General features: G+C 37.0%; 4 protein-coding genes and 3 long non-coding RNA genes across 9 annotated transcripts; 3 read left to right on the top strand and 4 right to left on the bottom strand.

Annotated features, from left to right (window-relative positions):
* Positions 1-519: 519 nt before the first annotated feature.
* LOC137241032 (uncharacterized) lies at positions 520-5,821 on the bottom strand. The gene is made up of 2 exons (XR_010949889.1): positions 995-5,821; positions 520-944 (listed from the first exon to the last, which is right to left on the bottom strand). It is a non-coding gene; the product is annotated as an uncharacterized lncRNA (long non-coding RNA).
* Positions 5,822-19,771: 13,950 nt separating this feature from the next.
* Positions 19,772-65,167, bottom strand: Megf8 (multiple EGF like domains 8). The gene is made up of 8 exons (XM_067768184.1): positions 64,508-65,167; positions 64,191-64,424; positions 59,224-59,406; positions 58,798-59,152; positions 52,180-52,393; positions 50,819-52,109; positions 25,175-30,194; positions 19,772-23,486 (listed from the first exon to the last, which is right to left on the bottom strand). The coding sequence occupies exons 1-8, from the start codon at positions 64,934-64,936 to the stop codon at positions 22,351-22,353; spliced, it is 8,862 nt and encodes a 2,953-aa protein (XP_067624285.1). The 5' UTR covers positions 64,937-65,167; the 3' UTR covers positions 19,772-22,350.
* A 20,630-nt stretch (positions 65,168-85,797) lies between these two features.
* Positions 85,798-100,261, bottom strand: LOC137241036 (T-complex protein 1 subunit eta-like). Of its 3 annotated transcripts, none has more exons than XM_067768190.1 (9): positions 99,544-100,256; positions 99,005-99,482; positions 98,714-98,940; positions 98,424-98,653; positions 98,027-98,366; positions 97,446-97,973; positions 97,269-97,402; positions 86,926-87,223; positions 85,798-86,859 (listed from the first exon to the last, which is right to left on the bottom strand). In XM_067768190.1, exons 6-8 carry the CDS (start codon positions 97,609-97,611, stop codon positions 87,200-87,202), a joined length of 324 nt encoding a protein of 107 aa, XP_067624291.1. In that variant the 5' UTR covers positions 97,612-97,973; positions 98,027-98,366; positions 98,424-98,653; positions 98,714-98,940; positions 99,005-99,482; positions 99,544-100,256; the 3' UTR covers positions 85,798-86,859; positions 86,926-87,199. The 3 variants fall into 3 exon arrangements, with proteins under 3 accessions (XP_067624291.1, XP_067624292.1, XP_067624290.1); XM_067768191.1 differs by having other exon boundaries at positions 85,805-86,859; positions 86,919-87,223; positions 97,269-97,386; positions 99,544-100,261; XM_067768189.1 differs by having other exon boundaries at positions 85,806-86,859; positions 86,919-87,223.
* Positions 100,262-100,508: 247 nt separating this feature from the next.
* On the top strand, positions 100,509-106,675 carry LOC137242822 (uncharacterized). Its single transcript, XR_010950374.1, has 4 exons — positions 100,509-100,717; positions 101,112-101,285; positions 101,358-101,589; positions 105,058-106,675. It is a non-coding gene; the product is annotated as an uncharacterized lncRNA (long non-coding RNA).
* Positions 106,676-108,508: 1,833 nt separating this feature from the next.
* LOC137241029 (probable ribosome production factor 1) lies at positions 108,509-109,942 on the top strand. The gene has a single exon (XM_067768182.1). It carries the CDS (start codon positions 108,577-108,579, stop codon positions 109,795-109,797), a length of 1,221 nt encoding a protein of 406 aa, XP_067624283.1. The 5' UTR covers positions 108,509-108,576; the 3' UTR covers positions 109,798-109,942.
* Positions 109,943-111,128: 1,186 nt separating this feature from the next.
* Positions 111,129-113,924, bottom strand: Pex19 (peroxin 19). Its single transcript, XM_067768183.1, has 6 exons — positions 113,668-113,924; positions 113,445-113,577; positions 113,168-113,384; positions 112,990-113,076; positions 112,754-112,917; positions 111,129-111,749 (listed from the first exon to the last, which is right to left on the bottom strand). The coding sequence occupies exons 1-6, from the start codon at positions 113,717-113,719 to the stop codon at positions 111,503-111,505; spliced, it is 900 nt and encodes a 299-aa protein (XP_067624284.1). The 5' UTR covers positions 113,720-113,924; the 3' UTR covers positions 111,129-111,502.
* A 408-nt stretch (positions 113,925-114,332) lies between these two features.
* On the top strand, positions 114,333-115,171 carry LOC137242821 (uncharacterized). Its single transcript, XR_010950373.1, has 2 exons — positions 114,333-114,871; positions 114,938-115,171. It is a non-coding gene; the product is annotated as an uncharacterized lncRNA (long non-coding RNA).
* The last annotated feature ends 3,729 nt before the right edge of the window (positions 115,172-118,900 follow it).

Here is a 118,900-nt window from a genome sequence, read left to right as displayed (position 1 = left end):
TGTACACGTATTTAGTTCAGTGCTACAATAGCTCAACTATATGGTTGGCTCATCTCACCAGTTGATTTTATTTTTTTCATTTCACTGGAGTAGGGATTGTCAGAAGGAGATGGCAAACTTAAAAAGAAACCAACGAATTTTCAACATTTTCTGACTACTTACAAATGCTGCTAAGTTTTATGTTTTCATTCCATTCCTTTCGCCTAACACCAACACGCTAATTTTGGCAATGTGAACAAAGGTATGTTATTGCTGTAGAGATGAGCCAACCATATAGTTGAGCCATGAGTGCTACCAACTCAAAAGTGGTTAGCTGTCAAAAAATCTACTACAGAAAACGAAACGAACAGAACTGCTATACGGATCAGAAATTGAACCAGATAAATATCAGGATCACAACGTTGTTGTTGCATTTGCATGTTAAATTTCTATCCGTATCTCGCTCAAGTCTCAATGGAACGCAACTTTTGTTCGGGCGAAATGAACACCCAAATTTGTTCACTTATATTTTACAGGCGAACGAGAGGAAAACAAAATTTAAGTAATTTTTTGTTTTGAAATTTGATACTCTTATAATTATATGTTCTTTTATTATTAGAAATAAATCAATAAATAATGCACAATCGGAAGCTGAGTGGAAGAAGTGAAATTCCTGTATTGCTGTAAATTCTATTTTTTATGACAAACGTATCAGTTGGCCAAGTTATCCATTGTGGACAAAGCAACGGTTCCAAAATGTTGAGCACCTCACTGAAACAAGATTGGCTAAGACCCACTTCATGGTCCTTTCCGACGCCCTTTCCCTATGCGAAAAAACGAAGACATGTACACAATTTTACAATTAGTGGAACTCCAAATTTTTGCTTCAATGGTGGCAAGGAGTGGTAAGAATAACTAGCAAATATTAGAATGCCGACTTGTTTAGCCTGTAATATTGGCGAAAACTAATTGAAAAAATTAACTTTTTATTCAAAAATAGCAATTTTTAGCTTACAGTGAATCATTTAGCTCCAAAGGGTTAGAACTTTCCCTTAATTGGCTCCGAACCGCTTTCACATTTATGTATATTCTCCTCACGCTCAATCAATACCAACCTAAGTGCAATACTAAACATTATTTTATACATTTTTTATTTCTATTTTTGTTGTATTTTAAGGAAAAATACGCTTGGTTACAAAATTTACACAATTGTAAGTAAATTATTTGTTCACTGCCAATTCGCAATAGAGCATCAGCTGTTTCGAAGTGAACTTTTTTTCGCCCGAAATTGCCAATAGGCGGAAAAAGTTCAACAGAACAAAAGAAGTGAAGGCGAACACTTTTCCGCGTGAACTTCGCGATAAGGGTGATTGCTTATGTCTGATTGTATTCTTTGCGGGTCACCCAATTATAAACGCGTAGTTTTTTCTTAAATTTTTTGGGACTTATTTTGGAGTTTCCCTTGAAAGTGAGTATAATTTGAAAAGCCATGAAACCTTGTAATAATTTTGGTTCATTTCAGTTGTTAGAATTCCTGACTATAGCAAGCAACTTGTCATTGGTGTGAGGGCTTAGCTGAACTATATAGCGACTATGGGAGTAAGCAGTTTGGGGCCTGCATCTTCATACACCGTTTCGCTTCATATGAGGGTGACGGTATGTTGGTGAAAAGAACTGCCAACCTCCTAAAGCAGGGTATTATGCGGGCCGTGCCTATTGGATGAATTGCAGTCAGGGCGTGTTTTCGGTTATTATTTGAACGGAGCCTTCCTCATATCGGCCGCCTCGAGAAGTAATGATGGGCTTACCACAGCAATAGGCGCTGTTGTGGCAGACGGTTTTTATCCTCATTATTAACATTAGCCCGCTGTGCCCACCTTGTCGGGCAGGTGGTCGTACGACCAAGACGAGTTGAAAACTTCTAAAGAAAGCAAGAATCAACATTAGAACGGGAACGATATAGGGAGCTAAACCCTCTCACAATACCGTGCAGCTTTAAGAGTGGTTAAACCAATCACCGACGAGAGCGATCGCTTGACATGGGCCAGAGAGACGGTGAAAGAATGTCGAACACAGTTCACTGACGAAAACTTTGCTACTACCAATTCTCAATTTTGCAGCTGCATCGAGGAAGAAGCCCCGAGATGTAAGAGGCAGCGATCGACTGAACCTGACAAGCCCGCTTTAAGAGGCAGAAGGGAACGCCCTAGTGCCAGTAACAGGAGGTGAAACAGCTGGAATGATATGAACCAAACCTCAAAATCTGCCAAGAGGATCGAAGAGAGAAATATAAGCGTTACTACATATGGCAAGCCATTTACCTCAAAAGCTGTAGTACAGGAAGAGTAAGGCAATAATGGCTTGAGAAACAAAGACAAATGTTAATAAGCTAAAGGGAGATAAAGATCAGACTCCAGATTACTCGAAAGTGAAGTAAAAATTGAGCTGGAGGGTTGGTGCCGGGGTGCAGATGTGGCAGAACATGCTATACACGTGTATAGATGGTTCCAAATTAATGGAAGGGATTGGGTCTGCTGTTTACTGTGTCGACCCAGAAATAAGTAGATCATACAGACTGCCAGATTCCTGCAGCGTTTTTCAAGCGGAAATTATAGCAGTGAAGAAAGTAGCAGAAATTCTGGAGGAAGCGTGCTTAAGCTGCAGTCGCGTCAATTTATATATTGATAATCAGGCTGCGATTAAGGCAATAATCTCACACAGTACTTCATCAAGAAGCGTTTTGGAATGCAAAGAAGGATTGGAAAAACTTCGTTCAGGCCGGACCATACATCCTTACTGGGTTCCCGGTCATAAAGGGATAGAAGGTAACGAAAAGGCCGATGATGCAACACTCAATGAGTCGACGATAGACGTTCCAATCCGTTTGTGAGAAATCAAAAGGAGACAGGAGTTGCATATGATCCATCAAGCAGGAAAGGCGTAGACAAAAGCACGGGGCTGCGAAATGTCTAAGATCATGGGCAAAGCCTACGATATTAGTTTAACAAAGTGGCTCATATCTCTGATGAGAGAAGACTTAAGGCTCACGATGGGCATACTGACTGGACACTGCCTTCTGGCGCCACATGCTTATAAGTTAGGCCTCGTCAGCAACAGCAAGTGTACGAAGTGTGAGCTGCAGGAATAAACGGTTGAGCACGTTCTGTGTTCATGTCCTGCGCTCGTCAGATCAAGGCTCCAGCTATTAGGGGCGGCAGAGTTTCCAGATCTTGAGGCAGCAATTAAGCTGGGTCCTAGAAAACTCACAGTATTTGCCAAGAGGACGGAATTATTCTTTAACATATATGTCCTGGCACCTTATTGGGGTTCTTCTGTTTGGTCGTCAAACAGATTTTGGTAACACTATGGACACGGTCAGTCTGTGTGAGGTCTTTATTGACCGGCCAGTTCAACCTAACCTAACGCTGATACTCCGGTTTTCACCGAGAAGAAGATAAGTGAAGTTTTGAAGCAGTAGCACTACTAGATCGCAGCAACCCCAATGGACAGATGTCAACCGAAAGGTGGAGATCCGTAGAAAGGGAACTGATTAGTAGCATCATCAAAGAGATGCATAATGAGCCAAGAAAGCCACTACCATGTTTTGAAACAGATGGATGGTATAATGGGGTTAAACTGATGACCTCCACCAATAACGCGACTTTAGAATGGCTGCAGAGAGTTGCTCCAGACCTTCAAAAACAAAAGGCGCAAGGTTAAAGGTGGTGGATAGAGTACTGATCCCCACGATACCAAATGCCAAGATTTGTATACCCCGAGTGGTGAGTACGGAGGATATCTTTAACGTGCTGCAGCGTCAAAATCCGAATATACCAACACATTCATCTCGACCCGTGAGTTTTGCCAGTACTACATATGTTGGGCTAACGTTGAGCAATTTGCTTGATATCATATTGAGCTCTGAGCATGATATATCGGGTTATGAATGGAGGGTTCTTGACAGGCCATCCTTCTCAGACAAAGCATATACAGGCTTCAGCATCCCCCTAAAAAGGGCAGATAAGGGGAAAACCGTAGGTCAACGGACTGGTACAAATTTCAGAAATGTGTATCAGGAAGACTGGGGCAGCCTAAAGAGTTTACCACCGTAGAGGAGTTGGAGGAATGCAACAACTTCTTATCAAAAGCCAACTAGGTACAACAGAGCTTATCCTCTGAGAAGATTCAAGGGGAAAGCGAAGCCACCATGGTGGAGTAAGGAGTTGAGTCTTCTTAGAGGCCAGATTTTTAAGTTGGCAAAAGCTGCGGAAAGCGAGGAGTACTGGGACGAATATACATATATATCTGTTGAGGATCTATGAACGTAAAATCAACAGGTCAAGGGTTTCATGGAAAAATTTCTGCTGCAACGAAACGGCAGATGTAGTCCTATCTAAGGCAGATGCAGTCCAGGGACTAATAAAAAAGGACGACGAGGAATGGTCACACAGAAGTGGTCCCTTGAGGCACTACTTAACACACACTTCCCATCAGGAGAGTTTTGTAACATCGTCTCCACTTCTAACACGGAGAAAGAGGTATCAGGATAGCTGACAAATACCAAAAGCCAAGTTCAAATCACAGGTCCAGATAGGATATTCCCTGCTATGCTGCAGATGGCAAGTGGAACAATTGTATAGCGGCTTAGAATAATAATGAAGCGGGAAAAAACAAGTCATTTGCATTCAAAAGACGACTAGCTTATTAGTTTAACATATTTTCTACTCAAAACTCTAGAGAGATTAATAGAAGTCTATGTATATAAAATCAAACATGAGTAAGGAACTATTATCTTAAGCACAGCATGCTTACACCAAAGGCAAGTCAGTCGATACTCCACAGATTAGTCGCCAGGGTGCAGGTGAAAATTATGCATTATGAGTAGATTGCACGTATTTTTATGGAAACGGTAGATTGAGCGACACTGGCGCCATCTGATATGGAAAAGTGGCCAACTCTCAAATTTTGTTACAAGCAAACCACAAGCGAAGAATTTGACATTTGCTTTGGCGAAGGGTGTTGGCACAACTTGCAAGTGTAATTATTTTTCCCATTCCCATTCTAACATTTTTCGCAATTAAAAACTGCTATATAACAAGTGAATACGACACAAAATATGTTAGCAAGAATTTTTGCTGTATACGGAGAACTTTAATAACAGCGCTTCGCGAATTTTTGTATGTGTATGGGCAAGGCGAAATAAATATCAATTGCCAAGTCTGAAGTTCCTTCATATTTACAAACGCAACATCTTGGTTGATTGTGACGATATTAGCTATCTTCCGGTGGCAAAGAGCCCAAGCCAGATAAATAATTTTGCATGTAAATGCAACAACAACGACTTGAGCCAGATAAATCCAGATAGAAGTCTGGTTAAATTTGTGAGCCAGATAATTTGTTAATTACTACTCTTTAGTTTGGCAACGCTGCCTTTAATAAACATACTTTTTCAAAAATAGATGTCGCTGCTTAGCCTTTCGCCGTATGAGCTAAATGAAAAACAGCGGCGACATCTGCCTATAACATTTTACGTGTGCGAAAATATCACATCTGCTTCTCAAGTCTCTCAATGATCCGGAGCATTCCCGTGAGAATTGATCGTGAGCCGGAGCTGTAAAACTCACTGGATGACGCAAATTATTGGAATGCATAAGCTTGTGCATCTATCTATATGAAAAATGTCATTGTGCCGCGGCCATTAGTGACGATATTGTCATCGGATTCTGGCACTCCATTCTGTATGAGTTTTGAAATATACTTTTTTTCATAAAAATTTGTACATTTCAAAACGCATGCTCTAGACTATAGCGCCTGTAACTGGTTTATCGACAATTTTCGTATCGCAAACTTATTTTTTCATAGCCGAAACAAATTGGCGCATAGTCATAGTAAACAAAAACTGTGTTTTATATTTATTTGGAGCTTTTTTTGTTTTTTTCTCGGACGTTGTGGCAGCGCACTGCCCTCAAGTGACCCGATGAAACCAGACTAATCCTGTTTTTTAATACATATATTTTTTTATTCTAATTCTTATTTATGTTTTATTTACAATTTTCATTGTTACCGAGTCTTTGAGAGGCACTGGCTTCTTAAGCGCCGAGATCTAAAACTGCTCAGCTACAGAGAAACATCAGCTGAGAAATATAGATTCACAAATACAATAGATTAAAAGTATACATATAATTCTTTTATTATTAAGAGAAGATAGAACCGTTTTTTTCATGGCAAAGAGCGAGTTCGAAACATCAATTATTCTCGAGTGAGAGTTACAGGCCTGTAATCATAGTCGCTGACTAAAATACTCTTTAGTTAAAATCTTGCCTAAATTTAAAATGGGATTTCAAGTTTTGATCTTTCATAGTCATCTTAATCACAGTTTTCAGGGCTCCCGTAATGCTAAGCATTGATAGTCTCCATACCCCCTATAATTTTTTGAGGTAGGTTGATTTTTGTGTGGCTTTCCACCAAACAAGAATTCCATAGCATAGGAGAGGGCTTACAATCGCTGCAAAAACCCAATGAGAAAGAGAGGGCGATAAGCCCCACGTACACCCCAGCATTCTTTTACATGCATAAAGCGCCGTCGAAGTCTTCTTCACCCTCCCCTCCACGTTGAGCTTCCATGACAGCTTACTGTCTAGGATGATTCCTAGATACTTTGTACAAGGTTTCTCCTGTAGGGTCACCCCTCCTAACTTAGGCCTGATCCAATTTGGGACCTTGTACCTCTTTGAAAACAAGACCATATCCGTCTTATCCGCGTTGACTTACAACCCGACATTTGATGCCCAGGTATGAATATCCCGAAGCGCCCGATCCATCAAAGAGCTAATCGTTGGAAGGCACTTCCCACTTATGACAATTGCAACTTCATCCGCGTAAGCCGTAAGTTTTTCGGGTCCCTCATCAAATCGCCTGAGCAGTTGGTTGATGACCAGCGTCCACAGCAGAGGTGATAGCACTCCTCCCTGCGGCGTTCCCCTGTCCGCTGATTTCGTGGCATCGTACAATCCCCATTGTGATGTAATCTTCCTGCAATTTAATATGCAGCCGATCCATCTTGTTACTCCATTAGGTAATCCACCGAGGGTGGTTTAACGAGTTCTCTTTTGCCAGTATTCCAAGGAGTAATGTTTTGAGAGCAGTTTCGCAAGTAATCTCTTGTCGGTACTCCATGGAGTAATATTTCAGGAGCAGTTTAGAGAGTACTGTTCCGCAGATACTCTATAGAGTAGTTTTTCTGGAGTACTTTGGCATATGATCCTCTGTGGGTGCTCCATGGAGTACTACAGTGAAAGTACTTTGGAAAGTACCCTCACGTATGTACTCTATGGAATACTCACAAACAAAGCGAGAGTGGGATCACCACCTACTCCTCTCCTAGGACATCGCAATGTTAATTGGAGCACATTTTTTGTATGAATACAGATTAGTTTTGGAGCACTCCTATACTCCTAAAGGAGTATTCCTTACACTATTTATGGAGTACTCGCGTTTTTTGAAGGGTAGTTATATAACAACTAATCGTCACTTTAATAGACGTTGACCATCAGTTTGACACCTTACTGAACGATTTCTGTAAAAAAAAATGACGATGGAGAAAACGGTTCTTAATATACATATGTTGGATTTAATTAAAAGTTATTGTATGGCTCTACTATTTGTATTTGTTGACAGTTATTCATAATATAGTACATAAATACTTACATATGTACATATTTATTTAATATTCTCAACCACTTATTTACTAGAGATTGTATTTACAACTAGCTTAATGTTTTCAATTTATCTAGAATATGCTACGCGTACATAAATTTGTCTTTTACGGCTTTGCTTCGTTTTTTATGTATTTGTTATTCATTCAGTAAACTCTTATACTAAATTTTTAACATACTTAATTATTTTGTTTATAAAAACTTATTATATTTATAATTCACTGGTCATGAAATGCAGAAGTTTCTTAAGTTTTATTTTTTTGGATGCATAGGCATATACAACACTTTTTTCTATCTAAAAAAAGAATTACGTACTATATAGTCTTAACCATTCGAGACGTTATAAATTTGATCCGTGCTTTTTCATACACACATTTAATGCATTGTTTTACGTTATGTATTTTAGTTGTTTATGACTGCTGCACATATCTTAAAAATGGCGTCGTTTAAAGTTTTAATATTAAGTAATTTTCTAAAAACATAAAACAATTCAAAATTTGTTTCTAATATCTACACAGTCAAAAAAAAAAAAAACTCAAACACAGTGAGCTGTGTACCACTCATTGCGCCTTAGTTGACTATCCATAATTTCAAACTAAGTTTTGTATTAGTATTAAATCTTTTTTTTTTAACTTGCCTAAATTTATTCTATCAATTGGACTCACAACCTATGAAGAAAATGAATAAAGGTAATATGAATAATATCGATAGCCATCCTAAACAGAGTTTCGATATATCAGATTTTAGACCAAGTTTTTGAGTGCCAGTTTAATTTCAAGCTAACTGCGCAGTATCCACATCATAAGAAAGCACTCTAGAAAAATTGCGTATATACTGTGAGCGTCAAAATAAAGTAAACACCACAAATTATTTAAAAAAATATGTATCATATTTATATAAATAATGATATATAAAAAATAATATTGCATAATTATAGAGTAAAGAAGTATTGAATTATTTAAAACAACGAAACAAAACAAAAAGCACGTTAGAATTTAATTCACTTTTTTTTCAAATATACCCATTTTTACGCGTGAAAATAAAGTTAACATTGGCATCGTTCTAAAAGGAAAAATCCTTGAATTTCGAAAGTGGTGGCATCTACGTAATAGTTTGTTTGTTTATAGCATAATGGGAAAGTATCGTTCCAAACAACTATCAAAAAATAAATATTTGCGACGTTAAATAGTCTAAAATTTACAATGAGAAGACAAACTACAATTGAGACGCGTGAAATCATAATACATTTACACAAGAAAGGCAAATCCTTGCGAGAAATAAGTAAAATTGTTGGAAGGAATCATTGCACAATAAAAAAAAATCATCGACAAGCATGTCAAATACAATACCGTAAAGAATTTGCCCGACGCAGGGCGGCCAAAACGTCTTACAGACGTAGAAGTAAGAGCTATAGTTAGAGAAGTAAAAGCGAATCCGACTTCCAGTGCTGTTAAAATAGCTGAAGATATCAAAAAAACTTCTGGTAAATCGGTAAGCGCTAGCACCGTTAGATCACTACACCAAAATGGCTTACATGGTAGAGTACCACGTAAAAAGCCTTATATATCGAAGGTCAACCAAGGTAAGCGTATGAATTTCGCCAAAAAGTATATAAATGAGTCTTCAACCTTTTGGAGAAACATTCTTTTTACCGATGAAAGTAAATTTGAAATATTTGGTGTCAAAAAACCTCCAAAGATATGGCGGAGTAAGAATGAAGCCTTTAGTGATAAATGCGTTATCAAAACAGTAAAGCATGGTGGAGGCTCCGTAATGGTCTGGGGATGTATGGCGGCATCGGGGGTCGGTAATCTTGTGTTTATTGAATCTACAATGAAAAAGGAAGATTATTTTGACATTTTGAAGAACAACGTCGCCCCTAGTGTGGAGAAATTGGGCTTAGCGCAGAGCTGGATATTTCAACAGGACAATGATCCTAAGAACTCTTCCAAAATTGTGACCTTAATCCAATTGAGCACCTGTGGGAACATCTCGACAGAAAAATTAGAGAAAGAAACATTCTTGCAAAAATGACCTAAAGGTGGTTTTACAGGATGAATGGAGTAAAATTTCACCTGATTTCACAGAAAAACTCGTTGACTCGATGCCCAGAAGATTAGCAGCTGTGATAAAGTCAACGGGACAACAAACAAAGTATTAAATATAAACTTTTACTTATCCTTAAGAAATCCGTTTACTTCATTTTGACGCGAAAAAACTGGTGCACTTCTATAAAAAGTGAGTTATTTTCTTATGTGTTTTAGTTTTCGTTAATTCTTTTAATGAATTCAATTTTGCCTTAATGACCAATGAATTATGCAATATTTTTTTTTAATAAAACTTTGTTTATATAAATATAATAAAAAAAATTTTAAAGCAATGAGGTGTTTACTTAATTTTGACGCTCACAGTATTTCTTGAGTAAAAAATAGTAGCAGCCAAATAATGTTGACCATTGTGAATCAAACTAAATGTGATATCTTATCTGTCAACTGCCTGACAGGATCATTGTGAATCAAACTAAATGTGATATCTTATTTGTCAAGTGCCTTACAGGATGTTCAATATGGCGGCGCATAGGGCCGCCTATCTTCAGCGGATGATAGAATAGATACAGAATGAGACAGCGATAGTCAATTACAAATCAGGTGATCCAATCACTTTGGAATTTTGACGTCTATGCAGAAGATATCACACTTATTTTGAGATTTCCTTTATTTGACATTTATTTATTTATCTCTATGAAGTGGCTCCACTTCCTTGTAAGACACGAAAATCAGATTCAGCAATGTATTCTGAGAAAATTTGTTAAAACTAACATATTCCAATTGAAAATGCACTTAAGTCAAAGACAATACACTAAAGGGCCAATTAATAGTGATTTATCCATAACCAGATAAAACAGCTGATCGAACCAACCCTATGGAAATCAATGTAATCGATTAATGGTGCCATACCATAACTCTAAAGCCATAACCATACCATAGCCAACCAATTGGTTTTTGGTTTTGCGCCATAACCATAACCTAAAAACATTTGAGTTGGTGAATTTATTAATTTTTGGTATATTTTATTTATTGTTTTGGATACGATTTGACTAAGAGACTTATTGTTTGTGGAATATGTTAGTAATTTTTTGCGTTTTTGTCATTTTTATGAAAGTGTCAGCTGTTTAAGGTTATGGCACCATTAATCAATCAGAATGCAGATGGTTATGGATATGGGTATGGTTACGACTATAGCGTTAGGGTTAAGGAAGTTTAACTGGCCCTTAAAGAAGAGAAAAAAAAACACCTGGCCTCAAATAGAATTGCAAGTTCCATTTAAACAAAAACTTATAATAAATACAATCACTGTTCAGGGTTGCGTGATTTTTTATTTGAAAATGTTTTCAAATCAAAATATTTTTATTTTATCCTTTATATGATTCGACATCCAATAAAAAAATATTTTTATTTGTGATTTGATTCTTCAGCCAAATCAAAAATATTTTTTATTTGATTCGACATCCAAATCAACGATACTTCTTATTATTTTTGGTGTGTTTGATGGAGATGTCTAGTCTTACACGTCCGCTTTATTCCAAAACGCCGACTGTTGTTGTTGTAGGTGTTTGCACCCTACCTCCATCCTCGGTAACATCTGGTGACGTTTCTGATGCGATTTCGAGCTGTAACCTTTTCCTCCCTACTGTAACCTGATCTGCGTTCTGGACCCAGCTCCTATCGGTATCCCTTTTGTCTTTCATTCAGGGCAAAGTTTCTAATGGAGCGGGAGCTATTTTGAAGCCCAAGACCTAAAATACGCCTCATGCTTTATTTTATCGAATTCGGGAGATCTAGAAAGAGCAGCTCCGTAAAACCCGTGTTATCCGAACCGTGCTCACTAAGCTTTTCGTTGTATACTCTTTCATTTGCAAATATCAATTTTAGTACTATAGGAATCTTAATTAAGCTCTACTTCTTGAATAAATGCACGAATATCTCCTAATATATATGTCTGATTGAAAAACAATATAAGACGGGATGTCAGGGCGTCAGAAGATACTTAATGGGTTGAAACTCGCGGTTCCATAAAAAAACAGGTTACTTTTTGCGTAGTACGAAAATGGCGTGTTCTTGTATTTCGAAAGCCGATAACCTCGCAGAATCTCAGGCCCAATAGAATTTTCTGATTTTTACGTAGGCCTGATCAGCCAAGCTTCTTGGGATCTTGGGGATCGATCAGTAGCCAGAGAGCTCGCCAAGGAATATATGCTATAGTGGTCCTATCCGGTCGGCTCCGACACAGTTCTAATCAGAAACCAACATACATATACCCGATCATGGCTAAATCAATTCAGATCATCATCATGATCCATGTCCGCGCTTTTATCGGTGGGTCTCCTTTAATGACTTACAATTTCGAGATTCGGAACAAGCTTAATATACCACTCCATTTGCATGAAAGGTGTAAAAAGTATCTTTGATTTGGCTTAAAAACCAAATCACAAATAAAAATTATCTTTGATTTGGCCTAAAGAATCAAATAACAAATAAAAAGTATTTTTTTATTTGAAAGCCGAATCAAATTAAAAATAAAAAGTATCTTTTATTTGGCCTAAAGAATCAAATAACAAATAAAATATGTTTTCTATGTGGATGCCGAATGAAAAAAAAAATAAAAAGTATCTTTGATTTGAAGTTGGATTTTAAATCAAAAAGGATTTAGAATCACGCAACCCTGTTATCCCTGATTTTTTACCGACTGCGTTCTTACAGCCATTGCTCAAGAAATAATGAGACGCACACAAAATGAATTCAACAACATTGTGGCGCAACTCATACTCATGTATTAAATACTGTGACGAATATTAGCAACACTAAGGGATTCTAGCATCTCTAAGGCGATGCTAAGCAGTGACTTGTATGCACATCATTAAATCAATCATTATGTCTACCCATATGTTCATACGAGCAGCGGAGAAGAGACGCACAAACACATGCATGTATCTTATCTGAGATGCTCACAAAAGAAGGCAACAATTTGTGCAAGTATTACACACGTATACACGCGCATATGAGAAGCTATAAACGTAGTTGTGGCGCGTGATTTTGTAGCTGATAACTAACTAGTAAATTCTAGAATCGAAAAGCCTAGAAGTATGCAACGAGGAAACCAGACAGTATAAAAGGCAGCAACAGTAGAGGCACGACAATCAGTTTGCTTTAAGCAAGCTATCAGTTGCGAATTATAAGTGTTATTGTGAAGTACTTTAATAAAGGCCATTTTTGCATTATTCAATATTGGAGTTATTTATTCAACAGTTTAGTGATTCGAATGCAGAAGATTCGGAATAATCGGAATTTCAGAAAATTCGTTACAAATGGTGTCAGAAGAGGAATTGTTGAATAAATTCCGAAGATTGCGAATACAACTTCGACATGGCAAAGTGGGGTGAATTGAAGATCCTGCAACTGAAGGAGTTGGAGAGCCGTGGATTAGGTACAACCGGCAATAAACTCGAACTGCAGGCACGACTATGGAATTGGAAGGAATTAATGTGGACGAGTATGTCTTTTAGCCTGATGTGGAAGAATCAACAACAAAAATTTAAGAGAAAAACGAAACAACGCAGACAGTTACCAGCACAGACTTGAACATGATATTGGCTGCAATATCTGCACAAACATCGACAGTAACATCAATGTCGCAAATGGCATCACAACTGGATTAACAGAAGACAAGTATTGTATCTCAACTGGAATCGCAAAAGACACGCATAACGTCCAATATTGAAGCACAAGAAGCGCGTATTTCACAAATGTCGACACAGATAACAGCCAAGATTGAAGCACAGGAAACACAAATTTCATCACAGCTGGAAGAACAAAAGACATATATGGCAACTCAACTGAAAGAACAAGAGACACACATAACAGTACAACTAGAAGCACAAGAGGCGCGTATATAATCGAAACTCGAAGCGCGAATGGACGAAAAAATAATGCAGTTTGAAGAAAAATTCGAGGCAGAGGTGGATGCTTTGAGAGGTCGTATACAGGAATTGCAACTTAATCGCCCGGCTGCTTCAGCGAGTAATACGAAGGTAATAACTCCCTCTTTTGACGGTTCTGTTCCTTTCCAGGTCTTCAAGCTACAGTTTGAGAAGACCGCAGCAGTTAACAACTGGAATGCGGAAGATAAAGTTGCTGCACTGTTCGTGGGATTGAAAGGGCCTGCAGCGGACATCTTACAGACGTTTCCAGAGTACGAACGGAACAGTTATGAAGCATTGATGGCCGCTGTCGAGGGGCGTTATGGAAGCGAGCATAGATATACCAAATTGAGTTGCAAAACCGTTACCAAAAAGCAAATGAGACATTGCAGGAGTTTGCTTCGGATGTTGAAAGATTGGCTCATCTTGCAAATGCGGACGCACCCCTGGAATGCACTGAAAGGGTAAAGATTCAGAGCTTTATAAACGGCATACGGGATGTCAAAACGAAGCGAACCACATACGCGAAACCTAAGCAAACATTTGCTGGAACGGTATCCCATGCATTAACTCAGGAAACGGCGTCACTATTGAGTAAACCAGCATACAAAGCTCATCGTGTGGAAGTAGAAAGGCCAGAGTGGGCAGGCGCAATTTTAGAAGCTTTAAAAGGAACGGAACAGAAGAATAATATTGCAATCAAATGTTTCAAGTGCGGTAACCCCGGTCACATTGAACGTCATTGCGATCTTGATCCTAGTGGTTTCAACAGCATGGGTGGTCTTAATAACAAAGCTGGAGGGGATGAGCAAGAGCGAGTAAAATGTAGAGATCGACAGCTAGATCCAGCTATTGAATTTCCTGTGATATCTGTGTCGCAAATTGGTAGAAAATCGAGCAGTCTTACCGTCAGAGGGAATGTGGATGGCAAAGAACGTGTACTGACTGTAGATACGGGGGCATACCATTCCTTGATTCGATCTGATTTAGTCAACAGGAGTGTAAAGCCATTACCTGGAGCATGGTTCTACAGAAATTCGTTGTGGCGGAGATTGTTGATGAAGTCATATTGGGAGTGGACTTCTTTGTTGACCATGACATCAAGATCGATATGCAGAGAAAGGCTATGCGTTATAAGAACCAGGATGTACCAATTAACTTCAGTTTGGAGAAAGGGTTCAGCAGTAATCGAGTACTGGTGGAGAAGACTCGACAAAGACTACGAAAGTCAAAGGGAAAGGTTGATGCATCGAATGGGCAAAATAAAGCGAAATCAAAGGTACCTGCTAGAGAAACATTTGCATTGAAAAACCCTAATGGACGCACTAAAACGAAAAGAATTTCCCAGAAAGAATGCAAGGGTGGTTCCAAACCAGGGCGCACTACTGTTGGGAAACGTCGGAACGATACTGATTATGTGAAGCCAATCCGTCAAGAGCAAGCTATACAAAGTAGTTCATTGACCAACCAACAGAGTGCGAGGGAACGATCCAGGATAATGAGCAGTAAAATGAAACGCAGGTACGATGAGAACAATAATTCGGAAGGTTTCTTGGAGGGAGACTTGGTATTGCTATACAACCCTCACTGGCGGAAAGGTATTCCATCCAAATTTTGGTGCAATTGGGAAGGCCCGTGCGGAGTTGTGAAGAGGATCAGTGATGTCATCTACCGCATACAAACAATTGGGAAACCACGAAATAGAAGAGTGGTTCATTTGCCTGATCGGGACGATCAGACTCAGTTGGAGGGCCGTGTGACGAATATTAGCAACACTAAGGGATACTATCATCTCTAAGCCGATGCTAAGCAGTGACTTGTATGCACATCATTAAATCAATCATTATGTCTACCCATATGTCCATACGAGCAGCGGAGAAGAGACGCACAAACACATGCCTATATCTTATCTGAGATGCTCACAAATGAAGGCAATTATTTGTGCAAGTATTACTCACGTATACACGCGCATATGAGAAGCTATAAACGTAGTTGTGGCTGTTGATTTTGTAGCTGATAACTAGTAAATTCTAGAATAGAAAAGCCTAGAAGTATGCAACGAGGAAATCAGACAGTATAAAAGGCAGCAACAGTAGAGGCACGACAATCAGTTTGGTTTAAGCAAGCTATCAGTTGCGAATTATAAGTGTTATTGCGAAGTACTTTAATAAAGGCCATTTTTCCATTATTCAATATTGGAGTTATTTATTCAACAGTTTAGTGATTCGAACGTTAGCAAAAGATGTGGAATAAGCAGAATTTCAGCAAAAGCCTAGAAGTATGTAACGAGGAAACCAGACAGTATAAAAGGCAGCAACAGTAGAGGCACGACAAGCAGTTTGCTTTAAGCAAGCTATCAGTTGCGAATTATAAGTGTTACTAGCCTTTACCCGCGGCCCAGTCCGCAAGGATAAATTTAAATATAAGGGCTACTCACATATCAAGTTATCTGTTTAAAATTTTGTTTTCTGTCTAATGCATTTTATTTTTGTAATTGAGTAAAATAAGAACTAAATGAGCTGATAACCTGATAGGATCCCAAATGATCCCGAAATTATCCAGAAAAAGCTACGAAATGACCCCCACGCTATCGCGGACGGATCCCGAAAACCATCCAGAAATGCCCCGGAAGGGTTTCCAAAATTTCCCGGAATAGTCCCAAAAAACCCCGAAATGACAACGACACAATTCTAGACGTATCCAGAGAACCACACAGATATGTATGATCCCTGAAGGTGTTCCAAAATGATCCCGAAATAGTCCCGAAAAATTTCCGAAATGACTCTGGCGGACTCCCGGACGGATCTCGAAAACCATCCAGAAAATATCCAGGAAGGGTTCCCAAATTATCCCGGCATAGTTCAGAAAAAGTTCCGAAATGACCCCGAGGGGATCCACGACGGATCGCGAAAACCATACAGAAATGATTCCGGAAGGGTCCCAAAATGAGCCCGAAACAGTCCGGAAATGACCCCGATGGGATCCCGCACGGATCCAGAAATGATCCTGGAAGGGTCCCATAACTATCCCGAAAAATTAACAAAAAAATCTCGAAATGACTCCTACGGCATCCCGGAAGGATCCAGAAATGGCCTCGGAAGGGTCCCCAAATGATCCCGAAATAATACAGAAAAAGTCATGAAATGACCCTTAAAGGGTCCCCAAATGATCCCGAAATTACCCTGATGGGTTCCCGTACAGATCCCGAAATACATCCAGAAGTGATGCCGGAACGGTCGCCAAATGATCCCGTATTAACGGATCCCTAAATGACCCTGGCGGGATCCCGGACAGATCCCGAAATCCGTCCAGGAATGATCTTGGAAGGGTGCCAAAATGATCCCAAAATTGTATCGGAAAAGGCCAGAAATTACCCTCTGACTGGATCCAGGACGAATCCTGAAAACCATCCTTAAATGATCCCGAAAAAGTCTCGAAATTACTCTGACGGGATCCCGTACGGATCCCGGAAACCATCCAGAAATTATGCCGGATGGGACCCCGAATGATCCCGAAAAAGTCCCGAAATGACCCCGACGAGATCCCGGACGGATACCGAAAACCATCCCGATATGATGCCGGAAAGGCCCTCAAATGATCCCCTAATAGTCCCAAAATCACCCTAACGGGATCCCGGACGGATCCCGAAAACCATCCAGAAATGATGAAAAAATAGCCCAAATGATCCCGTACAAGCTGAGAAAAAGTCCAGAATTGACCCCGACGGGATACCGGACGGATCCCGAAAACCATCCAGAAATGATGCCGGTGGGCACCCCAAAATGATCACGATGTAGTCCCGAAATGACCCCATCGGGATCCAGGACGAATCCCGAAAACTATCTAGAAATGATGCCGGATGAGACACCAAATAATCCCGAAAAATTCCCGAAAGTACCCCGACGGGACCCCGACGGATCCCGGAAACCATCCAGAAATGATGCCAAAAGGGTCCCAAATGATCCCGTATTAGTTGAGAAAAAGTTCAGAATTGACCCCGTCGGGATACCGGACGGATCCCGAAAACCATCCAGAAATGATGCCGGATGGGACACCAAATAATCCCGAAAAAGTCACGAAATTACCCCGACGGATCCCGGAAACCATCCAGAAATGATGCCAAAAGGGTCCCAAATGATCCCGTATTAGTTGAGAATAAGTCCAGAATTGACCCTAACGGGATACCGGACGGATCCCGAAAACTATACAGAAATGATGCCGGATGAGACACCAAATAATCCCGAAAAAGTCCCGAAGTTACCCCGGCGGGATCCCCGACGGATCCCGAAAACCATTCAGAAATGATGCCAAAAGGGTCCCAAATGATCCCGTTTAGTTGAGAAAAAGTCCAGAATTGACCCCGACGGGATACCGGACGGATCCCGAAAACAATCCAGAAATGATTTTGTAAGGGACCCCAAATGATTCCGAAAAGGTCTTGAAATGACCCCGACGGGATCCCCGACGGATCCCGGAAACTATTCAGAAATGATGCCGGAAGAGCCCCAAATGATCCCGAAAGGTCCCCAAATGACCCCGACGAGATCCCGGACGGATCCCGAAAACCATCCAGAAATGATGCCGTAAGAGCCCCCAAATGATCCCGAAAAAGTCCCCAAATGACTCCGACGAGATCCCGGACGGATCCCGAAAACCATCCAGAAATGACGCCGGAAGAGCCCCCAAATGATCCCGAAAAAGTCTCCAAATGACCCCGACGAGATCCCGGCCGGATCCCGAAAACCATCCAGAAATGATGCCGAATGATCCCGTATTAATTAGTCGCGAAAAAGTCCCGAAATGACCCCGACGGGATGCCGGACGAATCCCGAGGACCATCCAGAAATGATGCCTAAAGGGACCCAAAATAACCCCGAAAAAGTCCCGTAATGATCCCGGAAACCGTAAAGAATTTATCTCTCGAAGGTACGCAAATGATTCCGAAAGTACCCCGACGGGATCCCGGACGGATCCCGAAAACATCCAGAAATGATGCCGGAAGGGTCCCCAAATGATCGCGAAATAGTCCCGAAATGATTCCGGAATAGTCCCGAAAATGTCCCAAAATAACCCCGACGGGATCCCGGACGGATCCCGAAAACTATACAGAAATGATCCCGGAAGGGTCCCAAAATGATCCCGAAATAGTCCCGAAATTACCCCGGCGTAATCCCGGACCGATCCCGAAAACCATCCAAAAATGATCCCGGAAGGGTCTCGATATGACCCTTACGGGATTACAAATAAGGTGAAGCTAATTATAAAACCATGTTAATAAGGCAGCAGGCGCATTGGAGCGAATAAAAAGTTACATAGAAACATACAGGTAAAGCTAATAAAAGCGTGCTAATAAAAACAATTGATGGAGGGCGGATGGCGGGAGTAGAGGAGAGGACCACTGATTGATCCTCCAAAATTGTATAGATCTCGACCTGTATGTGCCAGATACCAAAAACTATTGATTTAGGAGACAATTTATATTGAGTTATAACAATTTATAGATTTTACACCAGAGGGGAGATAAAGGGGGGGGGGGGCGGAGGGTGTCACTGCTCACTTTGTAAGCCCCCGACTTATTTGACCCCTTGATTCTGTGATATTGGTGAAGGCCAGTATACGTAAAGTTATAATGTGTAAAAATTATTAAAAAGTAATTGCTCGAAGGGGTCGTGGGACTCCCACCCCTCTTTCCATGTTCGAAAAAAATTTCGCTAGTAGACTACTGTCTGTGTCCCAAATTTCATCAAAATCCGTGTAGCCGTTCTGGCGTAATTCAGTCGCAAAGACTAAAGAATATAATAATTAAATTATAACTGTTCCTAGGGGGCGAGGACCTCTCCCCTTTTGAAAAATATATAGCTAGTAGATCCTTCTAGACTATTGGCTATATATGTGCAAAATTTCATCCAAATCGGTCCAGCCGCTCTTGCGTGATTGAGTCACAAAAACAAACTTCTGGACAAACATCCAAACATTCAAACATCCAAACATCCAAACTTTCCCATTTATAATATACATATATTTTAGATTGTGAAGTACTTTAATAAAGGCCATTTTTGCATTATTCAATATTGGAGTTATTTATTCAACAGTTTAGTGATTCGAACGTTAGCAGAAGATTTGGAATAAGCGGAATTTCAGTAAATTCGTTACAATATACTGATTCGTTTTGTTGTGTTGATTTCCCGACAGGGTGGTTAATTGATGTATATTAGAACGATTTTCCGTCATGTTTTGTCGAACGAAAATCGACACTGATGATGGCGCATCGCAAGACCGGTTTGTCTCCGAACCAAATTTGGCAAGGGATGACGGAAAATTATTCCAATATATGTACATCTTTTAAATATACATTTCACAAAATTGAAAATTAGAGAAAGGTAAACTTTCTTAAATTTGTTTAAGATTGTAAAATTAAAAAATTTTGTTTTCGAATGGACTAAAACTATTTTCAAATTGACATTATAGTACTGTTCGTAAAGAGAGAAAAGTCAAATTGAATCGTTGTCAAAATCACGTTGTTGAATACACTTTGGACGCACATATATTTCTTGGCGAAACCAGGGGTGCTCTGTCAAATGTTAAGAAAAATGTTGAGAGGTGGATACTGTTCGACAAACGAAACTTTTCCTGAGCATTTTTCGAGTGTTTTTGTATGGAATTTTTCCTTCCTTGCGATTATACCGCGCTAAAGTTGACAACAGTTTAATCCTCCCACTTTCGTGGCTTAAACTAAGTTCAACAGCAAACATTTATGATCTACCAAAGTGGCAAGGCTAAACTGTAGTGAACTTTAACTGAAGTTTAAGCTCGCACTTAAAGATCTGACCTTAATGGTAGTTATATACCCAGTTTTGAAATATGACTATAGCTCACTATCGGGAAAAATTTTCATCGATTTTGAATTAATTGAGCAATTTGAAACTCTTCCAATTAAAATAGTTGGATGCTTTTTCTCCCATTGAAATAATATATTTATTGCACTTTTTAAAGTTTTCTAAATACCGAAGGTAGTTGTGACTATTATCCCATTTCGCATGTTATACCCGAATTCATAAATGTGACCCGGCCTATGAAAAGGTGGCTTATGACTAAAACAAAAAGAAAACTACTAAGAAACTGAAGACATGCATTGTTTATCTTTAACAGCTGTTTCTCGCAATTCCTTTTTTGAGTCATAAGCCACCTTTTCATAGGCTGGTCACATATGTATAAGTATTTATTAAGATGGCCCCAAAACAGTTAAATAAATGATTTTTCAGTCTCGGCGATTTAAGCCCTAAGCTTTGGGGTTTATACGGCTTGGGGTCTAAGCAGTTTTTAAGAAGACAGTTTTAAATCATTTCGAGACTACCTCCGAATTATGTCTAGACTTTGTTCAGATTATATCGGCGACTGCTTCCGGAGTTCTTTTAAGCCTATTTTGGGATTCGGCATAATTTTATTTACAGGCAAATGGATCAGAGACCAACCTATTCCAAAAAATTTTTCTGAATTGATAATTTCGTTTTTTTCAATCAGAACATTGCTTTCTCTTTAGGTCAATATTTGGTTTTTCATTGAAAGCCGTTTTAACCTTGACGCATAGCAATACCGATATATTCCCAATATACCGTAAGATTTTTCGATTAAAATTTGTTCAAAGAATTTGGATCACCCTAAATACCGATTGTTGAGTGAAATATGCTAGTTCGGAATCGCCCTTTCTCAGAAATTGTTTGAAGAAAACTCTATCTCAGAATTTTGTTTAAAAACGACGTATCTCAGCATTCGGTAAAAAAACGCCGTATCTCAAAATTTTTTTTTCATAAACGCAATCTCAGCTTAAAATGCATTTAATTTAAGCTGAGATTTAGCATTTTCGAAACGAATTCTAAGATAAAGCGTTCCTTAAGAGAATTCTGGCGTAGGGCTTTCTTCAAACAAATTCTGAAATAGCGCGTTTTCAAAAATTTGGTGAGGTTGGCCATTTTCGAAACGCCAGCCGAGAGAGCATTATATTCCACTTAGCAGAATTTTTGCAGGGTAATTCTATATAAAAGCATGACACTCTTAATACCGGTCCAAATATTACGAAAGGGGTATCAAACGACGCGTTTTCGACCCAGGATAGCGTATCCGAAAACGGAAGATACAAATTTTGCGTCTATTAAAATATATTAACGAAACACCGAAAAATTACCCCGGAGTGCTCCGACAGCGGGGTGGGATCCATAGTATTTTTGCGCAGAACACCTTTTAGCATTTGCGGCTTTCGGCCGCGCTTATAAAAAATTACCCTGGATGGGTCCAACAGCGGTTTGGAGACCAAAAGTATATTCGCGCGTGTGGGTAAACAATATCATCAAAATTACAAAAACCACATGCCAATTTTCAATTCCTTTTGCAAATATCTCTTTACATACCCAAAATACACGTTTTAGATTCAAGATCACGAATCTATGCTGGATCCAAAACGCGTCTTATGATAACCCTCTCGATATTTTTGGACATGTATTAACAGTGTCATGTTGTCGTATAGAATTACCTATTTCAGCAGAGAGGTAGAGGTGTTCTTCAAGCAAATTTTTAAATGGAAAACCATATTGATGCTTGAAGTATAGGGGCGTTCACAAAAAACAAAAGAAAAAAACAAAATTACAAATAGAAACTACAATTACATATGTAGTCTATACTCACTTACGCTGCCGCTTGATTCCCTCCGGCCCCAGCACCACTTACTCCAGATGCACCACCCCCACCACCACCACCACCACGTTGCGCTCTCATAAAATGACGCGCATTCAATGGAAATTGTCTTGGATATGTAATCAAAGCTGAGCCAAGTGCTAAACTTAACGGTGCTTTATGACGTCCTGGCAAACTAATAAAAACGGTACCCACTGCAGCTAAATTATCCGCTGTCGGTTCGATTGCAATTAATAAAATTTCTGGTGCATGTTGCGAGCCGCCGCCTGCAGCAGCAACTAAACGCGAACGTGCACCCGCCGTAATGCTACGCACCGAGCGCGTTGATGATGGTGCTGGTTGTGTACTTTCAATGTCTAGAGCGCCTGTTGTGAGGAAAACGCGTGCAAACGGACGTTTTGCCAAATGCAACATTTCTACAACATGTTGTCGGCGTGCACGTCGCAAATCGGCCGCTTGTTTCACCTTCCACACAACCACGCATACGGCCAAAAATAGAAAGAAACATGAAAAGAAAACCGAAAAGAACACAAACAAATCAATATGTAATTGATCTTGACGAAATACAACGGAGCCATAACTGGGATCGGGACCGGCACCGGCACGTAGCGCTATGAAAAAGCGTGTAGCGCTTAAATTGTGAGCGTTCTGTGGCAGCGTTAATACTAAGCGATTTTTTAAGCCAAATAGACGTAACAACGTGTTGCAATGATTAAGTGTAACATGAGTACTCAAATCCTTTGCATGTTTATCCTTTACATAAAAACTATGTCCACCATGACTTTTACAATCTTGTATATGTGGTCCGTAGAAGGCATTTCGTTTATCATGCATCACAAGTTTACTGGCAGTTATATTATCGGTGCGTGGCATTGCAATGTGTAGTGGATGATTGCGTTTGGTTTTTGGAATCCAATTGTAGCGGTTGTCTAAGAAGATTTCATGGAAGCCCGTTGTATCATTTGTCTCGACAATAAACGAATCATCTTGTGGTGACATGAATACATCCAGTTCGCCTTGCGTAACATCGATTATGATGCGTATGTCGACATTCATGAAGCGTGGTTGAATGACAAAGAAAACAGTTTGGCCTGGACGTAGAGCGGCTGGTTTCGATTTACATTCCTCTATTGTGTGCCATGAAATTGAAAGAGAGAAAAAGTACATGTAATTTTAATGTTCCATACATATGATGTATATTGGAACGACTTTCCGTCATCCCTTGTCAAATTTGGTTTTGAGACAAACCGGTTTCGGCGTTGTGCCATCATCAGTGTCGATTTTCGTTCGAGAACGAATGATGGCACAACGCCCAAACCGGTTTGTTTCAAAACCAAATTTGACAAGGGATGACGGAAAATCGTTCCAAGACACATCATTAATTCACCCTGTCGGAATATCAACAAAACAAAATAAGTTACATACATATACTTATTTCTTTGTTCGTATTAAAACTATGCTCGCTCATTTCCTGTACTTCGAGGAATATTTATGGGCAAAGTAAAATTATCTTCTCTTTCGTCCATTTACATTTTATTAACAATGTTATTTGATGATAGAAAAGCCATACTGCGTGACGGGGCTATCAAAAAATTGTATACTATTGAGAAAAAATACTTGATGGAGAGCAAAAAAGATTAAAAAAAAATAATACCATACCATTACTTTTATTCGGAATAATACGTTAAAATGGTCAATTCTAAGTAAAAAATTAATTTTTTTAATAAATTACATTAAAATTATAAAAATTGTGTTTTTTGCTTATTACTTGAAAATATAGCTTTTTTTGAAAATTTTTTTCTACTAAAACGAATTCGAAAAAAGAAAAACTGTCTGAATGAAAGTTCTGGAAATGTTCTGAACCTATTTTAGCTGTAAAAAATTTTTTTCCGTAATAAATTTGTTAAAAATGAAAATATATTAGTCAAAAGTTCATTTTAGGCTAATTTCTCACAATTTAAGCCTGATATCTCTACTAAAATTCAAAAACACTATAGATATTAATACAGATTCTGAAATGTACTTGAAATACCTTTAAAGTAAGCCCAATATGATATTTTTTCTATAATTCTATCAGAAGCTATGAAGATTTTTTGGCCAAACCCTACATTCACATGGCAAAATATCTATTTGGCTAAAAACGGGGCCTCGAAATCGGACTTAGAGCTATGGTGTCTTCATCAATTGTTCTTAGAATCATCTGTAGATTAGGTTTTTGCTATACTCCTGATGGAAAAAAAATTTGACCCGCTCTTATATACATATGTACATTAACCGGGCCGAATTGTATGATCGAAACTTAACCGATATCGCGCCATAGATTTTTCGATAGGATTTGGGCTCAGGAAAAAAAGTTCCACTACGCATACCCAAAAAAAAAATTATCGAGCCTGCAAAAAAAAAATTGCGAAAGGGTAAATTTTTCGACAAAACACTCTCCAAAACCTAAAAAATATTTTTTTTTTCAAAGGGTAACAGTGTAGATGTGGACGATAAAAGTTTCTTAATATTATTTTAAAATTGACAGCTAATCCCCAGTTAGGGCTGGACATATAAAGATGTGTCCCTTAACTAAGAACGAAATCCCCTTTCCCTTTCTCTCCCCTCCTTCTACCCTTATCTCATCTTCCTTTCCTCACTTCTCATATACATCTACGTACGTTTTTTCTTCTCTCATCTCCCTGTACTCTTATTTCGCTTCCCTCCTCTCCCATCTCCTGCTTCTATTATTTTCTCGCCTCTCGTCTCCCGCTGCTCTCTTCTCACCTTCTCTGACCTCATCATCCTTTCCTCTCCATCCGCAACACATACTCACCTATCGGCTTAGCATCGAAACACATGCGCGATTCCACCGTTATCTGCTTATAGCATTGATGACCATCAATTGGATTACCAGCATACGAATCGCGACACTTGGAACATTGCACACTCCAACAAAGTTGCGCCGAATTTTTACCACCACCCGCCGTGCAAGTGGCATCACTTTCCGTATTATTACCACAATTACACTTTTCACCAGTTACAGCATCACAAATATTGCCATGCCCATGACACTGGCAAGGCCGACAGGCTCTACGATGATCTTCGCTACCACGAAAATAACCCACAATGCATGTATCACAACGATCGCCCGCAGTGCTATTCGCACAACGTAAACATGTCGCATTACTCTCAGGACCCTCAATCAAGACTTCCTCCAGCTCTGCGTGTGTCATATTAAAGAACGCCGACTCAGCATCATGAGCCAAACAAACATCGGTATGACCATTACAATATTCATGACATGGTACGCATTCGTGACCCTCCTTTGGATTACCAACATACAGCGGTTTACACTTTTCGCATTGATCACCTTTTGTATTATTATGACATTCTAAGCAGACATCCAAACGATCTGGACCTTCACAATTCGAGTGACCATTACATAAACATTGTATGCTACAATTAGCACCAACATAACCAAAATCACATGTGCAATTATCAGGTTTAATACATTTGCCTCGTACGCAACCCTGACTACAAACTGGCGAACATGTGCCATTCTCATCACGATATCCCACACCACATTGACATGTATAGCCAACTTCTGTATCGTTACAACGTTCCGATATGGGATTACAATTGTGATGACCATTCTCGCATTCATTCTCTGCAGGACATTTAACATAATGCCATGAGACAACATCAGCTGGTGTTAATTGTGTGTCATTACGGCGTGAAGTATAAATGAGATCGCATGTAGAACCCGAAGGATATTCTTGTTTATTCTCCAGAGAGCCTTCCGTGCAAATACCATCACCATTATAACCATCACGCGCACACCAACCACAATGCGCATGCTCCAAACAGGAAGAACAATGATCGTACACATTACATGGTTCTGGACAATGTGTAGTCTCATTCGTTTCTAATACGAGGCCACAAACACCACCAGCGCAGAGTAAAGGTTGTGATTGTGGTGAAATGCAGCTATTCAACATAGTGGACCATTTACAATCTTTAGGATTCTCATCATCGTTCGTCGACAAACAAGTGCTGCAGTTTTTATAAATATGACATGGCATTGGGCATTGCCCAATTATACGATATTGATTTTGTTCAACCAATTCTTTTGTTATGCATTCGATAGTACCCAATTCACTTTGTGCCCATTCGCAGTTCTCATTCATTACACAAACTTCACAGTGCAGTATATGACATTGAGGCTTCGGGCAGAGATTCAGCAAACCAACGCTAATTTCTTTACTACACCAAGTGCTATGACGTTCACAATCCACACCTGCCGGCACGCAACGTCCTTTAATGCCACATTCGTCACACCACTGACAAATAGGTGTAGTCTCGATGTGCGTCGGCCATGAGGCAAGACAAGCGCTACAAGTACTAAAAGTGGAGCAATTACGACGCGCCATCCATGCATCATCACATGCAGCGCCGTTATTATAAATCAATGTACCATTATGATGTTCACATACGCCAGCATCACCTTCGCTGTAGCAATACGATGCTGAACTGTATGTGCCTGTGACTGTGCAAAAGCTACAACCCTTATGATGCCGGCACAAATATTTGCTAGCGCTCCACAATTGACAAATATCATCGGGTAAATAAATGCGTGTGACATGGGATTGTGCGGCGCTACCATCCCAACCGCCTATTACATAAATTGCTTTGCTCTCGTGATCGATCGAAATTGCTTCAGCGTACGTGGAATGCGGCAGCCTACCAACAACATGTACATCCTCTGTTAGACGTATCCATTGATTGCAATCATATATATAAGCCACAAGTACATCGCTAGCGTCATAAGGTTGCGTTCGTCCACCATAGACAATCATATATTTCTCGGTTGTGGCGGCCGAATGAAAATAACGTGCGCGTGGCAGCATTGCATCTGGACGCATGAGTTCTTTGAATGTCGGCAGTTCTGTCCAAGTCATTTTTTGTAAATTAAGCGCATACAGTTTATTCTGTGGCTCTGCTGCCGAGTAACCACCAAACACATAGAGTATATGCGCATCTGCTTGATACACCGTGCTATGACCATAGAGCACTGGCATGCGCACACCCAATGCAAGCAGTTGCTCCCAACGAAATGTTTCCAAATTGAATTCCCATAATTCTAGCTGGCGCGATTTATTACGTGTCATGCCGCCTATTAAAATCAATGACTCACGTTCATTGTATCGAATCTGTGTAAGCGTATGACCTGCAAGCGCAGGCGGTTTCTCAGCACCGCGGTGTAATTCAATTTCACTCCAACGTTGATTTTGTATAGAAAATTGCCAAAAATCAGCTAAAATTAGCTGCGTTGCGCGTTCCGCTTGCCCACCGCGTATGCTTATGCCACCATATATAAAAATTATTTGTTTTTTCAAATAAATTTCAGAAGCGTGAAAATAACGCCCCAGCGGCATCTTATCATCCGGTGTCGATTCGACGGTTACCTGCATCCATGTGCCATTTTTCGCATCAAATTGACGAAAATCATTAAGTGGACCATGCGATGGTGAATATCCCCCAAACATCCAAAGTGACCCGCGTCGATCAGCATTTACCGAGTGTCCAAATCTTGGTATTGTCTTACGCAAATGCTCGTAGGTATCACTTAGTAGAAGCGTATTAAAAAGATCAGTCACAACTAAATGATTTGGTTTAACTAGCGTACCACAATCGCCACCAGCATAATTGCTATTACATATACAACGTCCATAATCAGTATCACAATAGCCTTGCATGCGTTTGGCATTACAATTTTTGGGACAAATTTCAATTTCACAAAGTGCACCCACATAGCCAGCAGGACATACACAACGCTGTTGTTCGTCACATATATGCGGATGTAAGCAAGTGCGCGCAGCACAATTTTTAACAGTGTAAAGCGCATTGAAACCAAATTTTTGCCTATCACCTCCTTGCTTATAGTAAACTGTAACATGACTGGAGCGCGCCTCTACGATGTGTGTTGCAGTGTATGGCGAGCAGACGACTGATATTAATTGGTTTTGTTGGGTAGCACCAGTTAAATCGGGTAAGCTATCATATATATAAACAGCATTCTCGTCACAATCCATCGATAGACTAGGCCATTCGAATTCCAGCTGTAGCAGCGATTTCTCAGCTTCCAAAGTTTTCGGCGCTAATATCCATAAACATTCACGCACCTCCAAACTAGCACCCCATGGATTCTTATACGATTGATAAGAACCAATACCGCTGCGTCCTATATTCGTTAGCATACCACGTGACTCGCACTGATAATAGCATTGTCCGCCATCACGTGGATCACCATAATAGCCATTGGCGCATTGATCGCACTTCAAACCGACCGTATTATCTTTACAATAGCATTCACCATTGCCCACATTGCAAATGCCTAAATCTTGATTACCATGCCCATTGCATTCACATGGATGACAACCATCTGTTGATGTAGCATTTCCATAACTGCCCTGACGACAACGTTCACAACGTTCACCTTCTGTCCATGCTTGACATTGATCACATTTGCCCACACGCTCCACACAGGTGGAATGATTGTTACAGCCACAATTGATTGAACAATCGGTGCCAGTCCATCCCAGCTCACATTTGCATACATAATCAGGTGGTCCAGAGCAAAAGCCATTAATGCAATTCTCGTAGCATGTGCGCACACAACTCATCCGCCCATCGCCTATGTAACCACGTCGACAATGACAGTTATACGAACCATGCGTATTCGTACATTTGGCTTCCTTATGACAATCATGCAAACCTAAACCGCATTCATCAACATCCGGGCATTGCGCATATGCCCATTCGGCGTCATGCTGTGTTGGACTATTTAATGCCAGCGAACAATTACTAAATGGGCGACTAAAATCACCTTGCATGCAGACACCTTCAATGGGATTGTCACGGTCAAAACACCAGCCGCAACTAAGCGTGCGCAAACACTGTGTACAATTTTTATATAAAGCACACGATTTACATTGTGTTGGTGGTGTTGATTGTTTGTTTTCAGGCGCTGTTGTTTGCTGTTGTTTTGTGGCTATGTCATCACCACCTCGTCCCTCTGTGTTACGCTGTTGCTGCGTGTCATTTGTGACAATTTGATCCAGCCACTCACGACACATACCAAATTGAAATTCGCTTGTGTAAACGGCAAAACTAAAACATTGTGCTGTCGCTTCACACCACACGCAACGTCCACGTTCGCTTAAGCATTGATCGCAGGTTTCGCGCAAACGACATGATATTGGACACATTGTTGTATTGCGTACACCGTGTTCTGATTTGCCAAAACGTGCACAACGTGCTTCCTCTGTCCACCATTCGCATAAACCTGATGTAACACATTCATCACACGAAACATAATTGGAACAATTAGCACATTGAGAAGGTTGCGTGATAAGATACTCCCAATAGGTGACATTCATGTCGCCGGTCGCAGTGATTGTGCAAGCTTCAGTTTCGTTTACAGTTTTCTCAATACACTTTGAAGTTAAACCACACCAGGCGCATGCGGAGTCAGTTAAGCAATGCAAGCAGTTACTGTAATGTGTACAATTGCCTGAATAGTAAGGTTCTAAGTATTCGAAAGTGAAGGCATTTAAATTGCCATGATAGATGTGTTGTAATTCCATTTTAGTTTTTTGATAAGCATTATAGAGTGTGGAGAGCCCAACACGTCGTCGTGATTGAAAATCGATTAGAAACGGTTGATCTGTGCTGGGTATCTCGACGGGTCCACAATATGATTGATTTGTGGAGCGACTTGTTAATTCTTTGAGTGAATTTATATCTTTGCCTAAGCCTGCACGCAGAATCGCAGTCGAATAACTAGTACATACCTGAAAGAAGAGTAATGATCATAAGTACAAGTGCCTATAGTTTGAGAATAAGTTAAAATTTACAGAAATTTGAGTTTGACCTGCGTTTAAAAAGAAGCATACTACAGCACTTAAACATCGACTGTTGAATTCTAAAGATTGTCTTATTCCGGCTGCAGATTCGAAAATTGGCTATCTGACACAGCCGAGATGGAAGGGATCCGTACAATATGTCGAAAAAAATTATCGAAACACAAAAGGCCGAATCGTTAAAACCCTCTTTATACAGAAAACTATTTTTATCGAATTAAAAAATGTCGAAAAAAGAAAAATTACCGAAAATGGCCGAACAAAATTGAAATTGGTATACTTAAGCAAAACTACAAAAACAAAATTTTAAGGCAGTGTTTTATTATTATGGTTGTAAATTATGACAGCTTCAAAAAAACTGTACTTGTACAATGAATAGTGGGCGTTAAGACGGCACCAATATAAAAAATCCTTTTCTAATCACAATAACGTATTTTTTGGAAATAGTATTCATATATATAATATAAAAAAAAACATTAAAGAGTTACACTTAACACACAAAAATTATGAAATATCGAAAATTGTTAGCCAAAATTTATAGCTTATTATATTTGGTTCACTCTACACGGTATATTCATACATGCATGCACGTTGAATTTTTTGGTTATACAAGTTAAGGTATTCTACTGTATGGCTTTTGTGTGAAGGAGTTTTCTTTGAGCTTTTTGATGAGTTTGAAAATGTAAAATGAAAATCTTTGAAATTTCCTGCAGAATAAAATTATTACTGAATAAAAAATATTATTTGGCGCCCAACGTGGGGCTGTCTTAAAGTTTTCTTTTCAAAGGATTATAAAATCCTATATGTGAATCTATGTTGAATTTGCTTTGTGAAAAATAAAATAGTGACCATTAAAAGGATCATAAAATCCTAAATATTTCTATTGAAACTTTTTAAAAAGTGAAATAAAATAACTCCATAAATTTTTAACGTGTAAAAGGATCATAAGATCCTATACGCCACATCATTCATAATCCCTAAACAACAAGCAATTTTTAACGGAGAAAAAAGTAAGGCAGCGCTCGAATCCTGAAAAACAATTGCCGATTTCTATAGGCAAAGGACAGTACAAATATCCCGAAGAACAATGGCCGATTCTTATAGGCAAAGGAAAATATATTCCAGACCGGTTAGTCTTTAACGGCAGGAAAAGAAAATATGTAATACAATCAACTTACATCCTTCAATCAATTTATATTCTTCAATAAAATAATCTTTTAATCGATCAAGTACCTATATGTAAAAATAAAATATAAACTCCCACACAGCATTTAGATGATAAATTTTTGAACTTTCCTTCATATCAATACAATTTGACTACTCCTTGCGAATAAATACTGAGTTTTCATACAGTTGAACAAAATAAATAATAAAATAAGATTACTTTTAATGATCAAAAACTGAAAATCATTTTTCGATCACTTTTTGAAATAATTTTCGAATAACTTTGATGAATAAATTTTAAGATTTTATAAAAATGAACATAGAGAATAATAAAACTTGTTTGCTTTTGATGATCAATAACTGAGAACAATTTTTCAATCACAATTTGGAATCATTTTTGAATTTAATTTCTTTAACTTCGGTGATCAAAAATTTAAAATCATTTTTCAATAAACTTTCTTAATATTTGCAGACTACCTTTCTTGAATAAATGATGAATTTTTTACTTGTTAAAACTATACTTCTCATTGAAAATTTGATTTTTCTTCATTAGCTCACAATTTTTCAATATAAAATCCAAAAAAATTACAAATATATGAATATGTGTTTTCAAGACTAAAAGTAATATAAGTGCTGCTGCTAACCTAAGATGTCTTCTAGCATTTCTCTAGATGCGGCTTCCCAGAAAAGACATACTGGATGGAACCGATGTACGGAAATTGTAAGCTGTTTAACCGCTGGTAAGTTAAGCTTGATCGACACGCCTGGACGCGGCTTCAACATCCTCCATGAGCTATGATTGTCGAAAACATTTAGTTATATTTAAAGAATGATATGAGACATAGTAAAATCGTGATTTTTAGTGACATCGTTACCATGATCTAAGATGATGATCATAAATTATGTTGGATGTTGTAGTCGTGTGTGTGTACAACGGTCAAGTTAATTACTACCTGCGGTTCAAAAAGCTTACTTCCGAGCTTCCAGATGCTTTCACCCCCTGATGAAACATCATCTTTATATAGTATTTAGTTATGTATTAAATATGATGGAAAAATGAATCACAATCTTATTCACAAATGATTCCAAACCATCATATAATATGTTTGAAAATTGTTCTTAAATGTGATCAAAAAATTACTGTGAAAAGTAATCAAATGTTATTCCATAAGAAGTAAAGTACAATCTTCCAGTAATATCAAGTATGATAAAAAGATGAATAAAACGTGTTTCGAAATATGAATCATAAATGATTATTCAAGAATAATCACATTTATGGTACATTTTTCTCCCGACGATACGTTAATTTTCGAACAGAAAATGCTTTCAAATTTGAACGTTTTTAATCATCTTGGGGTATGATATTTGAATATTTTTTTATCAAAATTTTCAAAAAATGCTGGCTGGACTGTAAGTAGATATCAAAATTGATGTGACTATTTGGTTTAAATATTTGAATTTATTATGAGGGCATAAAAAGTCCTATTGTTAAAAAGAAAATACTATCCTTTGATTTATATGCTATTTTGAATGATTCCTTTTGTGAAAACCATTCTAGGGTACTGCGCACATATTAAAATTGTTTTTATAGTTTTTTTTACAAAGGATCCTTTTCGACTTTACTTAGAAAAAATAGAATATTTAAATTAAATATAATTTGTAATTTAAATTATTTAAATTATTTGTGTAATAATTTATGATAGTTTGGGTGAATAAAATGAGTATAACACGGGAACAGGTATTGGAAATAATTAAGGTGATAATACTCGACAGGAGCTGGATAATAAAATAGAGGCAAGTGAAAATGCTAGGCGAGAATTAGCGGCTAAACTAGATTCGCTTATTTTGGCTCTTGGGCGATTAGAGGTACCAAATGTAGAGGCTTACAAGGCAGTGGAAATTGATTCAGGGAACTGTAGTAAGGCATCAGAAAAATATTACGTAGCTCTAGGTATACTTAGAAATAAATTAGTTCCGCCAACATGACGTTGTCATCTTTCAATACTGTTTTAAATTTTGAAGGGATCATTGAAAGGCTGGATCAGACGTACGCAGATAAAAGACTCATATATGTTGAATGAACTGAGTATCCTTAGGCAGGGTGAACTTAATTATAATCAGAACAATATTGGTGAGATTGAATTAGATGATAATGAGTCCCAAATTCAAGTTTCAGATTTTAGTGATGAGATAAATTTTTTAAACTAAATGTTCATGCACATTATACGACGCGACATGGGGCGGCAAAATATTCTTTGCATGTATTCTTATGGAACCATGCACACCTAGCGACAGTCGTACGACACGACACGACCAAGATGACCAACTAAACAAAAATGCCGTGAATATTTTGTCGGAACGTGTCGCTCATGTCGCGTCGTATAATGTGCATGAACCTTAAATTCGCTCCTGCCATACATTACTAAAAAAATGGTGAATGGACAGGAGCTTCGTTTCTTAATTGATACTGGTACATCGAAAAACTATATTTAAAAATGTTCATTTCTTCGTGGCGTTAAATTAATAAAACATTCGTTTTGATTAAAATCAATAAATGGAGACAATTTAATAAATTAAAAGTGTCTAATTAGTTTACTTGATCATACTTCAACGGTTTACTTGCTTGACACATTAAACACGTTTGACGGTATTATAGGATATGACTTTTTAAGAGAAATCGATGCGAAAATTTATACAGAAAGTGGATATTTGTGCTATCGAAATGGTGGAGTTGCAATTGAACAGCTTAATTGTAATGAAGTTAACCTGATTACGATAACAGGAGATTCAGTTCAGGAAAATATACGTAATCATTTCAGAAAATGATAAATAGTAATATTAATGCGTTTGCGAATCCAAATCGAGCTTTGCCTTTAATACAAATGCAATAGCTAAAATACGTACAGTAACAGATGATCCTATTTATAGTAGAAGTTATCCTTATCCTATGTCTGCTGCGGATTTCATTAATAATGAAATACTTAGTCTTCTGAAAGACGGCATAATTAGAAAAACGTGTTCCCCATATAATTCTTCAAAACACGTTGTAACAAAAAAGGGGCTGGATTAAAATGGAAAGCAAAAGTTGCGAATGGTAATTGATTTCCGGAAAATCAATGAAAAAAACTCTATCAGATAAATATCCAATACCCGATATTTCTGCAATTTTGTCAAATTTAGGAAAATCACGGTTTTCACTACTCTTGATTTGAAATCTGGTTTCCACCAGATAAATTTATACGAAAAGGACAGGCAAAAAACTGCTTTCAGCATTAATAATGCAAAATAGGAGTTTTGTCGTTCTCCGTTTGGATTGAAAAACGCCCCAAGCATTTTTCAGCGTGCAATCGATGATGTTCTACGTGACGAAACAGGTAAGACATATCACGTTTACATCGATGACATTATCATTTTTTCACGCGACGAAGATACACACATAAGAAATGTAGATAAAATTTAAAAAACGTTGGAGCAATCAGAAATGAGGGTATCGTCAGATAAGTCGAAATTTTTTAAGACATATGTTGAGTTTTTAGGATTCATGGTTTCACAAAATGGTATTCGAACCTGTCCTGATAAAGTTCGTGATATAATTAACTATACAATGCCGGAGACATTACGGGGGTAGCGATCTTTTCTTGGGCTAGCTGGCTATTATCGCAGGTTTGTTTAAAACTATGCTTCAATAGTAAAACCATTAACAAAATTTTTGCGTGCTGAGAATGGCCATATTGACGCAAATAAATCGAAACGTGTGAAAATTAATTTTGATCGCAAAGCAGAGTTGGCTTTTACAAAAATTAAGAACATACTTGCTTCGGAAGATGTACTTTTACAGTATCCAGGTTTTAATTGTCCATTTGAGCTAACAATTGATGCTTTATCAAATGCATTAGGAGCGGTATTATCTCAAAATAGTAAACCAATCACAATGATTTCTCGAACGCTTTCTTCCACTGAGCAGAACTATGCAACAAACGAAAGTGAGATGTTAGCTATTGTGTGGGCATTGAAAGCGTTGAGACATTATTTGTATGGTACAAAAAATGTAAGGATATTTACTGACCATCAGGAAAAAAACGCAAATACAAAAATGAAAAGATGGCGTCCATTTTCGCAGAATTTTCTCGAACATTTCATTATAAGCCTGGAAAAGAGAACAAAGTAGCTGATGCTCTTTCAAGACAGTATATTAATAACCATACCATTACTTTGGAAACAGTGCATAGTGATGAATCTTCAACAGATGTAATTGATACTGTTAATTATTATTATTATTTATTTATTATTACGGCGTTTTAAGCCTAAAACTTAGATTATTACAATTTGTAAGTTGTTATGGAATCGCATTTTCGGTGGAAGCAGTAAGGAAGGCGGTCGGCATGATGTGTTGGTGCACAGTGGCTAGTCATTGTCGGCTGGGGCGGGTCCTTGCCAACCTTACTGTTCCTGCGCCATAATCAGAAAAAAACTCATATCATGCCTATCAAAATAAAAAGCTGTCAAAATCAAAAACCCTGACAGAAGCGCAGAGACCGACTCAAAATGCCTATAAATTCAACCTAAAACAACATCCGGCCGAACCGGATGTCACGGACAGACCGTTAACATTCAAAATTTAAAATCCAAAAAGAAATAACCGCAAAAAAAAAATTTACCGAACCGGACATGGCCGGTTACTAACGCCGAAATGCAAAAAAAAAAAACGCTGAAAATTAAAATAAGAAAAACAAAAAGGGCCGAATATAACTTGGGGGCGCCGCGGGTGTTGTTGCGACGCCCGGTGCATATCCCACCCTCAAAACCATGGCCACCGACGCACCTAAATTTCGGTGGCCCCTTACCTGCTAACCCTACGTGCCTTCTAAATGATTGCGATAGCCAGCATTCCCATTTTAAATTACAAAATTTATTCAAAATTCATTATTAATATACTGTTGTTAAATCTTTTCTTTGAAAAATCATTGGATTATTAGCTAAATTTCTAATATAAACTATACTCTCTAACAACAAAGGTATTCAAATTAATTTGCTTATATTTTGTTAACAAAAAATATATATATAGTTCTGTTTTGGTTATTATCATAAGGGGTTGCCCTTAAAGTACATTGTTACAATAATCACTTATTATCTGTTTTTTTTCCACTTACAAAAATTATTATGTTGTTATAGTAGAACCAAAGAGCGTGGGAGCATTGTAGAGTCGTTCATTCTCCACAGAGTGGGACGGCTGCACCAGGAATACACCATACGTTTTGCTCCTGCTTCGTTTTCACCATATGGATTAAAAAAGTCATGAGGCTGGGCATTCATGCAATTTTAGTGATGTAAATTGCATGGCGCCAGCGCCAATGCGGTGCCAGCTCATTGACGCAATGACCCCAAGCGAATTTTTTACGCTACTTAGTAGTGAGTGCGTAGTACATTTCACTTGCGCTATTGAATGAAACGATTTTTGTGTTTCAGGCACGAGTTTGGTGTTATTGGCGCTACTGGCAATGATGACACTGCTCTGATGACAGTAGCGCTGGTAATTCAGCTTTTGAATCCGAGAAAAAATTTATGACCCGTGTAAATTATTATGGCTTTGGCTATTATTGGCTATGACTTTGAACTAAATAAATGCTGCGGACATAACAACCGGAGTCATTTTTGAGTTTTATATTTTAGATTTAATGCACAATTAATATGGGTGTGTTTTAGCAGCCAAATAATAACAGTTATTGCTAAAGTGCTGCTTAGTTGATGGAATGTCGCTAATTTACTAGAATCCCCACATCTGCTCAAATGTTGCTGAAGAACGTTATCCGCTGTCATAAAAAGTAGCACTGCTGCAGCTCGAATACACCCTATATCGAGAAAGTAACAAATAGACAACTTAGCTTTTTTTTACAAATCGCTTGGCTGAGATTTTCATTTGTTGATTTAACTTAAGCTGTTATGCCAATATTTTTCAGCCAGCTTATTTTCAAATAGGTAATTTTTCCAAAGGCAAAATAAATTACAAAGTTAAACAGCCTTATAAAATCAGCTATGTTGAGGCGGACAGCATAGCAAAAAGTATGGTGAATTCCTGGTACAGCCGTCCCACAATTTCCACAAAGCTTTAGAACTCTACAATGTACCATCTTATATTTAGAGAGTTTTTGGTAGAACCAAAGAGCGTAGATTAATAAGAGGGAGCATTGTAGAGTCGTTCATTCTCCACAGAGTGGGACGGCTGCACCAGGAATACACCATACGTTTTGCTCCTGCTTCGTTTTCACCATATGGATTAAAAAAGTCATGAGGGTGGGCATTCACGCAATTTTAGTGATGTAAATTGCATGGCGCCAGCGCCAATGCGGTGCCAGCTCATTGACGCAATGACCCCAAGCGAATTTTTTACGCTACTTAGTAGTGAGTGCGTAGTACATTTCACTTGCGCTATTGAATGAAACGATTTTTGTGTTTCAGGCACGAGTTTGGTGTTATTGGCGCTACTGGCAATGATGACACTGCTCTGATGACAGTAGCGCTGGTAATTCAGCTTTTGAATCCGAGAAAAAATTTATGACCCGTGTAAATTATTATGGCTTTGGCTATTATTGGCTATGACTTTGAACTAAATAAATGCTGCGGACATAACAACCGGAGTCATTTTTGAGTTTTATATTTTAGATTTAATGCACAATTAATATGGGTGTGTTTGAGCAGCCAAATAATAACAGTTATTGCTAAAGTGCTGCTTAGTTGATGGAATGTCGCTAATTTACTAGAATCCCCACATCTGCTCAAATGTTGCTGAAGAACGTTATCCGCTGTCATAAAAAGTAGCACTGCTGCAGCTCGAATACACCCTATATCGAGAAAGTAACAAATAGACAACTTAGCTTTTTTTTACAAATCGCTTGGCTGAGATTTTCATTTGTTAATTTAACTTAAGCTGTTATGCCAATATTTTTCAGCCAGCTTATTTTCAAATAGGTAATTTTTCCAAAGGCAAAATAAATTACAAAGTTAAACAGCCTTATAAAATCAGCTATGTTGAGGCGGACAGCATAGCAAAAAGTATGGTGAATTCCTGGTACAGCCGTCCCACAATTTCCACAAAGCTTTAGAACTCTACAATGTACCATCTTATATTTAGAGAGTTTTTGGTAGAACTTATTTTTGAGTGTAACCAAAGACTCTATAAATATAAGATGGGACATTGTAGAGTATTAAAGCTTTGTGGAAATTGTGGGACGGCTGTACCAGGAATTCACCATACTTTTTGCTATGCTGTCCGCCTCAACATAGCTGATTTTATAAGGCTGTTTAACTTTGTAATTTAAGTTGCCTTTGGAAAAATTACATATTTGAAAATAAGCTGGCTGAAAAATATTGGCATAACAGGTTAAGTTAAATCAACAAATGAAAATCTCAGCCAAGCGATTTGTAAAAAAAGCTAAGTTGTCTATTTCTTACTTTCTCGTTATAGGGTGTGTTCGAGCTGCAGCAGTGTTACTTTTTATGACAGCGGATAACGTTCTTCAGCAACATTTGAGCAGATGTGGCAATTTCCCGCGTTCGTTGAACGAAATGTTGACCAATCTATTGATCATCTCTAGGAAATTAGCGACATTCCATCAACTAAGCAGCACTTTAGCAATACTACTGTTATTATTTGGCTGCTCAAACACACCCATATAAATTGTGCATTAAATCTAAAATATAAAACTCAAAAATGACTCTGCTTGTTATGTCCGCAACATTTATTTAGTTCAAAGTCACAGCCAATAATAGCCAAAGCCATAATAATTTACACGGGTCATCAATTCTTTCTCTGATTCAAAAGCTGAACTACTAGCGCTACCGTCATCAGCTCAGTGTCATCATTGCCAGTAGCGCCAATAACACCAAACTCGTGCCTGACACACAAAAGTCGTTTCACACAATAGCGCAAGTGAAATGTACTACGCACTCACTACTAAGTAGCGTCAAAAATTCGCTTGGAGTAATTGCATCAATGAGTTACCATTGAGCTGGCACCGCATTGGCGCTGGCGCCATGCAATTTACATCACTAAAATTGCGGGAATACTCAGGCTCATGACTTTTTTAATCCCGATGGTGAAAACGAAACAGGTGCAAAATGTATGGTGTATTCCTGGTGTAGCCGTTCCACTTTGTGGAGAATGAACGACTCTACAATGCTCCCTCTTATTAATCTACTCTCTTTGGTGTAACATAATACCAAATTGGTATAATGCGAATGCGCATAGTATAATGATAATAATACCTAATATGTACTAAGAAGAGTGTTTACAAAAGCAATAAAGATGAAATTGCGATAGCAATATGTATTACGTGCACGTATATTACTTTCGTCTTGTTGTTCGAAAGATATTGGGGATTCATATATATATATATATATATATATATATATATATATTGCATTTGTATGATATAAGAAAAAAAATTAAATTGAAATCCTTTTGCCAATTCGTGCATAATCGACGAATGGCTGCTGTCGCACAAAAAAATTTTCTTTAAATTTATGGTTGAGCTCCAAAAATGAATCGCTTAAACGTTTCACGTGATAAAGACGGCTTATTATCAATAAAATTTATAGAGCCAACTTCAAACATTTTAAAGCGACAAAATATATTATTAAAATGATAAAAAAGATGTATGCCCTTTTTGTAAAGCTAATGTTTAGGTAGGTATTATGTAAATTGAATTATACTCGTAAATTGCTGAATACATTTTTAGTTATATTTACAGAGTTTTGTTCAATATAATGTATATAAGATGCATTCTCAAATAAACAGAGTATGTTTGAATTAGTTTTGAGCGTTTTAACAGGTAATTGCTGCTTAACCTGACTGAGACAAAACTGCCTGTTTATTTGTGAACAAACCTTTAAAATGTGTAAATAATTTTGTATATTAAACTGTTGTTGCATTATTTAATATCTTTTCAAGTTGCAAAACATAAGTGTTCATGTAATAATTATTTTGGTTAGATAATTAATACAAGCTAAACTTAAATAGTGGAAATCATTTATGTGTATTTTTTTCTTCCCACTCCAACCTAGTATGTTTGCATGTAGTATGTATGTAGTGTATTTAATGAAATAAATATGAACGAACAAAACAATTTTATATAGGTAAATTTAAAAACTAGTTTTAAATACAACTTTAGCTTGGCGTTCCAAGCGCCATTTTTTTTGCTTTTTCATTCAAATCAAAATTTTATATTTTCTTTATTTTTTTTTTGGAACGAACTCACCCAAGTCAGGTTGCAGGCCATTGGTGTTGGCTCTGCCGTTGTCGTTGCAGGTTGGTGTTGGTACTGTTGGTGGTTGTTGCGCTCTGGTCCGAGGTAATCGAATGAACCTGGTGGCGATAAAGCTTCGTGCTGAGCTTTACAATCTGGATAACTTGGTAATTTTGGCGTTAATTGTATTACGCGGCAGAGTACTGCTGGCCCTGGAGGCGGAATTGGTGTCGGACGCTTTTTCCAAAGGTGGTAGTGTACCTCGTAAACGTAGAGAAAGGGGTTTATTCTCGGATACCAATGGTTCTCATCAACAATTAGTTTAGTGCGGTCCGAATCCGAATCGGAATCACTAGAATTTTCCTCACTAAGTGTGACTGTGAAACGCCGACCTACTTCACTGGATATTATATACGTTGAGCTTGCGTTAACACGACACCACCGTGATAAGGTTTACTACCACCTGTTTGTTCTTCTAGTAGTTGGGCTAAGGAATCGGCCTGCAATTCATCGTTGCAGTCTATTGGTTCTTCCACAATGCTCGCTTGAGTACGTGCACAGCCGGCTAGGGTGTTTGGCGATTAGTTAAATATACGTGGGGATGTGCAGTTGATGTAGCAATAGTGCTAATAAAGCAGTTGGCGCCTTGCTGTTGAAGTTGTGCCAACAGATGTTACACGATCCTTTTTTTTTTATCGCCGGGCCGCCACAAATTTAGCTGCAGTAAAATCACAATTCTTCTTCCTTTTTCTTCTTGCCGGAAACTCATGGCAATTTTCGCTAGTGATCGCCGGTCTGTTTTTTTCTTGTTTTCCGATACTATTTTATCGCAACTTTCGCCCCATCACCAGTCACTAGGTGTGTGTGCGCGAACACGCTCCCAAGTGGACCGTAACCGTAGACCATAACAGCAGACCATAACAAAGTACATTATAATAGTAATCGGATTTCTAAAATTTGGGCTGCCGGAATGCATGCGATTTCCATCAGCACGGGAACTGGCGATCCCAACGGGCGATTACTGGAGTAATCTTATTGAGAGGTTGGAAAGAACGTGTTCGCAATCCTGCCCTACTCCAAGACTTATGAATACATATGTAGTTTAATTATTTATGTTTTTCGGAATGCATTTGATTCCGATCAACACATATGACTCGGATCTCAGAGTTATAAGGCACTTTTATTGGGAGGTTGGAAAGAACGTTTTTCCAATCCTATCCTGTTTCAAAACTTAAAATTACCCAGGGGCGTATTACGTTTTACGATCCGTGGTCGAAACTCATTTTTTAAATCACAATATCTCCGAAATGGTGGATCGGATTAATGGCATATTCGAACTAGCGACAAATAGTACTCGTTAGATCCATACGTATTATAATTTTTGGAAAAAGCTTTACAGTTGCATAGTTATCGCTTGAGTGAAAATGGTTTTCAGTCACTGATCGTAACACGTAATACGGGCCCAGTTTTGTTATTTATGCTGTCGGAATGCATTTGATTCCTATCAACACAAAAGCTAGCAGCTCAGCAAAATGAGTGCCCTGTTAACCAATTTAGAAATCAAATTGTTTTAACAAAAGGACGATCTTTTATTAAAACTTCTAAAGTTGTTTTTAACAAATTTATACGCCATACTATTGTTTTTGATTCTGTTGAAAATTTGTTATTGTGTTTAAAAGTCGTTATCCTAGTAGCACTAATGCTATTCACTGCGATCTAGAAACTTTGGCGGAAGTTCACAATCATATAGTTTCTTCATTTCCAGGTATAAAATTTAGGCATACTGAATTGCTTGTAATAGATTTGACAAATAAAAATGATCAGCTTGAAGTTATAACTGCTGAACATAATCGAGCCCACCCTTGTTTACTTGAGAATGTTAAGAAATTATTAGTGACTATCATTTTCCTGATATTAAAAAACTTTAAAATCAATTATTACAAACTGTAAAACATGTTTGGAGAATAAATATCAGCGAAAGCCCTCTAACCTAGTAATTGGGAGGACTCCAATACCAAATTATCCTGGTGAAATCCTACATCCTGATATTTTCATAACACATAAACAGTTTTTCTTAACTTGCGTAGATAAATTTTCAAAATTCGCTGTTGTTAAACCAATTGCGTCTCGATCTACTTTGGATATAAAAGATGCTTTACTTGAAATTTTATTAGTCTTCAAAAACACGAAAATAATTGTTTCAGACAATGAAAAGAATTTTCAGTCAAATTTTATAAAAACTTTGTTAAGGGATAATTTTTCAATAGAGCAATTTTTTATTCCCACACTTTGAATGTTCAGGTTGAGAGGTTTCACTCAACATTAATGGAAATATCTCGTTGCATTAAAAAGCAACAGCAGTAAAATGAGACAGTGGACCTTATTTTGTTGGCAACAAATAAATATAATAATAGCATTCATTCAACAATTAACTCTAAACCATTTGAAATTTTTCAAAATTGTTCGGCTAGTGAATTAAGTAAGGTTCGGGAGAGATTATTTAAGGTTCAGGAAGAGACTTTAGAAAGATGCAATAAAGATAAAACAATGACATCATATGAACCTGAAATCAAATGAACCTGGGGAAAAAGTTTTCGTAAGGAGAAATAGGCGACTAGGAAATAAATTTGATAAAATATTTATTGAAAAAGTAATTGAAAAGGACCTTGGTACATCAGTTTTAATCGAACGAAAAAAGATTCATAAAAGCAATCTAAGATGCGAAGAAACATATTAAATTTTTTTAGTAAAATTTCATATTAGTTTTGATCAGGGTTTGAAAATGCTGAACTAATTTTCAGTATTACAAAATTGCTTGAATTTAAATTTGAAAAATATTTCAGCAACAGAAAAAAGCAAAGCAAACAAATTTATTTTTTTTTTACATTTTACTTCAGATAAAAAACTTGACTATTTTACTGTGCTTTGAAGCTATAAGTATTTCATGATCAATTATTTTTAAGCATAGCGAAACGATACAAGGTGGCAGCATGGTGACATACCTACAAACATAGATAAACATTTCATGTACTTTGTTTTTGTAAATTCGATGGACAAATGTCAAAATCGTACTGCGCCGAAAGTTGATGTAACAAATTAAATAAAAAAAGTTTAAAATCAGCTGTCCCATGCTGCCACCTTGTATCGTTGCGCCATGTTTTTAAGTAAACATTTTTCAGTTTTTTGACAGCCGAAATTCTGGTTTCGAATTACTTGCTCAAAATAATAAAAGTAAATTTTTTTTTATTATTTCAGCAGAAATATTTGATTTTCAAAGGGACATACAACCAATTGTACGATGTATTGATCGTAATAGGCTTCATCTACGAGTAGGTATTTCCTGTTTTTGTTGTTTTAACCCCCGACACATATATATATATACGCATGCTTCTTCTGAACAAAAAGACAAACACGTACGTACAAAATCTGCACCTCCACCGGTAGCTTGGTATATCTACTGGAGTCATTCGGGTTTTTTTTCCGGGACCAAAGCATAGCATTTCAATCTAGCATGGCTCAATTTCTCGCGGATCGTTCAAAATTTGTCATACAATGAGTAGCTCCTTGTGGAGAGACTGTCATTCATTCGGTCCTAGAGACTAGCACTGCCGCATCTACCGAAGAAGTACATATTTATAAAACGGGCACATATATGTCACATGCAAAACGCGATGTTTTAGGCTAACCTCTAACCTCCTTTCTGTTCACAACCAAGAGCGATTCACGCCGCGTTTAAGCGCACCTCCGTTCCTTCCTCATCTATTAGCACCAAAGCTGGTCGGATAGCCAGACAAAATTCTCGTTTGTTGCTAGCGCTAAAAGGCGCCTGAAGTTAAGAGATACAATCTCACAAGCTCGAAATGCCCGACCACCAACATTTCCGGCACAAACATTCATCTGAGACAAGATCATAAGATGACTCAAACCATGTGCACCGTATGTCAACGATAAAGACACTCCCCGAAGGCCAGAGCTTCGCCTGTTAAATATGAGTATGATGCACTCATATTTGTAACAGGATTACCTGTTACACCGAAGGACCTGGGTTAAAATACCTAGAAAATCAACATCAACATCAACATCGCCCTTTAGCAGTAGGCTCGCAAATACTCAGTGTATTTCTGCTATGAAAAGCTTTTCAGCGAAAATACAACTTCCTCGCAGATGCCGTGCGGAATGGGTTTAAACAACGCAGATTGAAAGAGAAGCTCGGTCTAAATCTCCGCGAAGGTATATCGTGCCTTATGTTGATTTTTTTAGGGGACATTGTTTCATGGTCGTCAGAATAAGTGCAATAGTATACATGGCCCAATAAGCCGTTGCCACGCCAGTTTTTCAAATTTGTAAAATACGTAATTTAAGTCATCATTACGAGGATGTTCCCCTTAATTTTTAAGATTGCAGCTCTTCGTAAGTTACACAGATATCTTATATGTATATGCTTGTATTTTTATACTCAGCATGCTTTGCACACAGAGTATATTAACTTTGATTGGATAACGGTTGGTTGTACAGGTATAAAGGAATCGAGATAGATATAGACTTCCATACATCAAAATCATCTGTATCGAAAAAAATTTGATTGAGCCATGTCCGTCCGTCCGTCCGTCAGTCCGTCTGTCCGTTAACACGATAACTTGAGTAAATTTTGAGGTATCTTGATAAAATTTGGTATGTAGGTTCCTAGGCAGTCATCTCAGATCGCTATTTAAAATGAACGATATCGGGATATAACCACGCCCACTTTTTCGATATCGAAAATTTCGAAAAATCGAAAAAGCACGATAATTACTAAAGACGGATAAAGCGATGAAACTTGGTAGGTGGGTTGACCTTATGACACAAAACAGAAAATTTATAAAATTTTAGACAATGGGCGTGGCACCGGCCACTTTTAAAAGAAGGAAGATATCATGATGAATTTTGGAGGGAACGTTACTGCTATTACTGTATGTGTGCTAAATAAAAATTAGCTAAATCGGATGAAGAAAACGCCCACTTTAAAAAAAAAAATTTTTTAAGTCAAATTTTAACAAAAAATTGAATATATTTACAGTATATAAGTAAATTATGTCAATATTCAACTCCAGTAATGATACGTTGAAACAAAATACAAAAATAAAAGAAAATTTAAAAGTGGGGTGGCTCCGCCATTTTTCATTTAATTGGTCTAGAATACTTTTAATGATATAATTCGAATAAAAATTTACCAGTCCTTGTGAAATTTGGTAGGGGCATAGATTCTATGACGATAACTGTTTTCTGTGAATATGGGCGAAATCGGTTGAAGCCCCCAGTTTTTATACACAGTCGACCGTCTGTCCTTCCAATGGGCCGTTAACACGATAACTTGAGCAAAAATCTTCACTAAACTTAGTTCACGTACTTACCTGAACTCACTTTATCTTGGTATAAAAAATGGCCGAAATCCGACTATGAACACGCCCATTTTTTCGATATCGAAAATTACGAAAAAAAAAAATGCCATAAGTCTATACCAAATATGAAAAAAGGGATGAAACATGGTAATTTGATTGGTTTATTGACGCAACATTTTACCTTAAAAAAAAAATTTGTAAAATGGGTGTGACACCTACCATATTAAGTAGAAGAAAATGAAAAATTTCTGCAGGGCGAAATCAAAAGCCCTTGTAATCTTGGCAGGAATACTGTTAGTGGTATTACATATAAAAATAAATTAGCGGTACCCGACAGATGACGTTCTGGGTCACCCTGGTCAACATTTTGGTCGATATCTCGAAAACGCCTTCACATATACAACTAAGGGCACTCCCTTTTAAAACCCTCATTAATAATTTGATACCCATATTTATGGCGATATCCCGAAATGGCGTCCACCTATAGAACTATGGCCCACTCCCTTTTAAAGTGCTCTTTAATACCTTCCATTTGATACCCATGTCATACAAAACACATTCCAGGGTTACCCTAGGTTCATTTTCCTACATGGTTATTTTCCCTTAGTTTGTCTCAACAGCTCTCAGCTGATTATGTAATGTTCGGTTACACCCGAACTTAGCCTTCCTTACTTGTTATAGAGAAAGTGGACGTAGTTGTCTGCCGATTGTATTTTTTTTTTTTTTTGAGCACTTCCTCCTTGAATAGGAAATCTGAAGATATTGCTCCCGACTTGAAGGCAATATATCAATTAGGTATTTAAATATCGAAAAATCAATTTACAGGATATATTTGATATACATACATATAAAAACTCTGCGTGGCTATATACAGATTACGGCCACTTCTTGTAGGAACCTTACTCGTGTTCGAAAGTAGCTGCATGACAAATTTCATTACAACAATTAGCAACAAACGAGAATTTTGTCTGGCTATCAGCCCAGCTTTGGTGCTAATAGATGAGGAAGGAACGGAGGTGCGCTTAAACGCGGCGTGAATCGCTATTGGTTGTGAACAGAAAGGAGCCATACATATTTTAAAGAAATCGCGTTGACAACAAGTATTAGGGGTTAGCCTAAAACAACGCGGTTTGCATGTGACATATATGTGCCCGTTTTATAAATATGTATTTCTTCGGTAGATGAGGCAGTGCAAGTCTCTAGGACCGAATGAAAGTCAGTCTCTCCACAAGGAGCTACTCATTGTATGACAAATTTTGAACGATCCGCGAGAAATTGAGCCATGCTACATTGAAATGCCATGATTTGGCCCCGGAAAAAACCCCGGAGGTTAAAACAACAAAAACAGGAAATACATACTCGTAGATGAAGGCTATTACGATCAATACATCTTACAATTGTTTGTATGTCCCTTTGAAAATTAAATATTTCTGCTGAAATAATACAAAAAAAATTTACTTTTACTTATTTTCAGCAAATAATTCGAAACCAGAATTTCGGCTGTTAAAAAACTGAAAAACGTTTACTTAAAAACATTGCGCTACGATACAAGGTGGCAGCATGGGACAGCTGATTTTAAACTTTTTTATTTAATTTCTTACATCAACTTTCGGCGCAGTGCGATTTTGACATTTGTCCATCGAATTTACAAAAACAAAGTACATGAAATTTTTATCTATGTTTGTAGGTATGTCACCATGCTGCCACCTTGTATCGTTCCGCTATGCTTAAAAATAATTGATCATGGAATACTTAAAGCTTCAAAGCACAGTAAAATATTCAAGTTTTTTTCTGCTGACTACAGCTCGCGTCCATTCAAGTAACATCTAAAGGAAAATGAAAACAAAAATTTATTTGTTTGCTTTGCTTTTTTCTGTTGCTGAAATATTTTTCAAATACAAATGTAAGCTGTATACAAAAATTCCAAACGATAAAAAACTCATTGCTGGTAAAGCCAAAAAGTTGTAAATTTTACTATTTTTCAGTAAGCAATTCAAACCCTGGTTTTGATTGTAATATCAATTTTGAATATTTACTTGTATTTAATTATGTTGTTTAATGGATTCTTGTTGTTAAATTGTGAATTTTAAGTTATTATGTCTTATGATATTTCAAACGCTGTAGTCATATAGTAGAATTAATCCTATTAACTCAAACGAGGACGTTTCATATTAAAAAGGGGGAGTAGTTAAGGTATTCTACTGTATGGCTTTGGTGTGAAACAGTTTTCTTTTTTTTTGATTAGTTTGAAAATGTAAAATGAAAACTTTTGAAATTTCCTGCAGAATAAAATTATTACTGAACAACAAAAGATCATTTTAAAAATTTTTATAAAATTATTATTTTAAATAACAGAAAATTGCTTTCATTAATTTCAAATTAAAGACAAATTACATAACATAATTCGGATATACAAACTATATTTATTTCAAAGTTACATTTTAACAACCATAAATATATGGAAGTATCTAAAGTTACAAATAAATTACGGACGCGTTGGCATAGTGAAGTGGAATATGCTAAATTTCTCAAAACTTCAATTATTGTATACTCTGTCTTTTTATCAAGAATATTTCGAATGCCTTCTTTTCTCTTTTGATATACTTTTTTAGGTTTTGTTGCATTTTCAGTACTCATTAAGTTGATTTTATTAAGAAAAGCTTATGGTTTGTTGTGCATATTTAGGTTTACCGTTAGCTCGCATATATGTATTTAGTTGGAGCATTTATGTATGTACATGAATAACCCTGTGAAAAGCAGAAAGAAAAATACTTCCTACGAAACAGTAAATGTATACAAAACATGTCGAAACAATGTAATGAATGATGTGTAAAATTCGCGCGAATTGACACATCATTCATTACATTGTTTCGACATTTTTTTCTTCGTCATTTTATTTTTCGAAATTTTAATTTTCAACATTTTTGGTTTTCGACAATTTCTTTTTCGACATTTTTAGTTTCGACATATCGTACCAGACCCGAGATGGAACGATCCTCCCATACTTCCAATCGAAATGCCCTCAGCGAGAACCGCCAGTCTCCACTTGATTACCGTGTCCCTTGCCAATTATACCGTCCCGAGTAAAATTTCGCGCTTCTCCTGGTTAAGTTCCGAGCTTGATATCAATTCGAATTTGGTCTTCGCCTGGTTTCGGTTTTCAGTTCGGTTTAATTACCCCCTAGTTTCGGTTTCGGCTGCTGTATGGTTTCTATTTAGGTTTCATGACCATAAGCAAACTCCAAGCAGTACCCAAATAATACTGAAACTGCCCTAAACCGATTCTGAACTATCCAAACTAAGCCTTTACCTAATTCCAAAATAGTTTCGGAATATTTTTCAGTTCGAAAGTAATTATTAGAGTTGTCACGAATATTCGGCAACTATTCGGTATTCGGCCTATTCGGCCACTTCTTTTGCTATTCGGTATTCGGCCGAATAGTACGTATTATTACCAAATCATGTAAAAAAGACAAGTTATATTACTCTAAATTATGCATTTATTTCCAAATTACAACACTTTAGTATTTAAAATTCATCAGTGGTAAGTTATGATGGATAAAAACAAGCTTTTCAGCATCTTTGGGTAGCAAACGATTACGCTTTTCATCGTAAATGTTACCAGCCTCAGAAAATAACCTCTCACTATACACGCTACTTCCAGGAGAAGAAAGATAAACTTTAGCAAATTTCGAAAGGTTTGGGTATTGTTTTTCGTTTACTAACCACCACTTGTAAGGATCGGCCTTCCGATCTAGGCGAACTGTTTTCAAATAAAAATCCAACTCGTTTGCCACAGCATTCTTCTCCCCGTCCTCCTTATCATTAGCATTTCGCATATTATCTGTAGCGACTTCCTCAAAGCAGTTCCAGAAACTGTCGTGTATTTCAGTAGTCCTATCATTTTCATTCAAGTTTCCTTTCTTATGAACTGGAGAAGAATCGTCATCGGTACTACTAGATTCATCACAACTAAGATTCATCATAACTAACTCGCCCCGACAAGCATGTATTTCGTGCCGAATATTCGGCGCTTCGGCCGACAGCGTTGCCGAATATTCGGTATTCGGCCAATTCACTATTCGTGGCATCTCTAGTAATTATCACGAATGGATCCTAACGTAATCTCGCAATAGTTCAGAGATGATTCTGAAAACAGTCCAGGGGCCCTATTCGCTAACTGTGAGTTTTAAAGTGTACATAAGAAATTGTGTAAACTTTGAAATTCCGATTCTGTAAAGCAAAACTGTGAACAAAAAAACTCACTGATAAAAACTTCGTGAGTTTTCTTGGCAGCCAGTGTACACTATTGTCACATTCAAAACTCATACGCACTGTTGCAGAATGACTTTTTTGTTTTCATGGCGTTTGATGAATATTTTCTCACTGACATAAGACTTTTACATTCAGCGCTCATTCAGCAAAACAATGTGCACAATAATTAACAGAATCGTATGAAAATTTAAAGTGTAAATTGTGTGTGCAAATGAGTTTTCAATGAGTGTACATTTTTCCGTTTTTCACAGTTAGAGAATCATGAAATTGTTCCGAAATAATACCAAAAATAACCCCCAAATTATAAAGTTTTGAAGTAGCACAGAAGTTATCCCTAAAACTTCTCCGAAATGATCCGGAAACTAATTCGTTCGTGATTGAGCCATAAGCCAAGCATCTGAACATTCAGACATCCATACCCTCAAATTATGATACTGATAACATAAGTAACGAGATAAAAAAAAGGCAATAAAATGGTTATAGTAAAGTATCTCACTTGTATCTCCGATGGTTCTTCCCACGATTTTTGAGGCCGCACAAATCCCATCAAGCGCGCCAACATTTCACCTTCCAACTTTTGCTCGTATTGCGTGGCAGGCGGCGGCGAGCCAAAGTCGACCATTGTTGCATTAACAATTGCCACGAAATCGGGCATTGACAAATTAACGGGATGATGATATTTAATATACGTCAATCCTGGACGCTTATCATTACTCGTACATTGTGAGGGGTGACGTATTTCCGTACCCTTCTCTCCCCACCAACCCGGACTTCGCGATGGCGTGTCCTCACCACAAATACCATAATTATCATCACGATGATGACATTTAGCATTTTGAACACACCAAGTACATTCATTTAGCCCCAATTTACTAGCAACCGAAAAGTAATGATCTGTATCAGCATGCCATTGTGTGCCATGTACTAAACATGAATGACAATCACCAAGCGATGGACATATACCGGGACATCGTGTTGTTTGCAAATTTGTTGTACAATTTGCGCCAATCGTACGACCATAACAACTACTATCAGCTGAACACCAACCACATTCTGGATTCGATAAGCATGCTGTATGAGATGTATGAAAACGGCAAGACATTTCTGGATTATAACCATGATTTTGTACACGCAACACTTGCGGTAATTCGTAAGCGAAAAGATCAGCATTCACATTACCATGATAACCACCAACAATCAATAGTGTATTATTACGTCTTAGTGCGGCAGCATGTGCGAATACGCCTTGTTTCTTTGGATACAAACTTTCATCAGCCGTTACAACTTGATTAATCCAAATATGACAGCTCAAATGATACCAATACATTTGATTGTCATAGCAAATTTCATCTTTATTGTGGCGATGCGTATAACCACCAAAAACAATCATATAATTGCCTGATATAATAGCGGAATGAAAAGCGCGTTCATGAGGAATGTTTGTATCACGTAAGGCAGTGCGTGGGTATAGAATTTCAGTCCAGTATAATTTATCTAACTGGAATGCGAAAATGCGATCGGAAAGCTTGGAGAAACGTGCTAGGCTTGACATGATACCACCGAAAACAATTAAAGAATTTGTGTCACTATAATAAACAGTGCTGTGTGCAGCGAGACGTACATCCAATGATTTACCACCGCGGGGATGTACAAATTCCCATTGGCCATCATCATAATACAAAAGATCATCAACATTCGCTTGGTTTTTATAGTTAGCACCATCTTCATCAGTTGTGCGTTCCTGTTGCTGGCGCTTTGCGTAAATTGGTAAACGTATTCGATATATTCTAGAAATTTATGTAAGTATATATCTTAATTTATACTTTAGTGATTAAACTTTATATTTAAATTTCTTACTTTGATGAAAATTCTCCAGACTCCAAACTCCCGCCAAACAAATATAAATATTCACCTGCCAATGTGAGCGTATGGCGCGCAACTTTTGGTGGTATCAATTTGGATTTTGTTGCCCACTGTTTCCATTTGCCACCACTTTCGGTACTATTATAAAACCATAAGTCATTGAAAAAACTACCATCAGCACCTTTGCCGCCATATATTACGAAGCCGCCTGAATTTAACAAAAATAAATAAAAAGAATACTTCAAAAGCTGGAAGGATTTAAAAAACTATTCATAGAATAACTGTTCTAGATATAATCCTAAAAAGAATTCTGAAATGATCTAGAAATCAATTTCGAAATAGCCCCAAAATTATCCCTTCGAAAAATATTAATCACAAACGAAAAAATGTTGCAGATCGTTCATAAATGATTCGAAACCCAAAATAAACTTCAAAATAACTTCGAATAACTACGAATTAGTCCCGATATGATTCGCAAAACAATACCGAAATGGTTTTCAAATTATACTGAAACTATCCCGAAGTTAATATATAGGAGCCGAAAAATATTGCAGTCGAATTTTACTGTAATCACAGAATTGTACCGTTACTTGGATTGCATTTCACTTTCAATACATTTTTGATGGTACAATATACATACACACATATCGACCACATAAGTAGTCAAGTTATACTGACCCACATAATCACTTGAACTCAGCAGGAGTTCAACATCATATGTGCATGCTGACACACACGACACATATCTGTTTACATTTGTCAATCCGTCACATTGACTAACACACTTATCGATCAGTCACGCTGATCGACATATTTGTCTATTGGTATATTAACTGTCAAACTATTTACATGTGTACATAAATAGGTCACTATAATAATATGCTGACTGTCATTTATGCTATAGGAATATATGTACTTTTAGTTTGTAAGTATTATTGTAAATACATATTAGTACTGTAGAAATATTTTGGTATAAAAGAAAGCAATTTAAGAACAAAGTAGCAATTAAATTCGAATACTAAACAAAGGCTTTTCTATTTATTTGTTATTATACTTTTCGTTATTTAGTATACATCATGGCGATCCTTGCCAGTTTGATCATAAGTTAGCAGAACATTTGCCATACAAGCAAAACTGCTAGATGATCTCACTGAAGGAAGATCCTGCTAAAGATCTGAAAGGTCCTGGCAAGTTTTAGATTAAAAATATAAATTTTTCATCAATTGAATATTGAACAAAATTGTGACTGGCGGCATGCTCCTCCGACCACCGCCCAGCATAAGGAAGGGGAATATTAAATGAGATTGTGACTGGCAGCAGACGTGGTTAAACAAAGACAAGAAAAGACTGGCAGCAAGTTGGCGTAATTATTATAAGTATATTTAGATATTAGAAAAAATTTGGCAGCCTCACGGCCACTCAACCAGAAGCAGAAATTCTTGATTTCTGCTCAGGAAATTTTTGTACCACATTAAAAAATTAAAAAGTTAATAAACTGTTTAAACGTAACATTTTCTTTGAAAAATGGCACATATCCAGCCTAAAAATAGAAAAGTTTGAAGCCCATAGTGGGATAGAAAAGAAAATGAAATAGAAAAGAAAATGGCATAGAAATTAATTTTTAATCTTTTGTAAAATTAATTAAACAATGAAAAATAAACTGCACTTAGCTATTTATATTTTGAAAAAAAAATAAAAGAAAACATTTTTTTAAAGAAAACTTTTAAGTATCTAAATTAGAAATGTCAAAAATATCAAACAAATTTTTCTTTAAGAACGAAAAAATTTTTTTTTTAGAAATAAACCTTCACTTCGTTTTGTAACGTCGTCGCGTCAAGTTCGTTTTTCCCCACAACTCAAACGCGTGCTATAAAAGGACGCTATTCATGTGGTTGAGAAAAAAATGGCGGATAGTGCGGGAATCGAAATGACAAAAAATTAAATTAAAAACATTTAAAAAACTAAAAAATGTATCGTACTTGGAGTAAACCATTAAATCAGAATATATCCAAATATATAATAACCTCAGTTACGCAGAAACCTACGCACATGGTTCTGGCCTTACAGTATTGCCTGTGTGTTGGTGGAGCAACTGTACATCAATCTAAAGACAGCAAACTTCTGAATATATATGGATTAACACCAATAGAGGGATAACCTAGTGTTTTATTAAGCTTACGCTTTAACCATTTAACTAATAATCAAAAAAAAAAAGAAATAAACCTTTTTAAATAATAATTTTTATAATGTTAATCAAATAAGGAAAATTTACAAAAATCCTAAATAAAGTGGAATGCGTAAAATAAAGAATAAAATCAAAAATTTTATTAAAGGGACTAAACCTTTTGCACAAAAAAATAAGTAAAAGAAATTCCAAATTGTCTTGGTGGACATAAATTGCACACGGCATCATGATAGCGATAGCCGGATATTAATTAGGTAAAGAAAGCTCGGAAACAACAGAGAACAGGATAGTTAGATATTGTGACGAATATTAGCAACACTAAGGGATACTATCATCTCTAAGCCGATACTAAGCAGTCATTTGTAGGTAAATAAACAAATCAATCATTATGTCTACACATATGTACATGCAAGCAGCGGGGAGATACGCACAAGCACATGTCTATATCTGAGATACTCACAAAAGTATGCCATCATCAGCAGAGTAATACTCACATATCCACACGCATATGGCTATGCGAAAGACTATAAACTACAAATTCACATGCATATTTCTGAGATACTCACAAAAGTATACAATCTTCATCGAACTAGTAAATTCTAGAAGGAGAAACACCTAGAAATATGCGAACGAGGAAACCGAAGAGTATAAAAGCAGCACAAGCTGGGGCATAAGCAATCAGTTTGATTTAAGCACGCTATCAGTTGCGAAGTATAAGTGTTATTGTGAAGTATTTTCAAAGTAGTCTAAAGGTGCGTCCACATCAGTTATATAACTAATGTTATGTAACTTTTTTTCTGTTTTTATAGCAGGTTACATGTTACCAAGAGGTTGTCGGTAAAGATCAAAGGAATTAGATAACTTGGTTGTATAACAAGTTGCAATTGTTTTAAAAAAATTGTTATACAACTTTGCTATTTCGTTACCGGTGTGTACGTACCTTAATAAAGACCATTTTGCACTATTGAATATTGCAGTTATTTATTCAACAATTTAGCGATACGAACGTTAGTAGAAGGTGTAAAATAAGCGGAGTTTCCATAAATTTGTTACAATATGAACCACCAGCTGAGGTAGATACAAAAAATATTCCAAACATTCCAGATGTTTGGTTAGCAGTCCTAATCTGCGCATTCATGCTATTGATCATCACAAAATCTATAACGCTCAAAAATTATATGGAGCACAAATATAGGCAATTAAAAACCATTCAAGATTGTATATAAGAGTTCCAATTAAAGACAACATAAATATCATATCTAGTACTCTATTACATAAAGATTTTACCCTAATATTTAACACACAATCTGATCTTGAGGAACAGCAACCGAAAATAAACCTTTGAACAACAACCCTGAAAATTTATCAATCGACAGTAAAGGCAGCTTCATTAGCTCCATCTAAGTCCAATAGCAAATCAAAAATCTGCATAAATCCTTTGAATGCTCCAGATATCTTTAAATACATCAAAGATAGTCATGAAGCAATAGCAAAATTCATATTAAATACCACAGTAGTTCCTATGGAAGTTATCGAAGTAACACCCTTGAAGGCTTTCAATGTAGAAGATTTATACCACAGCCCCGATAACACAATAATTTTTCGCAAAATAATGCATGATTAAAAACCTTATGTCAGTGGAAATATTCAAACACTTAAAAATTACCACAAAATACTAAAGAACCAGCCCATAATAACAACAAAAATTGAGAAAGTCACAAAAGAACCTATATATATATATATAACTATATATATATAACTAACTCAGAACAACTGTGTTTTTACTTATTTTTCAAGTCCTAGATTGCCGGCATTTTTCAGTCTAGTCGAATATTGTCCTAAGTTAATAACTTCCTCAACATTCAGGTTGCTTGTATTTTTTTTTACGCTACCATTTTTCTATCTTTTGGGATGAAAATGAGAGTGACTGGTCTCATTATTGCAAATTTGTATAGCTCTTTATATATATATGTATATATATATATATATATATATATATATATATATATATATATCTAGGACTTGAAAAATAAGTAAAAACACAGTTGTTCTGAGGGATAAATTGGTGAAGAATAATAGAATTATACTGCAGTAGGCAAATTTAAAAATAAAGTAGGTACCCAAGTTCTCAAAGATCAAATAATTGCGTTAACTTTAGAAGTTATGCAGGTGATAAATCGCGATAAAAATTAAAATAATTCTTCAGAAATATCATGACGATTATGTATAGGCCGCCGCACAAATCGCATGACACATACGATCTAATAAAAATATTGCTGGAAAATATGAAACATATAAAGATATGAAAATTTTTGCATCCACTGTACCTTCCTTCTTAGGGGGGAGTAAATATAGTGTTAACTACTTTGTACTTTAATTTTTAAAACAAAATTACGTTTTTGTTTAAACTTGAAAATTGTTGAATACACTTCAAAAAAATTAAAATTCTAATTAGTATTAAAATATTGAAACTCAAAAATAAATAAAAATAAATTTTTAAAATAAAATAAATATTTGGTTTATTACCAAACCTACTTCCACTACTATAAGCTACCTTGCTCTTCCATCAATTACAGCTCCTAAATTCTCTGTATAATTAATTACAGATTTCCTATTTTATATGATCTTAGTTTAGTAGAACGCAAATAAAATGAAAAAAAAATATAAGGCGTTGCTTAGTAGATGTAGTTAAAGTAAGGAAATATAAATCATTTATCTTTATTATTTTTTAGAAATATTATAAATATAAGTTTGTCCGGTTTATGAAAACCTCGCCCTTTAGAGAGGTCATAATTTCAGGATCCCATTATCTAAAGATCCTTTATACCCAGTTAACTTTGATAGTAAAGATATACGGCCCGGTAGAATAGAAAATATCAATAAGAAAAATTTTTTATATTTAATTCAGTTAAAATAGAAAATTTTGATAAGAAAAATAATTTTAATATATGTAATCCTATAGAGTACAAAATATTGATAAGAACAACAATTTCACGTTAATACCACAGAATAGGAAATAGTAGTAAGACCAGTAAAGATAAGGAAATAATAATCCATAAGAATAGGCTTAAACTAATATAAAACCTTTAATAGTAACCAAATAACTTAACAAAGAAAAAAACAACAAACAACCTCACTATAAGCATTCCGCTTTACTCATCATTATAAATATGCACACAAGCAAAAGAAAAAAAAACAGCATTATATGTCCAAATATACAAAAAAGTCAGCATAATACACACATATGAAACCAATTAAAAAAAAAATACATAAACAAACCCATTACTTTCAGTATCAAGTTACTCCTATGTCTAAATTACAATTGAATACGAAGGACAATTAAAATTTTGTAAACTCAAGCAAACCTTAAGTGGTTCATTAAGTCGCTTGAATAGTCATATACAATTGTCGTCAATTATATATGACAATTCCCCTAAGGCGGGTTGTGTAGCGTTACTTGGAATGCGTTTCACTGTACATACACACATATTGAACACACAAGTAGTCAAGTTATACTGACCCACATAATCACTTGAACTCAGCAGAAGCTCAACATCATTTGTGCATGGTGACACACACGACACATATCTGTTTACATTTGTCAATCCGTCATATTGACCAACCCACTTATCGATCAGTCACGCCGATCGACATATTTGTCTATTGACTGTCAAACTGTGTACATAAATAGGTCACTATAATAATATTCTGACTGTCATTTATGCATTAGGAATCTATGTACTTTTAGTTTGTAAGTATTAGTGTAAATACGTATTAGTAATGTAGAAATATTTTGGTATAAAAGAAAGCATTTTAAGAATAAAGAAGCAATTATTTACGAACAATAATAAATATTTGTTATTATACTTTTCGTTATTTAGTATACATCAGAATACAAAAAAATTTTCACAATCACTTCCACTTCTAATCATTCGTTTTTTATATGATTTCCAATTATCAAAATTACAATCTACAATCACATCTGCGTAATTAATTACAATCACATTTTGCTTACAATCGTTGATTGTATAATCGAATTTGAAAACAATCAAATAGGCAGGGCAACGTTGATTGTAAATCAAAATGATTTTAAAATTGTACCGCTCTGGTAAGTACACCGACTTGAAAAAAATTTTTCCTGGTAAAATGGTAAGACCTAAATTTATATATGTACATCGTAGACTTAATAATATTGATCAGCTAAAGCTTTCAAAAGAGTATATGCAGTAGATGATTATCGCAAAGGTGATTCATTTCGGCTTTTCTGGGTTGGTCGAGTGAGAAAGACAACCAAGCATTCACTTTTACAATATTAAAAAGATATATTTTCGAAGCTAATACATAAGCTTGTTAATATTGGGTGTAAGAAATTGAAATCTAGTTTATTCTGAATGATTTCGAACGGGCTCTTGTTGTGAGTTATTTACCTGGCACAAGATCTGCTGCATGCCCATAACGACCATCAGGCTTATTGTCGGTAACTTCTTCTAAAATATCCGCAAAATACTCAGGTATTTGATCGTCTGTGGTATTAGCACTAATATCTGTGATGAGCTGTGATGAACGTGTACGACGTTGATGTAAATTCGATTCTGCAAGTGTATACAAAATATTACGAAAGAACGATACATCACTATTCAATCCCCAAAGTTTAGCTTCGTCTTCATTTTTGTGCTGCAATACAGCTTTGAGTAAAGTGGCATTTATTCTTTGTGAATGATTGTGATCTTGTAGCAACAAACCCCACTCATCTACCCAGTGACTGTTGCTGAAGCGATATATCTGTGAATGAAATAATGGAAAATAATATTAGTTTGAAAACAGTGGTGGCATATACTTATCTTATTGCTTACTTGTAAGGAATTAATAACATTATTTAAATCATAACCACCGAACACATAGAGGGCATCTTGGTCTTCGAGGTAAACAGCAGTGTGTGCAGCGCGTGGACTCATACCTTCGGCATCTGTAGCTAGCCAACGCCAATTGCCACCAGGAGGATTTATATACAAATCACACAAACGACCGCTGAATCCCTAGGATTTTAAAGAATAAAGTATAGTTAACTAATAAATAGCTGTTATGTATGTACATATCACACATCTAGATCTAAACAGCGCTAACATAAAAAAAACCATATTTCGCAAAAGGAAGAGTAGACCGATAGGCATATCCATATACTCCATAAGGGGTTCTCTTTTCGAAAGATTTTGTTAAAAAAATTTTGTATAACATATTCATACGCAGTAATATAATTTTTTTCGGACTCTTCCCATTTTTAAAAAAGTATTAAATTTCTTTAAAGATATTGTTTTAATTCATTGGAGCATTCTAAGTAACGGTACCACTTAATTTCTTACTTTGGCATTTTTGGCACATGTATAGATAAAATTGACTTGCTGGAACAATTACAGTATCTGAGAAAAGTTGTATAAGTTGACTAGCAGAGATGGTTCATAATTTTTAAAGCGAAAACCAGTTCTCCAATCCAAATTGAGTTTATTGTGGTTTTGAAAAAATTATGAAGTACCATGTAAAAACTGTTCATTATGCATTGTTAAGTTTATATAAAACTGTTTTCATTTACATATTTAATGGTTTGTAATTTCATGTTCCAGGTATTTATTGCCTACAGTAAATTGGATTGGCAACAATGAATTAAACTTTTTGACGTCCACCACTCAGCACGATTTTTGTAAAAGTCTGCTTGATATACATTTACAGCAATTATACAATATATTAAATTGCAAAAATAAAATGCTGGATTTGGTATTTACGGATGACCCTGTGGGTATTGCCCTCAAGCGAATTCCCCCATTATCAGTTCCAGATGTGTTGCTTGATGCAGTAAAAGCAAAACCTAGCTTTCGATCAAGATGTTTTTGTAAGGCAAATTTTAATAAGCTGAATTATCTTACTTCCACCCATGACTGGTCGTATCTATATGCTTGTAATGATGTCGAGTCAGCAACTTCTATTTTTTACAGTTCTCTCGATGGTTTCTTTGAATGCTGTGTGCCTCTTCGTCATGGCAATGCTGGAACGGGCAAACCCCCGTGGTTCTTAAGACATCTTGTAAGGCTATATAAATCTAGGATATACAAACGTTTTAAAATATCAGGATCATGCTCCGATTTTTCTAAATATTTAGTTGCTAGATCAAACTTCCATCATATTAATCAGCAGTGCTATAAATGTTACTTAAACCGGTGTAAGCTTCAATTCTTTAACAACCCGATTCTTTAGTTTTGTCAATTCCAAGAGAAAAACCTCAGGATTTTCGTCTGCTTTTGCCTACGGATGTAAGAACGCAATCTCGGATGATGATGTTGCCAACTTATTTGATGAATACTTTAAGTCGACCTATTCATCTCAGCTTTTTCAATCAGATCTCTATCCTTACACCTTAAAAAGTTCTAATTGTATTCTAGATCCTGTCATAGATATAGATACTGTTCTGAAGAGTCTTCTGGAGTTGAAACCAATTTCCTCTCCGTGTCTAGATGGTGTTCCTAGTTGAATCCTAAAGTTTTGCGCTGTCAACTTATTTAAGCCGATCCTTAAATTATTTACACTATCTCTTGAATCTTCTGTATTCCCTTCAATTTGGAAGCAACCATTTATTATATCCAATATCGAGAACTACAGGGGCATAGCTAAACTTTCGGCTATTCCTAAAATGTTTGAAAAGATCATGACCTGCCAAATTCAATATATATATACAGTTCATTATTATCACCCAGCCAACATGGTTTTGTGCGTAGAAGATCAACCACAACCAACTTGTTTGAGTTCACTTCTCTAGTCATGGATGGGTTTTTATCCAATAAGCAAACCGATGTTATTTATTCCGACTTCAGCAAAGCATTTGATTCTGTTAATCATGAGCTTTTAACTCATAAACTTGACTTACTGGGTTTTCCGAAGAATTTATTACCTTGGCTTCGCTGCTATCTCTTAAATAGAACTCAGCGAGTTATGTCCAAAAACAGTCTCTCAGAGTTGATAGAAGTAACTTCTGGTGTGCCTCAGGTTAGCCATTTGGGTCATTACTTTTTACCCTCTTTATAAATAACTTACCAATGGTTATCTCGTATTCCCGTGCTCTAATGTATGCAGATGATGTTAAACTATGCTATACATACTTGCCTTCTGACTCTTCCCGTTTGGATCTACTTCAGGGCGATTTGGACTCATTTCAATTATGGTGTACAGTAAATCTACTAGTTTTGAACTGCTGCAAATGTAAATTAATGACATTTCACAGTCAACTCAGTTTTAAAATCCTATATGCCAGATGGTGCTCCCTTGGAGCGTATATCTGTAGTATGTGTTCTTTTTGATCCGAAATTGAGCTTTAACATGCATATTTCATCTATCGTAAACAAAGCGTCTGGTGGACTCGGATTTATTAAAAGATGGGCTAAAGAATTTGATGATCCTTATTTAACCAAGACCCTTTACACATCATTGGTACGCCCAATACTTGAGTATTGTTCCTGTATTTGGTCCCCGGGGTATAAAAATCATATAGATCGAATAGAATCGGTACAGAAGCAGTTTCTAATCTTCGCTTTACGCGGTCTTAACTGGGAATCAAATCATCATATTTCGCCTTATAGAAATAGACTTCTTTTCATTAGTTTGCCAACTTTCGAGAATAGAGGAACATTACTCGGGTAAGGGGGTCCGAATATACCCGCGGTAGGTATGCCTGTCGTAAGAGGCAACTAAAATACCAGATTTAAGGGGTGTGTAGCGCAACCCTTCAGGTTGCCAGCGTAATATATAGCTTCTCCAAACCCAATTGTCAACCTCATCTATCCGCGCAGACTGAATTTTTCTGTTGCTGCGAGAACAAACGATAACTGTTTTCTGTGAAAAAGGGCAAAATCGGTTGAAGCCACGCCCAGTTTTTATACACAGTCGACCGTCTGTTCTTCCGCTCGGCCGTTAACACGATAACTTGAGCAAAAATCGATATATCTGTACTAAACTCAGTTCACATACTTATCTGAACTCACTTTGTATTGGTGTAAAAATTGGCCGAAATCCGACTATGACCACGCCCACTTTTTCTATATCGAAAGTTACGAAAAATTAAAAAAATGCCATAATTTTATACCAGATACGAAAAAAGGGATGAAACATGGTAATTGGATTGGTTTATTGACGCAAAATATAACTTTAGAAAAAAACTTTGCAAACTGGGTGTGACACCTACCATATTAAGTAGAAGAAAATGAAAACGTTCTGCAGGGCGAAAAGCCCTTGGAATCTTGGCAGGAATACTGTTCGTGGTATTACATATATAAATAAATTATCGGTACCCGACAGATGATGTTCTGGGTCACCCTGGTCCACATTTTGGTCAATATCTCGAAAACGCCTTCACATATACAACTACCACCACTCCCTTTTAAAATACTCATTAACACCTTTCATTTGATGCCCATATCGTACAAACACATTCTAGAGTCACCACTGGTCCACCTTTATGGCGATATATCGAAAAGGCGCCCACCTATAGAACCCACGCCCTTTTAAAATACTCATTAACACCTTTCATTTGATACCCATATGTTACAAACAAATTCTAGAGCACCCTTGGTCCACCTTTATGGTGATATATCGAAAAGGCGTCCACCTATAGAACTAAGGCCCACTCCCTTTTAAAATACTCATTAACACCTTTCATTTGATACCCATATCGTACAAACCTATTCTAGAGTCACCCCTGGTCCACCTTTATGGCGATATCTCGAAAAGGCGTCCATCTTACAAACACATTCTAGAGTCACTCCTGGTCCACCTTTATGGCAATATCTTGAAAAGGCGTCCACCAATAGATCTAAGGCCCACTCCCTTTTAAAATACTCATTAACACCTTTCATTTGATACCCATATCCCTGGTCCACCCCTGGTGCACTGTTATGGCGATATCTCGAAAAGGCGTCCACCTATAGAACTAAGCCCCACTCATTTTTAAAATACTCCTTAATACCTTCTATTTGATACACATGTCATACAAACACATTCCAGGTTTACTCTAGGTTCCTTTTCCTACATTGTGATTATCCCTTATTTGTCTCCAAAGCTCTCAGCTGAGTATGTAATGTTCGGTTACACCTGAACTTAGCCTTCTTTACTTGTTAATATACTCATTAACACCTTTCATTTGATCCCATATCGTACAAACAAATTCTATAGTCACCCCTGGTCCACCTTTATGGCGATATCTCGAAAAGGCGTCCACCTAAGGAACTAAGGCCCACTCCCTCTTAAAATACTCAATAACGCCTTTCATTTGATACCCATATCGTACAAACGCATTCTAGAGTCACCCCTGGTGCACCTCAATGGCGATACCTCGAAAAGGCGTCCACCTATAGAACTAAAGCCCAATCCCTTTTAAAATACTCATTAACACCTTTCATTTGATACCCATGTCATACAAACACATTCCAAGGTTACCCTAGGTTCATTTTCCTACATGGTGATTTTCCCTTATTTTGTCTCCAAAGCTCTCAGCTGAGTATGTAATGTTCGGTTACACCCGAATTTCGCCTTCCTTACTTGTTGTAAATAACTTTCCACAGAAATAAAATTTTTGATTTCCGCTTTCGGATTCTTAAAAGGGAGGTCGAGACGCGTCTTTTGGTACCACCTTTGATAATTTTCGATAAAAATTAGATGGTGCACCGTCTTGTAAAACGTTACCTTCACAACTTAAGAATTTTTAGTTAGCTTCATAAATTTTTTTTAGAAGTGTAATATGTACTTGAGTACCTGAGTGTTTTCAGTTTAGAGCTGCGCCTACCTTTTCACAATGACAAATACCCTTGACGCATTTCCCACGGCCTTGCGACTCGCCACACTTATTGGGACAAGCTTCGTCTTCGCAATCGGGTAATACCCATTCACCATGGCATACACATTGGTGACCAACACATTTTCCATGATTGTGACAATTATTCAAGCAATTTGATATGTAATAAGAAGCACGAAATCCATCAAGCACATAATTTGTATCACTGTACATAAGTATCAGCATCTAAAAAGGATAAATAAAATTTATTATGAAATATAATAGTACCTAATTGTTAAAAAAAAAAACACATATAACAAGCGACATACGCTGCCACTCTTGGCCACCAGTCGTTTCGGCTGCGTTCGTCCACTAAAACTACCCAGCAGCGTCGAATTAAATGAATCTCCATCAAATACGTAAATGTAATCATAAGAGCACTCGGTGCCCATGCTATGAAACGTGAGTGTTATAAATTGGCTATCGTTACGGGCCTTTATCAGCCATTCGCAATGCGAATCTTGTGTATAATTAAAACCAGCAGGACCATCACTTATTTCTCCATAAGGTTCTGTAAAAACTTTACGGCTACGATCGCACGGTGCATGATGTTGTTGTAGGTGCGGCGCTGTGGGCAACAATGAGATGCGATCTGCTTGCGTTTCCCAAAGATTTTGATTTGTGAAAATGCAAAGAAAGAAAGCCACTGCAGCTATAGTTCGTAACCGACTGTATAGAAAAAATTGTATATTTTGCATTTTGTATGCTTATGAATACTAATTGTACACATAAATTATTTTAAGAGCAAGAAAAATATCCACCGCCATTTCACTTGGATGTGCACACAAGCGCACATATTTTTTACTTTATTATTTCTGGACCAATTACTTTTCACGTTATTCTGTTATATGAAATTAATGCTTAATTAAATTTTTCCTTATATTTAATTCACTTTATCACAAAAATTTCTGCAAATAGCAAAAACTAAATCATTTCCATATAACGAAGAGATAAAATCATTGTAAATTTTACCAAGTAGCGCAACTAACAGCTGATCGGTGAAAATTCGAACATTCACACGCACAGTTCTCGACTCAGTTTCAAAAAAAAACTTTAGGTTATTTAACTCAAATTTTAAAGTGAGATAATCCTTACGAATTTATGTGTATAGAATATATAAGGCGTTTTTGTTGTTATTAAAACAATAGTTTTATTTATATTAAAGCTTTTATCATTTTTGTTTAAAACATTGAAAAAACTTCGAACACCATTCCTTCATTATATGACATTCGACTGCCTAGTCCACTGCCTTCCACTCTATTCGCAACATAACCTCTGTTTAAGCTGCCAAACTATATAGTAAACAATGGATGAAATTTTCCAGATGTCAAAACAACTTCAAATAATACAGTGTGTAGGAGATATGCTTCCAATGAAGCGTGATCCAGATGCCGATAGAAACTTATAGCCTCATTGTGTTTGACGATATCGTCTCCAAAACGATAATCGTTCGTGTGTTCGTATTATGAATTGCAATACGATAGACAAAACGATAACAGCTGACTGTTACGTAACGAAAGTGCACAAATTGGTATTCTGTATCACGAAAATTTGCTTCAAATACGAAAACAAAGTGTCAAGGCAAACAACAGGTATCCACCTATCGTTTTGGTTGAAAATGAGCGGCACAAACAAAAAGAGTGAGATTTATTAATTAATTAGTTATTATTGTATAAAAAACGGTAATTCTATACGACAGCATGACACTGCTAATACGCGTCCAAAATTATCGAGAGAGGTGTCAAACATCAGTATTAATAATCCGAAACCGGAAAATAAAAATTTTAACTCGTTCAAAAGATATTAACGAAAAACCAAAAAAAGACCCGCGGGTCCCTCCGAAACCGAGGGTGAAATCCATAGTATTTTTGGGCAGAACACCTTTCTGCGTTGGCGGCCTTCGGCTGTGCTTATAAAAAAGTAACTCTGGGCTACGCCATGCCAAGTGCGGGTGTGTCGTATAACCGTGGCTACCGCCACGGTGATGTCCTTCTGCGTTCACAATTTTTTTTTGTGGGTACAATTAAAACAACCACATGAAAATCGCCAACTTCAACTGCAAATATCTCCGAACAGAGATAAAATTTTTATATTTCGGGTTTCGGATGATTGTTGTCGAGATTAATACGCGTCTTTTGACATCTCGCGCGTATTAGCAGTGTCATGCTGTCGTATAGAATTACCAAAAAAACTTGTATTTTATATTAGATTAGATATTATTAGCGTCCGGTAAGTGAAGAACGTTCGAGCGGTCTCTCAATATCCGCCTTTGGATTTTTTATTCTTCTTCTTGGGACACTACTAGAGCAATAGCTTGACACATTTTTATTATATTTATATCACCAACAACTATATTTTTATTTCACTTATTTTGGTAAAAGTCTAGTTGAGGGGTCGACTGCTAATAGGCGTCAAAAAATATCGAGAGAAGTGTCAAAAGACGCGTATTAATCTCGAGAACAATAATCCGAAGGCGGAAAAGAAAATTTTATCTCTGTCCGGAAATATTTGCAGTTGAAGTTGGCGATTTTCATGTTGTGTTGTACCCACAAAAAAAATTGTGCATCACACACCCGGACTTGGCATGGCGTAGCCCAGGGTTATTTTTTATAAGCGCGGCCGAAGGCCGCCAATGCATAAAGGTGTTCTGCGTAAAATTACTATGAAACCCACCCCGGTTTCGGAGGTACCCGCGGGTCTTTTTTCGGTTTTTCGTTAATAACTTTTGAACGAGCTAAAATTTGACTTAAAAAATTTTTTTTTGAAAAGTGGGCGAGTTCGTCATCCGATTTCGCTAATTTTTATTTAGCAGACATATAGTATCAGGAGTAACGCGCCTACCAAATTTCATCATGATATCTTCAACGACTGCCAAATTAAAGCTGGCAAAACTTTTAAATTACCTTCTTTTAAAAGTGGGCGGTGCCACGCCTATTGTGCAAAATTTTTCTAATTTTCTATTTTGCGTCTAAAGGTCAACGCACCTACCAAGTTTCATCGCTTTACCCGCCTTTGGTAATGAATTATCGCACTTTTTCGGTTTTTCGAAATTTTCGATATCGAAAGAGTGGGCGTGGTTGAAGTCCGATTTCGTTCGTTTTAAATAGCGATCTGAGACGAGCGCCCAGGAACCTACATACCAAATTTCATCAAGATAACTCAAAATTTACTCAAATTATCGTGTTTACAGACGGACGGACGGACGAACGGACATGGCTAAATGAATTTCTTTTTTCACCCAGATCAATTTGATATATAGAAGTCTATATCTATCTCGATTGGTTTATGCCGTTACGGATTACCGTTATGCGAACGAAGTTAATATACTCTGTGAGCTCAGCTGAGTATAATAAATATATATTTATCCTCTTTGCTCTGACCTAAGAGGTTTTATTTGTTAATAGCCATCAATCAATACTTTGGAAAATTACTTAGGGTAGTCGCTGTTTTTTTTTTTTTTGTCAGATACATTTGTAAAATTGCCTTTCATACATTTTCATGGCGTACTTGTGTTTATTTTAACGATTGCATTAAATTATTTATTTAATTTATATTCCAAAAATCGCAGTTACGCAAAGTGACTACTTCACATAAATTTATAGGATGCAGTTAACCAAAACTTCCCTGAAGAAACATTCGGCATGAATTGGTTGCTTTGTTCTTCCCAAAGTATAGAGTCACATATCCCAACAAACACTGAACACAAAAATCTCAAATGTTTGAGAAAAACATTGATTCTCAGTTTGATATTCAACATTATTTACCATTTGAAACAAAATATTTTCTCGACTTTTTCTCAAACGGCGATCTTCAACTTGATAATAATGTGAGACATATTTGAAATTTTTTTCTCTCAAATGTTTGAGAAAACATTAATTCTCAGTTTGATATTCAGCATTATTAATCATTTGAAGCTAAATATTGTCTTAACTTTTTCTTAACTTAACGTTGTTCTTCAACTTGAGAATATTTTGAGATATACTTGCATTTCGTTCTATTCTGGTTCAAAACCATCGATATAATGGAATATTTTCGTTAATAATAATGTGCATACTTTTTGCGCCAATGTGTCTAAATTTTAAAGTACATAATAAGTGTTCATGAAACCCAAAAATAAAATAAAATATAGTACAACGTGCTTATTTTACATCAATGCTATCGACAGTGTCGTTAATAGTGCCGTCCATAATTCGTCGATCTCTAATTTGCATACTTTAAGCTGGAGACATTGGTGCTTTATCGGTAACCGTATCGGTAACCTTATAACAGCTGATTCGACCAATCTTATGAGAATCAATGCAATCGATTATTGGTGCCGCTAAAGTCGTCACCTCGTAGCCAACCAATTGGGTTTTGGTTTACCGTCGTAACGATAAACAGCTGATTACGTTAGGGATACGGATACAGCGATACGACATACGGCACCATTGACTCCGGCTTTAGCTGGAAATGTAAACAAGCTATTTTATTGAGTGAAGTTGGACATAAAGTGAAAAACCAAGGAAGTATTTATACATTTTCATAATAGCTGTGTTTTTAAACTTCCTTAACCCTAACGCCATAGTGATAAACATACCCATATCCATAACCATCTCCAATATGATCGATTAATGATGCCTTAACCTAAAAAACGAGAAAATTTCATAAAAAGGAGGAAAACGCACAAAATTACTAACATATTCCACAAAAAATAAGTCTCTTAGTCATAACGTATCCAAAATAATGAATAAAATCTACAAAAAGTTATTAAATTCACCAACTCAAATATTTTTAGGTTTGGATATGGCGATAAACCAAAAACCAATTGGTTGGCTATGGTATGGTTATGACGTTAGCGTATTCCGACACCATTAATCGATTACATTGATTTCCATAATACGCCAATTACACGGCTCAAGTATCCTGGTGCCAATTACCAATTTGCACAAGGATTTGACCGGTGTGCACTGGTTGCGCTTTTTGCGCAGAGAACTGCGCTAAAATCAAAACGATTTTGATATTTACGCATGTCTGCAAATATTGCACATGCTTTTTTCTTCGTGTATGGTGAATCTTACACAGTTTACCTGTGGTTCCTGATAATATAACATCAGTAATTATTGCTTAAAAATCTTAATATCGAAGGCGTAAGGATCATCTCTAGCTTGTAACAGGAATTCACACAAATTTAATAATACAAAATAATTTTTTATACAATTTGTTATGGTAACGCATCTACAACGGAGCAGTAAGGAAGGCGGTCGGCATGATGTAGTGGTGCACAGTGGCTAGTCATTGTCGGCTGGGGCGGGTCCTTGCCAACCTTACTGTTCCTGCGCCATAAGCAGAAAAATGTTCCTATCATGCCTATCAAAACGAGCAGCTGTCAAATTCAAAAAAAAACCTAACAGAAGCGCAGAGACAACTCAAAACGCTTAAAAATTCAAAATAAAACAACATCCGGCCGAACCGGATGTCACGGACAGACCGTTGACATTCAAAATCTAAATTCAAAAAAAAATTCAAAAATTTAAAATTCAAAAAAAAATAACCGCAAAAAAAAATTACCGAACCGGACATGGCCGGTTACCAACGTTGAAAATCAAACTAAAAAAAAACAGCTGAAAAATAAAAATACAAATAAAAAGGCCGAATATATATAGGGGGCGCCGCGGGTGGTGTTGCGACGCCCGGTGCTTTATCCCACCCTCAAATAACCATGGCCACCGACGCACCTAAAATTTCGGTGGCCCCTTACCTGTCTTACCTTATGCCTTCTAAATAATTGGCGACGCCAGCATTCCCATTTCAATTACAAATTTATTTATAATTCATCATTTATAAAAAAAATTATATGAAGATGTATATATATACTACTCGATCCTGAGTTTTATCTAAATTTGTTTTCTTCAAAATAAGGTATACGCATTAAGTTATAGAGAAAAATGTGATAAAATGCTTGTTTAAGAGGTACAAGAAATAATTTCGAACAAGAAATTTGTACATAAGTATCTATTTGATGGAGTTCATTTCGATCCAGGTATTAAGAAACATGAATAGTAAATATTAACTTTGTAAAGCCAAAGTAATAATTCCTTTTTGGGGCTTTAGACGTTTTTAAATGGTTCTAAAACAAGTTTGGTTGCAAGTTTATTGCAGCTTTTCAAATAAATGATCCTTCTTTTACTAGTAAAAGGTGTTTAATATCTTTAACTGCTATTCTTTTGTTCGCAGCTGTATGTACATATAACATTTTTTTTTTTCTTTTTAAGAAACAATTATACAGGAAATTGTATTCCTTCTTATTATAACTAAATTTGATAACAATGTTGCTGCTGTTGCTCTGGTTTACAGGTCATTTGCTGAAAAAAATGTGTAATTCATCTAAATGCTCTTTCGAATTTATTTCCATACTGCTGAATAGATTTTAATTTCATAGGTATGCTTGTACATAGCAAATAACGTGGAAACCAAGCGACGCACACTAGAGTGAAAAAAAATACCTTAAAAATAGATGTAGTTATTTGGCTCAAAATTCCTATAGTAGATCGTGGACCGCATTACAGAATTTGCAGACTTCTTAACATTTACATTTTATATATTCATTTCTAGATATTCTTGCGTTCCACTCGAAAACGTCTACGCCAATATGCTGGAAGTTTTTTTAAAACCGGACATTCTCTTTTTTTTTGTTGGGTATACTAAATTTGGTGTTCGCTTTCTTTCTTCTACATGTATGTAAATGCATATATTTAAGTTAATTATATATACAGATGTATGAACCGCGTTTTAAATAGTTGTTTCTCTAAATGTTTGGGTTTTTTTCTTTTTTTAAACCTACATTATTTTATTTTAACAATTGCGCTAATGGTTTGAATTCTGACCGGACTTCCTACACATTCATAGGGTACATAAACGCACGACCCATAACCAAAAGGCAAGCATTAGCGCCCAAAGATGCGTCCGCGCTTTTAAGCACAAAAAAAAAGGAACTGACTCACCCAGTAGGCCGGCGTTGATGGTTGTTTCACTCTGGTCTGAGGTGATCGAGCGGACCTGGTGGCAGGGCAACTTCGTGTGGACCTTTACCTTCTGGATGACTTTGTGCTAAATTGGGCGTTCGCTGTATTACGCTGCAGCGTACTGCTGGCCCTGGAGGCGGATGGGGTGTTGGACGCTTTCCAAAGGTGGTGGTGTACTTCGCAAACGTAGAGAAAGAGGTCTATCTTCGAGTATCAAGGCTTCTCCTCACAATTAGTTAGTGCCGTCCGAATCCGAGTCGGAATCCCTAGAACTTTCCTCACTAGGTTTGACTTGGAAGCACTGACTTACTACTTCAGCTGGATATTTGGATATTCTTGTAAGGGTTAGTACCACTAGTTCCTCGGCATTTTGCTGATTGTTCTTTGGCCTTTTAAATGACCTTCTTCCTTGTTTCCCAAAAATTTTCCCACGTTTTTTCTCGGTCAGTGCCGGAAACTCAACCAATTCTTTTTATTTTTCTTGGTTTCGAATAGCGTTTTAACATTTGATTTGTACGGATTTAAAAAAAGTATATAAATCGTTGATACGATAAGACTTGGCACAAGCAAACACGTTATGGTCTAGCTCCGTTCATCAGCGTGGCAAATCCCAAAAGGAAAAAGAAAGAGCCGCGCGAAAAACTTTTTGTCCGGAACTCGTGGTGGTTTTTTTTTTTTTTCTTTTTTTTTCCGTCTTCTAGTGATGGCCGGTCTGTCTGTTCCCTTCTTTTCCGATATTTTTCATCGCAACCTTTTCCACATCGCTAGGTGTGTTCCCGTGAACACGCTCCCAAGTGGGTCGTAGCCGTAGACCGTAGCAGCAGACCGTAACAAACCTGCTTCGCTTTGAAGACCTGACGATGAAGCGAACAGGAAACCGGATCCTCTGTGGGAAGCCACTGCCAGGGATCTCCGACGACAAGCAACGTGGGGCACGACTCACCCCTGAGATAAGAGTCTCAAAGTCCTACTACGGAGCTAGCCGGGCAACATAGGTCTGTCAAAAAAAAATTAAGTCAAGTTTGGGAATTAATTCTGTTTCCTAGTTTAAAAGGGCTTTGCGGCAATTAGACATTTGTTATGGAGAACTCGTCAAAACTCCGAAAGGTTTTAGTGGTTATCGCCCCCACAAAAGGCAAGACAAAAAAAAACAGACATTTTGATATGGAGAACTCGTCCAAACTCCGAAAGGCTAGTCCGACCTAAGCGTGGACTGCCAGGGTTTTCACGGTCCTCGGTGAGTACGCGTGTGAACAACCTATGAGGTCAGTGCTCGGGGAGAATACTGGGCGAGATGTCCCCGACCGCCAAAACGCCCAGACAAAAAAAGGGTCCAATTGGTGGGTGTATAAAAAAAATCAAATTGTAAATTGGCAAAAGAAACGTTTTCTAGTTCATTGCGGGCGAATGTCCGACGCGTGAAAGCGACCTATCAATTTCCCGTTTAGGTCCTCGAGATCATACAATGCGTTGCCTATTTTTCGAAGCACGCGACACTTCAGGTATTTGGGTAGGAATTTGGCATTAATGCCCTGTTTAAAATTACTTAAGGCAAAGTTTCTCCGAAAAACTTCCTGACCTTCCTTATAGTTGACGTGTCTAGAGCGCTTGTTATAGGTGGTTACTCCCCTATCTTTGGCCTGATCTAAATTTCTACGGATCTGCTCACGAATATTAGTCAACTTGTCAGCTCGGTTTACTACCTTGACCTGGTCTTCTCGAAGGCTGCCGAGTTTCCCTAAAATGTTGTACGTTGAGGCATGTTGGACCATGTTTTGGCCATATAACGCAAAGTATGGAGAACACTGAATCGCTGTATGAAAATCACTTCTCAAAACTGATAAAATCTCGGGTATATGCTTATCCCAATCAGTATGGTCAGATTTATCTTTTAGGAAAATCCTAATCTTAGAAACAATTTCTCTGTTGACGCGTTCGGATGCGTTCGCTTGGGGAGAATATAGCCCCGTCCTCACGTGCGTCACCCCGTAGTTTGCAAAAAATTGGTTCATTTCCTTCGAGATAAACTGTTTACCATTGTCACTGTGAATAAACTCAGGGACCCCTACAGCCGGAAAAATTTCTGAAGCGAAGTAATTTATAACGTTAACAGTGGTAGCTCTCTGCATGGGCTTTAGCCAAACGTATTTTGAAAAATGGTCTAGTACTATGAAAAGAAATTGATTTCGCCGCTTAGATCTCGGATACGGCCCTAGAAAGTCGCAATACAACCGCTGAAATGGCCTTTCGGATTCAAAGGCACTCCCTATAGGTGGTCTCGACTGCTGATTGGTGGGTTTTACCGTTTTGCAGGTGTCACAACGCTGGACGTAGTCCCTGACGTCCTTAGCCTGCTGCGGCCAGAAGTACTTCTGCCTAACACGTTCTAAGGTTTTCTGCCATCCGCCATGGTAACTCCGGTTAGCGTCATGTGCTAATCTCACTGCTTCCTCAGTCAACCCTTTTGGCAACCATAAACGCCACAGCGAGTCTTCTTCCCCTTCCAACCCCTTACGAAACTTAACTCTTTTGAAGATTACACCGTCTACCACTCGTAAATCCGGAAGTGATTCCTCGTTTTCGGTGACGGTCCGAATTAGGTCTAAATATTCGTTGCTGCAAAATTCGGGAGAGACTAAATCTATTTCTCCGGGTGTGGTAGTGAAAGTTAACTCGTCAACATCAAAACGCGACAGCGCGTCTGGTACTACATTCAGGGTGCCCTTACGATGTTCCATTTTAAAGTCGTATCTTTGCAGTAAGAGTGACCATCTCGCCAACCTCCCGCTCAAGTCCTTTTGTGTCATCAACCACTTGAGACTGGAGTGGTCCGTAATAATCCGAAAAGGTAATCCTTCGACATAGGGTCGGAAACGCTTCACGCTAATTATGGCTGCAAGACATTCCAGCTCGGTTACTGTATAATTGCGTTGAGCATTATTCAGCTTTTTCGACACGAATGCGATTGGATGCTCAGCGCCATCATCATCGACCTGAAACAATACTCCGCCAACACCTATTTTGGAAGCGTCGCATTGTATTACGAATTCTTTGGAAAAGTCTGGTTGGGCCAAGACAGGGGCGGAACTCAAAGCTACTTTTAGTTTTTCGAACGCCTCTATAGCTTCAGGAGTGAGTTTAAACGGGCCTGCTGACTTGCGGAGACAGTCGGTCAAGGGACCTGCCAAGTCAGCAAAATTGGTAATAAATGCTCGGTACCAATTCGCCATGCCCACAAACCTACGCACTTGCCGAGGGGATTTAGGGATCGGGAAGTTTTGTATTGCTTCTACTTTTCCCGGATCCACTTTCAGACACCCGCTGCCTATCAAATACCCTAAGTAGCGTATTTCCTTCTGACAAAATTTACTTTTTTCCACATTTATTGTCAGACCTGCATCTCTCAAACAGTTCGCCACTTCCGCTAGCAATTTTAGATGATCCTCAAAATTAGTGCTACATACCATCAGATCGTCCAGGTAGACAAAGACGTTCTCTCGCAGACGCGAAGGGATCGCCTTGTCCATCAGCCTACTCATAGTCTGCGGTCCATTGCACAGACCAAATGGCATCACCTTGAAGTGGTACAGAGGCCTCCCCGGAACTGCGAATGCTGTTTTTTCCTTCGAGGACTCTGTCAATTTGATCTGGAAGAACGCGTCTTTCAGATCAATGCCACTAATAAAATGCGTATCCTTCAGTCTGCTCAATAAGCCGTTGATATGAGGCAGGGGGTACGAATCCTTTTTAGTCACCGCGTTGACCTTTCTCGAATCTATGCACAGCCTGACTTTGCCTGGTTTCCGGACCAGTACTACAGGACTACACCACGGGGAGTTGGATTCTTCTATAACTCCTAACTGTAGTAACCTGTCTAGTTCTCTAAAAGCTTCGGCTTGCCTCGGCGGCGAAAGAGGAAAATGCTTGCTTTTTATAGGCACAGCATCACCGGTGTCGATGTGATGCTCCACTAATTTAGTTTGCCCTAGGCCTAACTTCTCGTACGAAGGAAACGTCTCGATGACTTTTCGCAATTCTGATTTCTGTTCTGGTGACAATTCATGGAGGTTAAGTTCCTCTTCCTTTTCAAGCCTAGTCTCTAAGCACTCTACGCTCGGGAATATTTCGGGAGCTAACGCAAATGCTCTCCAAAAATCGACCCCGAAGTATGCTTCTTGGAGCAACGAGGGAACAAGGTAAAAACGAATAATCTTTGTGATATTTTTAAAAGTGACCGGTAGGGATACTGAGCCTAAAATTTTTTGCTTTTTGCCGCCCGCGGTATATACGAACGCATGTAAGGGCTGATATTCGAAGCCGTTATCCTCTAGGAATTCTACTCCATTTTTCCCTAAGATGGAGACGTTGGCTCCCGAGTCTAACAACCCTACAAGAAAACTATTTTTAATTCTAGCCTTTACTAAAGGCCTTTCGTCCTCTGTAAGCGTTAACGTGGTGGTTTGCAGCAGTCTACGCTCCTGTACTCTCCGGTGGTATCTCTTCCTACACTTCAAAATATTGTCCGATACCGGATATTGGTCAAAAATGGTATGTCTCATTTGTTCATACCTATCCTCCCTTTCTTTTAGGGTTGGGAAAAGTTGCGTTTGGCACGCGACATCCCTATGCTGGCGTCGCAGGATTTTGATTTGCTCGCCCATCGTGAAAGAGGACGTTCGACTCTCGGATTCAGAACTATTCGAATCGTCAGTACCATCGGGGAAGGTTATTATTACAGTCGAGGGTTCTTCTGCCAGGGTACTACTGCACCTCGGAAGCTCACCACCTCCATGCAGAGATTCGCCCTCTGGTTCAGCGCATGGGACGACGCCTCGAGCACTGGCTGATGTGGGAGCTATGAAGCCGAACGAGGTTCCCCCATCTTCTCGCTCGGGTACTGGTTTCCCTGCCTGCGATGGTCCCTAGGGCATTTAGGAGTGAATACACCCTTATACCCACATTTAAAACAAAAAGGACTTTTTATGGATTCCTCGCAATATATATAGGAGTGCCCCATTCCCTGGCAATTCCAGCACTGGATTCCCGAGTAGTCCGGTCTTCTGCTGCGTCTATATTCCAGCGCCTCTATCTGCGGATCTATCTCGCCGTTCTCGCCTTCCATCGTCATGTCCGGGGTTGTCACGCGTGCCTCGCTTACATGCCGTCCTGGGTAATTGGCTCCCAGCAGCTTGCTCTCTTTCAGCACTTGTTCACCTCGGCGTGCTACATCGCGCAGATCATGGAGGTTCCTTACGTCCGCATTAAAAAGCATTAGCTTAAGGCTACTGTTGACGTTCCTTTTTATTATGTCAATCAGTAGAAGCTCTGACATCGGCTCCCTTAAGCGCGCGTTCAAGGAGATTATGTCCGCGTGAAACACGTCATAACACTCACTTGCCTTTTGCTTGCGCATGGAGATCTCCATCATGATCTCGTGGTCCGTTTTCAAGGTGCCAAACTCTCTTTTTAAGGAGTAGCACAAAAAGGCATATGTCGCATTTGGGTTTTGTTTTGTGAACAGCCAGTACCATTCTTCGGCTCGTCCCGAAAGGAATAGGTGGAAACTGGCCATTATTTGTTCGTCAGGGCATTGTGTGCGCTCACACAAGGTGTTTAATTTGAAGAGGAAATCGCTTACACTCCCAGTGCCGTCGAATGCGATTTTCCACTCCTGCGGTTTTACTGTTATGCTGCTTGGAGTCGGGTACATTGGCGGTACTACCGATGGCAATGGGTTACGGTCCATCCTGCTTGCGTTCCTGTGTTGCTGGTGTGCTTGCTGCGTGGATTCGAGAGCGGCGTTGAGCTGGGCCATGTTGGCTCTAATTGAGCCCATCTCTCTCCGCATTTCCTCCTGCGAAGCCTGGAACAGTTGGTGTAGCACGTCCACCCACGAGCCTCCACGAGTGGCTTCGTCCTGCATTCCTAGGAGGTTCGCCTGATCGCTGGTAGCGTCCCCAAAATTTCCAACCTCTTGATTTGGTGGTAAGGCACCCGCTCCATCTGGTGCATAGTTCGACACATTGGTCATTATCCCCGAGATGTTGTGTGTGTTTAGCAGCGATGCATTTAAATTGCTGGTGCTTACAGGTATGTCCAGTTTGTCGCGGTCGTCGTTCGGGCCCGAGCCTATATGAGTCCCCGCGGGATTTCCGTAGGATCCTCCTACTGGGGTATGCACCACCAAAGGACGCCTTGCTTTCGAAAAAGCCCCCCTATTAGCACCGCCCCGGTGCTGGTTCCCTCGTAAACTGCCCGCACTCTCGAACGGAGTGTTCCGGCCCGTTTGCCCGTAGGACTGGTTACGCGACATAATCCGTTAAAAAAAAAAAAATTCTTTGTCAAATCCTAGTATTCGGAAAAAAAAAAAACTTCTGTTCCCAGAAGATGGTTTGTTAAAGGAGAAAAAAAAAGTTTATATATCTATATATAAAAAAAAAATTGTGCGAGAATTAAGGCAATCATTTATCAATGATCGCACCAAAATAGAGAAAAAAAATTTCAAAAGCTGAAAGGAAAACGGTTAGTTATCTATAAATTTTATATGAACAATGTAGGTGGTGATGGGAACGCTGACATCCCATCATTAGAAGGCAGTAGGCTAGGCAAAAAAAATTTGATACAAACACATTCATACTTGGCCCTAGTGCTCCCAACCGCAATCGAGGGGGGGTCTTAAGGCCCCCCTCCGAGATTGGTTGGGGCCACCAGGGTCGGCTCCAGGCCCACACGAGTAGGTCTCAACACGCCCAGCCGCAACGCAGGGGCAGTCTCCAGGGGCTTGCCCCTGGGACTGGTTGGGGGTGTTGAGGCCTCCCGTCCATTCTCGCTGGACACCCCTCCTGCCTCCGCCGCAATGGGTGGAGCGGTTTCGAAACCGCTCCCCCAGTCTGGTGGGACAGGAAGGGGTGCCACTCTGAATCCCAGCTCAACCCGTCACAATCCAGGTGGCACTGTGTGTTGCCACCTGAGACGTGGGATGAGCTGGGGTCCTACAACACATACACTCACACACTCATACCAAGACGATACAAAATTCGGCAAGGAAACAAAAAACTACTTTACAGCAAAACCCCAATTTAGCGGACATATTATTACCAAACCGACTAACGGACAACATTCCGGGAAAATAAAAAAAAACCCCAAAATCTACAAAAAAAACTTAAGTGCGTGCAGCACTGCCTCATCGGGTGAAATGAAAAAAAAAATCCGGAGACTTGACGTAAAGTCCGTGGCTCCCTCCGCTACTGCCCCCGATGACCAGCCCGGACAACCTGATCCGTCTAACCATCCCACCGCAACGTAGGTGGCAGCTCTGTGGCTGCTCACTCGGACTGGTGGGATGGTAACCTCACAGGTTGACCCGACTGACCCCCGCGGTCAGCGCTTCAGGCGCCGCGTTGGGCGCCATCTGTTATGGTTACGCATCTATAAGGGAAGCAGTAAGGAAGGCGGTCGGCATGATGTAGTGGTGCACAGTGGCTAGTCATTGTCGGCTGGGGCGGGTCCTTGCCAACCTTACTGTTCCTGCGCCATAAACAGAAAAAAAGTTCCTATCATGCCTATCAAACTAGCAGCTGTCAAAATCAAAATAAACTGACAGAAGCGCAGAGACCGACTCAAAACGCTTATAAATTCAAATCAAAACGACATCCGGTCGAACCGGATGCCACGGACAACCCGTTAACATTCCAAAATTTAAAAATTCAAAAATTCAAAAAAAATTACCGCAAAAAAAATTACCGAACCGGAGATGACCGGTTACTAACAGTTTAAATCAAACTCAAAAGAAACGCTGAAAAATTAAATAATAACAAAAAAGCTGAAAAAAATTAAAAATAAAAAGAAAAGGGCCGAATATACATAGGGGGCGCCGCGGGTGGTGTTGCGACGCCCGGTGCTTGTCCCACCCTCAAATAACCATGGCCACCGACGCACCTAAAATTTCGGTGGCCCCTTACCTGTCTTACCTTATGCCTTCTAAATAATTGGCGACGCCAGCATTCCCATATCAATTACAAATTTATTTATAATTCATCATTTATAAAAAAAAATTTATATGAAGATGTATATATATACTACTCGATCCTGAGTTTTATCTAAATTTGTTTTCTTCAAAATAAGGTATACGCATTAAGTTATAGAGAAAAATGTGATAAGATGCTTGTTTAAGAGGTACAAGAAATAATTTCGAACAAAGAAATTTGTACATAAGTATCTATTTGATGGAGTTCATTTCGATCCCGGTATTAAGAAACATGAATAGTAAATATTAACTTTGTACAGCCAAAGTAATAATTCCTTTTTGGGGCTTTAGACGTTTTTAAATGGTTCTAAAACAAGTTTGGTTGCAAGTTTATTGCAGCTTTTCAAATAAATGATCCTTCTTTTACTAGTAAAAGGTGTTTAATATCTTTAACTGCTATTCTTTTGTTCGCAGCTGTATGTACATATAACATTTTTTTTTTCTGGTTAAGTATAGTTTAATCTTTTACAGTATCGTTGTTTTTGGTTCAAAGGCTTTCGAATTTGCACTGGGTGGTATTTACATATATAGATACATCATATCAAAATTTGAGGAAAACGCAATTCAGAAAAAATCTGCTGGTTAGGGCCTGCCTCTATGAATTAAGCTAACAATATATGTAATGTAATAACTTGTTTAATAATAGTATTTTACAATTTTTAATCATGGTGAATTTACGTACAAAAATACAAAAACCCAATGCACTAATTTTTGGTATTGTTTAAAGTTTTTTTAAGTAGTATAAATGTATCAGCAGTGAAATACTTTAGGAAAATATAACTAAATTTGATAACATTGTTGCTGCTGTTGCTCTGGTTTCCACGTTATTTGCTATGTACAAGCATACCTATGAAATTAAAATCTATTCAGCAGTATGGAAATAAATTCGAAAGAGCATTTAGATGAATTACACATTTTTTTCAGCAAATGACCTGTAAACCAGAGCAACAGCAGCAACAATGTTATCAAATTTAGTTATAATAAGAAGGAATACAATTTCCTGTATAATTGTTTCTTAAAAAGAAAAAAAAAAATGTTATATGTACATACAGCTGCGAACAAAAGAATAGCAGTTAAAGATATTAAACACCTTTTACTAGTAAAAGAAGGATCATTTATTTGAAAAGCTGCAATAAACTTGCAACCAAACTTGTTTTAGAACCATTTAAAAACGTCTAAAGCCCCAAAAAGGAATTATTACTTTGGCTGTACAAAGTTAATATTTACTATTCATGTTTCTTAATACCGGGATCGAAATGAACTCCATCAAATAGATACTTATGTACAAATTTCTTTGTTCGAAATTATTTCTTGTACCTCTTAAACAAGCATCTTATCACATTTTTCTCTATAACTTAATGCGTATACCTTATTTTGAAGAAAACAAATTTAGATAAAACTCAGGATCGAGTAGTATATATATACATCTTCATATAAATTTTTTTTTATAAATGATGAATTATAAATAAATTTGTAATTGATATGGGAATGCTGGCGTCGCCAATTATTTAGAAGGCATAAGGTAAGACAGGTAAGGGGCCACCGAAATTTTAGGTGCGTCGGTGGCCATGGTTATTTGAGGGTGGGACAAGCACCGGGCGTCGCAACACCACCCGCGGCGCCCCCTATGTATATTCGGCCCTTTTCTTTTTATTTTTAATTTTTTTCAGCTTTTTTGTTATTATTTAATTTTTCAGCGTTTCTTTTGAGTTTGATTTAAACTGTTAGTAACCGGTCATCTCCGGTTCGGTAATTTTTTTTGCGGTAATTTTTTTTGAATTTTTGAATTTTTAAATTTTGGAATGTTAACGGGTTGTCCGTGGCATCCGGTTCGACCGGATGTCGTTTTGATTTGAATTTATAAGCGTTTTGAGTCGGTCTCTGCGCTTCTGTCAGTTTATTTTGATTTTGACAGCTGCTAGTTTGATAGGCATGATAGGAACTTTTTTTCTGTTTATGGCGCAGGAACAGTAAGGTTGGCAAGGACCCGCCCCAGCCGACAATGACTAGCCACTGTGCACCACTACATCATGCCGACCGCCTTCCTTACTGCTTCCCTTATAGATGCGTAACCATAACAAATTAGAACACATCTTTCATTTGTTGCGCTAGTTGAAAAATGAATATTGCGCAGTGCTGCAATGAGTTGAGCTGGTCTTGCAATTAAAATATATATTTTATAAGTACAATGGAAAATAAACGCTTCTGGTGCGAGTTTTTCGACTTATACCGTGAATTACCAGCACTGTGGAAAATAAATAGTGATTTTTTATACAATTAGTGCCTTTTTTATACAATAAAAACACATGTTTCATTTGGTGCACTACTTTAAAAATGAATATTACGCAGTGTTTTTGAGCCGTGTATGTCAAAATTTTCATTTGCACAAATTTCGTCGTTTTATATTTGTGCATGGTTTTTGTGTCATGTATGGGCCGTCTAAGGTAAATTCGATCACCTGTTCTATCTGATTATGGTCACCATTAATTGGCCTTTTATACTCAGATGTAACTGAAATATGTGTCCATGTTTCACCCTATGCACTAATTACATGTATTCTATGCGCGTCCACTATCTATCACAACTGATTCAGCTATATCCCTACAAGACGGAGGTAACCAGTTCACCCACACATTCAAAGCTTTTTTCGCTCTCCACTAACACATCGACGTTTCATGCTGTCATCGAAATGACAGTTCATTAATTATTCCCATAGCGGAACGATTATCAATGATGACATGATACGAAACATTCATTCTCTCTCAATTCGTCTCCAGGAATGGGTCTTAAAGTTCATTTAATTGAAAACATTGGTTCATTCGATTGTAAACAAACTTCATTCGTTTCCAAGAATGGGTCTTGAAGATCAGAGTTGCGTAAACCGCGCAAGAAAAATCCAAGAAAATCGGTGCGTTTTCATTATTTTTCATTTCAAGTGTATTCAACTACATAAGCGGATCAAAAATTTGTAAAAAAGGTACAAGAAATAACAAAATTAAATGAGCTGTTATATTAACGCACGAAAAGAGATAAGTACATTTTATCTTAGCTATCAAAAAATTAAATTTCACGTGTTGTCACGGAAAAATTTTTAACGGGTAAAATAAGCTTTTTTTTGTATTTGTGATCCTGAAAAAATTCGAGTTTTTTATACTCAGTTGAGCAGAGCTCACAGAGTATATTAAGTTTGATTGGATAACGGTTAGTTGTACATATATAAAGGAATCGAGATAGATATAGATTTCCATATATCAAAATAATCAGGATCGAAAAAAAAATCGATTGAGCCATGTCCGTCCGTTAACACGATAACTTGAGTAAATTTTGAGGTATCTTGATGAAATTTGGTATGTAGGTTCCTGAGCACTTATCTCAGATCGCTATTTAAAATGAACGATATCGGAGTATAACCACGCCCACTTTTTCGATATCGAAAATTTCGAAAAACCGAAAAAGTGCGATAATTCATTACAAAAGACAGATAAAGCGACGAAACTTGGTAGATGAGTTGAGCTTATGACGCAAAATAGAAAATTAGTAAAATTTTGGACAATGCGCGTGGCACCGCCCACTTTTAAAAGAAGGTAATTTAAAACTTTTGCAAGCTGTAATTTGGCAGTCGTTGAAGATATCATGATGAAATTTGGCAGGAATGTTACTCCTATTACTATATGTACGCTTAATAAAAAATAGCAAAATCGGAGAAAGACCACGCCCACTTTTAAAAAAAATTTTTTTTAAAGTAAAATTTTAACAAAAAATTTAATATCTTTACAGTATATAAGTAAATTATGTCAAGATTCAACTCCAGTAATGATATGGTGCAACAAAATACAAAAATAAAAGAAAATTTAAAAATGGGCGTGGCTCCGCCCTTTTTCATTTAATTTGTCTAGGATACTTTTAACGCCATAAGTCGAACAAAAATTAACCAATCCTTTTGAAATTTGGTAGGGGCATAGATTTTATGGCGTTAACTGTTTTCTGTGAAAATGGGCGAAATCGGTTGATGCCACGCCCAGTTTTTATACACAGTCGTCCGTCTGTCCTTCCGCATGGCCGTTAACACGATAACTTGAGCAAAAATCGATATATCTTTACTAAACTCTGTTCACGTACTTATCTGAACTCACTTTATCTTGGTATGAAAAATCCGACTATGACCACGCCCACTTTTTCCATATCGAAAATTACGAAAAATGAAAAAAATGCCAGAATTCTATACCAAATACGAAAAAAGGGATGAAATTTGGTAAGGTAATTGGATTGTTTTATTGACGCGAAATATAACTTTAGAAAAAACTTTATAAAATGATTGTGACACCTACCATATTAAGTAGAAGAAAATGAAAAAGTTCTGCAGGGCGAAATAAAAAACCCTTAAAATCTTGGCAGGTATTACATATATAAATAAATTAGCGGTATCCAACAGATGATGTTCTGGGTCACCCTGGTCCACATTTTGGTCGATATCTGGAAAACGCCTTCACATATACAACTACCACCACTCCCTTTTAAAACTCTCATTAATACCTTTAATTTGATACCCATATCGTACAAACTCATTCTAGAGTCACCCCTGGTCCACCTTTATGGCGATATTTCGAAAAGGCGAACACCTATAGAACGAAGGCCCACTACCTTTTAAAAATACTCATTAACACCTTTCATTTGACACCCATATCGTACAAACGCATTCTAGAGTCACACCTGGTCCATCTTTATGGCGATATCTCGAAAAGGCGTCCACCTATAGAACTAAGGCCCACTCCCTCTTAAAATACTCATTAACTCCTTTCGTTTGATACCCATATTGCACAAACGAATTCTAGAGTCACCCCTGGTCCACCTTTATGGCGATATCTCGAAACGGCGTCCACCTATGGAACTAAGGATTACTCCCTTTTAAAATACTCATTAACACCTTTCATTTGATACCCATATCGTACAAACGCATTCTAGAGTCACACCTGGTCCATCTTTATGGCGATATCTCGAAAAGGCGAACACCTATAAAACGAAGGCCCACTCCCTTTTAAAAATACTCATTAACACCTTTCATTTGATACCCATATCGTACAAACAAAGTCTAGAGTCACCCCTGGTCCACCTTTATTGCGATACCTCGAAAATGCGTCCACCTATAGAACTAAGGCCCACTCCCTCTTAAAATACTCATTAACTCCTTTCGTTTGATACCCATATTGCACAAACGAATTCTAGAGTCACCCCTGGCCCACCTTTATTGCGATATCTCGAAACGGCGTCCACCTATAGAACTAAGACCCACTCCCTTTTAAAATACTCATTAACACCTTTCGTTTGATGCCCATATTGTGCAAGCAAATTCTAGGGTCACCCCTGGTCCACCTTTATGGCGATATCTCGAAACGGCGTCCACCTATGGAACTAAGGATTACTCCCTTTTAAAATGCTCATTAACAACTTTCATTTGATACCCATATCGTACAAATGCATTCTAGAGGCACCCCTGGTCCATCTTTACGGCGATATCTCGAAAAGGCGTCCATCTATAATACTTAGGTCCACGCCCTTTTAAAATACTCATTAATACCTTTCATTTGATACCCATATCGTACAAACGCATTCTAGAGTCAACCCTGATCCACCTTTACGGCTATATCCCTAAATGGCGTCCACCTATAGAACTATGGCCCACTCCCTCATAAAATACTCTTTAATGCCTTTCATTTGATACACATGTCATACAAACACATTCCAGGGTTTCCCTCGGTTCATTTTCCTACATGGTTATTTTCCCTTATGTTGTCACCATAGCTCTCAACTGAGTATGTAATGTTCGGTTACACCCGAACTTAACCTTCCTTACTTGTTGATATCCCATTTGACAATCTTGAGTAAGTTTTCGGTGAAAATCATAAATTAAACCTTTACCATGTAAAATACCCCAACGTTATTCCGAAATGCCCAAATTTGATTTTGAGGATGATGGCATCTATGGTCAATGTTATAAAAAATGCACATTTTCACGCGCTCTCAGAGAGCGAGAAGTTTCATATCATGTCATCATTGACGATTATGCGCCATGATTATTCCGGAAAACATTCCCTGCAAAAACGCTCCACGTCATTTTACTAGTCATTTTACGGTCATTGTGACTTTCTGCAGCGGTTATATTCATAGTCACGTTTGCATGGGCGTGATGAACTTTTGTGACCAAATTTTCCGTTTCGTTCCTATTAATGTGATCGTGCATTCCGCTCCCACTTATAGGATGTGAGCATAGCACTGTGCTGCTCACACACGTCACAATGCTCGTCAAATGGCGGTCATTTTTCCGTCATTTCACTCTACATTTTCGAGTCATTTGACAATCAATTTTACTGCGGTTTTACCATTTATATAACCGCCATATAACGTGAATTTTACCTGCAGATTTACTTTACCTGGAGCAGCCATATGAATAAAATATGAACCAAAAAAGTTGAATTTTCAATATTTATTATTTTCAATATTATCATATATGTACATGAACTTGGAACTTATATTAATCCAGTTCATATAAAACAGAAGAACTTTAATAATAAATAAACTCGCTTAATTGGTTTTTGTTTTCCAATTGAAATCTCTCCTAAGCGAGCAAAAAATAATTTTAAGCTTCAGAAAAAACTCCAATTATTTGAATAATCTACAACTTAAAGCTTAGTAGAAATTCAGATCAAGAATATTCAAAGGTGTCGTGGATCCGACTGCTGTCGTAATTGAAGAACTTAAAAATGTACGACTATTAATTGAGTCAGACTTATTATTGTTCTAAATCTAATCATTCAAGCAATGATTCTGCAACCCAAAGCAGGAGTATTGATTGGTTTCAAATCTAATTCCGACAGCAATCGTATCACATCCCTTATTATATATGTACGTGATATTGCAACTTAAATTAATACAATTGATATAAAGAAAAGTAAGTACTTTAATAATAACATAAACTCTCTTAATTGGTTTTTGTTTTCCAATTGAAATCTTTTCTAAGCGAGCAGAAAATAATTTTAAGCTTCAGAAAAAACTTCAACTATTTGAATAATCTACAACTTAAAGCTTAGTAGAAATTCAGATTACGTTTACTCTTTTTTCAAATCAAGAATATTCAAAGGTGTCGTGGAATCCGATTGCTGTCGTAATTGATGAACTTAAAAATGTACGACTTGTAATAGTCAGATTTATTATTGTTCTAAATCTAATTATTCAAGCAATAATTCTACAACCCTTAGCAGGAATATTGATTGGTTTCAAATCTAATTCCGACAGCAATCGTAAAATCGAAAATACTTTAACAATAAATAAACTCTCTTAATTGGTTTTTGTTTTCCAATTGAAATCTTTTCCTGTGCAAGCACATCGCTAACCTGTGTTGGCAAAAGATATGATTATACTGTCTTCGATAGATAGTCGGACGAGCCGCTACTCGGCGAAGTAGAGATGACCGTTGTGTCGGTGGCAGCTGTTACAACAGCAGTTTCTAACTTTACACCATCCGTACAGTGTTATGAATGCTTCACTGCCTTTTCCAATTGCTTGGCGCCAGCAATTTTTGCTGTTTGTAAAGCTTTAGCTGTAATGCAAATATATAGATGGGTTAAAGTGGTTTTCGTATGTTATTCAACAACTCACCCTATACCATCATCACAGCCTCCTCATCGATTTTGAATATGTGTACTGTTTCAGTATTCAGACCCAGTTCGTGCAACCGATTCATTCATATACTGTGGGTATTTGAGCCGTAGACGCAATGGAAGATATTTTGATTCTTTTTGAAGTGTAACATTTGTAAACAGTTGGGTTTCTCTGCTGTCACCATCACCACGCTCGACCAAGATAATATGTGAGATTTACACGCATAGATTTCTTCCACCTTTTCACAGTTATTGATGGAGAAAATGCGAAAGCCATATTTACCATCCAATACCGAAATAGAACTGTAGAGGAAGAAACATTTTATTAAATTTAATAAAATCAAAAAATGATAGTTGTGCTAAAATGGGGTAACGTATTGTATGTTAAAGTATAGCGAAGTCTCAGCGGCTTTGTCCTGGTGAAAATTGAGTTTGAATAGGTTTTATTCTTCATTCTTAGAAACATGTACGAAGGTACCTGGTAAGATATTAAAAATCCTCAACGCTTTTTTTGCTATAACTTAAAAAAACTCATATTCAAACTTCTGCTTAACTTCTACATATCAATAGCTACCTTTACCACCAGGAGTCACTATTGCTTCTATGCCTATGCTATTGTTTCCTACATCGATGAACTTTGTAATAAAATAAACAGCTATCTCCCCAATCTCTCCAGTTTTGTCGCCTCGCGAAACCTGATATTTTCATCAACCAAATCATCGGTGACCTTATTTAAAACATGCCAAATGTCGACCATATGGCATTACCCTACCGATTGTCTTACACCCTAAAATTTTGGGTGTGACTTTCGATCAGGATCTACATCTTGGAGAGCATGCACTAGCAATTGTAACGAAAATCGTCGTTGGTGTGAGGGCTTAGCCAATCTCCATAGCGCCCGACTATGAGGAGGAGCTGTTTAGGACTGGCATCTACACTGTTTCGCCTCATAGGAGGGCGGCGGGATGTCGGTGACCAAGAACTGCCAACCCCCTAATCCAGGGTGTTATGCGGACCGTGCCTATTGGGCGATTTGTAGCCAGGGGATAAATTCGACTGTATTCGAACGGAGCCTTCCCGATACCGGACCGAAGTATTGATGGCCTTACCACAGTAAGGGGCGCTGCTGTGGCTGACGGTTCTTTCCCCGTATATAATACTGGACCGCTGAGCCCGCCTTGTCGGGCTGGTGGTCGTACGACCAAGGTGAACGACTCATTACCTAATTTTCATAAGGACGATGATAAGAAGAGGACTGAGCCGCAAGCCAAGGACGACAAATACGCATTAAGCATTAAGCAATGCGTCGGACTCGGGGAGCGAGAGTAGTGCTAATTCAATGAACTCCGTGTTGGAGAAGCACACAAATGAAAAAGGAGTAGAAGAGTGGAGAAGGGTACGGAGCAAAGAGCTCTCTCGAAGTACCGTGCAGTACTAAGAATTGTACAACGCTTGGGAGCAGTGGTGGACCCAACAGAAGAGAGATCGAGCGCTTGGCATGGGCTCATGAGGCGGTAGAAGTAGGTCGAAGGCAGTTCAAAAGGTTTGCTGCGAGAAACCCTCGGTTCTGCAACCGGTATGAGGAGGAAGAAGCGTCGAATGGCAGAAAGGGCCCAGTCCCAGAGCCGCGACGCAGGGCAGTCCCATAGACAAGACAAGTAGGCCCAAAGCTGTAAGAAAGATGGGCCCCAATAGCGAGGTAGCAACTACCTCGAAGGCTGCGAGTCAGAGGGAAGTTCCAACTCTGGAAGTAGGAGATAAGCCAAAGGGAGATAACGCTAAGACTCCGACTTTCTCGGAGGTGCAAGAGGGAGCTAAGACTCCGGCTTTCTCGGAGGTGCCAAAGGGAAATAACACTAAGACGCCGGCTTTTCACGAGAAAATTAGTGATGTGGCAAAGCAGTCACTGACTGTGGCGCTGGTTGATCGTAGCAGTCCTTTCGAACAGATGAATAGTGAAAGGTGGAGATCTGTAGAAAAGGAGCTTAAGATGATGCGGGAATAACCAAGTAAGCTCCTTCCAACCTTTGATTCGGGGGATGGTATAATGGTATGAAGATGATAGCGTGCGACAACATCGCGAGCTTGCGGTGGCTGGAGGAAGTGGTTCCAAACCCCTAAAGGCAGGGAACGAACGCGCGTTTTGAGATGGTGGATAAAGCGCAAATCCCCAAGGTACCAAAAGTTAAGGTATGGATACTATATCAACATTCAAGTTGATATTTTAAAAAACTTTTAGTTTTGTTTGTAATATAAAAATTATTTTTGTATTTTTGAGTTTAGATATTTTCAAACTAATTAGAATTTTCTTTTTTTGAAGTTATTCAAAATTTTAAGTTAACACGAAAACTCAATTAAAATTATTTTAAAAATTAAAGTAAAGAGTACAAAGTAGTTAACACTATATTTACTCCCCCTCCAAGAAAATTTGAAACAAACAAATTATTAATTAATATTAAATGTAACCTTTTTTTGTTTTTTGTTGCTTAATGTATTTGTATTTAAATTAGTGTTAATAAGTATGTTTGCTGGTTTAAGTAAATCAATTGAAATATTTTTAATAGTATTATTGTATTGAATTGTAAATGTTTTATGTTTCTTAGATATAACTTTAAAAGGTCCTTCATAAGGTGATTCTAAATTAGATTTACGAAGAACTTTAACAAAAACATACTCACAATTTTCTAATTGTTTAGGAACGAAAACATTTTCTTTGTTATGATGAAAAACTTTAGAACGAACAAGTGAAAAATATTCTCTTATTTTATGAAGAGCGTCATTAGAAAAATCATGTTCTTTATTACTATTTGAAATAATTAATTCACCAGGTATTCTAAGTGTTTGGCCATAAACAAGTTCAGCAGATGAACATTTTAAATCTTCTTTAATAGAAGTTCGTAAACCAAGTAGAATGAATGGTAAAATGTCAGACCAATGAACAGAGTCGTTTGATGCTATAATTGCTGCTTTTAAAGTTCGATGAAATCTCTCTATCATGCCATTTGCTTGGGGATGGTAAGGAGATGTATGAATTTTATGAGAACCTAAAAGTTTAGTTAATTCTGTAAAAAACTTTGAGGTGAATTGTGAACCTTGATCTACTGTAATATTTAATGGTATACCAAATCGTGGTATATAATTTTGAATAAAAGTTTTTACTATAGTATTTGTTGAAATATCTTTAAGCGGATAAGCTTCAGGCCAACGTGAAAATCTGTCAATAATTGTTAAAATATAACAATTTCCATTTGAAACTGGAAGAGGTCCAATAATATCCATATGAATATGTTCAAAACGGCCTGATGGTATTTGAATTTTTTGGATAGGAGATTTAGTATATCTTGAAATTTTGGATTTTTGACAATTGATGCAAGATGAAGTCCAATCATTAATCTCTTTACGCATGTTAGGCCAATAATATTTATTTTGAATTAATTTTCTAGTTGTTCTTATACTTGGATGAGATAATGAGTGAATTTTGTCAAATATAATTCTTCTCATAGAATGTGGAACATAAGGTCGAAAAGGTTGTAGAGAAACATCACACCATATGTTTAAATTAATAATTGGAATATGAATTTCTTTTAAATTATTTTTAGAATTTGGATCAGAAATGGTTTTTTGTAAAAATGTATCAGTTTGCTGTTCTTTATATAAAGTTTCTAAATTTATATCTTGAGTTGAAATTGCATTTATTTCTGGAATACGGGAAAGTGTGTCGGCAACTATGTTGTCTTTTCCACGTATATATTGAATATCATTTGTAAATTGAGCAATATATTCAAGATGACGTAGTTGACGAGGAGATCTATCTACTTTAGAATTTAGAACATGAATTAAAGGTTTATGATCAGTATAAATTGTAAAAGTTCTACCTTCAAGAAAATGTTTAAAATGTTTAATTGAATTATAAATTGCCAAAAGTTCACGATCAAATGTTGAATATTTAGTTTCTGTTGTAGTTAATTTTCTTGAAAAATAAGCTAAGGGTTCTAGTATATTATTGCTAGTTTGTTGAAGAACTGCTCCAATAGCAACATTTGATGCATCTACAGCTAATGATAAAGTACCATTTTTGTCGAAATGTGTAAGTAAAGTATTTTTAGCAAAAAGTTTTTTAACATTTTCGAAAGCTGTTGTGGTTTCATTTGTCCAATTTAATTGTTTGAGTTTGTTTTTAATTGCATGTGTTAACATTTCATGCAGAGGACTAAGTTCTGTTGCTAACATTTTAATATATCTGTGATAGTAATTTATCATACCTAAAAATTTTTGTAATTTATTTATAGAAATTGGTTTTTCAAAATTTGTTATGATTTCAATTCTATCTAAAGATGGTTTAATACCTTCGCCTGAAATTTCGTAACTTAAAAAATTTAATTTATTTACACCGAGAGTACATTTTGAAGGTTTGATATTTAAATTATATTCTTCAAGTCTTTTGAAAACTGATTTTAAATGATTTATATGTTGATCTTCATTATCACTGGCAATAAGAATGTCATCAATGTATGTAAATACAAAATCGAAATCAGAAAATACTTCATTAATAAAGCGTTGGAAAGTTTGAGCACTGTTTCGTAAACCGAAAGGCATTCTTACGAATTCAAACATTCCAAAAGGGGTAGTTATTGCAGTTTTATGAATGTCTTCTTCTGCCATTGGAATTTGGTGGTAAGCACGCACAAGATCAATTTTGGAAAAAAATTGTTTGTTTTTTAAATCAATTGTTAAATCGTGAATATGTGGTAAAGGATACCGATCTGGTGTAGTAATAAAATTAAGTCTTCGATAGTCTCCGCAAGGTCTCCAATCATTTGGTTCTTTTTTAGGAACGAGATGAAGTGGAGATGCAATAGGAGAATTTGAGGGTCTGCATATACCCGTTTTAACTAAAAATTCAAATTCAGCTTTAGGAATTTTAAGTTTGATTGGATCAAGACGTCTGGGTTTCGAAAATGGTAAAATACCTTTTGTTTCTATCCTGTGAACCGTATGGTGTTTAACTTTTTTAGTATAATCTGGTTCACAGGTAATAGACGGAAATTCATTAAGTAATTTTGAAAACTTATTTTCGACAATAGGAATTTTGAGTGAGAAAATATCAGAAAATCCAGAAGATCCAGCAACTTTAATTTTTGTAGTAGAATCCATTATTTCTTTATTTTTAATATTGACAATAATTCCGAATTTTTCTAAAAAGTTTGCTCCTAAAATTGGTGTATCAATGTTCGCAATAATGAATGGAAATTCAAAATCTCTTAAACCTAAATCAATTTTAAGTAGTTTTGTACCAAAAGTTTCAATTGAAGAACCGTTTGCTGCGGTCAAAGTAAGATCCGAATTTCTTTTATAAATTTTAAATTTAGAAAAAGGAATAACTGATACAACTGCGCCGGTATCGATAAGAAAATTAAGTTTATTGAATTTATCAAATATGAATAGGCGACGAGTAGGTTTAATAATAGTTCCATTATCCGTCACCGTCATAATGGATCGTTTCAGTTTAAATTTTGTTCGTAATTTGAATTATGATTTTGATTAAAATTGCATGGGGGTATACATTTGAGAGCGTTATTCTTAAATTTTTTGTGATACCAACAAATAGTTGTTTGTGAATTAAAATTACGATTATTTGAAAAATTTCTTGATCCTGAAAAATTTCGAGATTTAGATCTATTTCTATCTTTAGATCTTGAACGGATTTGTAATTGATTAATATCATTCGAAATTTTATTTAAATTTTGATAAATAGCCGTAGTTAATTCAGTTAAATTTTTAACGCATTGTTTTAAAATATTATTATTTATACTTGAGACTACAGGAGATTTGGAAGAATGAGGTTTATTGATTAAATCAAAAAGTTTGTCAGCTAAAATAATAATTTCATCTCTGTTTTGATTATTATTGGAAGTCAAATGAATTTGTATTTCTTGTGGTAATTTACGAATCCACAATTTAAAGAGTAATTCTTGACTAACTATGGAGGCAGAACCTATAAGTGATTTCATAAATCTGAATAATTCAGATGGTGAACGATCACCAAGTTCAGTTTTTGAAAATAATTGTTCTAATCGTTTTTCTTCGCTAAGAGAAAATCTTTCACATAGAATTTTTTTGATTGTATCATATTTATTAAAAAGAGGAGGAGGGTTAATAACATCTAAAATTTTAGATATAGTATCTCGTTGAAGAGTAATAAGAATATTTTGAAATTTTAAATTATCATCATTGATATTATTAATTTCAAATTGTCCTTCAACAAGTAAAAACCAGGCATCAGGAGAATCTTGCCAAAATTGTGGTAATTTAATAGATTTAGTAGAAGAAAAATTTGTAAAGTTATCTTGTCTTGAAGTATCTTGTGTTATATTAGAGATGATGTTTTGTGTTGTATTAATGTTAGAATTTTGAGTTGTATTGTGAGTCATGATGTTATTTGTATGGTTGATATTTTGATTTTCTGAATTTGTAAATTTACGAGTTCGTATTGGTGAACGTAGAACCATATGAAAAGAAATTTAAATGAAAAATTAGAAAATAAGAAAATATTTAAGATTTTTTTTGGAAAGGGAGTTAACAATTTAAATAAAATATTTAATTTTATATAAAAAATAAGTAAATTTAAATAACTATATTAAAATTGTTAAAATATAAAAATAATCTTAAAATAAATTTAAAAGTTTAAAAGGTTTAAAATTTTAATTTAAATTATAATTGGAAAATTTGTAATATGATATTAAAATAAAAATTATACTTACATAAAATTAAATTAGTAAAAAAATATTCAAATTAATAAGTATTTGATTGATGATTGTAGAGATTTTGAGGGAATAAATGGCGTTTTTTGGGCGTGATAACAATTAAATTCATTGTTGTTGCTGTTTATGCAATGGCTTTGTTGTTTTCTTTATGAATCTCATCATTTTCATCGTGATGTCTTATACTTTAAATCCGTTCTTGTGTGTATTTTGCGTAAAATTGTTGTAATAGCTCTTGTTGTAGTGAAGTGGAAAACTTAACTATTGTTTTAAGCGTAGTATATTGTTTTTTAGAGTTCTTTATTAATTAACGATTCGTAGAAAAATTTTATTTTTATTTATGTTGCATAAAATTTATAGCATGTCTACTAGTAAATTTCTGCTATAAGTACTTTATATTTTATTTGATTGTCCGCACTTATTTTTTGTTTTTGTTTCGTATATAGAATTTACAGCGACTGTTATATGCAATTTGCACAAAATATTGTTTATTAATTGAAGTATATTTAAGTTTCATTTTTTTTTTAAATCGATGTGCGATTTACAATTATGGTACTATGATTTAACTTTTTAATTTTTTTATTGTTTCTTTAAAAGTTTTAACAATTGGTTAAACTATTTTGTTCATCAAATCTGCTAAAATTTGATTTCCGTTTTCGGGTGTTTCCACACAGTCCATCTACGAATGTCTATGGACTTTCACTTATTTTCACAATAGTAAATGTTTTAAGCACTTTCAAAACGAAATATTTTTAAAGTTAATTATAGCTTCGTATTATAATCACTAAATTCATAATTTTTTGTTGATGGCGAATGTATTTCCAAATTGGATTTTAAGTAAACAAACTGATGGCTGTTCGTTTAGTCTGTTTCGCACAACTATTTAAATCGTTGTAAATATGACGGAGTAGTTACTTTAAAATTGCGAAATTTTTTGTTCAAAAATCATTTATCACAAGCACGAGGTATTATATATACAAGCACGGACAGATATAGATTTAGACAATAAATGCATTTTAATTAAAAATTAGCGAATGGAAATTTTCGTAATCATTACAGTCATTAATGAAATAAAATATTTGCGCAGGATCGTTGGTAAGATCGCCAATATATCAACATTCAAGTTGATATTTTAAAAAACTTTTAGTTTTGTTTGTAATATAAAATTTATTTTTGTATTTTTGAGTTTAGATATTTTCAAACTAATTAGAATTTTCTTTTTTTGAAGTTATTCAAAATTTTAAGTTAACACGAAAACTCAATTAAAATTATTTTAAAAATTAAAGTAAAGAGTACAAAGTAGTTAACACTATAGATACTATGCGTGATGAAGTCGGAGGATACAATGCGACTTTTTCAGAATCAGAATTCGAACATACCGACACAGGATTGGAAGGTACTTACTGTATCTCGGCCTACGGAGGAAGGTCAGTTATACATCTTCCAAATAAACAAGCAGGCGGAGGATATATTGTACGCGCAGCTTGGAAAAATGTCCTTAGGTACAGGCAAAATTTATATGCGACTCAGGAAAAGAAGTCGCGGGTATTAAAGTCCTAACACGCTGGACGTGGGCGAAGTCGAAAAGGACCTCAAAAGCCTAAGGGAAAAAAGACAGGTGGAGGTAGCCCACGTCACTCCGAATGTGTTAGAAGGGGACCAACAGCCAGATGGTGCTGTGAGTCGCACAGAGGAACACCCGGCACAACAGGTACAAGAGTCTGAAGGACACTCTAAACCAAAAGGGCTAGGGGAGGACGACGACGTCCCGATGAAGGTGCTGGAGGGGGACAAGCAGCCCATTGGTGCTGCGAGTCCTACAAGTAAACCTCCAACACAGTAAAGTGGCGTCGAGCGAACTTTTTCTCCTAACGCGCTGATCCAGGAGCCGTGGCTTCCATCGGGAGGAAAGGTTTCTGGAATTAGCGCGCGCGGATTTGGCGTTTACTATGCGCAAACGGAAGGACGGGTGCGAGCTGTAGTAATGGTAAGGAAACAGCTGCATTCATATATGCTGCCTAATTACACTACTGAGGACCTCGTAGTGGTGGTGAAATCGCCGGGCTCAGATGGTACATGTCCGGCCATGCTACAAGTTTCAAGTAGGGCGGTCGTGGGATGGCTTAAAATAATATTCGATGAGTGCATAAACTGAATCATGTACCGCACTCTTGGAGAACTGCTCGTGTAGCTTTCCTACCAAAGGCGGGGAAGATAGGTCACGTGTATCCCAAAGATTATAGACCCAATAGCTTACCATCATTTCTCAAAATCTTTGAGAGGCTGCTAGATGTGTACATAAAGTCCAACGTGGATGAAAAGCTGCTCTCCACAACACAACAGGCGTACACCAAAGGCAAGTCAGTAGACACCGCATTGCATAGGGTGGTAATAGGCATAGAAAAAGCCCTGGAATATAAGGAATATGCTCTAGAAGTCTTCTTAAGCATTGCCGGGGCTTTCTAAATGATGGTCTTAATTACGTTAAAGTACATCCAGCCTTACCCAGATGGATCGACTGCATGTTAAACTGCAGTAAGATTACATCGCAATGGGGTTTGTACGCGGCCACGAAATTAGTGGACAGGGGCACTCCGCAGGGAGGGGTGCTATCAGCTCTGCTGTGGACGCTGGTCATTAACCAACTGCTTAGGGGATTCTACGAGGGACCAGAAAAACTTACGGTTTACGCAGATGACGTTGCATATGGTCTTGTTTACAAAGAGGTACAAGGTCCCTAATTGGACCAGGCCTAAGTTAGGAGGGGCGACCCTACGGGAGAAACCTTGCACAAATTATCTAGGAATAATCCTAGACAGTAAGCTGTCATGGAAGCTCAACGTGGAGGAGAGGGTGAGGAAGGCTTCAACGGCACTTTATGCATGTAAAAGAATGCAAAAGAACCGGCATATAGGATCAGAAGGAACTCGATGACGATGCCTCAAAACTAACAACCAAAAGCAATAATTATAATTTCACTGACACAAATTTTATAGTTTTTTTTTCGGGATTTGGACACAATGTTGTTGTTGTTTTTGTAGCGATGAGGTTGCTCCCCGAAGGCTTTGGGGAGTGTTATCGATGTGATGGTCCTTTAGCCGGATACAGATCCGGTACGCTCCAGTAACACAGCACCATTAAAGTGCTAGCCCGACTATCTCGGGAACGATTTATGTGGCCACATTAAACCTTCAGGCCATCCCTCCATTTTAGTCGCCTCTTACGACAGGCATACCTACCGCAGATAAATTCTGACCCCTAACCCGCTGGGGGTATTTGGACACAATATTTTCATTATATTACTTAACAATTTAAAGGCTTCATTCTGTATTGCGAACGATAGCTCAGACGAACGATTCGCCTCCAAACGATATCGTCTAGCAATGGTATTCTATATCATTTTCGTTCGGTCTTTACCTTTCTAACTAACAGGAAGGCAAAAGTAATTGTCAAGTGATAAGTTGCCATTGTTTAACATAGTGCAAATACACTAGCGATTCGTCTATGATCCGCATCGAAAGTTCGTTTCGTAATAGAGAATTAGGCCCTAAGATTAGACATTTTTTTCAATTTGTATTTTGACTTACCAGCAACAACAGAATCATGTTTAATTGTACGCCGCACAAGCAATTTAGCATCATGTAACGAAGCTCAGTTTCTTCCAAAAATTGTTCAACACTGCCACGTAAAATCAATGTACTTGTTCTAGCATTAACGCAACCTTTAAATAATTATAAACTATAAAAATGAAATTAATGTCAAACCTTGGAAAATGTTGAAACGTTCACCACCAACCTGACGTTCTTCAAAGTAATCACATTGACCCAAAACACTTGAATTAATATCATTAGCTGTAGTCATAACAGCACCACCACAAGCTTTCATTCTACGTTTCCAATCTTCTTCTGGTACATGAACAGCACAGAACATATCACGATCTGCAAAATACTGTGTATCAACATCACCAATTGGCAATTTAGAAAACACAACATTGGCGCCTTACTTAGCTAGTTTATTCTACAGAATACGACATTCAGCATCAACAATTTTCTGATACTCTTGGACATTAGAGGACATTGCTGTGGCAGATCATTTTTCCAATAACACTTTGTTGCTCCTTTGATTGGCGCTTCGACATGTACAGCCATGTCATATTTTAGCATACATAATTGTAATGCTTTACGTATAGCTTTAATGATGATACGTGCATGCACGCCTTCCTCAACATCTGGCTTAACTTGTTTTAAGATTTCACATGCTTAAAATACTACTGAAGTGGTGCCATCGCCGACCTGATAAGAGAAACATTTTTATTCTACACATTCTAATATAACAAAAAACTTACCTCAGCATTTTGAGATTTGGCGATGTCTACTAGAGTTTTACGGCTGGATTCACAATATCCAATGGTTTCATAATGGTATCCCCATCATTTGAAATTGTGGCCTTACCACTGGAATCAACAATATGCTTGTCAATACTGCGTGAACCCAATGTAGTGCGTACAGTGCCACAATTGAATGCGAGGCATTGATGTTGGATATGAGTTGAGGTTTACCATGAGAGCTATCGGTACCCAAGCATTTTTTACACAAATACTCATGTACCCAATACAAGTTCAAGACATTCATATTTATCGACACGCTGTCCGGTATGGCCCAAATGTTGGAAATATGCAGTTGGCACTGTTGAGAAAAAATATGGATCAATGAACACAAGTAAAAGTGAAAGATTTTTTTTACCATCTCTTGTTACTTTACACATTAGACATTGGAAACGACGACCAGCATCTACAAGTTGCTATTGAGCCTTGCAACGATTGCATCTAATTGCACCCAATTCACCAAAATTTACAATGGGTGGCTCATATTCACCCTCAACCGTGCGTGCCATTGGTGAGACGGTAAGTGTAATGGACAAAGCTGTTGTTTTTAATAAATCAGCTGTTGCAGGTATGCAATACAAAGACGACCTGCAAAGAAGAAAGATCAAGGTAATTGCCAAGCAAAACATTAATTTCGATTATCGATACCTAACGTAACGTGGCGAGGAGTTACCCTGATCTTCTACCACATATTTTGTGGTCACAAATGGTGGTAATAAATCCTGTTCATTAGTAATAAAAGCACCACCAGCGCTATTTTGATTTTCAATGATAACGCTTATCGGATTTGGCATCTGATCGGGACCTAAACGGTGTTGGGCTTGATCATACTGTTGCGGCTTTTGATATTTACCAGTAACAGGTGCAGGTGGTTGCTAAAGAAAATAACACAAAAATAATCATTAGCAAATTTGTAAATTATTAGTTGTATTAACATACATTATAACCAGGACGTCCGGACGTGTCCAGGTATTGGAGGTTGACCCGGCTTGGGTGGTTGACTGAGCATTGGGGTCTGTCCAGGTTGTGTTGGTGGCATCATAAAAGCCATCAATAACAAGTGCCAAGAATATATCCGCGGCATACCTGCCGACCAAAATGATTCAAGGGGTTGTGATTGCCAACCTCACCTACCCGTGGCGAATCCTGTACCTAACAATTTGGTGTGAACAATTGGTGCCAGTTAACCCTCTGAAATAATCGGCGCAATTGTACGCCATTGTGTTGGAATTAATTTGGCAAAATGCAAAAGCTTTTCATCCTTCTCCCATGACCATTCTGTCTTCTTTATGCTAGGATCAAGCCATTCGTACCAGCGTGCCTTACATTGCTTGGCAGATTTGCGGTGCAGCAGTTATGCAATCCGTGACCACTGGTTTTTACCATATTTCATTACAGCTGCTTTGAGGATTTCATCCTGAAAGTTATCAATTTAGTTAATAAACGGCCAAGAGTAACCAATCGCGTCAAATGCTTACCTCAGTGTTTCTCCACACACCATCTTTTATCATAATTCGCGGCATGGTGCTACATAATTTTGATGTCTTTCGATGAGCACAAAAATCAAATAAAAAATTGTTGTCGAAATACACAGCAAAAATCATTGTATATTAAAGACTTTGGGAAAATTTTAGAATAGCACCCCCAGAGTTAGGGGTAAAACTTGGTATCAAATGAAAGAGGGAGTTCTCCCGATCTCAAATATATATATTTTAAAGTGTGCAAACTTATAATTTAAAAGTTATTTGTTGTTAAAGTTTGCAAATTTAGCAAATTTCTATAGCACTTTAAATTACAATTTACACATCTTTCAAAACCTTAATCCACATACATATCTATATAAATTGGCAACGATAAACTTAAATTGCATTTTTGTATATTTCACATTTCATTTTTGCTTTGTTTTCACTTATTATAAATGTTTTTATTAAATCAATCGCGCTTTTGTAGCAACATGCACATATATATATTTACATATATTTTATTGATGACATTACAAAGCTGTGCTGCCACATATATATACGTATACACATATAAAATTTGTATAGACATTTGTAAACTTTAACACCAAATAACTTTTAAATTATAAGTTTGCGCACTTAAATATTTATATATATATGTGATCTGGAGAACTCCCTCTTAATTTTAAATCTTTCCGGAGATATTCCATATAAAACACTCAAAATTGAAAAAATTTTCGACCACCAAATGTTTTGCTGTCTCTGCTGAATTAGAAATGGTGGATTTTTTTGCACGCAAAAATGACGTATTTTGCTATCCCTATAAAAATAATAGGTGCGAGAGAGCACGATACGTTGTGGGAAAGCTAAATTTGTCAACATGCTATTTCATTTGGAGAATTTTTCATTCCAAATCGTCACCCCTGTCAAAAATTCGTGTGTCTGTGTGCGTTTTTGGTCACACGATTTTTGCAGGGTTGAAACGCAAAAAAAATATAAATTGTTTACAATGAAAAATATCTTGTGCTTTTAGTTGTGACATGTGACGGCAGAGAACACCTTTTTGCGTTGGCGACCTTCGCCCAAAATAACATTAAGTTAATTTGAGTTGTGACATGTGACGGAAATTAAGACTATTGCTGCAGAGACCATCTTTTTGCGTTGGCGGCCTTCGCCCAAAATAATATTAAGGGTAAAGTTTTACAAGACGGTACACCACCTAATTTAAAAATATCAAATAATAATAAAAACGGAGCTCGAGGCGCGCCTTTTGATTCCACGTTTGATAATTTTTGATAAAAATTGGGTGGTGCACCGTCTTTTAAATCGTTACCATATTAAGTTGTATAGAATCGACGGGATGACCTACAAGGTTTTATGTCAACTAAATCGCTCCCGATATGGTCGGGCTAGTACCTTAATGGTTCCCGAACGTACCCGATCTGCATCCGGCAAAGGACCAACAAAGTCGATAACGGGGAGTGTCCTTATCGCTACAACAACAACAACATTATTTAATTTCTGATTTTCATTCATACGTATGTGCATTTTTAAATAATAAAAAAAATGTTATATTATTCTAATAGATAGCATCTCCGCCGGGTTGCGATTCAGCTCAGAATATGCCAAAATCAGAGGAAATCTACAAAAACAAGGTATTTTACAAGCAACATGCTTTGGAATACGGTACCAAACTGGTTGGATGTATTTCCCTAAAAAAGGGTGGAACTACGCATCTTGGTTTTCCAGTATTTGCTTCGGTAATTTATATTGATTTGTAGTGATTAAAAATTGCAATAGTAGATAATGTAATGTGAATTAAAATTGAATAGGTAGCCGGAGCAAAAAAGGCAACTGATCGGCATGCAACTGTTATTTATGTGGTGCCACCGGGAGCTGCTGCTGCTATCCTAGAAGCATTAGAAGCAGAAATGTCTTTGATTTTTTGCATCACCAAAGTTGTGCCATAACATGATAGGGTTCGCGGTAAGCACGCTCTCTTAAGGCAAAACAAAATCGCGTCTAGTCAGGCCCGATTGTCCAGGAATCATCGCACCAGAAAGGGTAAGTAAATTGGCTACCATATTAAATATATAAGCAACATGTATGAATTTTTTAGTGATAATTTGTCATGCTTTTGTTGATAATCAACTGAAGAATGCAAATACGACAGAGTTCGATGTTCATGTGAAAACCAATTAATTTTTTTAATTAGCATTTGGAGAGAAAAATACATATGTATGTATGCATAGAACTGCATAGAAGGGGAGGAAAAATTAATTATTATCAGTAGATTTGCAAGATTTTTGTCAGTTTCCCTGCATCGCAGTTGTCATTACATTGCGTTAAGAGAGGACATCAACACCTTACTACCCACAGCCAGTTAAAATTATTGTAAATTTTGCTCTTTTCATCACTGTTTCAAAACGTGGAAAGTTATATATCGAGCATTCCATGGAGAATGGTGCATTTTAGCAGACTTTCGCATTGCCGGCATTATTAATATTCAATCCCTAGAAGGTTTAATGTAGTCATATCAATAGTTCCCGAGATGGTGGGGCTAGTACCACAATGGTGCTTGTTACCGGAACGTAGATAGATAGATCATTTATTGAGGATTGCACAGTGACTTGCACATCTCCTTCACAGCACCTCATCCTAGCCGACTTCCTTGATGAACCCCAGCAGTGTTCTTTGCTTGAGGGATTAAATGTGGGAACGCTCTGGCCATGGTGAGCCCATAAACTTAGCCCTACGTCTTGAAATTGCGCCGCAATCTAGAAGGATATGGTCCACCGTCTGCTGATCCATCACAAAATCGGTATGTGTTGTTCGATACTATACCCAGCTTTTGCATGTGACTGTTCAGTCTACAGTGTCTTGTAAGAATAGCCGTTGGGGTTCTTAGGTTATCTTTTTGAGAGGCCTATTAATGCCCTATATCGAGTTGTGCTGTAACCCGCTAACAGTAACTTAGATTGACTCAGGCCTGGCATATTGCGCCAGTGTTCTCTCTTTTCCCTCCTTTCTGCTAATAAATGCCCGTGTGGGCCAACTGGCAGGAACGGCTCGGGATCGATGGGTCATGCAGTTGCTGCCTCTCTTTCCGTGTTGTCCGCCTGTTGTTGTAGTAGCAGTGCTTCGCCCCATCCAATAGGTGCGACCGATCACAAATTGTCATCAATGTCCTCTAACGGGAGTCCAAAGAAACTTTCTGTTTCAACAGGGGTGGACCATAATGAGAGGAGTGTTAGAGGCGTTGGTTCCACAATACAGTTAAAGAGATGGTTGGTGAAATGTGGGGACACATTAAAAGCAGGATAATGTTTTGTATGTCGGGGTTGATTCTGGATAGGTAAGAGTTTAACCTGTTACGTTATCCAGCTCGAAGTTGAGCTAGAGTGACTACTCTCGTTTCCCAAGGGAGAGTGCGTTCCTCCTCTGCTAGTTTTGTTCTTTGAGTACAGGAATCACCGGCATAGAGGTCCGACGCCTGTTTGTGGAGTTCACTGAAGACATGCTTGTGTTTTTTAGCTTCATTCGGCTGTGTTCTCAGGTGCCGTATTTCCTCATAATGTAATGAGGCCGTGAACAACAAGAGCCACAAAAGATTTATAAAAGTTACGAGGACGCTGGATTTTGGAATCTAGCCCAGAGCAACCTGTCCGATGCAAGCATCCCTTGCACGTGAAACACTGACAAGAGTATTTATTTTTTAATTTAATTTATTTATTATTACGGCTGTTTAGCCCTAAAACTTAAACTACTAAGTACAATTCATTGTTATAATCACTTATTTCTTTTTGAATATGCTGTTGGAATGCCTTGTGATTCCGATCAGCATATTTACTAGCGTGACAAAGGGACGAGTCTGGGAGCCACTCATTAAAGGAAGGTTGGAAAGGACGCGTTTCCAATCCTCCAGTGTTCCCAGCTTAAGGCAACAAGATTTGGAACTTATATTTTTCAATTATATGTGTATTTTAAGCTTTCGGAATGTATTAGTCTCCGATCAATGCAGCTAAACATGTCTTTGGATGTTGGAAATTGAAAATAACGTGTATCCAATCACCCCTCAACTTTGTTTAGTAAAGACGCTGTCGGAATGCATGAAGATTCCGATTAGCACAGCTCAACATATAATGGGAGGTTGAAAAGGACGTGTTTCCAATCCCCCTTGCTCCAACTTTTATTTGGCCTTATTTTCATTATTTTTGTTACACATTATATAATTTTATTGTTATATTTATGCTGTCGGAATGCGAATGACTCCGATCAGCAACAGTAAATACCAGCTGGAAATACCGAATTCCAGCGAAATTAGTTGTTGGAACTGTCTGGAGTTACAGGTGGCGACCGATTTTCTTTTCCTTAGGGCCGAAAGCATTGTATTTTGCTGCTACCATTATTACCATTCCCTTTTCGCGCTCCAGTATCGGTATATCATGTAAACAAATAAAAGAAAAAAAAAAAACTATCTTATTGGAAGGGTTTTACAATGCTCCAATAAACTTTTTTTAAAAGTATTGAAGTTATTACTACTTTTTATGTGATTAGGAAGTTCATTGAAATATTTCAGGCCCTTATATATATGACCGTCCTAAAAAGATTCTTTTCCGGCAAACGCAGCAAACCCATTTCTCAGTACTGGGGTCAGGAGAAGGACCGGGATTGGGGTCGATACCTTCCCGGAAGAGGAGAGTATGGCGCAGACCCGCTGCAAGGATCTGCTGGGGGGTTGACAATTTGTGGGAGAGACGCAACAAATTAAACATGGAGCCGCCTGCTCATTGCCCTCCACTCCCCTGTGGCCTAGGACCCAGGCCAACAGTACTACGTTGTGTGCTCCTAATTGATTCAGCTTTTCTACGCACTGAAGGACAAGTGCTAACTTTATTTCGAACGCCGCAAGTGCCTTTAGTGGAACCTGACTGCCTGACTGAGTATGGCAATTGTTTCATTGGGGTATCAGCGCTGAAGGTTCAGCTTAGCGCACTAACTTATGGCGAATACTTCCGCTCGAAAATGCTCGGATGTGCTTTTAGAGTTACTGATATTTTGGTTCTGGGTCCGAAAACTCTGGCTCCAATCCCCTCTGGCGTCTTCGAGCCATCTATGTACCTTCCGATCTTGAGCCTAGTAATACATTGCACCCGCCTATACCTATACAGCCGTACCAAGAGACGGAGCAGCCCATTACATATTGGCACAACCGGAGCACTGCTGGACATCCATCCTATATGAAAGCTATGCATTCAAAAGTGTTTGTACCAGTGGCTGGTGCACACCGAACTGGACCAATGTATGCTATATTGAGGCCTGCACAAATACCAAGCTATGTTTATGTAAATAATGTTACTGCTAATGTCAATTTGCACGGTTGAGCACATACAGTACCTACGTTTATACAAGGTGGAACACCACACTGCCTACATGGCGATGTAGCCACCGATCACGTTGTTGTAAGAGCTTATTTTAAATATGTTATTCAAAAACACTGATTCTAATATTTTGTTTTGGTTTTTACTTTAGAGTCAACCTGTTATATAAGCGATGTCAGCTATGCCTGTAACTTAAGCGCCTTCAGATGTAATAGTTACCGCGGATGCGGTCACAGGAGTAGTTCACTACGTGGGGATTACACTAATCAAGGACTTTCAATATCGGAAGGTTTTCCAGCACTATAACACACCAACAATATGTGCAATCACCCGAATAAATTGTACAACAAACGTTAACACCACATCATCAGCCAGCAACAACAACAACAAACGCAACAAGTTGAAACTTCTAAACAATTAATGACTAGTGAACCACCAACATATCCGCAATATGCGCAAACATCAACACCAAACATTGTCGCCTACTTTGCAACACGGTGAAGATGGCCAAGGCCATTTTGATTCTAATACTGATAAAGACGAACCATTGGCAAATTTAAAAACTCAAACAGACCACGAAAAATGTTGATGATGGTATTAATTCTAGTACGGATAGTAAAGAATTTAAACCTAGGAAAAAAGCTAAACTTGATAAAAACTTAACCGAAGATGACAATGTTTCTAATTCTAATACTAAGGAAGATGAACCTTTGATAAATATGAAGCTTAAACCAGAGTTATCAAAAAATGACGATGACGATAATGATGTTGATGCAAAGTCCAATGTTGAAAATGATGAAAATTATGAAACAGAAACTGAAAATAGTATGAGTGTGGATTATAAACCTGAAGCAAAACTGTCATATCCGGTACGACCAGAATTAGATGTTAAGAAAAGAGCCTACATAAAGAGGCTCAGTATATTTATGGAAAATTTATCATGAGACAATGCCCAATGTATGTATTTCAATTAAATTCAGCACATTGTTGGAAAAAGCATCTAAACTTTATGCATCGTGTAGAGAAACCAGAACATTTACAATTTAAATATAACGAACGTGGTGCAAAATGTAAATTTTGTGATATTCAAGCAGCTACACCAAGCTTCAACAAATTATTGGACCATGAGATTTCTCATATGCCTAATAGTCATTATTTAAAATGTAAATTATGCGATTGGAAGACGAAAATACATTCAAGTATGAATTTTCATTTACGCGTACAACACGCTGAAACAATTGATGTAACAACGAAAAGTTTAGAATTGAATGTTTGTCCATATTGTAATCACAATGGTATTTACACAAACACTTAATACATCTTTTCTATGTTTAGAATGTGGTGAATAATTTAGAACAAATACAAGTTTACGTGTACACCACAAGATTTGAACGGAAATATCTTGAGGGTATGGTTACACCTATGTGGCATCTACAAGCTATTTATAATGACTAGTATGGAATGAATCCGGATATGGAAGAAAACGGAGGTGACGAAATGAATCACCATGCTTCTTTGGATTCTGGTGATACTCCTGACATGCTTCCTAATTTCCCTACGTCTGATGTTACTATACCTACCAAACTAATATGACTGCAAACTGATGAGCAACACTACCAGCGCAGGAAAAATAAGAACTTCAAAACAAGGTTTCGGAAAGGGCACGACTATGAATAGACGTTAATGTATTTATATAGTTTATAAATATAAAAATTCACATATGTAAAGTTCGCTAGAGTAATAAGGCAATAATTTAAATTGTAAAAAAGCATAGTATATATGAATAATTTATAATTAAATATTATCTGAACATAAAGGACGCGTTTCATTCATAGAAAAAGCGATTTGACAGAAGGTAACCGATACGGGTAACCGATAGGCCAGTTACCCGTGTTGTTGTTGTTGCATATGTTTTGGTTAGCGATAACGAAAACATAACTGATGAAGTAACTTAAAAATGTAAATAACATCGAGCGAGAAGGAATGTCGAAAACACAATAGGTAAGAGCGAGAAAGCGAGTCACACGTACACTATTTTGAGAGAGCGCATGCGTTACCTTTTTCACGACAACAATGTAAAAGTCATTAAGACGATAATTGGTGAACAAGTTATTGGTGACGATTAAGTAATCGATTAGGGAAAGGGTACCTGTCTTGTAGGGATGTTATACACAGAAATACAACAGAGGGTTGTGTCTCCGCTTTTCGGTACACCCTGTAGCTGTAGCGAGTTGTTTAACCACTGCCGCTGGATGGGTCTCATAAGCATTATCTAAGCGAGGATAGGCGTTTTATTTCACGCGCAGACGAAACGTATACGCGTGAAAAAAAAAAACACGGCTAATATTAAGTTACATTGTACTACATTATGCATAAATATAAACGAGTTAAAAGTGAAGTGAGGCAAATAATAAATTTGCTTACCGAAAGTGGCACAACAGTGGATTCCATTTCGTTCCGCTTTATTCTCGTTTGAGAAAAAGTTGTGAGTCCAAAAATTCTCAATTTGAAAATAAAGAAAAATTCCATATTAAAAATGTGCCTTTTAGCTTGAGAATGCTATCAACGGTTATTTGAAATGCATTTGAAAACGAACGTTTGAACTCTGATTCTCAAATGTATGTATAACTGAGAATTGACAAAAATGTTTTTTGGGATTGAGCAGCAAAATATTCTTTGCATGTATTCTTAACGAGCAATGCACATTTCGCGGCAGCAGTACTGCGCGAGGTGGCCATGGACGGCAATGTTGATCCAGTCATGGCTATAATAGAGGCATAATCACCGGCTATTATGAATAAATTACAGGTTGTAGAGATGGATTTTTTCCTCCGATACTTTCGACATTTATAAAGTATCGATACATCGTTGGCATACCTGAGGTAGATTAGTTTATATCATTGTTTACTATATAGTTTGGCAGCTTAAGTAGAGGTTATGTTGCGAATAGAGTGGAAGGCAGTGGACTAGGCAGTCGAATGTCATATAATGAAGGAATGGTGTTCGGAGATTTTTCAAAGTTAAAAAAAAAAAATGATAAAAGCTTTAATATAAATAAAACTATTGTTTTAATAACAACAAAAACGCCATATATATTCTGTATACATAAATTTGTAAGGATTATCTCACTTTAAAATTTGAATTAAATAATCTACAGTTTTGTTTTGAAACTGAGTCGAGAACTGTGCGTGTGAATGTGCGAATTTTCACCGATCAGCTGTTAGTTGCGCTACTTGGTAAAATTTACAATGGTTTATATCATTGTAAATTTTACCAAGTAGCGCAACTAACAGCTGATCGGTGAAAATTCGTACATTCACACGCACAGTTCTCGACTCAGTTTCAGAAAAAAACTTTAGATTATTTAATTCAACTTTTAAAGTGAGATAATCCTTACAAATTTATGTATACAGAATATATATGGCGTGTTTGTTGTTATTAAAACAATAGTTTTATTTATATTAAAGCTTTTATCATTTTTTTTGTTTAACTTTGAAAAAACTCCGAACACCATTCTTTCATTATATGACATTCGACTGCCTAGTCCACTGCCTTCCACTCTATTCGCAACATAACCTCTACTTAAGCTGCCAAACTATATAGTAAACAATGGTTTATATTTTCACACGTGTCGGGATTAAATATTTATTTTTCCATTTAATAGCATAAAATGAAGAAGAAATTGCAAAAGAAACCTGATGAATCTGATAGTGACTCTAGCTTTGACGCCGATGAAGCAGCCGACCTGGAGGACACCACCGACCAAGATGAACTTTCCGCAACAAGCAAAGTATCAACCGATACTAAAAAATCCACTACACAGAACCAGAACAGTTGCGAAGAATACGCAGCTATGAATGACGGAGATGAAGCAGCCGATCATAAGGAGCACAAAGGGAATGGAGACGATGCTAATGATGACGATAGCGGAGATGACGTCGAGCAGGACACTGACGACGAAGAAGGTGATAAGGAAGTACGCATGCCGGTCATAAATCCATTAGCATTTATACGTAACAAAGATATGCGTATGGCCTTGTATAAAAAAATGAAGAAAGAAAAACGTAAAAAGAAAATGCAAGAGCGACGTGCCAGACGCAAAGCTGGCAAACCAGCAAACCCAGGACACACAATAGAAAGTTTACGTGAAAAAGATCAAACGACGATAACTAACTTGGATGATTCCGACAATGAAGAATTAAGGCGTGAACTGCAGGTGGACGATTTTAGTTCATATTTTGAACGCAGCTATGAACCAAAAGTATTGATAACATACGCTGACAATCCCGTAACCAAAACCAGAAAGTTTGGTTTGGAATTGAGTCGCATATTCCCGAATGCATTGGTTAAAATACGTAATAGATCATCAGTAAAAAATATATGTAAAAGCGGAATACGTGAAGAGTACACAGATGTTGTAATAATCAATGAGGATAGGCGTAAACCTAATGGATTGTTGGTTATACATCTGCCTAATGGCCCAACAGCCCACTTTAAACTATCAAATGTTAAGCTCACAACAGATATAAAGCGTAATCATAAAGAAATAACAAAACATAGGCCGGAAGTAATATTAACGAATTTTACTACAAGGTTGGGTCTTACGGTCGGTCGTATGTTGGGTGCACTTTTCCATCATGATCCTGAATTTAAAGGTCGTCGTGCCGTCACATTTCACAATCAACGTGATTATATATTTTTTCGCCACCATCGCTATGAATTCACGAAAGAGGGGAAGCGTGTGAATTTACGTGAGCTGGGACCACGTTTCACATTGAAATTGCGTTCATTACAGGAGGGATTATTCGACAGTAAAACGGGCGATTACGCCTGGATAATAACTAATAAGCGGCATACTATGGAATCATCACGCCGTCGTTTCTTTCTTTAAGCTTTTCTTTCTATGCGTAGTTACAAAAGTTATATATTATGTTTGTTGCCTTTTAATAAAATCGAAGTAATGTACGCATACCAGGCCAGGGTACTAAAACTAGGTCGCTAATTGTACAGAAAAAAATAAAACTCCTTTCTCTTCATTTTTTTATTCTTAAAATCTTTACTATCGCCACAGCTATCTTAACGACGGCATGTTCCGATGGCTTGGAGGTTAAATGAGCTTACTTGTTTTTTGCTTGACCATGTACATTTGAAGAAGATATTTATAACGAAGAAAGTTAATCAGTAATCACCATTTAGCCGAATACTTCATACTCATGCTTTGAAAACCTATACCTACTGTAATTTTTCGCAGATTGAAAAGCGTGGTTATTATTTTTATTTATTTATTATTACGGCGTTTTAAGTCTAAAACTTAGATTATTACAAATTATGGGTACATTTTAATAATAAAAGGATTTCTATAATTCGGGGTGTCGGAATGCATGAGATTTCGGTCAGCACGGGAACTGGTGGTCCCAACGGGAGTCTTGCAGTCATCTCATCGGGAGGTTGGAAGGAACTTGTTCTCAATCCTGCCCCACTCCAAGACGTATGATTGCACAGTGGTTCTGCCTGGACATCCTTAAACAATGTCGAAGTGATGGGTATAGGGTTCTCTGGCTCCTTCTAGAGTGTTGGGTAGGGGCTCTGCTGGCCTCCATGTCTAGGAAATTTTTTGCACTAACGTTTTATTCGGCCACGCTTAGCCCTGTTCTTCATTCGTCATCCGAGCCACCCGGTTACATTTTGAGCTATTGGTTGTCTTAGTAGGCATGTCTTCGTCTTCACATTCGTCAAAGTTTTCGTTATAGCCGTAATTTTCATTAATTTGCTTACGTCATCGCCTTCAAATTAGCATTCGTCTTTTTTCTCCTGTACCTTCTCTTCACATGCATGTCTTTCTCTTACCCTTCGGTATCATCTGCTATTTGTCTTCATCTTCCTCTAAGCCTTCTTTGACTTAATTCGTTACATTTGCTTCGATAGTAATAATAACAGGACCAATGCCTTTTGTTTGTAGGAGTGCAGCCTCTTCTTGAAAGATCTATTTTGTCTTTCGTATCTTTACATCTGCCGCTCTCAGACCTTGATTTTATTATTCATTTATAACTGCTTCCATCATCACATCTCAGGATTGGATATAAGTAGATTGCACTGCAACCATATCGTTCACAGCACTTTATCAAAAGATTTGTATGTATGTCTATACGTTTTGCTGTTTCGTCTCTATTCTAACTGATCTCTTCCTTGAGCGAATTAAGTAAAAAAAAAAAACATGAAAAATACATTTCTTTCCCGTTTTATACAATTTTCTTGACTTCATTCAAGAACAATAAAAAATTTTTTTCGTTTGCATATTTCATTGTATATAATATGTAAAATCAATATTAAATCAAATACCTTATTATCTCTAACAAATTAAAATGAAAAGAAAAATACGAAATAATTCACAAGGTATAATATGTATATCGCACACATGAAAATTTGAAACAATACAATACAAAATCCAATCGTTAAAAAGTTTTCTAAATATAATCAATAAATTTTAGAGCTGCTGCCTTTGCTTTGCATTGCTTTTTTTATGTTTCACACCAGCAACGTCGATATTCCTACATAAATTAATATAAAACAAAAAAATGAAAAATAAAACCACCACACTACATCATTGGACATTGGGGATTGGCTCCAGCGCTCGCGGCGCCAACTAAATTGGGATCTAGCATTGGAAGATCGCCAGCCGTTTCGGCTAAAATTTCTTCAGGCGGGTTACCAAATTCTTGCAATCGACGCATATGATCCAGTACAACTTTAAATTTTTCCCTTTTTATAGTTGCGGAATCTTCCGGTTTCTCGTCTTCTAAATGTTTTTCTAGTATTTTGTATAGCTCCAGTTGCTTCTCATACCTTTATAAAAAAAAGATAATTTTATTAGGATCATTTGGTTGCAGCTGAATAGCTGGAAGAATGCCATAAGTTGTGCTGAAATACGGCTTTAGGAGTACCGGTGATAAAACTCGTGTATTGTGAGAATAGAATAAATTTATACGGCTCAAAAAAGCCCCGTTATCAAAACTGTTTAGTAACATAAGATACACGAGCTTAAACTCGAAAATACAACAATTATGGTCGTAATACAAAGCTGTATGGCTTCACAGCTTCCCTAACCCAGCTGACAGCCTCACCCAAGGCGAATCATGTTACAGATATGTATGCATCATACTCATATTAATTAGTATTATTTATTCCCCCTTCAATATTTTTCTTTATATCGGATCGCCCGTGGGTCCACTTTATTTAATAATTTCTTTCTATACTGAGATAACATCGCACTTGCAATCGCTACAACACCTTAACAAGGATGTATGTTCCGTAGTCTTTGATTTGATTTCGTGGTCTATACCTTCCATGTTCCTTTCAGTACCAAATAGTTAAAGAACCTTACTAAAGATCGATTCTTTCTTCATACGTTCGTTATTTGGTTTTTGTTGTAGCGAAGATTTTGGGTTTTGTAACCCATCTTATATCTTTTTCGAAAATGGATTCGGTACCCGCTAGAGCTAAAGGTACCAGCCCGACTAGATCAGCAACGATTTGTTTACGAGCTTAATAAGTGTAAGTTGCATGAATACTTGTAACCGTATTGTCGCGTAGGTGAGGTTGACAAATGCATAAGCTGTAAAACTTTATTTGTGCCAAACAACCTCTTGAATTGGAAATTGTTTAGAGAAATTAACGTTAAATGGCAATGACACCGAATGTGTCGGTTGGGCAGAGTTAAATACAGATGAATGAAAAATTCTGTAAAAGCACTTTCCTCAACTAATTACTGAATTACGTCGTTCTACAGCCGTATGTCAAGCTAGCGCGGTATTTCTCACGGCTTTTGGATATACTAATGCCATTAATACCTGTCTCGATCTTCAGTGCTTATCTTATCACCATGTTCTACAAAATATTTAGGATATTTTTCCACTAGTTCTTTAATGCTTGGTAATAATATTTCTGCGCTAAGCAAGCTTTGCATCATGCCTTCCATAAATGGCAGGAACATATTATTTTCGCCTTCACCAGGCTGAGCGCATGCATGTAAAAATAATTATTTATGTGTTAAGTCATGTTGCCATTTTACTATATTAAAACTTACATTTTCTAAATTAAGCCCACTGAACATACTGGCAACATCAGTCTCAGAAACAGGTGCACTCAAATTTTCTGAACCCTCTTGTAGTCCCTAAAATTATATGCATATATGATAGGTAATTAGCAAGTTCCTTAGCGCAGGTGTTAGCTGATTTTTTATATACATATTTGGATGTATGTACCTTGAGTGCTTGTGCTATACTATCAGAATATTTGGCCACTTCTTCATCACTTGCTGGATTTTCACCTTGTAAGGTCATTGCGGCAGCTTCTGCCATTTTTTTGAATCCAGCCAATATTTGATCAGGATCTTGCGGTAGCGGTGGCAATTCGCCGCTGGGCGTATTGGGACCACCAAAAAGTGTTTGCATGCGTTCGGCTAAAACATTTGCTTGCTCACTAGACAGCAATAGTAGTTTGAAATATTTACAATAAAGAAAAAATGAGTTTAGTGTTTACATAAAGAATGCATCAGGATCTGCAGCGGTGTCCCCGTCTGTAATACTACCACCCACTGTCGCCCCATTGGCCGTTACATTTTTGCTGGCATCATTTGTTGTTGTGCTGTTTTTATCAAAATCTTGCAAAGCATCTGCAAAAGCAAAATCATTATAAATTTGTTATATAATTTATTACGCCCATTTAAATGGAATGGACGAACGTGCGTGCACATTGGACTCACTATCAAGTAAATCATCCAACTCTTTCTTGTCGTTCTCTTTATTTTCTGCCATTTTATTCGGTTATATTCGTTTTCTATTTGTCTATGCTTTCTAAATCGCGGTGTATAGTTGGTGATCGTTTACCGATTTTTAATTCTTAGGTTTTTTTGCTTTAAAATTTGCAAACCTTTATTAAATTATGTGAATTATTAAAATAAAAGTTTATCTGGAGATGATAAAAAGTGCGAAATAATCGATCGAATTTGCACTCCAATTTTTTTTTTTTGTGGATTTGTCTGTATTCATCCGAATACAGCTGGTTGGTTAAGATGTTTGTGATATCACCTTATACACCATGTAACAAGATTTTTGTAGAGTTGTTTATGTTGCCAAAAAACCAACAGTGAATGTTTTGAAGTGGATTTATATTGAATTTTTCTTTTTAATAATATTTTTATATCTACTCTAATTTCTTCATTTCGATATTAATTATAATTTATATTCTATGATTACATTACATTTAGATGTTTGTTTATATATATTTACATTGTGTATTTGTATTTTATATTTTAATGTATGTAAAGCGAGAAAAGAAAATCTGTGATTTTATTCTAAATCTAATAATTCAAAAATTTTTATGTGTTGGTTATTAAACACACCTTATAACTTTTTAGAAAGCTGTGCCTCACATATAAATTTAACAAGTTCTTCATAAATTTTTATACTTTTTGATTTAAGTAGTTCTAATAATGATGTGGAATTTTTAAAAATATTGTACTTGTTTCGCAGCGTGTCAAACTTAGTGCATTCAAATATAAGATGCTCTGGCGTTTCTATGGAGGTGCAAAATGAACATACTTCAGACACATCATGCCTGAAGCTGCTTAAATATTGTTTGGAGTACGTGTGTCCTGTAATGAGTCTATTAATGAGCTTAATTTCATATGGGTCCATATGAATTTGCTTATTATTGTACCAGGGGTTCTGATCCGTGTCTGAACATATTGTTGCAAAATAAGTACCTTTGGAGATACTTATTGTTTGAAATTCGTGGTTCCATTCATTTGTTAAAATCTTTTTTATTATTATTAGAGCTTCTTGAGGTGTGAGAGCAGTATCTATTGCTGCCCCTCTTGTAGCAGCTTCTTTGGCAGCAATATCCGCCTTTTCATTAAACAAAATTCCAACATGGCTGGGCGTCCAAATAATTTGCATTTCATCCAGGTCTGAGCTATTCAATTTATTATGAATCTCTGCAACTATGAAATTATTTGTTGTTTTCTTTTTTAGTGCATTTATTGAGGATAGGCTGTCTGTGAAGATGGCCAATTTCTTACATTTTTCCATTGCTGCAATTTTTATCGCTTGTTTGATGGCTGTCAGTTCCCCAAAGGTAGATGAGTATTTATCATCAAGCCTGTATAAGTATGATAAATTTTTGTATATATCATGAATGCTGCAGCCTGTGCTGCTTTCTGTTACCGAAGCATCCGTTGCAAGAATAAAAAAGCCTTTGTTATGTAAGTCTGTCTTTATTTCATTGTACATAGCTTTAAGTTGTTCTTTAGAATACTGATTTTTTGAGCTGGCAAGGTTCGTGCCTAATAGGTGTAGAGTACAGTGCCTACGGAATGTGATGTTTGTGTCTATTTTGTCAAAGATATTTTTAAACTTATTGTATATGTAGCTGTAACTAGAGTTTATTTCCGGGTTGTTTTGGAGTTGAGATATAAGTGAGTCATTAATAAACCATTGTTTGGTTAGCTCCTTTGCTGTCAACCATTTAGCTCTTGTTAATGGCGGTAGTTCTCCTGCCAATGCATATCTACTATGAATTGGAGTACTTGGAGGTACTCCTAAGCATCTCCTTATAGTTTCATTAGAGATTATTTGAAGTTTTGAATTGTAACCTTTAGGCGCATTTGCAAAGGTAGTACAACCATACTCAGTCTTTGTTCTCACAAAGGCTTTGTAGAAGTTTAAACTATATTTTGGACTTAGTCCTGCCTTAATTGTAGTTAGCTTTGATATAAGGTTTACTGCTTTCTGCACTTCTTTTTTGATTTTGTTAACATGATCTTTTATAGTGGATCTAAAATTCATAACTCTACCTAATATTTTTATTTCATCTGCCTGTACAATTGGAGTATTCTGTATATTAACATTGAAAGATTGTTTTTTACCAGATGTCATGTACATGAATTTTGTTTTTGAGAAATTAAATGATAGTTTAAGTGAATTACATATGTCCTGAAAATTAATGATTTTGTTTTGTAGTGTATTAAGTGCTCTTTCTTTGATATTGTCATGACATATTATTACAAAATCATCTGCATATTGATATAGTTGCGTAGACTCATCACTGATAGTATGTAGATATCTAGTGTATAAGTTAAATAAAATTGGTGACAGACAGCTGCTTCGAGGCAGTCCATTATTTATTTCTATCGACTCTTTTCCTAAGATATAATACCTTCTTGAAAAGAAGTTATGAATCCACATTGTTATAGTAGGATTGGTGTGTATTTCAATTAACATAGATTTTAGAGCTGTTAGGTCTACACAGTTGTACGCATTATTAAGATCTAATACGCATACAAATACATGCCTTTTCTTTCTTTTCTGATCAGCAATATAATGTGTTATTTCATTTATGCACATGACTGAAGATCTATTTTTTCTGTATGCATAGCTTTTGGTTGGTATCACTTTATTTGTGTCCAAATGTTGTACCAGGATTTCTTTCACTAACATGTTCACAGTCTTTGCAATGACAGGGATTAAGGCTATTGGTCTATAGTTTGTAATATCGTCCGAATTTTTGTTTGGTTTTAGAATAGGTACTATTTTTATTCTCCTCCAACTGTCTTTGACATTATTATTGTTTAGATGATTCTCTAGCATTTGAGCTAGTGCTTTTTTAGCTTCCACTGGCAATTTTTTCAGCATCTCATATGTTATCCGGTCAAGTCCTCCAGCTGTCGATCTTTTGTTGATAAGTATATCATCGAATTTTTCTTGTGTGAAATTAATATAGTCATCATTATCAATTTGTCTAATGACTAAGTTGTTGTCTGTAAGATTAGTGACTTGTTCTTTTAGGAAATTTAGGTAGGGAGTATTGTTTTCTTCCGGCCAGCTACATTTTGCAAAACTGGCATTTCCCTTCACATTGCGTACAAATTTCCATGCATTTTTACTATGAGGATCTCGATTGAGTTCTTCAATTCTGTTTTTATAGCTTTGGCTTTTTGCCTTTTTTACAGCCTTTTTCCATTTTACTTTTTCCTCTAGTGCATCATTTATATCTTCAATTTTTCCTGTTAGTCTTGCTTTTTTGGTTTTTGCAATAAGAACTCGATAATTTTTTTCCATCTGTTCATCCCACCATGCCTTTGGGGTGTGTTTGAAATTGTTCAGATGGATTGTAGCCTTTTTGATTGCGTTTTTAATAGAGTTTTCTATATTTGAAGAACAGTTGGCATTAGATATTTTTGTTAGTTCAGCACTAAGTTTGTTTTTGGCAATAAAGTGAATAGGCTGTTTTCTTATATCTTCAACTTCAACTATAATAGGGTGATGGCGACTTCCTCCTATGAAGGATTGGCTGCAAGTCCAAAGAACATTTTGTCTGAGATTAGAGAAACTCAAGTCCAAGACTGAGCCAGTGTTTGAGTCAATATTGTGTGTTATAGTGCCATCATTATGACACATAAAATTGTATAATTGAACCGTGCTTTCCAAAATTTTTCCTTTCATCGTTGTTATTGTATCACCCCATGTCAGAGATCTAGCATTAAAATCACCCAGGATAACTACATTAGAGTGTGTGGATAATTTGTCAAAAAGCTTGGTTACTTCCTGTTGAAAAATGTTACAGTTTAAATTTGGTGGGAAATATGCTGTGCATACAGTTAAATTGGTTTGTAGACTAGTGGTTTTCATCATAAGGATGTCACACGATGTAGAATATTTAATTTTTTTAAAAAGAATATTTTTCCTGCAGCCTATGGCTACCCCTCCGTAACCATCAGGCCGAGTTTTTTTAATAAGATTAAAATCAATTAGTTTGTGATTATTAGTGTTAATGTCATGTGAAAATATTTCTTGTAGTGCTACTATATCAATGTTATATTTTTGGATGAAAAAGTCAATGTAATTTTTATTGGATTTCAAGCTTTGACAGTTATATTGTAGAACACGCATTATCATTTAGTATGTAATTTTCTGTGCTGATTGACGCTAGTCTCTCATTAGCATTTTTTTGTACAGATTATTTAACAATTTTACAATAGGTTCTTCAGAGTTTATTTGAAATTTTTGACACAAGAGTGTCACTAGTTTTTCAATTTCTGACACTTTAAACCATTCATTTGAGGCAAATGATGGATTGTGTTTCAGAGCATCTTTTGCAACCATATTTCTTTCCCTTGCTCTGTTATTATTTTCTGGCATTTCTACCACCTTGCTATATTTAATTTTCGTAAATTTCCTGTTTATTATATTGTCTCTGTTGACAGTTTTAGGTTTCTGTGTTGGAAGATTTGGGAATTGTTCTTCATCAAGCAAATCGAAACGATTTGTATAGTTATTCAGTTGCTTGTACGTGTCATAGGCCTCCCTTCTGGAAAGTTTTTTTATAGTCATAATTTCTGTAATGTTTTTTTCCTGAGTCCGCTTTTGGCATTTGTCTTGATTCAGTGAAACATGTCCATTTTGACCACACAGAATACACTTGTTGTTCCCTGTTACACATTTTGATTCACAACCTGTTTCATTTCCACAAAGTATACATCTGTTTTTTGATTTACATGTTTTTTTGGTGTGTCCAAGTCTTCCACAGTTGTAGCATTGTCTTACTTTGGGTATGAAGTGGTGGACTTTCATGTCTACAAAGAAAATCTTTACTGACTCAGGTATTTCTACTCCTGCAAAACTTATTTTGACTGTGAATGTTGGTATGAAATTGTCTTTGTTGTCTATGTCTCTTCTAAGAATTCGTGTTACAGACGTAACTTTTATATCTGAAATTATGTTTTCCATAATTTCTTTGTCGGAGAAGTCTTGAGGAACTTGTTTTATAACACCATAGGTTTCCACCATGCTTTTTGGTATGAAAACTCTGATATTATTGTCTTTTAGTTGTTTATTGTCAATTTTGTTATTGGCATCTATACGTGTATTAAAGAAGACTTTGTATAAGGAACGTCCAATTGCCCTTACTGTCTTGATTCCTGGTATGTTAAATTTTCT

This window comes from Eurosta solidaginis, chromosome 2 (genome assembly GCF_040869045.1).
Source record: "Eurosta solidaginis isolate ZX-2024a chromosome 2, ASM4086904v1, whole genome shotgun sequence".
Classification (NCBI taxonomy): Eukaryota; Metazoa; Arthropoda; class Insecta; order Diptera; family Tephritidae; genus Eurosta; species Eurosta solidaginis.
This window is presented reverse-complemented; position numbering and strand designations above follow the sequence as displayed.

Excerpts from the sequence above, each read along its gene's own strand:
- Megf8 (XM_067768184.1), bottom strand. The coding sequence starts at position 64,936 with ATGCAAAATATACAATTTTTTCTATACAGTCGGTTACGAACTATAGCT. Across the intron at positions 59,407-64,190 it reads GTATTTGTCATTGTGAAAAG|GGATTCAGCGGTCGTTTGTG; the intron begins GTAGGCGCAGCT and ends TTAAAATCCTAG. Across the intron at positions 23,487-25,174 it reads TTTCGATGCTAAGCCGATAG|AGGAATGTAAATCGAAACCA; the intron begins GTGAGTATGTGT and ends GGCACACAATAG.
- LOC137241036 (XM_067768190.1), bottom strand. The coding sequence starts at position 97,611 with ATGTTCTGTGCTGTTCATGTACCAGAAGAAGATTGGAAACGTAGAATG. Across the intron at positions 97,403-97,445 it reads ACGTTTCAACATTTTCCAAG|GTTGCGTTAATGCTAGAACA; the intron begins GTTTGACATTAA and ends AATTATTTAAAG. Across the intron at positions 87,224-97,268 it reads ACATGATTCTGTTGTTGCTG|TTCTATTTCGGTATTGGATG; the intron begins GTAAGTCAAAAT and ends CTTCCTCTACAG.
- LOC137241029 (XM_067768182.1), top strand. The coding sequence starts at position 108,577 with ATGAAGAAGAAATTGCAAAAGAAACCTGATGAATCTGATAGTGACTCT.
- Pex19 (XM_067768183.1), bottom strand. The coding sequence starts at position 113,719 with ATGGCAGAAAATAAAGAGAACGACAAGAAAGAGTTGGATGATTTACTT. Across the intron at positions 112,918-112,989 it reads GTGGGCTTAATTTAGAAAAT|CCTGGTGAAGGCGAAAATAA; the intron begins GTAAGTTTTAAT and ends GCATGCGCTCAG. Across the intron at positions 111,750-112,753 it reads AGCACTGAAGATCGAGACAG|GTATGAGAAGCAACTGGAGC; the intron begins GTATTAATGGCA and ends TTTTTTATAAAG.